Source organism: Zootoca vivipara, chromosome 8 (genome assembly GCF_965207765.1).
Source record: "Zootoca vivipara chromosome 8, rZooViv2.hap1.1, whole genome shotgun sequence".
NCBI lineage: Eukaryota > Metazoa > Chordata > Lepidosauria > Squamata > Lacertidae > Zootoca > Zootoca vivipara.
In genome coordinates, this window is record NC_142591.1 from 86,852,104 (window position 1) to 86,978,811 (window position 126,708).

Below are 126,708 nucleotides of genomic sequence, written 5' to 3' on the forward strand. Positions count from 1 at the left end.
CAGGATCTAGGGGATCAAGATCAAGTTTTGACATCCTTCATCTGAGTAGGGTCTGAATGGGCTTCTGTGGTTTCTGACTCTCTCCCAAGAGGAAATAATGACACCACCTTGGCAGGAGATGATTTTAGAAGAAGACATCCTCATTCCATTTATCCCATTTAGAGGTCCGATGGATGCCAAACTGAGCGCTGATCCTGGCAGGTCTCAACCACATCGGCTAAGCTCCAAAATGAACACTTTGTGGTCAGCCTTGTGGGAGAATGAGTTGTTTTGAACTTCTACCACCCCGTGACTTACCTCCATGTTCTCTGGGCAGCAGTGCCAGCACCACAAACACCAGACTTGGGTCCATCACTGCCTTCTACTGGAAGTGGCTCAAGGGCTGCTCCACCCCCATCATTCTGCCCGGACATGGAGGTCCAGCGCCAAGGGCCTTCTGGCAGTTCCCTCGCTGTGAGAAGCAAAGCTACAGGGAACCAGGCAGAGGGCCTTCTTGGTAGTGGCGTCCACCCTGTGGTACCGTATCTGCTCCCAAACCCAACATTGTCTGGTGCCAAACTTTTGCAATAATTTCAAACCCTTCCGCACCACAAAGCCCACTCCCAAAATGAGGAATTGGTACTAAAAACTGGATCCCTAGTTCACGCCGCTGTAGTTAACTGCACTCAAAATCCCACATTGTGCAACTGTGTGCCCAATTTCTGCATTTGTTTTGCGCTGTTTTGGAGCACAAACCACATGTTTTGCATTGCCTCCTAAAAAGCACAGTAAGTAATAAATCAAACTTGGGAACTATATCTGTCCAGGGGTCATAGAGTAGCGCAAGCAGTTCTGCTACACAGGGCGCTAACCAAGGGGAGGGGGTGGAGCTCCCCCCTTTTCCCCAGAGGAGCCAGGCCAGTGTTGCCATTTGCATTTTCAGTTTGAATCTGACATCTCACCATGAAGAAAATTTAAGTTGATGAGAGTTTGCAAGGATGCCAAAAAAAAGAAAGAGAAGAGAAGAGCTTGTATATATTTGTCTGCTGTAAAATCTGCTTTTATTAATTGAAACTCAATGCAATTAAACACACACACAAGCAGATGTATATATAACTATGAAGCAAGCTCTGGCTGGCAATGGCTGCCTTATGACATCACAAAAACTGTTTCTAAATTCCCACACTCCTTTTTGCTGCTTATCCTTGGTGACTGAGATAAGCTGTCACAAAGTGCTTATTGTCCCTGTAAAATATTCATAAGTTTTTTATTTATATTTCATATTATGGAGGCTCTGCATGTACCTGTTTCAATCTTCCTAACAGATTTGCAGTCTGCTGGTTGCAGAAAAGTGGGGGTCAATGGCAAGGGCCAATGGCCAGGCATTGTGCAGGATCTAGGCCACTCAGCCATTTGTAAAGAGGATAGACCAGGGGTTCCCAAACTAAGGCCCGGGGCCCGGATGCGGCCCAATCACCTTCTAAATCCGGCCCGCAGACAGTCCGGGAATCAGCATGTTTTTACATGAGTAAAAACCTTTTATTTAAAATCCTTTTATTTAAAATGCATCTCTGGGTTATTTGTGGGGCATAGGAATTCGTTCATATTTTTTTCCAAAATATAGTCCGGCCCCCCACAAGGTTTGAGGGACAGTGGACCGGCCCCCTGCTGAAAAAAGTTTGCTGACCCCTGGGCTAGAGAGACCCTCTTGGCCTCAGTGTGTCCATAACTAGGGCTTCTCCCCCCAGTTAGATTGTGGCTTCAAACAACGGGCCTTTCCATTTAGCTGTTCATGAGGTGCTTTCAGAAGAAAAGTCAAACTGTCCACTTTTGACAGACTTTGTGGTTGGAAGTTTTCCCGGTGGTCTTGGTGCTTTTGGGGAAAGTCAAAGAGTCCAACTTTGTGGTTGAAGAGTTCCTGCCATTGTTGGAAAAGGCAATTTCCAGGAGGGAGCTGGGGGCAACAGAGTGTGGCCATGAGACCTCCTCAAACCTGCTTTTTGAGGAACTAAACCCACAAGGCCTAAAGACTGACCAGAAGGTTGCTTAATGCTTAATGCCACGTGTCTGTAACCCACAGCGGTCATGACCAGGCATCTTTCACATGTAACAATGTACTGTGTTGGGTGCTCCTGAAGGAAGTGGATAGCCTTTGGCTATAGATAAGATCATCACATACCCACCCTCGCAAGAAGAGCTGCCAAACAGGTTGGGCAGCGACAGTGGGCAAGGCATACTCATCCTGACAACATTCCTTACAAAGTAAGCAGTTACAAAGAGCCCCAGACATGAGCTGATAACATAGAATCAGAGAATCTTCATAAAGTATACGTGTATGTTAAGTTTGTCTTAAGCAAGAACTGAATCTTATTTCTCCCCACTTCATCAAGTTCAAATTTAGGCAAAATATTCTCTCATATTAAAGACTTGGGCAATATGAAAGGAGTTGAGTTGGAGGAGACCATGGGGGGGGGGCATCTAATCCAATCTTCTTCCCAAAGAATCTCCTTCTTTGGAGGTCTTTAAGCAGAGGCTTGACAGGCATATGTCAAGAATGCTTTGATGGTGTTTCCTGCTCAGCAGGGGGTTGGACTGGATGGCCCTTGTGGTCGCTTCCAACTCTATGATTCTATGATTTTCTAGTTTGAATCCATTGATTTGTGTCCACTTCTCTGGAGTAGCAGAAAGCAACCCTTCACCCCCTCAACCTTCTCTTCTCCAGGCTAAACATACCCAGCCCCCTAAGCCGTTCCTCATAAGGCATTCCTTATAGTATACAAGCCTGTAGAAAGATAGGAAAGGAATGCCTGCCAGGCTACATTTCTGGGGGCTCGCAGGCCATGTCTCTCTCACATGAACAATATATGAGCTTGTAAAATAAGATAAGAAGGAAATACTTTGCCCCATCATCTTGCTTAATGGGAACTTGCAAGACCCCCGCTGTGCCCAAAGCAGCCGAGGCTGGAATGTTTCAACGTGGCAGTCCAAAACGGAGGAGTCGGCCTGCCCCACCCCGTAGGACAAGGATATATAATGCAGCTACAAACTCTGCACAGTGTGCTGCTGTGAATGATCCCATAAATTCCTGTGTCCGGCGGTTGCTGGAATGTAATCATTGCTTGGAGTTTTAACCTAAGCAGGTCAATGGCCCGTCACCAAGGTGATGCCAATCCGGCCAATGTGCAAAGCCGCTCTGTGTTATTGAGGAGACAGAAAGTTTTTATGTGATATAAAAATCTCAATGAAAAGCACTTTCATTGAGAATCAGGAAGACTGCCTGCTGATGGGCTGAAAGACTCTGCCCTGGGAGTGTGGAGTGCGGACTGACTCCAGCTACAAAAGCTGAGGCTGTTGAACAAATTCTTGGGCTGGAGTATTATTTACGGGGGGGGGGGGGGTTGAGAGAGCTGCTGCTGTTATGGATATTATCGTCGCATCTTTAGTTTTAGATCTTATGCTTTACGTGGAAATGGTTTCCATTTGGCTGTGTACTTTTTGATTTGTTTTATTTATTGTTTATGACTTCTGTTATGTTTGTAATTCTGCAAATCTTGTCATGTTGTAAGCCACAGCGTACAAATAAAATGATGATGATGATGACTTTGAAGAAAAAACCCACTTCACATTTGAAAAGCTCTGCTTCCCAAATTTTGGATATATAATTTTGGGGTTACACGCTAATAAAGCTCACCCACGGCTGATCTTTAACACAGCTCCTCTGACTTGGTGCCATAGACCTGCACCTCTCAGAAGGTCAAGTCCTCTGCTGGCCCAGGGAAGTGGAGTCTCTCATAGCAGCCCTAGAGCCATTCACAGTACAAGGTACTGGTGGATCCAAGGCTGGTCTTTGTGCTGCTGCTGTAGCTGCCAAGAGAAAAGGAAGGTGAGCTACAGGGTGGTATGAATTCAAAACAGCTCATTCTCCCTCCTAAAGCTTAGGGTAACCACTGCTGATGTGGTTAGGAACTGCTAGTATCAGTACTGTACTCAGTTTGGCACCGTCTCTTCTCTAAATGGGATTAATGGAATGAGGATATCTTTTCATAAGGCCGTCTCCTGCCAAGGAGGTGCCTTTATTATTTCCTCTTGGGAGAGAGTCAGAAACCACAGAAGCCCACTCAGATGAGAAATGTCAAGAGCTGATCTTGATTCTCTACATCCAATTGTCAACATCTTTCCAATTGGCTGGGTTGTTCTAAGCCAGGCAAGAGCTGCCCGTTGCAAAGGGGATAAAACCGGGAGGTGCAGGACTCCTCTGGAAGCAGGAAGGTCTCCCTTCCAGGTTTGGGAGGAGAATCTGTGCTTCCGACCCACCAAGAAAGGCAGCAGGCATTGCTCAGCTGATCCCTAGAAAGAGAGCCAAGGTAAGCCGAGAAAACCCATTGGATGTGATCTTTGAAGCCTAGAAAATCCCCCCTGGAATTTGCATATCTGAAACTATATTTTTTATTTTTAAAAGTCTGTTGAAGTTCATTAGGGATCTCCAGCATTTTAAAGAAAAGGGCATTCTCATGGCTGCATGGCCTTTCATCAATCTGGGTTTAGTATTAATATTCATTTTTCTGTTTTCTGTTTTCCTATCATACATTGTTTCCATACAGACTTCCCTACACAGCATTCCATGGAATTCATAAAATACCTACATTTGCTGCATATCTGTCAATTTATCCATCCTATTATTCTCCTTCTAATCCATCGTTGCAGTTAACTGTTGGTTATAGAATTACCCCTACTTGCAGATTGATTTTACTATCGTATTTTTTTAGATATTCCCCAAAGCTTTCCCATAATCACTCCTTATCTGTTTTCCATCCCTGATCCTTACTTTGGCTGCCATGTTCTGCGAATTCTGTCAATTTCTGCAGCCCAACAGATGGACTTTCCTCAATCGGAACCTGATTCCCCACCTTGTCCAGCCTGGTCTCCCACTTACTGCCATCTCAGCTAAACACCATCAAAGCATTCTTGACATATGCCTGTCAAGCCTCTGCTTAAAGACCTCCAAAGAAGGAGACTCCACCACACTCCTTGGTAGCAAATTCCACTGCCGAACAGCTCTTACTGTCAGGAAGTTCTGCCTAATGTTCCACCTAAACATTAGGAAGAACTTCTTGACAGTAAGAGCTGTTTGACAGTGGAATTTGCTGCCAAGGAGTGTGATGGAGTCTCCTTCTTTAAGGAGGTCTTTAAGCAGAGGCTTGACAGCTATCTGTCAGGAATGCTTTGATGGTGTTTCCTGCTTGGCAGGGGGTTGGACTGGATGGCCCTTGTGGTCTCTTCCAACTCTACGATTCTACGATTCTATGATCTCCCTCCCTTGTAGGATGCTCCTCACCTGGACTTGGCTGCTGGCTCTGATGTTCCTGGCAGGGCAGGGGGAGGCCCAGAGCTGCAAGCCTGACCTGCAAGGCATTGGTGAGACCTCCTGGGGAAAGGGAGGGGAAAGGGTGGCCGGTCCGTGAGCAAAGCCAAATGGCTTTCCCAAGTGCACTCTTATTCCTCCCCAAGCCAGTGGCCGAAAAGCTTTGTGGCAGTGAAAACAAGGGTGCCATCTTACTCAGAGGGTGGGGGGGTGGCATTTTCCCATGATCCATTGCAAAGCCTGAAGGGTGAACCAAACCCTGGACCAATTGATAGGGAAGCCCCACATGGGGTGTGCATGAATCACAGTGGCCAAGCTGTCCCTGTCCAAGAAAGGGCACAGTTGGCGTATCGACCTAAGGGGATAATGAGTGCTTAGAATCATATAACTGTAGAGTTGGAAGGGACCCTGAGGGTCATCTAGTCCAACCCCCTGGCAAGCAGGAATCTCAGCTCAAGCATCCATGACAGATGGCCATCCAACCTCTGCTTAAAAACCTCCAAGGGAGGAGAGTCCACCACCTCTCCAGGAAGACGGTACCACTGATTCTCCTCTCACCCCAATCTGAGGCTCCAGTGAAAAAGATGGATCTAGGAGCTCCCAAAATATTCTGCATCTCATTCTTCAGAGAATTCACAACCCCATTCAGAGCTGGTAAAGCCCCCAACTTCTGGACCTGGGAACTGCTCACCCAAGAAAGTGATTATTGACTAGTTAAGTGGGTGTTGTGTTTTGTTTTTGCAAACCACTTGGAGGTTTTATTACAGCCAAATGCAATTTTGTAAAACAAAACAAACAGAATGAGATTCATTCTCAATTTATTGCTGCTGCTGCTGTTAGCCTACTGATCATATGAAAGAAACATAGAAGCATCTGGGTGGCCACTGAGTGAACAGGATGCTGGACTCCCTGAGCCCCTTGGGCCAGATCCTGCGCCTGCAGGTCTCTTCTTAAGTTGATATTTCTCTTCCCATCTTCTTTCCACCATGCCGTGACTCCAGTCCGCAACCTGGCCAGCGGCCGCCCAGCCTGCCAGTCCTCCGTCGTCTCGCATCCCCTGATTCCATCAGCAAGCAAAGCCGTAGACGGGAATTGTGACGGGGACTTTGCTCGCGCCTCCTGCACCCTCACCAAGTTTGAGAAAGAGCCGTGGTGGCGTGTAGACTTGGGCGATCAGTATGCCATCACCACCGTGGTGCTAAAAAGCTGCCTGGACTGCTGGTGCGAGAGCCTCCAGGGAGCTGAGATCCACGTGGGAAATTCCATTGCTGACCATGGCAAGTCCAACCCCCTGTAAGTTCCCCTCGCCTCTCCCCTCCCTACTTGTCCTTCAGCAAAGGCATCCCAGGAGACGCTCTCAGGCTCACCTTGCAGATTAGTTAACTTGTAGCTCCTTTGTTCTATGCCCAGTCAGGGTGGGGGAAGCAGGGGGAAGGGGATTCTGCCCATATTTCAAGACCTGCTTCTGTGTGGAATGGCAAATGGGCTAATTCCTGCTACTGGGTGCAACGGCCTCTCTGACTTCTCCACTTGGATGCTTCACTGATGTCTCAAGTTCAATGCCTTATGAGGAACGACTTAGGGAGCTGGGTATGTTTAGCCTGGAGAAGAGAAGGTTAAGGGGTGATATGATAGCCATGTTCAGATATATAAAAGGATGTCATAGAGGAGGAAGAAAGATTGTTTTCTGCTGCTCCAGAGAAGCGGACACGGAGCAATGGATTCAAACTTCAAGAAAGAAGATTCCACCTAAACATTAGGAAGAACTTCCTGACAGTAAGAGCTGTTCGGCAGTGGAATTTGCTACCAAGGAGTGTGGTGGAGTCTCCTTCTTTGGAGGTCTTTAAGCAGAGGCTTGACAGGCATATGTCAAGAATGCTTTGATGGTGTTTCCTGCTTGGCAGGGGCTGGACTGGGTGGCCCTTGTGGTCTCTTCCAACTCTATGATTCTATGATTCTAAGTCCAAGACTGAACTTCTCATCTTTCCTCCTTATGACCCCCCCTCTTCTTTCGCTCTCCCTCTTCCCCGACACTCCAGCCTTCTTCATCAAGCATGAAGCCATAACTTTCTCTTTGACTATTCTCCTCCCTCCCTCCTGCACCACATTTTTAGTTTGTTGCCAGATGATGTCGTTTTTCTCATAAACTCATGACAAAAGATTTTCTGTTGACCTCCCACTTTGAGTCCTGTAGCCCCCTTCTCTCTGGTCTCTCCCAATGGTGGACTTCCCACTTTCCTCTTGGCCCTGTAGTTGAACTACAACTCCCATCATCCCTGACTATTGATCATGTTGGCTGATGGGACTGATGTCCAACAATATCAAGAGGACCGCAGGTTCGCTACCTTAACATAAAGTAGTTGGGTCTGTGGCAGGCTTCCTCAACCTCAGCCCTCGAAATGTTTTGGGCTACAATTTCCATCATCCCCGACCACTGATCCTGCTAGCTAGGGATTATGGGAGTTGTAGGCCAAAAACATCTGGAGGGCCGAGGTTGAGGAAGCCTGGTCTATGGGCTTGTGATCAAACAGCACTTGCCTAAACATTTGGGGTAAACCATGCATGGGTAATATGACATCTAGCCATAGCCGCCAAGTACCCCGTTTTCCCCGGGAAACCCCCGTTTTTACTTAGCAGAGAGATCTTTATCTTCAACTTAAGCACTAAGTGCTAAGATCAGGGATAATTAAGATAAGCACTAAGCACAACAGCACCAGGATCAGAAATAGGCTCATATCCAGTCTGAGCACTGTGGTTTTTAGCACTAAAATTGGAGACAAGCCTCTGTCTGCTCTTTGACAGTCAACTTTCACGAACCAAATAGCTTTTCCTCTTATGCCCAATCTTAGCACTGTGGGACTACAGCTTTAAGACTGGAGATAAAACTTCACCCAACATTTAAAAGGCAGCAAGCAGAGGCTTATCTCCTAGCGTGGAAGTCTCACAGCACTATCATTAGAAAGAAGCAGGTGTCTACTCCCACAGATTATTTTGGGAAAACCACATCCATATATCAATCACTTCGTGTCAGATGATACTGGGTGCAAAAGTCGGTTGTCTCCAATAGTGCTATAGATCAATTGTGGTGGCCTGTGGCTTAAAATAATAGCAGTTTATTTTATCCAGTCTAAGTGTCCCAGTACTAAGATCAGTGACAAGCTCCAGTCTCAGTGATATATGGTGCTTTGTGCTATTACTGGTGCCAAGGGAGGCTGTTTTGCTGGCTGACTTTAAAAGGCTGGTGCTTAACACCAAGATCAGAGAGATGGCATCACAGCACTAAGATCTGTGCTAATTCTCTGCCTGCTCTTAAAAGGCAGCAGACAGAAGCTTTTATCTGACATTTGCGCTGCAAATTGAGGTATGGAAGTCCCCCCCCCACAAGAAATAGTGAGTCCCACCACCAACATGGATGGTTTCAAATGAGGATTGGACCAGTTCATGGAGGATCCTCTCCGTGAGTTCTGTCCCTACCTGCCTGGTCCAGGCTAGAGAGTATGACACCTGTGACAGATTACAGGTAGGTAGCCGTGTTGGTCTGAGTCGAAACAAAATAAAAAAATTCCTTCAGTAGCACCTTAAAGACCAAAGTTTTTATTTTGGTATGAGCTTTCGTGTGCATGCACACTTCATCAGATACACTGAGACAGAAGCCACCAGACCCTTATGTATATTCAGAGGGTGGGGGTGGGGGGGACAGAGTTATTTTGAATGGCTTCCACCCCAAGGCTGACCTCCCTTTTCTCTCTGCAGCTGTGGAAACGTTACAGACCCCATACATGGTTCCATCAGTACCATCTTCTGCCAAAAGCTCAAGGGCCGCTACGTAAGCGTGAACCTCCCCGGACGCAAAGCCGCCCTGACTCTGTGTGAGCTAGAGGTCTATGGGACAAAGCCGGGGGCTAAGTGTTAGGAATCGCCAGCCATGTGCTTTTGGGTGGGGGGCAGAGCAGATTGAATCGCCCGCCACTCTCCAATAAAAATACTTTGCATAGGCTCCATTTGTCTCTCCCGTTTGTTCATCAGGCCTTCGGATCCAAGAGGGTCTGTGATTTTGCCTGTGCCAGAGTTTAGGGCTGCAAGTTCTGTTTGCATATTGTTAGGGAATTTTATTGGGGGGGGCACCCAAACGAGGCTTCATTTGGGAATCAAGATTGGCACAAATGCCCTCAAGGGGATCCCGTCTGATCCTACAACACCACTCTAGTATCGCACCAACACGAACCCCTCAAGATCAAGCCCTGTGTAATAAAGGCTCCCTTTCCTACCCTTTCTCTGTTGCCTGAGACTCTATGTAACCATATTTCTTTATGAATGAATAACGTGTATCTTTATTTCTAAATGAAACCCCCTTTTGCGACTCTGGCCAAGGGCTCTCAGGGATGCAGGGAACAGCCATAATCCTTTAAGCGAGAGGTCACGTAGCCAGGGTGGTGCTCCTCTGCATATCCATAATCCATTCAGGTACCATCTCCTGCCATTCCCGACCCTCCGAAGCCAGACCAGACATGTCTGGGATTCCAAGGGCGAAATTACCACCCGGGGTGGAATTTTTCTAAATCAACAGGAAATGTGTGCCCCCCCCCCAAAAAAAACTGAAAGCAATTTCCCCCAAAAAGCTCAACAACTTTTTGTGTCGTGATTTGGCAACCCTATTACATATAATTAATTTCTTAGTTTTTATTTGACATTTCCTCAAGCTGCTATCATGAAGTTCAATAGAGGTTCGGAACCCTTCAGGAAAAAGGCTGGCAGCTAATGAAGGAAGTGCCAAGGAGTATGTAAGACAACCCTCAAGAACAACTTTGTACCGCTGTTGTTGTGGTTAGGGAAATAAACAGAGTGGACAGGTTTTTAAGCCAAAGGTGTCATAAAAACAAAGAAGTGGAATTCAGAAGCCTGAAACTCTTGACTCAAGGGAGCAAAGTAGTTTATAAAATCCAGGCTCAAACTGCTCCCCAGGTTGGGCATGAGTAAAGAATCATCAAACCTCATAAACCCTCTTCCGTTATTTATTGTTATTATTATTTATTCTATTTATATACCACTGCTGATGGTATTTTCACCTGGTGCATAAAAATATGTAAAGGAAGGTGCCAGGCAAGTGTCCTTGGGGAGAGCATTTTCCCACCCTCTGGGCCTCAGGGGGCACATGAAGAAGGGCCTCAGATGATGACTGAGGGGTCTGGATCAGTTTAAGTTCAAGACCAGTTCAAGCCCTTCATCCACTGAAAATTGGGAACTTGGGTGAGGCAAGGGGTGTTGAGGGGAGCCGCAACTCACTATTAACATGTACTTAAATACTGTGAAATGTGAAATGTGTCAAATTACACATGTTGACGTACGGAATCCACCAATGCTCTTAACACCCCATAACACAATTTTGCCAGGAAAAATGTATACTTAGTGTAAATACTATTAACATAGTGCAACACACCCAAATATGTGAAATTCTACCCACAACAAACAGTGAGACAAATGGAATTGTATTTAGCAGAAACTGAACTGCAGGGGGGTGGAATCGGCTCTGCTCACCTCATGTAAAACAATGGTTACTGCCGAAGGGCCACCCAAATGATCTCTGAAGAAAGGTTGCCGCGTTTGGGACTTTTTAGTTTAGAGAAAGGGTGAGTAAGAGGTGACATGATAGAAGCTTATAAAATTATGTATGGCATGGAGAAGTTGGTAGAGAAAAGTTTTTGTCCCTCTCTCATAACACCAAAAGTCAGGGTCATCCCTGAAGCTGAATGTTGGAAGATTCAGGGCGGGGGCGGGGGGCGGGCTTTACTCATGTAGTGCAGAGTTAAACTGTGGAACTCCCTGCCACAGGAGGCAACGATGGTCACCAATTTGAATGGCTTTGAAAGAGAATGAGAAAAATTCATGGAGGAGGAGAGGGCTATGGGTGGCTACTAGCCAGGATGGTTCTGCTCTGGTTCTGACTACCAGTTTCTGGAAACCATCGGAGGGGAGAGGGCTCTTGTGCTTGAATCTTTCTTGCTACTCTAATTTCCCACGGGCATCTGGTTGGCCACTATGTGAATAGGATGCTGGACTCGATGGAACCCCATTGGCCTCATCCAGCAGGCTCTTCTAAAGTTCAGATGTTCAGTGGTGGTGGTTGTTGTTTGTGGTGGTGTGACCGGAAATTTCGGTGAATGGTCACAGAAATCAGACAGTGAGAAACATTCCAACATACAGGCCTTCAAAGTAGGCCCCCTCTGATACGATGCACCGTTGACAATGTTTGTGGAACTGTTGGAAGCTTCTGGAGAAGTCCTCTTTCCATACTGCTTTCAATTCCCTTGTCACAGCAGACTTGCACACAGAGGCAGAGCTACCTGCTCTGGCGCCCGGAGCAGCGCATATGCTGTGCACCCAGAGGCGGGGCTAGCTGCCCGCAGGGGTGGGTTGAGTGTCCCGGGCGGTGGGGTGGCAATGTCAACCCCCCCGCCCCATGGGATGATACCCTGGGCAGATCGCACCCCCACCCCACCCCTTCCTCCGCCAGTGCTTGGACGTGTGAAATGTTGGGAAATCTGTGTCCTTTCAGTGCAGATTTCAGTTTTGGAAAAAGAAAGAAATCCAGTGGGACCAGATAAGGAGAATAAGTAGGGTGCGACAACTCAGTATCCTTAGAAATATTTTCACGCGAATATGCAATTCTTACTGTCAGGAAGAACTTCCTGACAGTAAGAGCAGTTCGGCAGTGGAATTTGCTGCCAAGGAGTGTGGTGGAGTCTCCTTCTTTGGAAGTCTTTAAGCAGAGGCTTGACAGGCATTATGTCAAGAATGCTTTGATGGTGTTTCCTGCTTGGCAGGGGGTTGGACTGGATGGCCCTTGTGGTCTCTTCCAACTCTATGATTCCGCCATCATTCGGACGGACAAACGCGCTCCCTCATCAATAACTCATGAACTCTGTCAACATTTGCCGCTGTTCTGCTTGTCGACAGTCTGCCAGGCCGAGGGTCATCTTCGATGGTTTGCCACCCTTCACGGAAATGCTTAAACCACTCGTACGCTGTCTTTCAAGTTACAGTTTCATCTCCACGCACAATTGTGAGCATTTTGTGGGTTTCTGATGCCCACTGTATGTTCGAATATTTCTCACTGTCCGATTTCTGTGACCATTCACCGAACTTTCGGTCAAACCTTGTAATTATTGGTTGCTTTTTCATGTGAAGATATTTTTAATCTGTTAACGTACTTTGCTGCTTCACAGCAGCAGCCTTTGAGGATGAAAAGTTGACCTCCTGTCAGTCCTCCATCTACCCATGTGCAATTATTGGAGCAGCAAGCAAAGTCATGGGTTGTAATTGTGACGGAAAGAGCATCCACGCTCTGCTTGACATGCAGCCCTGATGCCTGGAGACTTGGGGAGTCGGGGTGTCCCTGGAGTGTTGCAAAACCATGGAGACAGCAGCAGCGAGAGAGCAGGGGGCCCAGATTCACATGGAAGATGTTATATATTCAGTGGTCTGTGTTTGCCTGAGCTGGAGTCTGGACTAAGGATTCTGAGCTCCTGTGTTCAGATTTGATACATGATGTCCAATCACAGAACATTTCGGGATTTGGGCCTCTGCCATTGGCCATTGAACTCTGAGTCGTGATTCGCAGCTGGGAAGTTTAGACAGCCAATCACGTTGGGAGTGGGAGTGGCCCAGGCTTTCAGGAATGTATATAAGCAGTTGCTTTCCCCCTGTTTCCCAGTTATGTAGTTCAATAGCAGACCACAGCGAATGCAACCTCTTGCAAGTTCCCATTGCCTCTTCCCATTCCCTGGAGTCTCCAGCAGTTCTGTGAAAGGGGATGCATGCAAGATCGCTTGATGTGAACAAATTACCTTGTAGTTTTGCTTTCATAATCACAGGGTGTGGAGAGTCGGAAAAGGCATGTTCTGCACACTATTCAAGGCTCACTTCTGTGTGGAATGGGAACTGGGAGCAATTTAAAGGATGCAAGAAACAGGGACCATTGTTGTTTCAGAATAGCACAGAGATCCCTGAATCCTCACCTTGCCTTACAATATGTCAAGGGTTCCTTTCCACGAGGAACTCATGTTCAACAGCATCCGTGTTCTCCTCCCCTGTGGTAATGAGGCACCTGATTGAGGCCTGTATGAATTTAAAAAGATATATTTGCAAATGTTTAATGCTGCTCCAGCCGGCTAAAAAGCATTCTAACTGTTGTTTGCTCTCCTTGCTAGGGCCCCCTGATTTATGACAAGCAAAAGGCCTTTACAACCTCTCAGGTCGTAAAAGGTTAAAATTACTGGCTTGAGATGACCCTGCATATTTAGAAAATATAACCCAGCTGCATATACACTAATTAAGAGTTGGTAAATATTGTTTAACAGAAAGTGATACCATGAGAGTCCAAATGATACCCTGAGAGAGTTCCCAGCCATTATTTTTATAAAGTCTAAGGTTTACTGGGAAGAGCTAATGACAACAGCAGCTGGGCTGAGGAAAGGGGGGCTCATGGCTCATTTCTAAAGAGCATTTTCAAGCCTCTGCTTTGCTTGAGGTCTTTTTTTAACACAACCCTTTTCTCTTTTGTACACAAACCTTTTTCTGAAAGTTTCTGTTATATTGTATACTATTATAAACCAATGTGCCTTTTATGAGATTTGTTGGCTTAATGGAGTTATGCAAAGGATTTAGAAAGTAAGAAATGTTAGATTCTATGGCTCCTAGGAGTGTGGGAAATGCACATCCAGGCTTTTGTTTAGATAGAATTTAATACCATAGCCATCTGTTTTAATCATTTTGTTTTAGCCATTTGTGTTGGAATGCAAGGGCAAAGGTGATCTGGTAATTAATGTTCCTTGTTTAGGCAAATGAAAGATATACAACTACTTGTCTGCCATTTATGATAGAAGGAAATATAGCTCTTTGTCTCCCATAAAAGGTAATAGGAAATGGGTGTATCTTTTATCATTGGCTCTAGCACACAGCCAATAGGAATTCCAACCAAGCTGATTGGACAGAGGCAGCCAAAAGGAGGAGCAAGGGAGCTGGGCTGAGGGAATATAAGTGCTGACCAGCAGGGCTAGAGCAGGCAGAGTTTTTTGGTAACTATACCACTGTGCCTATCATTTATTTGTCTGACAAATAAATTATTATTTTAATTTCTCTATTGCTGCGTTGAATATTTCATTCCAGCTAAGTGTCAACCACAAGCAGGGTGCTACAGTACTCCTCTGCAGACACAAAGCTCTCCTGAAGCACATGCCCCCTTCTTGCATGTAGAATAACAAAACTTCTTGTTATGTAGAAGAACCTAGGAACTCACATCGGTTACCAGGCTCTCCTCCGGCTCTGAAATAAATGCTATTGGCCGTTTCCACCTTAATTTAAGCCTAATGAGGGCAGGCTCAATGACATTCCAAGGGAAGGGTGGGAATGTGAATTGGAACTGCCCTTGAACAGCCTGGAATGTCTACACTACCAATTGAAGCCTTGTTTAATTTATATTCAGTCTTGCTTAATTACCACGACAACTGTCATTCTCCAAGGGCTGGAGGTCCCTAAAGGATTTGTAGCATGTCTTCAGGAACAAAAACAAAAAATGCAGTTTCTGAACTCTTAGAACTGTGGACTCTACACCCACCCCCACCTGGGCACAGACTCCCTCCCACAAGGGGAAATAATATTTTTCTCTGGCAGGTGCCAAATGATTGGAATAGATGGAAGCCTTCAAGTTATCATTTAACACGTGGGGAATGTGCAAACTCTAAAATGAGTATTTACTTTGGCCAGGGTGCAATGATGCCCATTAAGCTCGAAATTCAATAGTTTGCTGGAGCATTGTGGGGGGGGGAGGGGGGACTAAGAGTTTCAGTTTACATGTGTGTGATGGAAAGAGGCTATGTTAAAAACTTCAGATGAGCCTGGATGAGACCAGAGGCCCACCTACCATACCCTCTGACAGTTCTCTGGTGAAATTAGGGACATCCCATTGCAAAATGACAATTTTACCATTTATACCCCACACATCTTACTGGGTTGCCCCAGCCACTCTGAGCAGCTTCCAACATATATAAAACATAATAAAACATAAAAGATTTTTTTTAACCCTTCCTTATACAGGATTGTCTTCAGAAGTGTCAGGGGTCAGAGAACTCTAGAACCTGCAACCTTTCTCCAATGAAAATAGGGACATCTTCAGAAAAGGTGGAGCATTCCGAGATCAAATCAGAAACCAGGACAGCTTCTCTAAATCGGGGGTATCCCCCGGAAATAGGGACACTTGGAGTCTGATCTACTAATCCAGGATCCTGCTCTCTAAGTGGCCTATCAATGGCCATGAGAAGCCCGCAAGCAGAAGAGGAGTGTAGCAACACTCTCATCATTTGTGATTTGCGGTAATTAGAATTCAGAGGAATATTGTCCTGGACAGATGAGGAAGAACTTCAGCACCATGGCTAGTTGCCACAGAAGGTCTTGTTCCCACTCTGACACTCAACTTGCACAGATCATATATAATCCGGACAGGAGACCTTGGTAGTCTTGGAAGGACTCAGGAAATCTTAAATTGACTGCTGCCAGCTGGCCTACACTTGGACCTTGTTCCAGGGGAGGGAGGCAGAGATGTTTCTATGGGTTGGAAGAGGCTGTTTCAACACAGAAGCGCCCACTCACTCACAATCCGCAAGGCTGACCAAAAAGTGTTCATTTTGGAGCTTAGCTGATGTGGTTGGGACCTGCTAGTATCAGAACTCAGTTTGGCACCCATCTGACCTCTAAATGGGAGAAATGGAATGAGGATGTCTTCTTCTAAAATCATGTCCTGCCAAGGCGGTGTCATTATTTCCTCTTGGGAGAGAATCAGAAACCACAGAAGCCCATTCAGATCCAACTCAGATGAAGGATGTCAAAACCTGATCCCCTAGATCCTGGTGTCACCATCTTTCGGATTGGCCAAGTTGAGCCACGTCAGGCAAGCGCTGTCCATTGGGAGGGGGATAAAACCTGGAGATGCAGGACTCCTTTGGAAGCAGGGAGGTCTCAGTTCCAGTTTGGGGAGAAGAACCTGTGTCTCCTGTCCCACCGAGAGCAGCAGACGCTTCTGGAGATCCCAAGAACGGGATCCCAAGGTAAGTTGGGAAAACCCACTGGATGTGATTAGTGAAGCCTAGAGCACCTCCCCCCAAAGAAAGTCTTGACCCTGGCTGCCTCACAGAATGCGCGTATCTAAAACTGTGGTTTTCTTTTCTTCTTTTGACATTAAACGTCAGTTAGGCACCTCTGGCACTTTGGAGAATAAGAATTCCCCAAGCCAACCCAATAGCGCTGCTAAGGAGGAACCAGACCCCCACGGCTAAAGCCTAGTCTCCCCCTCCCTCACTGCCTTCTCTGCTCCCCCCCTTGCAGGATGCTCCTCGCCTGGACTTGGCTGCTGCCCCTGGTGCTTCTGGCGGGGCGTGGGGAGGCCCAGAGCTCCGAGCCTGACCTGGAAAGTACCAGTAAGAGCTGGGGAAAGGGAATGGAAGGGGTACTCGCCTGTGGGCAAGCAAAACAGTACCCTTCCCCACGCACAGAGGGCCCTCTTATTCCTCCCCCAACCAATGGCCTGTAAGCTGGTTTCTGACAGTGAAAATCTGGAGGTCACCTTACTCCACGCATTGGGTAGGTGGCCCAGGAGAGGGGAGGAGAAGCAATGAGGAAGCTTTCCATGTTGTGGCTGGCGTCCACAGCAATCTCTAAAAGCCCTAAAAGCCCTAAACGGCCTCAGTCCAGTATACCTGAAGGAGCGTCTCCACCCCCATTGTTCAGCCCGGACACTGAGGTCCAGTGCTGAGGGCCTTCTGGCGGTTCCCTCGTTGCGAGAAGCAAAGCTACAGGGAACCAGGCAGAGGGCCTTCTCAGTAGTGCCGCCCGCCCTGTGGGACGCCATCCCACCAGATGTCAAAAAGAAAAACAACTACCAGACTTTTAGAGGACATCTGAAGGCAGCCCTGTTTAGGGAAACTTTTAATCTTCAAGAAATTAGTGTATTTTAATATTTCTGTTGGAAGCCGCCCAGAGTGGCTGGGGAAACCCAGCCAGATGGGCAGGGTATAAATAATATATTATTATTATTATTATTATTATTATTATTATTATTATTATTATCTCTCAAAATTCAAAATGTAGCCACTGGTCCAAAATATAGGTGAACCCCCCCCCAGGTCTATGCCAGGGCCGGAACTCCTTCAGTTAACCTGGTCCCAGGTTGTTCAGGTGTTTACATGTTGGAAACAAGACCTTTAAGATGCCCCGGCAGGTAACTGACAGCTTCCTCAGCACAGGTGTAATATGTACTATCCACTCAGCAACTTGGCCGCAGCACCTGAACCCATCCGAAGGTACGTCCCACATAGGGGGCATTACAGGAGTCCAGTTGTGACATGACCAACGCATACATCACCGTGGCCAAACTCTTCCTGTCCCGGAAAGGGCAGAGTTGGTGCACCAACCTAAGGTAAAAATGGGTGCTTCTGGCCACAGAGGTCATCTGAAGCTCCATTAAGATAGAAGGATCTAGGAGCCCCCCCAAAAAACTCTGCACCTCATCCTCCAGAGGGTTCACAATCTCATCTGGCAATGGGGAAGTCCCCAACTTCTGAACCTGGAAACTGATGGCCCACAAAGACTCATTCCGGCCAGGATGATTGTGATGATCACAAACCACTCGGAGGATTTATGACTGGCAAATGCCAGTCACAACATGGCCTGGCAGGTGATTGGCAGTTCCCTCAGCACAGGTGTCATATGTCTGCAGGCCGGTCTTCCACTCAGCACCCCAGCCAAAATGTTCTGCACCAGTTGCAGGTTCTGGACGGACCAACACCACATAGGACACATTACAGTAGTCAACTTGTGACATTCCCAATGCATGAATCACAGCAGCCCAGCCACCCCTGTCCCAGAAAGGGCACGGTTGGTGTACCAGCCCAAGGTGATAATGGGTTCTTCTTGCCAAGGAGGTCAGATGAGGCTCCAGGAAGAAAGATGCCTGGAGGAATTTCCCCAAACTCTGCACCTCATCGCAACCCCATCCAGAGCTGACGAATTCCCCACCTGGAAACTGGTCACCCACAAAGGCTCTGTCTTGCCAGAACTATTGATTTTTTAGTGGGGGGGTTTACTGGCAAATGCAATATACATTTTGTAAAACAGAATGACATTTATTCCCGGCATATTGACACTGCTGCTACCGTATCTGTAGGTTAACTGCTAGTTCTTAATATGAAGGAAACATAGAAGCATCTGTTTAGGGAAGCTTTTAATGTTTAATAGATTATTGTATTTCAATGTTTTGATGGAAGCCGCCCAGAGTGGCTGGGGAAACCAAGCCAGATGGGCGGGGTATAAATAAATAAATATATTATTATTATTATTATTATTATTATTATTATTATTATTATTATTATCTGGGTGGCCACTTGGAGAACCGGATGCTGGACTAGATGGGCCCTTTTGGCCTGATCCTGCTGCATCAGGGCTATTCTTGTGTTCTTACTTCTCCCCGTCTTCTTTCCATCCAGCTGTTGCTCCAGCTCTCAACTTGGCCAGAGGCCGCCCAGCCTGTCAGTCCTCCACTATGTGGCATACAAAAGACCCGTCAGCCGGCAAAGCTGTCGATGGGAACTCTGACGGGGCCTTTTTTCACGGCTCCTGCACCCATACCATCTCTGAAGATGGACCGTGGTGGCATGTGGACTTGGGCGATCGGTATGCTATCTCCTCTGTGGTGGTGACAAACCGTGCAGACTGCTGCAGCAATAGACTCGTGGGAGCCCAAATCCGTGTGGGAGACCATGTGATCGACCATGGCAAGTTCAACCCCCTGTAAGTTCCCGTTGCCGCTCCCCTCCCCACTTGTCCTTCTGCAAAGGCATCTCAGGAAACATTCTCAAGATCACCACCTGCAGATTAGATACCTTCACTTGCAGCTTCTTTGTTCTCCAGTATTCCTAATCAGGGTGGGAGGAGCAGGGGAGAGTGGATTCTGCCCATATTTCACAACCTGCTAATTCCTGCTACTGGGTGGAACAGCCTCTCTGACTTCTCCACTTGGATGCTTCACTGATGTCTCAAGTTCAATAAGTCCAAGACTGAAGTGTTCTCAAACCAAGGCAGAATAGAGCGGGAATATCATTTCCCTTGATCTGGACGCTAGACTTCTGTTGATGCAGCCTAGAAGAGCATTAGCTTTTTTTGCTGCTGCATCACACTGCTGACTCATGGTAAGCTTGTGGTCCACCAAGACCCCCAGATCCTTTTCACATGTACTCACATGTACTCAAAGTAAGCCAGGGGCTCCCACAGCCATGGAAACCCCTCGGAGGGTAGACAGAGTCATTCTGAATTGCTTCCACCCAAAGGCTGACCTCCCGTTTCTCTCTGTAGCTGTGGGGTCATCACAGATTTTCGTCTTGGCTCCATCAGTACCTTCCATTGCCAGGGGATGAAGGGTCGCTATGTGAGCGTGAATCACCCCGGGGAACCAGCTACCCTGACGCTGTGCGAGGTGGAAGTCTATGGGACAAAGTTGGAGGATGAGCCTTAGGGATCACCAGCTATGTGTCGTGCGGAAAGGGGCATGGACAGAACTGATGGAATCGGTGTTGGTTTTCCAATAAACATCCTTTGAGCAGCCTTCTTTTGCCTCTCCAGTTTGTTCCTCAGAACCAAGGGGGGGGGGTGTCTGTGATTTTGCCTGTGCCAGAGAGCAGAGCCATAGAGGAAGCCAAGTGACGCCTTGTGGAGACGGCAAATCCTATTTGCCAGGGATCCCTCACAAAGAGAGCTAGTCACACAAGGAGGGAAGCCAGAGAATTCTGCTCTAAGAGGACATGGGTGTAGAAATCCCACCTGTGCACATTATTCCCCAGAGTGGCTGGGGGAACCCAGCCAGATGGACAGGGTATTATTTATTATTATTATTATTATTATTATTATTATTATTATTATTATTATTATTACCGGTATTATTATTATTAACCAGAACTCCTTGAAGCAATTGCACCTGAGCATTGTTGATAGTGAGGGTCAGGTGATAACCACCACAGGTTACATACAATTAATGTCGTGGTTTTTATTTGACATTTCCTCAAGCTGTTCTCATGCAACTTGGCAGAAGTTTAGATCCCTTCAGGAAGATGGCAATGTTAACTTCTTTCAAAGTTAATAATGAGCTAATTACAGGTAGGTAGCCGTGTTGGTCTGAGTCGAAGCAAAATAAAAAAATTCCTTCAGTAGCACCTTAAAGACCAACTAAGTTTATATTTTGGTATGAGCTTTCGTGTGCATGCACACTTCTTCAGATAATGTGTGCATGCACACTTCTTCAGATAATGAGCTAAGACATCCCTGTGCACCATGCTGGTTGTGGTTCAGGAAACAAACGGAGGGAATGGATTTTTACATCAACGGTGTCTTAAACGCAAAACCCCAAGAAGAAATGGATTCTGGAAGCAGCAGGGAGAACCCACGGAAACGTTGCTTGGAGGAAATCTGCGGCAGGCATCTCCTTCTCTTAATGACATTGAGATCCAAGTTGTCCCTTCTGTCTTCTCTGCATGCAGATCTCCTGCTGTCACAGCAAGAGAGATTAGAAGGGGGGGGGGCACCTAAACCCCTGGGAGTAAATAGCCTCTAACCAGGAGAGAAACTGAAAAAAAATTCTGTGTGGAAGGACACAGGAAGAACTTCCTGACAGTAAGAGCTGTTCGACAGTGGAATTTGCTGCCAAGGAGTGTGGTGGAGTCTCCTTCTTTGGAGGTCTTTAAGCAGAGGCTTGACAGGCATATGTCAAGAATGCTTTGATGGTGTTTCCTGCTTGGCAGGGGGTTGGACTGGATGGCCCATGTGGTCTCTTCCAAGTGATTCTTTGATTCTATGACACTGAGACATCAGAAAAGGCAGGATTACGGTATTCCCCCTTCCGTACCAATGAAAGCACAACTGATTCAGGACGGAAGCAGAAAAACCACACTGTTTTCTTTCTTTCACCACCCTAGACAATTAATACAGCCTTACGAGGGTCAGCCCATTGAGTCTTCATGCCTGTATCAAAAAGAAGCTGCAAAGATCCAGGGAAGATACCTGGCTTTATAAATTCATAGAAAATCCATACTTTAACCGACTCTCCTCATTCCAATGCCATTTTAACCCTTAAAGGAAGGTGTGTATGGGTTGCACCTCCCTCCATGAACCAAGAAGCAGGAAGTCAGGTAGGCAGCAGGAACAGGGCATCCCGCCATAATTCCCCAAGCGTGAGAGCACAGACACAGCCCCCCACCCAGGGAGTGACCAAGGGGGCAACAATAGACATCTGGAGAGGCAGTTGAGCAAGTCCGGTGTTCTGAAAGCTCATCTCCAGACAAGTCCTGAGGGCAAGGAGATGTCAAGAGTTTTATTGTTCTCTTGGTGATGGGGACTTAAGAGGTGTTGGGAAAGGGGTCAACCTAATGTTGAACTTGTGTAAGTAACCCTTGTAGCCCCCTCCCCATTTGTGACCTGCTAGTGATGTAGTGATGATGTATCAGACATGCCCCTCGAAGTGTATTCTGGGGGAAAGAGGGAAGTTTTAAAAGTCAATGTCACTCCATGCTCAAGGTTCTTACTCCTGGGGGGACCTGTTGCGCCACAATAAGGATCGTGGTCTACTGACCGCTGTTTTGCTCCAAATAACATGGCTGGAACTTCCATCTTTTACTGAGCACATGGACCCGTGGAGGACTTGCACCCTGACAAGCTGGGCTGTTGAGTAGTCTCTCACCCCGGAACTTTTTTCATAACAAGGTCAAAAAATAATTTTTAAAAAGGTGGTGAGTTTAAAGACAAGGCCTGAAGGTGAATTAGGACAACCACTGGGCAGCCTAGCATGTCTAAACAACACATTTAAACCTAGTTTAAGTCAAATCCAGACTTGCTTAATTATTCTGAGGAGTGTAAATCTCCAAGAGACTGGAACTTGACTTCAAAAAAATGCAATTTCTGGACTCCTAGAACTCTTAAGACTGTCCCCTCCAACTGGGCGCAGAGTCTGTCCTGCAAGAGGAAGTAATATTTGTCCGTAGGCAGGGCCAAGTGATTTGACTATATGAAGCTTCCAATTTCTCATTCAACACATGTTGGCAACACACACTAAAATGCATATTTATTTTGACCACATCCCAGCCATGCCCATTAAAACCCAAAGTCAATAGTCTTATGAAGCATTGATACCATCAGTCTAGCTATGTGAGGTTAAAAGGCTCTCTTAAGAATTTCATAGCAAACTTCTGGATCAGACCAGAGGTCCATCGCCTTGTCCAGAATCCTGTTCTCTTTGTTGCCAACCAGATGCCCATGGGGAGCCCACCAGAAGGAGAGGAGTGAAACAGCACTCTCGCTACTTGCGGTTCCCAGCAATTGGCATTCAGAGGAGGAAGAACATTGTCATCACGACTAACAGAATATTAAAATACAATAATCTATTAAACATTAAAAGCTTCCCTAAACAGGGCTGCCTTCAGATGTCTTCTAAAAGTCTGGTAGTTGTTTATCTCTCTGACCTCTGATGGGAGGGTGTTCCACAGGGTGGGTGCCACTACCGAGAAGGCCCTCTGTCTGGTTCCCTGTAACTTGGCTTCTCACAATGAGGGAACCGCCAGAAGGCCCTCGGTGCTGGACCTCAGTGTCCGGGCAGAACGATGGGGGTGGAGACGCTCCTTCAGGTATACTGGACCGGCTTTAAAGGTCAGCACGAACACTTTGAATTGTGCTTGGAAACATACTGGGAGCCAATGTAGGTCTTTCAAGACCAGTGTTATGTGGTCTTGGTGGCCGCTCCCAGTCACCAGTCTAGCTGCCGCATTCTGGATTAGTTGTAGTTTCCGGGTCACTTTCAAAGGTAGCCCCACATAGAGCGCATTGCAGTAGTCCAAGCGAGAGATAACTAGAGCATCCACCACTCTAGCGAGACAGTCTGCAGGCAGGTAGAATCATAGAATCATAGAGTTGGAAGAGACCACAAGGGCCATCCAGTCCAACCCCCTGCCAAGCAGGAAACACCATCAAAGCATTCTTGACATATGGCTGTCAAGCCTCTGCTTAAAGACCTCCAAAGAAGGAGACTCCACCACACTCCTTGGTAGCAAATTCCACTGTCGAACAGCTCTTACTGTCAGGAAGTTCTTACTAATGTTTAGGTGGAATCTTCTTTCTTGAAGTTTGAATCCATTGCTCAATGGTAGGGTCTCAGCCAGCGTGGTGTAGTTGTTAAGAGCGGTAGACTCGTAATCTGGGGAACTGGGTTCGCTTCCCCGCTCCTCCACATGCAGCTGCTGGGTGACCTTGGGCTAGTCACACTTCTCTGAAGTCTCTCAGCCCCACTCACCTCACAGAGTGTTTGTTGTGGGGGAGGAAGGGAAAGGAGAATGTTAGCCGCGTTGAGACTCCTTCGGGTAGTGATAAAGCGGGATATCAAATCCAAACTCTTCTTCTTCTTCTTCTTCTTCTTCTTCTTCTTCTTCTTCTTCTTCTTCTTCTTCTTCTTCTTCTTCTTCTTCTTCTTCTTCTTCTTCTTCTGCCTGCGTACCAGATGGAGCTGATACTCAACTGCCATAGACAACTGCCATAGACACAGAGTGCGGTGGTCATGGCAGGCTCAGACTGGCTGCTGCCAATACTCACTTTAACATCCATCTGCTCTCTAAATGCAACAAGGATATATTGTTAAACTCAAAGCAGATCCCATGATGATAAGGCAGTGCAAATTCCCCCTCTTGGCAGAGATGTAGAAACCACACAAGCCGGATGTAAACAGTGGATCCTGATAGCCAAAATCCCGCTGTCAAAGTCTTCCTGATTGGTTGGCTTGTCCTGAGTCAAACAGGAACTGTCTGTTTGAAAGGGGATAAAAGCAGGAGGGGCAAGACTCAGCTGGAAGCAGGGAGGTCTCCGTGAAAAACCTGGGCTTGCCAACCCACCAAGGACAGCAGGAGGCACTGATCCCAAGAAAGAGAGCCAAGGTAAGTCTGGGAAATCCATTGGATGTGAGCCTTGAAGCCTAGAATATGCCCCCCTCCCCTAAAAAAAGGGACGTCTTGACCCTGAATGGGCATATCTAAAATTGCATTGTTATTGTTAAGGTTTTATATCGGACTGTTAGGAATCTTTGGAGGATGGCCGTTCTTCTACCCAACGTGGTCCTTGATTGATCTGAATGCCTCTTCAGCACTCCTGGCTGAAACCCAAGGCCCCCTGGTGCTGCTAAGGGGGTGGGGCAGACCCCTCGTGGCTCCTGCGGAGGCTGTCCCTCACTGCCATTTTCCCTCTGCCCTTGCAGGATGCTCCTCAGCTGGACTGGGCTGCTGGCCCTGGTGCTCCTGTCAGGCCATGCGGAGGCCCAGAGCTGCAAGCCAGAACTTCAAGGTATTGGTAAGAGATGGAGAACGCAAGGGCCAGTCTATGGGTCAGACAACCAAACAAATAGGATTCAGTTTCAGTCTGTTGGCCCTGCTGTTTTTGGACAGAGAGACCCTGGGAGTCATCTAGTGCAACCCCCTACAATGCAGGAATCTCAGCATCCCTGAAATCTGTTTAAAAACCTCCAAGGAAGGAGAGTCCACCACCTCTCATGGGAGTCTGTTCCACTGCTAAACAGCCCTTCAGATATTTGAAGATGGCTATCCTATCTCATCTCAGTCTCCTCTTTTCCAGTCTAAACATACTCAACTCCTCCAACCGTTCCTCATAATGCTTAGTTTCCAGCCCCTTGATCATCTTGGTTGCCCTCCTCTGCACACCTTCCAGCTTGTCAGGGTCCTTCGTAAATTGTGGTGCCCAGAACTGGACACAGTATTCCAAGTGTGGCCTAAGGCAGAATAGAGTGGAACGATTACCAGTACTTCCCTTGATCTGGACCCTAGACTTCCATTGATGTAGCCTAGAATAGCATTCACTTTTTTTACTGCTGCATCACACGGTTGACTCATGTTAAGTTGTGGTCCACCAAGACCCCTAGATCCTTTCCCCAGGTACTGCTACCGGTAGTAAGCGAGTGCAATTCAATAAAAAGTCTAATTTTGTTCTGTAAGCACCTCCTCATTTCTTTGAGCTTCTGTGCGGACGTGGGGCTTCCTTCTCTCAAGTAGGGCACATGGCTGCAGTATAATTAAGAAATGCTGCCACATCAGTGGTACTGTATTCTTTAGTGTCACTGCTTGTTCTTAGCATGAAACATGGGGGCAGGAGGGGGCAGTTGCCCCCCTAGAAGCAGGGCCGCTGGCCAGCCTGCCCCACTGCCCACCGCCTGCCCCACTGCCCCACTGCCTGCCTTCTCCCTTCTCCCTGGCTGGCTGTGGGGCGGGTGGAGGGAAAGCCAGCCAAATGCTTTGCGCGGCTCTGGGGCTTTCCCTCCACCTGCCCCACAGCCAGCCAGGGAGAAGGGATGGCTGTGGGGCAGGCTGTGGGGCGGGTGGAGGGAAAGCCAGCTTTCCCTCCACCCGCCCCAGCGATCGCGGAGGGGGAGAAGGGAATCAGAGCAGCCCGATTTCGGGCTGATCCTGGCACCCCCTCACCCCTGCCGATCGCGGAGGGGGAGGAGGGGGTCAGAACAGCCCAATTTCGGGCTGATCCTGGCGCCCCCTCGCCCCTGAACGACCATGGATTTCCTTGCCCCACTGTGGCCCCTCCCCCCGCCCCTTTGCCCCGCCCCTTGGCCCCCCTAATTTTGATCCTGGCTACGCCCCTGGCATGAAAGAAATTTAAATTTAATAATAATAATAATAATAATAATAATAATAATAATAATAATAAGCATGCTGTTACCCTCCTGTCCCACTTGTGGGCTTCCCAGAAGTATTTGAGTGGGCAGTGCGAGAGCAGGGTTCTGGATGAGATGGGCTGATCTCTTACTGCAGTCTTATTCCCCCCCCCCCAAAAAAAATCTTTTTTCTGTCATTCTCTGACTCCAGCTCTCAACTTGGCCAAAGGCCGCCCAACCTGTCAGTCCTCCATCCTCCCACTCGAGATCATTGGAACAGCAAGCAAAGCCGTGGATGGGAACTGCAATGGGGACTGGTATAAAAGCGGCACCTGCACCCACACCCAGCTGGACAAGGAGCCCTGGTGGCACGTGGACTTGGGTGAGCAGTTTGCCATCTCCGCCGTGGTGGTGAAGAACCGCGGGGACTGCTGCGGCGAGAGACTCCAGGGAGCCGAGATCCGCGTGGGAGACTCCGTGGCAGACCGTGGCAAGTCCAACCACCTGTAAGTTCCAGTTGCCTCTTCCCAGAATCTCCTTTCAGAAATTACTTCTTGTTACTTGAAGAAGTACAGTAACTTCAGAAGTTACTTCTTGTAACTTGAAGTCATTGGTTCGGGTCCTCCCCTCCCGTGCAGGAGAAAACAAGCTTGCTCCATCTTCCAGGTAACAGCTCTTGAGATATTTGGAGATGCCTCTCACATCTCCTTTTCTAGGCTAAACATACCCAATTCCATCAACCGTTCCTCATAAGGCTTGGTTTCCAGACCCTTGGCCATCTCGGTCGCCCTCCTCTGCACAGGTCCCAGCAAACACAATGTGTACAGTTTTAATTCTACCAATGTTTAATTGTGGTTGGTGGTTTTTTTGGTAATGATTCCTTTTCTGTTTTGGGGTTTTTTGTTTGGCAGTTCTTTTTATCTGTAAGCCATGCTGAGTCCCATCAGGGGAAAAGACAGGGCATAAATAAATAAATCCCCACCCCACCCCAGTCCCTCCTTCTCATTCACTCTTTGTCCACAGAACACCCGACTTCCGGGATCAGGGATGAAGTCAAGGCTTTCCTTGATCTCCTCTCCTCTGTCCGACCTCTTCAGCACATTGCCAATTCCCTTCACTTCTCCCTCCTCCTTGAAGTTCCGCCTCCGTGATCTTCAGCTGCCTTGACCCCTGCAGCCCTCTCCTCTTGGGTCGTCCCCTGACTCAACCTGGCCTCCTCTGGTCCACTCTCTTCTGCCAGAAGCCACTTGCCTCTCTTGTTCGCTCTGCCCTTCCTTCATTCCCCCCGCTCTGAGATCCATTAGAAGCCCCTTGTCCTGCCTTGGCACAGCCATCTGGCCCCTCCATCTTTGTAAAGACTTGGGCACGCAGTGGGCCCTTAAAATTTCAAATTTTAAAATGTTCAAATAAATAAAAGGATGTCATATGGAGGAGGGAGAAAGATTGTTTTCTGCTGCTCCAGAGAAGCGGACACGGAGCAATGGATTCAAACTTCAAGAAAGAAGATTCCACCTAAACATTAGGGAGAACTTCCTGACAGTAAGAGCTGTTCGGCAGTGGAATTTGCTGCCAAGAAGTGTGGTGGAGTCTCCTCCTTTGGAGGTCTTTAAGCGGAGGCTTGACAGCCATATGTCAGGAATGCTTTGATGGTGTTTCCTGCTTGGCACGGGGTTGGACTGGATGGCCCTTGTGGTCTCTTCCAACTCCATGATTCTATGATTCTAATTAACACCAGCGGTTAATAACAAAAATCGGGGAACGTGAGCAGCCCACCTTTGATTGGTAGGAATGGGCGAGGGGCTGACATTTGGGAGTCCTTTCACATACAGGTTGAAAACTGCCCTGATATTTTTTCCTAGAAAGGAAACATATGAATAAATATATGTTTTGAATTAATAATCCCCAGGGCTCACCTCCACTTTCTCTCTACAGCTGTGGGACCATCACAGACACCAGCCTTGGATCCATCAGCACCTTGTACTGCAATTGGCTCAAGGGTCGCTACGTGAGCGTCCATATCCCGGGACGGGCTGAATATTTGACCTTGTGCGAAGTGGAGGTCTATGGCACAAAGGCAGAAGACCAGTGCTAGGGATTGGCAGTCTCTGCATGTGTGCGAGGGGAGCAAGCAGGGGTGGTGAAATAAAAAATGATTTCCGGTAAACATCCTCTGAATTGCCTTCTTTTGTCTCTCCCGCATCCCTCCCTGCGAGAAATGCTGTCCTTTTGCCTGCGGGACAGAACAGCGCATCTGCCGTCTAAGGATGACCCCCAAGTCTTCATTAGACCCACACTCAGGCCTTGAGATTTCATCATAGAGAGTAAAGGTTAAAATCATAGAATCGTATAATTGTAGAGTTGGAAGAGACCCTAATCCGAGTCCTTGCCATGCAGGAATCTCAGCTAAAACATCCTTGAAAGATGGCCACCCAACCTCTGCTTAAAAACCTCCAAGAAAGGAGAGCCTACAACCTCCCAAGGAGACCGTTCCAAAGTCACGCTGGTCATAATGTTGGGGGCTTTTTAGCTGAGAAAAAGAAGGGGGGGCATAGTAAGAGGTGTGTGAAATTATGTATAGCACAAAGTGGATAGAGGATCGATTTTCTTCCTTTGTTCTTAACAGAAGCACTCACACAGTTAAACTGTGGAACTCCCTCCCACATGAGGCAGGGATGGCCACCAGTTTGGATGGCTTTCGGAGAGGATTAGGCAAATTCATGGAGGAATAGGAGGCTATCATTGGCTCCCAACCATCGTGGCCAAGCTCTTCCCCTGGTGCCTTGGAATAATGGGAATTGCAGCTGGCAATTCCAGGGGAGTTTCTGCCAAAGGGGAAATTCTGCCAAGCAAAGCCTGGAAAAGGAAGCCAGTGTCTCTGAGATCAGGGCAGCTGCTGAGGCCAGAAGAGAGCAACTCCTTCTGGGGAAGCTCAGGGAAGGATGCGGCCCTTTGGCACAAAGGCGGGTGGGCAGAGAGCAAGGGGGGAGACTTTAGTGAACAGATCCCAGGGACTCTAGTCTAAACCCCACAAAGCTTCTTTGCTGCCACCTGGTGGAGTCACTTGGCTGCTGCTAGCCTTGCCTGCTACCTGCTAGGTAGCAACGTAAGAGTCTGCAGGATCAGGCCAGCGTCCTCTTCTGTGGGAAACCCGTGAGCAGGACCTAAGCCCCAGAGCCTCTCTCTCCTCTCCTGTGGCTCCCAGCAACTGGGATTCAGAAGCATGGCTGCCTCTACACAAGGGTGTAGGTCTTGCTTGCACAGAGCCAGGTTGGAGCTGGTCAAAAACAGGGGAGCTGGAAGGCTGGATTTGTGAGTCAGAAAGATCACTCAGGCACAAAATCCCAGGAAGTGGCACGTCAATGCGGCCCATCACAAGACGAAAAAACTCTGTGCAAGCAAGACCTACACCCTTGTGCAAATTAATTGAAACCAAGCATGTTTTCTATCTTACTCGTAATCCCGCACTCAAAACAAACACGAAAAACCAGTTGATCGTCATGGTGTCGGAAGCCTGCAGCCAATAGAAGGAATGATGCGCTCGCCACAATATATTGAGGTTCTGCGAAAGAGAGTTATTCCAGAGCTGGAAAAGAGGTATCCTGACAGTGCTAGGATATTGCAGCAGGACCTAGCCCCCTGTCACACATTGAAAGTGGTAGAGCAGCAAATACAGGTACAATGGTGCCTCGCTTAACGAATGCCCTGCTTAACTAAATTTCCGCTTAACGAAAGGATTTTTCGAGCGGAGGTTGCCTCGCTAGACGAATTCATTTTATGAAAAATTCGTCTAGCGAATCGCGGTTTCCCATAGGAATGCATTGAAATTCAATTAATGCGTTCCTATGGGCAAAAAAAAATTCAATGCATTCCTATGGGATTTGCTAGACGAATTTTTCGTTATAAGAAAAGACCCGTGGAACGAATTAAATTCGTCTAGCGAGGCACCACTGTACTTGATTGGCCAGGGAATTCTCCGGACGTAAATCCCATTGAGATGCAAACCCTCACCTCCATGCTGTAGATTGTACAACTATGAAGAAGTTCATTCAGACGCTGATTCAAGTGTGGTACAGGGATCCGAAAATCAACAGTGACTGTCAGAAACTATTAGACTCCATGCCAAACAGTGTTCAAATGCTGCTTAAAAATAGCAGAGGTCATATCTGTTACTAATGTACGTGTATGTGAGTTTTGTACATGTATATGTGAGTTTTGTACAATAAACTACATGGTTTGTTTCCATTAATTTGCACAAGGGTGTAGAAGCAGCTAGACCTAGAAGCTAGGTGCCTCCTCTAATGGAGCCATCTAGAAAGGGCCACCCGCTTTGACCCAGGAACAGTGCCTTCTGGCATCTCCTTTGGGGCCAGCTGCTCCCCCCCCCCCCGGGGACGCACTCTGCCCTTCTTCCTAGAAGCAGCAGGTCCAAGCCCCAGCTTGTCTCTCGCCAACCTACGAGATGTCCCACCTTTGCATGCCAGGATGCCAGCGGGGCAAGGACTCCTCGGTCCCCTTACCTAAGGGGCTGTTTGATGAGGCAGAACTCTGTGCCCCACAGAGCAGCTCGTGAAAACAGTCTCCGTTTCCCCATTTCTGAGCAGTGGAAGGGCCAAACTTTGCCCCTCAAGACCAAAACTGATCACTAGCCCACTCCAGGCCTGTTTCATCCTCACTACGGAAATGGTCCCACCTCTGTCCTTAGGCATAAGAACACCAAGAGCCTGCTGAACCACAGAATCATAGAGTTGGAAGGGACCCCAAGGGTCATCTAGTCCAACCCCCAGAAATGCAGGAGTCTCCGCTAAAGCATCCATGACCCAACCTCTGCTTAAAAACCTCCATGGAAGGAGAGCCCACAACTTCCCGTTCCCCTGTCAAACAGCTCTTACCGTCAGAAAGGTCTTCCTGATGTTTAGGCGGAATCTCCTTCCTTGTAACTTGAAGCCATGGGTTTGAGTCCTACCCTCCAGAGCAGCAGAAAACAAGCTTGCTCCCTCTTCCACGTGAAGCCCTCCAGCTATTACAAGATAGCTTATCTTGTCACCTCCCCAGATCTGGATCAGTCCAACAGCCCATCTAGACCAGCATGCCGTTCTCTCAGCGGCCAACCAGATGCCTGGCCATTTCACATTCCCCGAGGACATCAAGACGGGACTGGGCCTGAACACCTTTGCCTTGTGGGGAAACATTGTGGAGGCTTCCGGGATCAGAACCCACCCACCCCCCACCCCCTGAAAGCCCGCTGTCAAAACATGGTGCAACCCCCCCTACCTCCCCAACCCTCCGTGTTTGGACAGTCTCAAGGCAGATTCAGCATTGGGTGGGGCTGCCATGCATCACTCAAGGGCCTGGGATGACCCCCAACCCTTACGTTTTGACACCTGACTGCGTTGCGCTCGAGTTGGAAGGGGCCGCAGCCCCAAACACAGGCAGGTGGGCTCAGGGAAAGTCCCTGGCTCCTCCAGCTAGAGCATCTCAGGCAAGCAGGACGAGGAAGACCCAAGACCCTCTGATCCCGACGGCACAGAGAATCGGTCGCAACCCTGGGCAAAATGGGACCAGCGGCCCGACCCCGTCTGTAAGGAGGCTGCCGAAGTTTGGAGTATTTTGTGTGCCACAATTCAGGGTTACGGAAGCAGGGGTGCTTCCATCCTCTCCAAAGTCAGTCTTGTAAGGGAATCAGAATTTGAGAGTTGGAAGGGACCCCGAGGGTCATCTAGCCCAACCCCCTGCAATAGCAGGAATCTCAGCTAAAGAATCCCTGACAGGTGGCCATCCAAGCTCTGCTTAAAAGCCTCCAAGGAAGGAGAGATCACCACCTTTCAAGGGAGTCTGTTCCACTGTCCAACGGCTCTTACTGTCAGCAAGTTCTGGTTCCATGATGAGCATCCCAATGGCCTCTACGATGACCTCCTTTTACACACACACACACACACACAACCAGGAACGAGTGTTTGGCCACACTGCCCTGTTAGGGACATAGAAAATAAATTTTATTCTCCGCTTAGGTGCCTACACTGCGGCTGCATCCCTAATCACGACCCTCACGGGGAGGAATGCAGCCGGCATTCCTCGACACAGACCACAGAGAGGCCGCCTCCTCCGCCCGTTGCCAGAGTCCGTGCTCGTTGCCGCAGAGGAGGGGGGAGGAGCGGTGGCAGCGGCGGCAGCGGCCCAGGCTTGGCTCTTTGACATACTCAACAAAAACAAACGGGGGGAAATAATATCATATTCCAGAGACAGAACCCCCTCCCCACACCTGCCCACCCCCACCCTGTCCCCCTCCTGCCTGCTGCGGGTGGGGGGCAACGGAGCCTTGCAGAGGCAGGCAGGCAGGCAGGCAGGGCAGGGGGCAAGGCCGCGGGCTTGGCGGTGCTCGGAGCCAGAGGTGGCGCCGTCGAGGTCAAGGCTGCGCTCCAGCGGTGGCGGGGACCGGCGAGCCCAGAGTGTTTGGAGAGGAGATGACGGGGGAGGCTGCCAGGCTGCCGATGGGCTGAGAGGCGGACATGGAGGCGATCCCTGTGCGAGAGAGGGAGGAAGAGGGCAGAGCGTCAGGGCCCCAGCCACGGCGGAGGGGGGGGAGCAGGGGCCCATCAGCCCTCCCTCGAGGCCCACGTGCCCCACACCAGAGCAGGGCAGACACGGCCACCCCTTGCTCTGGAAACCTACCTGCCAACATGCTGGAGGAGCTGACGGGCGTGTTAGCTGCCGAGAGCACCGTGGAGGAGCCCATCCTGGCTGGATCTTTCACTATTGGATCTGGACAGGAGAGCACAGAATGAGAGGGGGGTGGAGTTGGAAGGGAACCCCCAGGGGAATCTAGTGTCAGGGGCTGGGGGGGAGGCAGAGGAATGGTGGGGGGCACCAGGTGGGGAGCCCCCAAAGGAACCAAGAGAGGAAGAAGGGTCAGAGCCTGGGGATTGGTGGTGGGGCGACTCTGAGTCTGCAGAGGGGAAAGGGGGGGAGGACCGCAGGGAGGAGCCGCCAGAAGCTGGAGCAGCAACAGGGTTTAGTGAGCAGGAAGAGGCTGTGGCAGAGGGCAGTCCAGACTGAGGCAGGAGACAGAGGGGAGACCAGCTGCTGAAGAATCCAGGGAGTCTCTCCCTCCTGCTGCAACTAGCTCCCTTCCCCCATGGTCTCCCAGAACACACAGAGAAATGAAAAGAGCAGAGGAGAGGTTGTTTGCATGCAGACACAGTCTCCGGTTGCATGGGGAAAACCCTGGAGAGGAGGGGACTGTGGGGAGGTGGGGGGGTGACCATGAGTCCTCACAATTGCCTCATCGGGGAAAGACCTACTGGGAAGACTTGCTGTTATCACGAGGCCTGTGCTGGTCCCCACCGCTTGCCAACCCAAACATTCAGAAGAGCCCCCTAATAGCTACTGGAGCAGCAGGGAAAGCTTTGGGGTCCCCAGCGGGCAAGGGGCCCTGGGGAAAGGGGGAGGCCCTGGCAGGGCCTGCAGAGCTTGGGCAGAGCCCGAGGCAAGACCAGGAGTAAACGCTGGGTGCTTGAAGACACCACCGCAGGGTCGTGGGGAAAGGCCTGGGAGACAGAGTCAGAACGGCCTCATGACAGAGTCCTGCGTTGGGCCAGAGACTCTCAGGCAAGTAAGCAAAAGGACAATTGGCAGAGTGGAGCAACTTCCCAGCTAGAACCTGGTGTCTGAGTGTGGTGGTGGGGAGAGGCAGGGGGGTCCTCAACTGGAGGGCTGCGGCCTGATCCGAGGTGTGCCGCAGCAGCCGCGTTCCCACCATGCAACGATTCAGAAATGGGTCCCCAAATGGGTGGACGGCCGGTTGGCAGGTGGCCCTGGCTCTGAGAAGGCTGGGAGTCAAGGACTGGTGGCTGCTTCAGAGAAGGGGGGGGCAAGAGGGGAGAGTGGCGGGGGGCACGTACAGAAGTAAGGGTGCTCCATGGCCTCGCGGGCCGTGAGCCGGGTCTGGTGGTCGTAGCGCAGCAGCTTGTCCAGGAAGTCGAGGGCCTCGGTGCTCACCAAGTGCTGGTTCTCGCTGTGCACGAAACGCTCCCATCGCTTGCGAGAGTGTCTGGGTGGGAGAGAGGCAGGCGGGGGGAGTCAGAGGCCAGGCACTCTTTCTCAAGGGCCCGGAAGCCACACGCTGCAAGGGGGAAAGGTTTTTTTTGGGGGTAGTGCAAGGTCCTTTGTGTCTGATTGGAAGCTGCTCCTCCTAAGAGCAAGAGTGACTCTGGCCGGGCAAGGAACGGAATCACAGAAGGGTTCGCCAAAGGTCATCCAGCTCAACCCCCTGCGATGCCCTGGCAAGGCCTCCGGGTGCCCCGCGCTCACCTGCCAAGGATGTCATTGAAGCGGGGGTCCAGTTCAATGTTGTACTTGTCAATGTAGTCATAGAGGTCTTCTGTGCCCAAGACCTTTGCAATCCGCACCAACTGGGAAGGGAGGGGTAGGAGATGGTGAGAGAGCACAGAATGGGGTGAGGGAAGCAGAGAGGAGAAGGATCCCACCCGCGCACCGAGCGAGGGGAGCGCACGGGGCCCAGCCCGGCATGAGCAGCTCTCCCACCAGAGTTCTGCTGACACCCACCCAGACAAACGGCCCGATTCCTCCTCCTTCCCCTTGGGCAAAAGCAAGAACCAAAACTGGAGTTTGCCTCACCTGGTCGTAGTTGTCGTGTCCATGGAAGAAGGGCTCCTTGCGGAATATCATACTGGCCAGCATGCAGCCCAAGCTCCACATGTCCAGGCTGTAGTCATACATCTGCAGAAGGTGGTCGGGGGGGGGGGGGAGAGAGCAGTGAAGCAACCGGGGGGGGAGCAAAGGGGGAGAGCCCCCTTTCCCCCTCCCCTGCCCCAGAACCAAGCTTTCAGAAGGCTACAAGCACCTTCGCCCCCTGCCCAGCCTTGCCCACCCCTCTGTTTCTGTTGGCACAGACCATCTCCAGCTGAACCCGCTGCCATGCGCAGGCCCCCCAGGGACACTGCCCACCCGTCCCCTTCCTCTGGAGAACCAGGTGGCATGGATGGTCCAGCCCACAGCGGTCCCAAGCAGCGTCTCCAGCAAACCCCCTTGTCTTGTCTCTGGGCAGCAGAGCACCCTCTTCACGCGCAGGCGACCCCAAGCTCTCTCCCGAGGATGGAGAGAGCCCCCTGGGGTGCCCAGCGCCAGCCCAAGGGGGCCAAGAGTCTCCTGCTCTCCCTCAGCCTGGGAGGGATGGGTTGGGCGCCACACAGGGCTGCGGAGCAAGGCCCTGGCCTCCAACCTACCTGGTAGTCCACCAGGAGTTCTGGGCCCTTGAAGTATCGGGAGGCCACTCGAACATTGTACTCTTGCCCCGGGTGGTAGAACTCGGCCAGGCCCCAGTCGATCAGGCGCAGCTGCAGGCGGGGAAGGGAAAGGCAAAGGGGGCCCTGAGCGCCAGAGGAAGCTGGGAGGGAGGAGGAGGAGGGGAACCCCCACCCTGTTCCCAGCAGCCAGGAGCAGACAACCTGCCCAAGGAAAGGGATCCTAAGAGTGTGCTGTTTTTAACTATGTGCATTTTTTTTCCATATTGTTTTAATTCCACAGATCGTTTAATTGCTTTTTTTAAAAAAAACAAAACAAAACAAAACCTTCTACATCTTTTTAGCTCTGTGTGATTTATCAAGAGTGGTGCATGCTCTAGTTATCTCCCGCTTGGACTACTGCAATGCGCTCTACGTGGGGCTACCCTTGAAGGTGACTCAGAAGCTAGACTGGTGACTGGGAGTGGCCGCCAAGACCACATAACACCGGTCCTGAAAGATCTACATTGGCTCCCAGTAAGTTTCCGAGCGTAATTCAAAGTGTTGGCGCTGACCTTTAAAGCCCTAAATGGCCTCGGTCCAGTATACCTGAAGGAGCGTCTCCATCATTCTGCCCGGACACTGAGGTCCAGCACCGAGGGCCTTCTGGCGGTTCCCTCGTTGCAAGAAGCCAAGTTGCAGGGAACTAGGCAGAGGGCCTTCTCGGTGGTGGCGCCTGCCCTGTGGAACGCCCTCCCAACAGATGTCAAAGAGGAAAACAACTACCAGACTTTTAGAAGACCTCTGAAGGCAGCCCTGTTCAGGGAGGCTTTTAATGTTTGAAAGATTATTGTGTTTTATTTTTCTGTTGGAAGCCGCCCAGAGTGGCTGGGGAAACCCAGCCAGATGGGTGGGGTATAAATAATAAATTATTATTATTATTATTATTATTATTATTATTATTATTATTATTATTATATCTGTATTTTAATTATTTGCAAGCCACCTTGAGCCCCGCCTCTGGGGAGAGGGGGAGAAGGGGCATAAATAAATAGGTAATCTTGTGCAGGTGGGGTACTGAGGAGCAGAGCTCAATGTGTCTCCAGGCTGTGGCAAACACTCCCTAGCTGGACACTGCAGGACCAGCCGATTGGCCTTGAGCCAGCTGGCTGTGCCAGGCGAGGAAATCTCCATGGCTTCTTGCCACACCTGCCCCGCGACGGCCTTACCTTCCGGTGCTCGTGGTCTATCATCACGTTGTGCGGCTTGACGTCCCGGTGCATGACTCCCATGCTGTGGCAGTAATCCAGCGCCTGCAGGGGCAGAGAAAGAGGGAAAGATAGGGGGCAGCGACAAACAGGCCACGTTTGAAAGAGCATCCTTGCCTTGCCTCAAAAGCAGAGCCATGCAAGGAAGCCGCTCTGGGCTCAGGATCTGGCCACTTTGCCAGCCTACTCCCCACGGCCACACGTTCTCTCCCAACTCTGGCTGGAGTCGACAGGGAGCGGATCTGGGGCCTTCTGCAAGCCAGGGCAATGCTCGTCTACTGAGCCACAGGCAAGGCTGGGGAAGGACCAGACGCCACCCATAGCAAGAAGCAGGCGCACAGCCTCTCTTGGGCTCCTGGGTCAGGGTCAGGAACCCCTTGCTCTGCCCCCCACCCCAGCATAGTCACCGTGTGGGGCTAACCAAAGCACAGACCAGCTCCCCTCCCCCACCCAATTCCCCTACGCTCAGTTCCTTACCTTCAAGATTTCATACATGTAGAATCGGATGTCAAAGTCCGAGAGCGTCTGATACAATTGCTTGGAAGAAAAGAGATATTGCAGGAGTGCCGTTAGCAAGACAACCCCCAGAGCTCTGGGCTTGATCTGTTTCCAGCAGCAAGGCTCTGCCCTGGCATCTGCAATGCGCTGCCAGCACAGCACCTCTAGACTTATGCTCAGAGTGACCACAACAAACCGCCAGGTCTGGGAGGATGCCGAAGGGCTTCAGGGTTAGAGGGCTTAAAATGGAGACTTTGCAGCCTGCCCTGCTTGCAGCAAGGCTGAAGTCCTGGATGACCTTCGCGCACGTCCGTCCGTCCCCAAACGGGATCACAGAATTGTGGAGTTGGAAGGGAACCCCAAGGGTCATCTAGCCCAACCCCCTGCAATGCTCAAGAATCCCTGACAGATGGCCACCCAACCTCTGATTCAAAGCCTCCACTGAAGGAGAGTCCACCACCGTCCGAGGGAGTCCGTTCCACAGTCGAATGGCTCTTACTGTCAGAAAGGTCTTCCTAACGTTTAGTCGGAATCTCCTCCCTTGCAATTTGTATCCATCGGATTGGGTCCTGCCCTCTGGAGCAGAAAACAAGCCCCGCTCCATCTTCCATGTGGCAGCCCTTCAGATGTATTCTCTTGCAAGAAGGTTCTCTTTTTGCAATGTACTGCCGAACCATCAGGGAGGAGGCAGCCTTAAGGCCCCCCTCTGGCTATGGGTCACCACCTGAACCCCCAACACTTTCAGGGCCTGAGCCCAGGGCGGGGGATGGGGGGAGGCAGGAACTGAGCTAAGAGCTGGGCCTGTATATCTGCCTTTGGAGGACATTTGCTCTCCACACCTTTCAGGTGCTATTTCTCTCTCTCTCTCTCTCTCTCTCTCTCTCTCTCTCTCTCTCTCTCTCTCTCTCTCTCTCTCTCTCTCTCATGGGCAGCGGATAGAAGGAGGGGCAACAGTGAGGAGCTGGAGGGGGCAGGTCTGGATGAAGCTGACCCCACATCCCTCCCCCAAGTCAGGCCCCCACTGACTCCAAGTCCAAGATGGGTTTTCCAGCCGCCCTGGAACAGAAGGGTGACATTGCGCAGCCTCTCCAGGACTTTGGACCCATTGCTAAGCTCCACCCCACCCAATACACATGCACACACGTCGGAAAGTGAGAAGGGACCCAGAGGCATCGCATCACCCAACCGGCCTCCGCTCACCTTAAAATCTGTATTGTTGACATGCTCAAAGACCAGGGCGGGTGTCCGGGACTGCAGAGCCAGCGCAGAGCGTTCCAGGGCAGGAGAGAGAAAACAAAGAATGACCAGAAGGGTTTAGTCTCAACGCCCTGAGGGAGGGCAGAGAGGAGCACAGTCTTCCTCTCCCCCCCCCAAAGAAAAAGCTACTGAAGCCACGCTGCATCTACGGGGCAGGAGAGCCAAGGGAGACAGCAGCCCCCTGGGAAGCCCCTGGCTCAGTTTTGGTGGGTCCCCGATGGCCAGGATTCTTGAAAAGGAAGCTGGGAGGGGAAGACCACTTGGGTCTGATGCAGAGAGGTGCCTGTTCCCTCTCAAGCAATACCACAGGCTCAAGGTGGGCGACGGATGCAGCCGAGTGGCAGAACACCTGCTCCGCGTGCAGAAGGCGGAGATGCCTTGCCTGGAATCCTGGAAAGCTGGTCAGGGTAAACAATAGCGAGCTATGTTCCTAAGGGGTCCTGAAGCACACAATTAACCTGTCCTAAGGGGCTCTAGGCCTGGGCTCCTGCAGCCAGGAAAGGACTGCTGGATTTCATTTCATTTCCCTTTCAGTTTGCATACTGCCTTTCTATATTACTACGCACAAGGCAGTTTGCAGGCTGAAGAAACAACGAAGTAGACAGCAAAGATCACACACCTAATAACCGTCTGAGCCAATACAAGAAAGGCATAGTAGAAGCATTAACTTTAAAATAAACAACTTATATCTGGATCCCAGGGAGAGGCCCTGCAGAAGCTGCCCTGCCACACTCTGCTAGCCTGGAGCTTGGGACAAAGTAGGCTATGGGCTATGGATAAAAATAAACACCCCACATAGCCTGATAGACGGACAGGGGCCCAAAAGTCCACCTCAACCTCCCCTCTGGGCAAAAGGCAGCCCATCCAGGCAGAGCCTAAGCTAGGGTGGCCCACCAAGAGAGCAGCTTGGGGGTCCCAGAAGGGCGCAGGTTCCAGGAGAGGGGGGATGCGGAGAGGGGGAATGTCCTTCCCAGCCACAAAACGACAACCCTGTGTTGTTTTTTGCCCAGAACAAGCACAGCTGCCTTGCTTGAGGCAGGCCGCGTCTCTGGGCTCCAGATGGAGAGAAGCCAGGGAGGTTTCCATGCCCCGCTTACAAGAACTTCCTGCCTCTTTTGAAAATCAGCTTGAAAGGGGACCGGCTGCCTGGTGCTTTAACGAGCGCATGAATGCACATGCACACATGCACACCAGCCCTTACCACGGGGTCCTTGACGATGTCTAGAAGGCTGATAATGTTGGGGCCCCCTCGGAGATTTTCGAGAATCTTGATCTCACGCTTGATTTTCTTCTTTTTTACTGGCTGAAAAAGGGAGCGCAACACAGCCGTTGTCACAAAGATCCGGAATCAAGGCAATCAGGACCACAGAGCACTTTGCACACTCAAACACACTGTGTTTGTATTTTAATATTTTGTTGGAAGCTGCCCAGAGTGGCTGGGGAAAGCCAGACAGATGGGCGGGGTATAAATAATAAATTATGATTATGATTATTTTGCTTTACGGTTCTTCGCTGAGGATCAACAGCACCTGCAATTCCACCTGCAAAGGTGAGAGGATGGAGGAGGTCCAAAGGCCCCCGAGGACATGAGCTCAGCTGGGTGCAGGAGCCCCACCTGGGACTTCCTCAGGTCTCCTGGCCTTTAGGAGACACGGCCGTTCAATGCCATTTCAAGCCTTGCTTTTAAATTTAAGATGGATGAACACAACAGAGCCAAGATCCTCAGAAGCTGAGATTCACAGGGTGCCCAGATCAATGTTTTGTGCGTAGCAACTGCGATGGGTTTCCTTAGCCACCAATAATGATATTACTGTACAGTAGTTACAAAGCAGAAACGCCACTTTTCAAGAGCTTCACGTGCGCCACCTCGGCAGCTTCTACAACACCCCTGCGAGGTAGGCAGGTGTTGTCTCCATGCCAAGACAGGGGCAGGGGGGCTGAGATGAGGGAGAAGCACGGAAAGCAGGGGTTTGCCCGCAGCTGCCCAGCAAGTGCCTGCCAGGGATAAGATTTGAACTGGAAACCTCCCAGCCCAACCCCTGGCCAAAGAGACACCCCCCCCACCCGCCAGGAGGAAGGCGTCACAGGCAAGAAATTCAGGTCCTCTTGCTCCCCACCCACCTTGAGGATTTTCACCACGACTTTCTCGTTGTTGGTGATGTTGATGGCTTCAAAGACCTCACTGTATTTGCCACGGCCAAGCTTCCGCACAAGCTGGTAGTCATCTTGATTGCTGTTGGAGAAGAAGGAGGTTTTTTTGTTTTGTTTTTAAAGGTTTGCATGCTTAGGTGGGCTGCCTGTGGGCTCTGTGGTTCCCCTACCCCCATTCCACGACGTGCGACTCGTAGTCCCAATATTCACGGGGCCTCTGTGTGTTGACGTCCGCGTAGACCCTCGCTCGGCTTGGCACCGGGCCCGACATGCTCTCCCAGCCTGGAGGTCAGCACCTCAATTGCTCTGGAGAAAAGGGGGGAAGAATAAGCACAGGGGCATTGAAGAAAGGAACCGAAGGTCATTATTAGGCACTAAGATAAAAGAGAAGAGGGAGGGGAAGGGGGGGATAGCAGTTAGAGTGTCAGATGTGGACCTGGGAGACAGGGGTTCGAATCTCCCCACTCACTCAGCCATGAAGCTCACTGTCTCTCGCCTAACCTGCCTCGCAGGGTTGTTGTGGAGCTTACATGAGCGAGAGGGAGAACCATGTTTGCCACCTCAAGCTCCTTGGAGGGAAAAGACGGGGTGTAAATGCAATAAGTAAATGAAAGCTCTTCTCCCCAGCTCTTTTGCTCAGAACAGCAAAGCAAACCCAGAAGCCGCTGAAATAGCTCTGAAGAGTCTCCTCTAAGTCGGGGCACTTGCAAAGCTTTGGTCAAGGGCTGGGTTGGTGGCAAGAGAGAGCCCACGAGAAGAGGAGGTAGCAAGAAGCACCAGCAATGGGAACCTGGAAGGCCCACACATGCCTCACTCCGTCTGCCAGCCTTGCCCCTTGGCTGCCCAAGGCCTCAGGATGAGACCTGCAGGACTGGCCTGAAACAGCAAGAGCAAGACGCCTGCACCCTCATGTTCTCAAGGAGCCAGCATGCTGGTTGGATGCGGAGACTGCATCCACAGTAGGATCACGTCACGGGGGGTGATGTTCTGGGGATGGCGTGCATATGCAAAAAAGCTCTCTACCTTCTGCACATTCAATTGGTGCAATTTCAACCGGCCAGCCTTCAACCACGTAGCTGAAATCGTTCACGCCAAACACACGTAAGCTGTGATGGTAAACTGATCTGGTAGTAGGGGTGCGGTGCTTTATAGCACCTCAGCTCATTGCCCGTCTTGCTCAATCTGAAAGGCTGTGGCTCTCCAGGTTTCAAGCAGGAGAGTTTTCCCAACCCTTCGTAGAGATGCCTGGGACCGATCCTGCGGCCTTCTGCATGGAAAGCAGGAAACCATAGGGGGGGTTGGGGGGGGCAGCAGGAGCCGGGCTGGTGGAGATCTTGTCACTTTCAACCGTGCTGAGGCTCCCCAGACAGAACCAGGCCCATCCCCGGAAGGTGGAGGGAAAGTGGAGCCTGCCTGTTTCCTGTGGTGCTGAGCAACAGGCCTCGGGCTCCAAGCAGGCTCTTAGGAATTCTGCCTCCGTTCAGATGCCAGGCTCCCATCGTCGGACGAAGCCCATCGGGAACAGCCAGCAGCTCTTGTGTCAGGGAAAGGAGCCCTGCCCTGCTGCCGCCGCCGCTGACAGCCTTCCAGGGAGGCCGGTCAATGCAGGAAGTGCTCGGGCTCTGCAAAGCCAACAGCCCTCCTGGCAGCATGAACCCTCCCTCCTCCTCCTCCTGGCACCAAACCCACACGCTCTCTGCCCCGGAGGCCAATTAAGCCAGCAACAGGAACCTGCTCTCTCTGCGCTTTCCCCAGTGCCAAGAAGCAATTAAGAGCAGGCCCCAGAGCTCATCCTGAACCAGGCAGCCGCGGGCTGAGCCGGAAGAGAGGGGGGGAAGTCACCCTGGCCACAGAGGGGGCCAGGTAGCTGCATTGGGAGGCAGCTTTCAGAGGATGCTTTGATGGTGTTTCCTGCTCGGCAGGGGGTTGGACTGGATGGCCCTTGTGGTCTCTTCCAACTCTATGATTCTATGATTCTAGGACACAGTCTGACCCCACACCTGGGACCAAGCTGCCTTCTACTGCTGCTGCCGGGGCTCAGGCCCAGGAAGTGAGGACGCCATCCTTGGTGCAGGCCAGCTTCCCCTTGGCAGGCCAAGGCAGAGGAACAGCCTCCCTGGCTGGGACGTCCGTCAGCTCTAAAGCCCAGTGATCCCCATGCGGACTTTGCAAGCCTCTCCTGGCTGTTTCAGAAGTCCGGCTACGGAACTTGCTGACTCGGGAGGCGGGAGTAGCCCCCATCCTGGATGGCTTTAATAGGGGATTAGGCAAATTCATGGAGAAGAGGGCTATTGATGGCCACTAGCCCTGATGTCCGTGCTCTGCTCCCACAACCAGAGGCAGCGAGGCTTCTGAATCCCAGTTCAGAATCCCAGTTCATCGGGGTCTTTTCCAGGGAGTCTTCTCTTCTCATGAGGTGGCCAAAGTATTGGAGCCTCAGCTTCAGGATCTGTCCTTCCAGTGAGCACTCAGGGCTGATTTCCTTCAGAATGGATAGGTTTGATCTTCTTGCAGTCCATGGGACTCTCAAGAGTCTCCTCCAGCACCATGATTCAAAAGCATCAATTCTTTGGTGATCAGCCTTCTTTATGGTCCAGCTCTCACTTCCATACATCACTACTGGGAAAACCATAGCTTTAACTATACGGACCCCTTCATGGATCAATGCCCTGTCGTGGCGAAGGGGCTTGAATATCTCAGAGAAGCTATGAGCTATGCCATGCAGGGCCACCCAAGATGGACAGGTCATAGTGGAGAGTTTTGACTAAACGTGATCCACCTGGAGAAGGAACTGGCAAGCCACTCCAGTATCCCTGCCAAGAAAACTCCATGGACAAAGACAAGGACAAAGACTGGAATACCATAATGGAAGCCAATGCAGAAATCAGCAGAAATACATCTTTGCCTGTGGTTCCTGCATTGCAGGGTGGTGGGCTAGAATGATGACCCTCCGGGTCCCTTCCCAACTGATGACTCGATTTTAATGCCTCCCAACCTGAGGGCCCTGAAGGAGCTCCAACCAACATCCGGGGGGGGGGGGGCAGAGAGGAAAGGATAGTGCCTCAAGGGAGTTTTGTCCTAGCACAGAGGAGACCCCTCAGACCAGGCCATTTTCCAGCTTCCCCAACAGCCAGCTGCAAAATGGGCTTCCTTTGAGTCAGGTGAGGGCTTGCAGGTAGTGAGATGATAGCAATGTACACACACACACACACACACACACACACACACACACACACACACTGGCAACTTAGCCAGACTCTGCTGGTTGAATACTATCGGAGCATCTGGAAATAACAGACTCGGACTGCAGGCAGGGAGCTTAAGAGCATCCCTTGGCAGACTCATGTGCAACAAAAGGCTCACCCAGTCCACCATCCTCTTTCCCGCAGACACTGACAAGAGACCTCCAGGAAGTTCACAAGGAAGTTCAGCCTCCACTTAACCACCCTGATTAATGCCGTCTGTGCAGACACTAAGCGCAGGGCGAGAGGGACCGAGCTCTGCCCATGGAAAACAGCTTCCTGCAGTATTTTATGTACGACTCTCTCCTGAGAAAGACGCTGGAAAGCTCCCTCTGACAGCAGCAGAAGGACGCTCTTTCTGCTTTAAAGGGGGGGGGGGTCCAAGTGAAGGAAAGCCCCAGAGCCACACCTGCTGTCGAGCGAAGCTCCTCCGAGTAAACACAGCAAAACTCTGCTCTCCTATGCACCCTGCATTGCAGAGGGTTGGACTGGATGGCCCTTGGGAGTCCCTTCCAGCTCAAAGATTCTTTGATTCTATGACTCCCCTTGGGACAAACCTGGGCCTGGGCCACCGTGCTAGCAGGCGGAATGGTCCCCTCGGCAAATCAGCTGCAAAGCTGTCCATAGGCACCGTTTGCAGCATCTCTTGAATGAGTCTTAGCCACCTGGGACTCGGATCGGATTTGCATCCCTCTGAAGTCCTGCTGGGGGAAACCAGCAAGCGGGGGTGGGGTGGGGGGGGCAGGAGGCGGCTGCATCCCTGGACTCCGCCTGCCTGGGTAGGGGCAGTGCCTTCCCTCCTGGAGGCTGCAATGTGCAGCTTCAAAGGCCATGCTCTCAGCGAGTGAAGGAGGAAGCAGAGGGAACGGAGGAAGCAGAGGGAACGCTGGCTCAAAGGAAGGCGGCTGAGCAGTGTCTCTGGAGAGCCTCCCCCTCCCCGCCTGTTTGCTTCCAGGAGGAGGAAGAGAGGCAGGCACACAGAGAAGAGGAGAAGCAAGCAGCAAAGGACTGCTCAGGAGGAGGAGGAGGAGGCAGGGGCTGCCAGCAAAAGGGCTTGGCCAGGGGTCCCACTAAGGTCAGACCCTCCAAGTGTCCCTATTTTCCAGGGAGCCACCCCGATTTCTGATTTGATCCCGTAATGTCCCACTTTTCCTTAGGATGCCCCTATTTTCACTGGATAAAGGTTGGAGGGTATGGAGGAATGCAGGAATCTCAGCCTTCTCGTTCAGATGTCAAGGAAATAAGCAGCTATCCTATTTTTAAAAGGCATCTGAAGACAGCCCTGTTTAGGGAAGTTTTTGTATTGTTTTCAACACTCGATTGGGAGCCGCCCAGAGTGGCTGGGGAAACTCAGCCAGATGGGTGGGGTATAAATATCTTCTTCTTGTTGCTGTTGTTGTTAAAGCATCCCAGACTATCCAACCTCTGCTTTAAAACCTCAAAGGAAGGAGAGTCCACCGCCTCTCATAGGAGTCTGTTCTTCTGCTGAACAACTCTTACCGCCAGAAAGTTTTTCCGAATGTTTAAACGGAATCTCCTGTCTTGCAACTTGAAGCCATCGGTTTGAGTCCTACCCTCCAGAGCAGGAGAAAACAAGCTCGCTCCCTCCTCCATGCGACAGCCCTTGAGATATCGGAAGATGGCTCTCATGTCACTTCTCAGTCACCTCTTCTCCAGGCGAAAAAGACCCAGCTCCTTCAACCATTCCTCATCAGGCTTGGTTTCCAGACCTTTAATCATCTTGGTCCCCTTCTCTGCACACCTTCCAGCTTGTCAACATCCTTCTTAAATTGTGGTGCCCAGAATTGGACACAGTATTCCACAGTATTCTAGCCTGACTAAGGCAGAATAAAGGTAAAGGTAAAGGGACCCCTGACCATTAGGTCCAGTCGTGACCGACTCTGGGGTTGCGGGCTCATCTCGCATTATTGGCCGAGGGAGCCGGCGTATAGCTTCCAGGTCATGTGGCCAGCATGACAGAATAGAGTAGTGCTATTACTTCGCTTGATCTCGACACTGTACTTCTGTTGATGCAGCCTAGAAGAGCATTAGTTTTCTTTTGTTGCTGCACCACACTGTTGGCTCATGCTAAGCTTGTGGTCCACCAAGACCCCTAAGTCCTTTTCACATGTGCTGCTAGTAAGACAGGTATCTCCCATCTTATATTTGTGCATCTGGTTCTTCCTGACTAAGTGCAAAACCTGACATTTGTCATTGAAATTCATTTTGTTAGCTTACACCCAGTTCTCCAATCTGATAAGGTCATTTTTAATTCTGATTCTGTCTTCTGTGGCATTAGCTACCCCCCCCCCCCAGTTTTGTGTCAAATTGGATGAGCACCCCGTCAATCCCTTCATCCAAGTCATTTATAAAGAGGTTGAACAACAAGGGGCCCAGGACAGAACCCTGCGGCACCCCTCTTGTCACTTTTTCCCAGGATGACAAGCAACCATGAATGAGTCCTCTTTGGGTCCAGTCAGTCAACCAGCTACAAATCCACCTAACAGTTAATCTCATCCAGCCCACATTTTACCAGCTTCTCGGCAAGAACATCATGGGGGCCTAGGTCAAAAGCCTTCCTGAAATCAAGATACACTATGTCCACAGCATTTCCCTGACCCGCCAAGTTTGTAATTCCATTAAGAAAAAGGAAATCAGATTGGTCTGGCATGACTTATTTTGGAGAAACCCATGCTGGGTCTTAGTAATCATAGCATCCTTTTCTAAATGCTCACAGACTGACTGTTGAATTATCTGTTCTACAACCTTTGCTGGTATCAATGTCAAGCTCTCCCATTGGTAGTTACCTGGGTCTTCCTCTCCCCCCCCCCCCGTTTGAAGTTGGGGACAACATTTGTCCTCCTCCAATCTGTAGGGACCTCACCTGTTCTCCAGGAATTCTCAAAGATGACAGACAAAGGCTCTGAGATTACATCCACAAGCTCCTTTAGTACCCTTGGGTGCAGCTCATCAGGCCCTGGAGATTTAAAGTAGCTGGTTGTTCCCTTCTCACCCCCTCTTCCTATCTTGGCCTGCAGCTCCCTCCTTACATCATTTATTCTGTGATCACCAGGTTGGACATTGCGTTCCTTTTGGGTGGAGAGAGAGGCAAAGTAGGTGTTGAGTAGTTCCGCCTTTTCTCCGGCACCCAATAGCATTTCTCCGCCACGAGTCCCAGTTCAGGAAAAGGATGTAAATATTAGAATCATCACCATGGTGCTGGAGGAGACTCTTGAGAGTCCCATGGACTGCAAGAAGATCAAACCTATCCATTCTGAAGGAAATCAGCCCTGAGTGCTCGTTGGAAGGACAGATCGTGAAGCTGAGGCTCCAATACTTTGGCCACCTCATGAGAAGAGAAGAATCCTTGGAAAAGACCTTGATGTTGGGAAAGATGGAGGGCACAAGGAAAAGGGGACGACAGAGGACAAGATGGTTGGACAGTGTTCTCGAAGCTACGAACATGAGTTTGACCAAACTGCGGGAGGCAGTGGAAGACAGAAGTGCCTGGCGTGCTCTGGTCCATGGGGTCACGAAGAGTCGGACACAACTAAACAACTAAACAACAACATTAGAATCACTTATTCCTAAGCCACAGGCTGCTTTGGGCACCTGGCCAGTGGATTACGAACGCAGCCGTAGGAATGCACTTCTCCACGGCCTCCGTCCCACCCGGCCCCAGCCCATTCCAGACACAACAAGGAACCCAGAAAGCAGCGCAAGGAAACTGAGCCGGGTCACTCATATCCCCAGCTGCCCTCTGTTGACTGGCAAATGAGCGCAACACTGATCTAGCAGAGATTGTCAGCGCCGAGGCTGCCTTTCACTTGGAAGCAGCGGCCACGCTGGGTAACCCGCAGGTCAAAGATATCCTCTGGAGCCGCAGCAGAGGCCTGCAGCAGACGCAGCCCGCTCTGCTGGGAGCCCAAGTCCGAGTGGCTTTGATGGTTGGCTGCAGGAAATGGCACTGCCACAAGCATGGGAGTTGCAAGGGGCCCAAAGGGTCACCTAGGGGCAGCCCCCTGCAATGAACAGGAACAGAGAACGCAGGATGCTGCTCGACACAGAGTCAGACCAAAATAAAAAAATTCCTTCAGTAGCACCTTAAAGACCAACTAAGTTTATATTTTGGTATGAGCTTTTGTGTGCATGCACACTTCTTCAGATACACTAGAAACAGAAGTGTCAGACCCTATATATATACAGAGGGTGGTGGGGGTGGGTGGGAATGGGTGATGGGCTCATGGGAGTGGTAAACCTGTAGATGGCTGTTAATGGCTGCTGATGGCTGCAATCAGACCGTTACTCCACACTGAGTGACGGCAGGTCTCAGAGGTTTCAGGCGGGGGTCCTTTCCAGCCCTGCCTGGAGGTGCAGCAGACTTAAGGCTGCTTCTTTCTGTGCTCAAAGCACCCCTGTGGGATGCGCCCCTGAGCCGTGGCCCTTCCTCAAACCAGCAAACGGCCCCAGGATGCAGCAGAGGGTGCACTCATGGGTGCCTCTTGTGGCAGGAGGGGGCCTGTGGGGAGGTGGCACGAAGAAGGAGGGAAATAATGTTGATTTTTAAGAATTAGAATGGGAATTAAGAATAAGAAACCCGCCATAGCTATATTAAGAATTATGAAAATCAGGAAGAAGGGATTTGAGGAAGTCACAAATACAATGTTTAACAAAGTAAGAATTTGAATTTTATAATTGTTTGTTTGTTTGTCTATTATGCTGGAAGATATAAATGGTTGGGGGGTTCCCTATCCCAATCTCTCCTTATGTCTCGGGGCCTCCTGGTGGCAGGGGGGGCTCAGGAGCTGGGGAGAGGGGGGTGAGGACAAACCCAGCTTCAAAATGGACTACCTTCGACTCTCAACACCCGCAGGATCCACTTGTGGCAGAAGGGGACTTGTGGGGGGAGGGGGGGAGGGGGGCAGAAATGTTTTTCTTTATGTCTTGTCTTTTTGTGTTGTTATATAAAACTAATAAAAATTATTTTTTAAAAAAGGATGCAGCAGAGGGTGCAAATCAGCTACCAAACGGCCTTGGATCAGTATACCTGAAGGAATGTCTCCACCCCCATCGCCCATCCTGTACACTAAGGTCCAGCTCCAAGGGCCTTCTGGCGGTTCCCTCCCTGCGAGAAGTGAGGTTACAGGGAACCAGGCAGAGGGCCTTCTCGGTGGTGGTGCCTGCCCTGTGGAAAGCCCTCCCATCAGATGTCAGGGAAATACTGGTAAACAACTATCTGACTTTTAGAAGATATCTGAAGGCAGCCCTGTTTAGGGAAATTTTTTAATGTTTGATATTTTATTGCTTTTTTATTATTAATAATACTCTGTTGGGAGCCGCCCAGAGTGGCTGGGGAAACCCAGCGAGATGGGCAGGCTATGAATAATAAATTAGTAGTACGTAGTAGTAGTAGTAGTAGTAGTATTCTCTTTCAGACACCTGGTCAAAACTTTTCTGTTTTGACAAACCTACCTGGAAATAGGTAGGTAGCCGTGTTGGTCTGACGTAGTCGAAACAAAATAAAAAAAATCCTTCCAGTAGCACCTTAGAGACCAACGAAGTTTGTCATTTTTAGGAGCTTTCGTGTGCATGCACACTTCTTCAGATACCTGAAGAAGTATCTGAAGGACGTATCTGAAGAAGTGTGCATGCACATGAAAGCTAATACCAGTGACAAACTTAGTTGGTCTCTAAGGTGCTGCTGGAAGGATTTTTTTTTATTTTGTTTCGACTACCTGGAAATGTTTGCAAGTTTTACTTGGGCTAATAATAATGATGGTGATGACGATGATGATGATGTGGCTGACTAAATTTGTATATTGACAAATCCTTTATATAACTGCCTAGGGACTTTTGACTAAGTGGTTGACAAATTATTCTAACTAAATAAAATAAAATAGAGCACTGATTAGATTTTTCTCATGCTCAGCTGCACATCTTAAATGCTCCTTCTCTGCCCCTTCAGTTGCTGAATACTCTTTGCCACATAGGACATTTGAGGCTCCAGAGCAGAATTTGGCTCACCAAGAATCTCAGCATGTTTTGCAATCCTCATTGTTGCAGGAGAAAACACAAGCGCGTGCACATTCAGACAGCATCCACTGAAAGCTTGAACAAAAGAGAGCTTTTCCCACCCAGACCACAGTAATCCCTCCCCAAATATTTCAAAATCTCTATATAGGGAGAACCCAGCAGAAAAGGTCACACAGACACAACACCCACATTTGCAAAACCTGCCTTGGTTGACAGAGACCAGCACGACTGTACGACAGGATGGTTTTAAACATGTAACTTGAGGCCTGTGTTTACAGTGCTTCTGTGCATTAAAGAACATGCACGGAACCTGAGGTAAGCCTCGCACCAAGTTTGTGAGCATTTAAGTCAACACAGCACCTATTTCTGGAGGTGGGGTTCAGCTGGAACGCTGAGAACGGTCTCCCGTCAGAGGCAGCTGGACATGTGACGCATCCCTGCATTTCCTGTGACTGGAAAACCTCCACTTCTCCATGCGCAGGCCAAGTGTGGCAAGCAACCTCAGCGCCAGGGCCTGTCTGCGCATGGCAAAAGAGATGCAGGCTGCCACCTTCGCATGGTTCCCCATGTAGGCTGCACAGACTCTTTGAATTGGGAGCCAGTGTAGCGGTCAGAGCATCAGATCAGGACCTGGGAGTCCTGGGTTCGTGTCCCCACTCGAACACAAAGCTCACTGGGCTAGTCACTCTCTGCGCCAAGCCTACCTCACAGGGTGGATGTGAGGATAAAATGGGCCCGGGGGGGGGACCTATTTATACCACCTGGAGCTCCTTGGAGGAAAAGGTGGGATATAGACGCTAGAAATGAATGAATCCGAGACCCGAGAATCAGCATGCAATTCTTGACAGCAGCCAGCCAGAAACAGCCAAACACGGGGTGCAAACGGGGAGCAGGGACAGCAGCAGAGCAAGCTCTCCGTTCGCACCAGCACCCAAGCTTGCTCCGCACCAGGTCTGGTCGCTCACACCTTCCCTCTCGCCCCGATAAAAGAGCGAGTGAGTCCCAGGTCACCGGCAGAGAATTCGCCTCCCTCGGCACCAAAGCCTCCTCTTACCTTGAGCCTGGGTTAATCTGCAGCCCCACCACAGCCTCCGGGAGCCGTCCTGCGAGACGCAGAGCAAGGCACGTGCAGCATTCCAGGCAGGCAGGAGTTTGGGGGGGGAGGAAGGGGGGTGGGCGGCCGGGCAGAGCTCAGGAGGTGCGGTCAGACGCTCCCACGTGGTCAGCAGGTCTCCATCGGGCCCAGGAGGACAAAACGCAAAGGAGATTCCCGAAAACCCAGGCGCCTCTTCACAGCATCGCCCTGTGCCTGGGAGAACAGCAAAGGCTTAGGCGGCTCATCTTCGTCTCCACCGCAACACACACACTTCACCAACAATACAAGCAACCATTAAAAACCTCAGGCATGGGGAATGGTGTACTAAACGGAAAGAGTATGGGCCAGTCTTCCTCAGCCTAGTGCCCTCCAGGTGTTTTGGACTGCCATTCCCCATAATTCCCTGCCAGCATGGCCACAGGGTGCTAGGGCTGATGGGAGTCGTAGTTCAAAGCATCTGGAGGATGCCAAGTTGGGGGAAGGCTGGTAAGAGGCAAAATCCCAGCAGATAGGCCAGCAACCAGCAACTCTGTCCTACTCAGAGGAGACCTCACTTAGTCAAGTTCAGGGGTCCCCAGACTACGGCCCGCGGGACAGATGCGGCCCAATTTGCCTCCCAATCCGGCCCGCGACGACCCCCGCTGCCGCCGCCCGCTCTTACAGCGCGCAGCGCGGCGGCGCTCTTCCAGGTTGGAATAAAGCGCCGAAAATCATTTGTGTGCATGTGTATGGGCCTCTCCTGACCCAGAAGAGGTCATTTCCGGTAGACTTCCGTGTCAGGGGAGGCCCATACGCATGCGCACAAACTATTTCCGATGCTTTTTCCGACCTGGAAGTGCGCCACCGCGCCAGTAAGTGTGTGTGTACATGCGCATGGGCGCGCACTCCCCCGCCCTCCAGCCCGCCGCACGGTCGGGTAAGTCTGGGGACCCCTGGTCAAGTTCATTCATTTCAGCCAGTCTGCTCTGAGTAACAGTTAGCTGCCATACTTCCTGCAGTTTAAATGGAGGAGGGAAAGGGTTATATTAAGAGATAGAAACTAAAAAAAAACAATTTCCTAAAGAAAAAAAACATGTAGGGTTCATAAAGGGTATTGATCATAGACTCACAGAACTGTAGAATCATAGAATCTTACAGTTGGAAGGGACCCAATGATAATCTAGTCCAACCTCTTGCAATGTAGGAATCCTGCCCACGGCCATCCCTGGGTGGGCTGAAATCACTGATCTTCTGGTTAACAAGCAGCACTGCTCCAGGGAGAGCATTGATTGGAAATACTCCCGTCTGCTTCAGTGCCAAAGAATCAAATTCCACCTTCTACTGAGCAGTAATGGGCGGGATACACTTCTCTAAATAAGCAAAATAAATATTGATGGGGTGGGCAGAAAGCAGAGACACACACAGCAACTGGCCCGGGTTGACCGTCAGCTGCTGGGGACGATTTCTGCAAAGATTGCCTGGGCCTGATTTGATCCAGCCATTTTTACAGGATCAAGAGAGAGAGTGCAAAGATGGCTCATCACAGATCAGTTAGGCCTTAATTCAGGCCTAGCCAGCATGCGGGTGACCTCCAGGCTCCCACCAGCCTCAGGAAACAGAGCCAGTGGACAGGAAGGATGGGAACCATATTTGAGACCCCTGCCTTAATTGTCCAGCCATCCAGACCAGGTATGCTTGCTCTGAAGGTTTACCGCATTCTTACAGATCTTGCATATTCAGTGGTGCCTCGACTTACAAATTTAATCCGGTCCGAAGGCACCTTCGTAGGTCGAAAAATTCGTAAGTCGAAAAGCACCATTGGAAATGCGATTTCCCATAGGAATGCATTGGAAATGTAAAAATTCGTAAGTCGAAGCAACCCCATCTAAAAATTCGTAAGTCGAAAAAACCCTATCTAAAACCGCCGCGGTTTCCGTTCGGATGTTGAGAAATTCGTAAGCGTGCGGCCATTTGCCCCATTCGTAAATCGAAAAATTCAGTTGTCGAGTCGTTCGTAAGTCGAGGTACCACTGTACTGTATGTGTGTGTGTGTGTGTGTGTGTGTGTGTGTGTGTGTGTGTGTGTCAGGCTCCCAAGCACAACGCAAACCAACACAGCAATGGGAAGGGCCGCAAAACACCTGTTTTGGGTGCAAAAGGTCCCAGGCTCAATCTCTGCAAATAGGGCCAGTAACTCAAAATCCTGAAAAGCCATTACTACCAGTCAGTGCAGACAATGCTGAGCGAGATGGACCAATGGTCTGAGTCATAGAGTCGGAAGGGACCCCGAGGGTCATCTAGCCCAACCCTCTGCAAAGCAGGAATCTCAACCAAAGCATCCATGACAGAGGGCCATCCAAGCTCTGCTTCAAAACTTCCAAGGAAGGAGAGTCCACCACCTCCCACGAAAGACCGTTCCAGCATAAAGCAATTTCCTGTGTTCGCACCTTAGCAACCCTAGGGGTGTGGAGGGATGGAAGAGAAGAGCGAGCTCTGACGCCCTGAGAGCCCAAAATGCTGCAGGCGCCATCACTCGACCCCCTGCCTGCCTGCACCCCAGGACTGGCCAGGCTCACTCACAGAGGCAAGAGGCCCATGCACAAAGATCTTGCCTAGGGCAGAGTGCAGAAGGCCGTCAAAAGGAGGGCTGCAGCTCAGCGAATGAGCACAAGACGCCCCTGGTTCAATCCCCAGCATTGCCTTTGAAAGGCTTTCCAAAACTCATGGGCCCTTCCCGATTCATTTCAGCTAACCATTAGGAGAGACTTGCTTATGGCCAGAGCTGCTGGACAGCAGGGCAGACTGTCTCCGGAGGTGACAGGCTGTCCTTCGCTGGGGATATTTCAGCAGAGGCGAGGCATTCATCCGCAGGCATGCTACAGAGCTGAATCAGACACTTGTCGTTAAAAAGAACCTCAAGGGGTCATGTAGTCCAACCCTCTGCAATGCGGCAAACTCTGGCTCCTGATACTGGGCCAGGGGACCAAAGCCGCACCCCAAAGGCTGCTCCCACCGTCCCCAGGAATAATGTCAAGCCAAGGGGGCAGCCAGTCTGGCCCCATCCATTGGCCAGGGGAGGAGGAGGAGCAGTTGCAGGGGGCTTGTTCCTGCATCCCCTGGTGGAAAGAACACTTGGCTCCAACTGCCACTTCTTTGCCCCAGGACAGCAGAAGCAAAGGGAGAGGCCACTCTGCCCACCCACCCCCACCCTGTATAGGGAAAGCTGCTCTTTAAGCAAGAACACCAACAGGGGAAGTTTGGCCTGGCCAGAACTGGGCATAAACGCCAGCTTCCGGCTCACCACTTTGGCTTGCCTTTCACAGAATTTGTCAAGTTGGAAGGGATCCCAAGACCCTGCGATGCAAGAGTCCATCTTTCCCCTCTGCTTCCCTTCCCTTGCGTGAGCTGCTTCGGGAGACTAGAGTTGTCGGAGAAGCAGGAGAAAAGCACAGGAAATAAAAGCCGGATCTTGCATGGAGCAGGAGGCGGCTGGAGGAGAGGACCTTCCCAAGTTCCTTTCCAACCCAGTGACTACCATTAAGTGCTGAAAGTACGGTGGCACTCAAACACACACACAAAGGGGACAGGCCTTTCCAGATCACCTGGTTGGGCTGTGGAAAGAGCACCGTTCCGGCACTGGGCTGTTTGTGCTGGAGACTTTTTATTCGCAAAGGCCAAAGGCAGACCTGCTTAAATCAATGTCACTCAGGCAGCTTTTCAGCCCCTCCCGGTATATGGGGTATGATCTTGCGCCTAGTGGGGAACAGCCTCTAGCCTGATCCTAAACCGACTAGAGCAGCATTTTCCAAATTCCAGCTGTTTTTGGACTACAACTCCCATCATCCCTCGCTAGCAGGACCAGCGGTCAGGAATGATGGGAATTGTAGTCCAAAAAAACACATGAAGGCCCAAGTTTGGGACACTGGATTAGAGGAACACAGGGAGAAGATGCCTTGTCCCGAGTCAAACCATTGCTCCATTTAGCTCAGTATTGTCCACACTGACAGGCAGCACCTCCCCAGGGTTTCAGGCAGGGAGTTTTGCCCAGGTATCACAGGAGACGCCCCGGGGTTTCAACCTGGGACCTTCTGCATGCAAAGCAGGTGTTTCGCAACTGAGCTCCGCCCCTAAAATAAAAAGGCATCTATGCAAATGGAAGAGATGAGAGTTAAGCAAAGAATTTATTCCAGTCGCAAAGTGTGTCCTGTGCGTCTCGGAACTTGTTGTACTTTGATGGAGAATTATAGTCTGCACTCAGGATTCAGGGGCCAGCACTGGGGGGTGGGGCTGCGTTGAAGACAACCAGGAAGTTTGGGGGACGGGGAACTTGTGGGTGCCAAAGCCCCCCACACATCGTGTCCACCTCTCCCTGCAGAGTGAATCTGAGGTGCAGGTCCCCTCTCCACACACACCCTACAAGACAGGCACCCCACTCCGGGGGGGGCGGCAGTCACAGCTGCTCAGTGTCTGGGGCCCCATTTCGCTGGGGTGGGGTGGGGGAGAGGAGAGATGACAGGAAGGGCCTCCCCATCCAGAAGGAACCCTTTGCCACCCAAACCTATACTGACCCCAACCCCAAGCCCACAGATCGCACCCCCCCCAACTGCCCCACACACTTGACAGGAGGGCAGAGGAGTCAGCTCACTTTTGGGGGAAGAGGTCCCTTCGCACCCCCTCCCCCAAGTTGATGGGTACTGTCATTCAAATGCTGTGTGTATGTGCCATGTCATGTGATCGATTATGTGGGGCAGAGCTTACCTGGAAACCCCCCCCATTTTATTCAAGTTCGCACCTCTGGAGGGGGGGGACTCTCTCTCTCTCACCCCCTCACTCTACGACCAGATAGGAGGGCCTCTGTCTCTCCCCCCCCCATTTCCCTCATCCCCCCACAAGCGGCCCCCTGCCCTGCTCCAAAGGCCCCCCACCCAGATCCTCCACGAACACCCCGCCAGGTCCGCCACAGACACACAGCGCGGCCCCTTCCCCAAATGGAGGAACCCCCCTCCCCCCATTTTCCGTTCCCGGCGGCGAAGGGGCTTCCCTTTCCCCTCCCCCTCCCCCCACCCTCCCCCGCTTCTTTACCTCGCCGGGCCGCTGGAGCGGCGGCGGCGGCGGCGACAGGGTCGAGCAGGTCTCTCCCGGGTCCGCTCCTGGTGGGAGGAGGGGGCAGGGAGGGGGCTGGCCTCTCCCGGGTCCGCTAGGGGGGGTGACAATATGGCGGCGGCGGCGGCCGCGGGAGGAGGAGGGAGGGAGGGGCGGGAGGATGGATTCCCTCGCCGGGCCGACAGGGGGCGCTCGACCCAACCTCGCCGCTTCCGGCGCCGGACCATAGAGAGCGCGGGCGGGAAGGGCCGAGCGGGGAGAAGCCGCTCTGGCACGAGGGCCGCACCATAGAGGCCCGCCCGAGTTCTCCCCGCAAGCGGACAGTGCGCACGTGTGAATGGAGCGCTTTCGCGTGCACGGTCCGGGAAGGGGGCCCTGTTTCAAGACACCCGGGCGGTACACGTGCCCCGCTCGCCTGAACTCCCTGGGAGGGCGCCGGGATAAAACACGTGTATGCCCCCAAGTGGGGAAGGTGGAAGTGAAGGAAGCGTGTGTGCGTATGTCTGTCTCCCGGCCTCCCCTTTGGCCCGAGGAGGAGCGTGGAGTTAACTCCCTACGGAACTCCCTCCCCCAGGAGGCAGGAGTGGCTTGAAAAGCCTTTCCACTGAAATCCAAACGAACTTTAGAACCATCTTTATGTCTGGAACTACGGCGGCTAGAATTTTGGCAGCAAAAAACTGGAAATGCGACTCTGTAGCAGCAACAACTCAATTCCTACAAAGCTTGACTGGCAGGTGAAGATGATGGAAGACTTGGAACTGGCGAAAATCGCTGGGTGAACAAGAGGAAACTCAAAATCAGAAAAGTGTGTAAAGAACGGATAACATTTAAAGAATCTCTAAAGCAATATTGTGAAAATGCCAATTAGGACAGGTCTAGATTGAATCTTGAATATTAAGGAAAACTGTTATGTAACAGATATAACAAAGCACAAGGAGGTGAATCGGAAGTCAAAAGTGTGTGTGTGTGTGATGTTCGACAAGGTGTTATTAATGTTTAGTTGTCATTGAGGTATTGTCTGTTATATGTAAATTGTTTTGCAATAAAGTTAAAAGAGGATGGGGCAAGTTCATGGAGCAGGAAAGGGCCCTCGAGGGCTCCTAGCCAGGATGAGGCGGCCTCCTAGGGCAGGGCAAGGGGCAGCGCCTGCCTCTTGGGCTGCTTATTTTATGCTGGACATGGGTTCGAATCTCTCCCACATCAGCCACAGCAAGTGCTGCAAGTCTCCAAAGGTTTGGCCACCCCCAGACGTGCATGCTTCACTTTGTCTCCCGAAGGTGCCAGTCAAAACTAGGTGCAGACGCACTTTGGGACTCCTGCAGTTCTTCCAACTACAAGCCTCCTTGAGCTGGCGATGAATCGTAGGATAGCAGAATGGGCAGAGACCCCAAGGAGTCATCTAGCCCAACCCCTGCAATGCAGGAATCTCAGGTAGATCAGACACGATGAGACTGGATTTGCAAATGGTGAACACCAGCACACGAAGAGCAGGGTTTTTAAGCAAAATACAAGAATTCCTTCAGTAGCACCTTAAAGACCAACTACCGGTAAGTTTTTATTTTGGTATGAGCTTTCGTGTGCATGCACACTTCGTCAGATACACTAGTGTGCATGCACACGACAGCTCATACCAAAATAAAAACTTTGTTGGTCTTTAAGGTGCTACTGAAGGAATTCTTTTATTTTGCTTCGACTCAGACCAACACGGCTACCTACCTGTAACTAGGGTTTTTAAGGTCACCCCAAAGCACAACCACCACCTGCTCGCCTGTGAATGTACCTGGCTATTAGGGTCTTCCTCGGAGGCCCTACTAGAGATTCCCCACAAAGTTGCCCAGGATTTCAGGCAGGGAATAGTCACAGCCTGCCTGGAGATTCCAGATTCTACTTGGGTCTTTCCTCTGGGGCCCTTGGCAAAAGCCTTCATCTGCCCAGGCCTTTTGTGATCTGGGCTTGCCAGCCTGGCAGCAGCAGCAGTGCTAAAGATAAAAATCTCTCACCACCCCAGAATTTCGGCTCACTCTGCATGGCTCTAAGGCGCCGACTAAAGGTGCACCTTAAAGGTGGGGGTGATGCTTTCTGTATTTTTAAATGAAAAGCAAGGCAGATTTGGAATCAACCCTTTTGAATGTGAGAGGAAAGCTCTGGAGGACTCCCAGGGCAGAGGAGCACTTCAGGAATATATTATTGTCGCAGGTATGAAGAAACGATTGCCAGAAATCAGGGTAATCCACTTGGTCATGTCAACAAGGTACGGTTCTGTGGGTCCTTTAGCCCCCGCCCCGCACCCACCCACCCACCCTTTTGTCAACACAGATTTTTTGAAAATATGCTTTAATCACTTTTTGTATGAGACAGATACATTCTGCAAACTCTTAAAAAGTTGCTGGGTTGTCAAAACATGGGAATGACCACAGACAGCCAAGAACAGACTTGGCTAAAAAGAGAGCTGGGCAGCAGCAGTCGGCAACACAACCACCTATGCAGGGAGCAGGGGGGCTGTGGAATTGGAGCAACACCCCCCCCCATGGGTCGCTGCTCCCCTGCTGCGAGGACGGATCCTGGGAAGGGGACGGAAGAGAACTGAGGCAGCTCTAGGGGCAGAAACTGCCACGAACCAGAACGAGCCCCCCCCCCAGGAGAAAAAAAACAGCTTCCAATCACCCGTGCCACCACAGGCGGTAGTACCAAGACTGGCCGCAGGAGCCCCCGCCAGCCAGCATTCCTTATTCCCATAAGGCCTTGGGCTCAAGGCCGGCAAAAGGGGACGCTGTTCCCCTTTCGCTACAGAAGAGCTGCCGGTAGCCAGAAGCTAGGACGGAACTGAATGCCCAAAGCCTTCAGGCTGGACGGAAGAGACCCCCCCCTCCCAGTGAGGGAGTCCTTTAAAGCGCCCTGAAGGTCAGCACCAAGAGGAGGGAGCCAGGGGGGCCATCCAGGCTCTGGGCAAAGCTCAGACCCCCCCAACTCCCAGCCACACCCTTGGGCACAGCAGGGTTCGAACCGTATCCCCATTGGACAGGGGACCACCTTCCTCTTCCTCCATCATTGAGCCACGGCAGGATTCACCTGGAAAATTCCCAGCCCAGGTACCCGGCCCCAAGCGCCAATCCTGCTCGGGACACAGCCTGAGAAGGCGGCCCCCACTGACAGTTATTGCATTGATCCAAACTTCGGACTCAAAAAACGAGTACCTGACGAGCAGCCGTTAAAAACAGACACACACACAGAGAGAGAGAAAGATCACACAAGGCAACTTTCCAGGGCAAAGACGACGGCAGCAACATCTCTGCCCATGCTGGTTCTGCGGAGAGTGGTGGGGTGCCCAGGAAACGGCAGGAAGAGGCCGGGCTGCTCTGCCCTCGCCAGGTGTCCTCCTGCTGATGGGAAGGAAGAAGGGGGCATTGCCAGGGTCACTGGCTTCCCTCGTAGTTGAGCACGTAGTAGTCGTGGACATACATGAGGACGGCAATGGGCTGCCCAATGATCAAGGAGATCCACACGGCCGCATTCCCATAGTTGCCCCGAAGGAACCGTCCCACAAACCAGGCCAGAGGAATCTGGGGGAGGAAAGATGGGTGAGGGAGCTGGGTCTTTTTAGCCCAGGGAAGAGGCGACTGAGAAGGGACACGACAGCCATCTTCAGATATCTCAAGGGCTGTCCCGTGGAAGGTGGAGCAAGCTTGTTTTCTCCTGCTCTGGAGGGTAGGACTCGAACCCATGGCTTCACGTCAAAAGAAAGGAGATTCCGACTAAACATCAGGAATAACTTTCCGATTGTAAGAGCTGTTTGACAGTGGAACCGTCTCCCTCAGAAGGTGATGGACTCTCCTCCCTTGGAAGTTTTTAAGCAGAGGTTGGGTGGCCATCTGTCATGAATGCTTGAACTGAGATTCCTGCACTGCAGGGGGTTGGACTGGATGACCCTTGGGATCCCATCCAACTCTACAGCTCTGTGGTTCTATGATTCTCCACCCTAGGGCCAAAGTGCAGATCCTCCCCCCAAGGCTCACAGGAAAGAAGACAAAACTCTCTGGTGGGGGGGGGGGTAGCAACAGCAGCATCCTGGAGTCTGACCCTCACCCCCTTTGCCAAGACACCACATACCAGGAGCTCTGGCAAGGCTGAGCTGGTGGCAAGTGGCCTTTGGCAAGCCACTCATGCAAAAGGCAGGCAAGCACCCGATCCTTACCTGAGCCATCATCCCCATGAACGCCCAGGGCCGGAACATCTTCAACGGCACGCTCACCAGGTACTGGGTGGGGACAGAAACCCACAAAGACATCAGTCCAGAGGGGAGAGGGCACAAAGCAAGCTTGGCTGGCAACCGCGGCTGCCACCCTCTGAAGCCCGGGCGTCTCCCCTCGATTCCAGTCCCTCCAGAGGAAACAGAATGAAGGGCGCTCTCTTGCCTCCCGAGCTTTCAGGTGTGAGCCCATGGAATGACCCACACTGGGCCAGGGAAGCAAGTCAAGGGAGTGACTTGCCCACTCCACATTCAGGAGGTTGAGCCACTTCTCCCTGTTCAAACCTTATGCTGAGAAGGGAAGGGAATACACTATCGGCCCCCCCCCCGCCCCTTGTCTGCTTTCAGAGAGGACGGTCCTTCACCACCCCTTGAAAGATGGTCATCCATCATTCTTCAGAGGAAGAGGAGGAGCCACAATGTCCCTCAGCAACGTCTAACCTGCTCAAATACACATTGGCATTTGTCTCCAAATTCCTCCAAAAGATGCAGTGCAACTTAGGGAGTTTTCAGGTGGGTTCTTAGAGCTGAGAACTATGTTTATACCTCTGCCCAACACACACATTTTTGCTCCTCCAGGAGAGAGCTCTGCCTGCTGCCGTGTCAGCCTGGACTGGGAAGCTCAGTTTCAGGTGGCCCAGACACCCCCCCCCTCAATCAGATGCTGCTTTCCTCTCTCACACCCTTGCAGAGAAAGGCTGGCTGAGCACCAGCAAGGATGCTTTTTGGTACAAAATCCACAGCCTTTCAGAAGAGGGTTGAGATTGCAAGCCAGTAAAGGGGCGGGGAGAGAAGTCCCTTTGGGCTCTCCTGTCGACACTCACGCACTTGAATTTGTGGAGCAGGTACTAACCTCGTGGAAGAAAGCAGAAGCAAAGAAGACGCCCGTCTGAGCCACCCATTTGCCAGCCCCCTTCTTCATCAGGGGCTTGTAGAAATGCCTAAAATGCAAAGGAGAGAGAGAACTTAAGAAGAGCTTGCTGGATCTGACCGTGGAGGCCGAGCAGAGCCACTGTGGCTACGAGCCGTTGATAGAAATATTAAGAGAGAAGGCTTTTGTAAAGCCATCTAAGTTGGTGGCCACAGCTGCCTCCTGTGGAAGTGAGTTCCACAGTTTAAATATGTGCTGCATGAAGGAGGATTCCCTTTTTTTATCTGTCCCGAATCCCCCAGCATCCAGCTTCCTTGGGTGCCCATGAGATGTTATGAGAGAGGAAGAAAAGCTTTCCCCCCCCCCATCCACTCTCTCCATGCCACGCATAATTCTATAAACTTCCATCACATTGCCTCTTAGGTAGCCTTTAAACTAAAAAAAGTCCCAAACACAAAGAGAAAGAGAGAGAGAGAGAGAGAGAGAGAGAGAGAGAGAGAGAGAGAGAGAGAGAGAGAGAGAGAGAGAGAGATTGCCACATTGCCTCCAGGAAATGGATGGAGACAGCAGCCTTTGTGGGGAAAGGGCCTCAAGTCCTTGGGGTGCAGATCCGCTTGTAGAGATCACGGCTCCCACATTCCCTGCTAGCCCTCCTTTGCTCCAGAAGTGCTGTCTACACGGGTCGCCCAGGCGCCATCAAGCCCGCCTGCAAGCGAGGCCTACAAGAGGAGCAGTCCAGCTCAGGAAGGGGGGGCAGCGGAGAAGGGATTGGGGGGGTGATGCGCCCCCCCTCCAAGGCTGATGCAGAGGCCTCTGGCACAGAAGAACAGGTGGATGTTCCTGGGCACCTTTTGAGTTGTGCTGGCTGGGGACTGTCCCTCTGGGGAAAGGGCTCTGAGACGATGAAGAGCCCGGCTTGACTTCAAGAGCTTCTGCGCTGTGCTCTTAAGAGAAAGGGGTGGAGGAAGGGGGGGTGAGGTGGGAGACCTTCTTTGGAGGTCTTTAAACGGAGGCTTGACAGGCATATGTCAAGAATGCTTGGATGGTGTTTCCTGCTTGGCAGGGGGCTGGACTGGATGGCCCTTGTGGTCTCTTCCAACTCTACGATTCTTTGTTGGGGCAGCACCTGGTCCTTCCATCAGCCCACAAGGTTTTCACTTCTGCGGGGGAATTACTGCAACCCAGAAGGGAATCCCAAATGGACTATGAGTAGAATTAGCCCGCCCATCCCTCACTGAGAGCTACAGCCCCCCCCCCTCGACCCCAGGATTGTCACAACTCAGCCTAGGCGTACCTCAAGCACCATTTGTGGACCGGGATATTCCAGTTCTGCCAAAAATATGTCACGGTTTCCGAATTCCTGAAGGGAGAAAAGGGGCATGTGTTGCTGCTGTGCGTCAACCAACCCTACAACCCCCAACATCAAGAGAAACCCTTAACAGAACAAAATAGGTTTCCCCTCTCTCTTTCGGACAGGGGAACCAATTCCTGCAGGGTCAAATGTGAGCGGTCTGGCTGTGCACAGGATTCAGTCACTGAGTTTCACCAACGAAGGCTGAGCCCAGCCAGCGGCATCCCTGTCTGACGCTGTGAAGGCTCTTCCTACAACTCAAATGTGTGCACCTGCCTCCTTCGTCATCATCCTAAGGGATCCACCCACCGCTCCCCCACACCTGTTAGGGCTGGGGGGGAACCCTCCCATGGTGAGGAAGTCTCCAAAACCCAAGCCCTGGCTGTTCTGCAGGGTCCTCTGAATGCCCAAAGCAGATCTTTTGAGTGCCATTTACAGTTTTTTTTAAAAAAAATTATTACAGCCACCTGCCACTCTTTCTGCGGTCCTAGGGCAGGTTATAACAATTCGAGACTCAGCTTAAAAACCTGTTTTTTATTTAAGAACACAAGTCACAAAACACACACGCCCTCCCTGCAGAGCTGACTCACCACCAGTCCCTGTAGAACTCCCGGTCTCCAAACTGCATGATTTCCGCAATGACATTCAGGCTGGAGTGGAAGAACCAGTAGAAGAAGATGAGCCAGATCAGGTGGTTGGGGACCTGTCGGGGACAGCAAGGCAGAAGGCAGCATTGGCGTGTTCGGCTTCCCTCTACAGGAGAAATGGCCCTTGAAGGAGGAGGTCTAGCCAGGAACTGACTCTCTGCCGAGATGGTGGCAGAGAGCAGCCATTGCCCTGCCACCATCCCCCTGCCCTGGGCAAGCATTTCTTCAATGCAGCAGCAGCAGCCAGCAAGAAGCCCTGAGTGGGGTGGACCTTTTGCCCTGATACAGGATCAGACCTTTCCCTTCACAGCCCTTTCCCATAAGAGACGGCTCTCTCAAGACACCAGCTACCTGTAGAGCAGCCTTTGCCAAGCCAACACCCTCCCAGGTGCCCTAGACTACAACAACTCTCACCCCCTTGGCTGTTTGATGCTGGGAGGGATTGGAACCGTAGTCCAAAGGACCTGGACAGCCCCCAGTTAAAGGCTGCCGTGGGCAAGACCAAAGATTCCACCTCAACATTAGGAAGAACTTCCTGACAGCAAGAGCTGTTCGACAGTGGAATTTGCTGCCAAGGAGTGTGGTGGAGTCTCCTCCTTTGGAGGTCTTTAAGCAGAGGCTTGACAGCCATCTGTCAAGAATGCTTTGATGGTGTCTCCTGCTTGGCAGGGGGTTGGACTGGATGGCCCTCGTGGTCTCTTCCAACTCTAGGATTCTATGATTCTCTGCAGAGCTTGTGACTCGCCTCGCGGGATCCAACCCCAGAGGCCTGCTCCCACCCCCACCCTCTGTGCCCCCGAAGCCCGGGTTGTGGTACGTACAGCTAGTTTCAGGAGGCGCTCAATGATCCTGGAATAGTCCATGTCCTGCAAACGAGAGAGATCAAATTCAGGGCAAGCAGCCATGGCAACATGCTTCCATCCCATGCGGTAAGGAGCTAGTCATCCTCCCCCTCTCCTGGCCACTGTCAGCTGCCCTCCAAAATTGGCTTAGGAAGCTGCTGGACCCTAACAACTGGGCTCCATTCTACCTGCAAGATAGCCTTACCCCAGATATGCACCCCTTGAACCACTTCAACCTGTGGAACTGGCACTGCTACAGGTGCTGCAGGACACCTGTTCCACGTTTATAAGAACTCCTTTGCTAAGCGTGGCAGCACCTACACCTGCTTGTAAAATATGGACCACTTATAAACGCCCTCCCCAACTCCTCAGAAGATTCCATCCACGGAGTCTCTGGAAAAAATGACACATCACTCTGGAAAACAGGTGAACTAACGCCAGTGTACTGGAAGAAGCAAAGATCGCCAGTGTTGAAGCAATGATTCTTCAACATCAACTTCGTTGGACTGGTCATGTTGTGCGGATGCCTGATGATCGTCTTCCAAAGCAACTACTCTATTCTAAACTTAAAAATGGAAAGCGTAATGCTGGTGGTCAACAAAAGAGGTTTAAAGACTGTCTCAAGGCAAATCTTTAAAAATGTAGTACTGTATAAACACCGACAACTGGGTAACACTGGCCTGCGAATGCTCCAGTTGGACAACAGCCTTTACCAAAGGTGTCATGGGCTTTGAAGACACTTGAACTCAGGACGCAAGGGAGAAACGTGCTAAGAGGAAGGCACGCTTGGCAAATCCACACCGGGATCAACTCCCACTGGGAAACCAATGTCCCCACTGTGGAAGGACGTGTGGATCCAGAATTGCCCTCCACAGTCACTTACGGACTCACTTTTAAGACTGCGTTACTGGAAGACAATCTTACTCTGCTACGAGGGACCGCCAAACACGACGACAACAACCTGGAACTCCCTGCCTAGTGACATCAGACAGACACCTTCCCTATGCTCCTTGTGGCGTCTGCATTGTTTAGGCAAGCCTCTCCGGATGTTCAGGAAGTCGATGTGGGTTTTAATTCTTTTCTAGCCTATGATTATTTTCGCTTTTTGAAAGTCTTAAATTGCTAATTTTTCCTTACATATTTTTGCAAACTGCTAGGAGGTTTAGCTTTGTTCCGTTTGCAAATGAAGCGGTGTGTAAATTCTATGAAATAAAAATGATGTGCCCAGGCCTGGCAGGAAGGGAGAGGCGAGCAAGATTCAGTTGCTGAATGTCATTGACCCATCCGGGGTGTGGATGGCAGAAAGCACCAAGCCCCTGTGTCTTCTTGGGGGGTGGGCAGTCCAGGCAGCTCTCTTGTGGGACGCTGGCAACCGAACACACATTGCAGACCCCTCCTCTAGTTGCAGGTGCTGAGCACTTAAGAGGCCACCAAGCCAGCCATAGGCTAAGCTGTGCTTTTTTAAAAACTCAGAATCAGAGGCGCACCCTTCCCCCAAGGCGTGTCATTTCTCCCTCCCCACTTTTCCCATTGCAGCTCTAAGGGCACGTTGTGGGCCAGTCCTGCTTTCTTTGGGGGGGGGTGTCTGCAAGCAGTTCCCCAGCACCAAGGTGGAGTAATGTGTCCAGTTCTGGGCACCACAGTTCAAGAAGGATACTGACAAGCTGGAACGTGTCCAGAAGAGGGCAACCAAAATGGTCAAAGGCTTGGAAACAATGCCTTATGAGGAACGGCTTAGGGAGCTGGGTATGTTTAGCCTGGAGAAGAGAAGGTTAAGGGGTGATATGATAGCCATGTTCAAATTATAAAAGGATGTCATATAGAAGAGGGTGAAAGATTGTTTTCTGCTGCTCCAGAGAAGCGGACACGGAGCAATGGATTCAAACTACAAGAAAGAAGATTCCATCTAAACATTAGGAAGAACTTCCTGACAGTAAGAGCTGTTCAGCAGTGGAATTTGCTACCAAGGAGTGTGGTGGAGTCTCCTTCTTTGGAGGTCTTTAAGCAGAGGCTTGACAGGCATATGTCAAGAATGCTTTGATGGTGTTTCCTGCTTGGCAGGGGGTTGGAATGGATGGCCCTTGTGGTCTCTTCCAACTCTATGATTCTAAGGGGGTACCCAGGTCACGGCTTACCCGGAAAGGCTTCATGGAATTCTGAATCGTTGGGACCATCCACTGCAACAAGCACACATTAAAATCAGGTTAATAGGTCCCGGGGGGGGTAAAGCCAGAGGTCATCTAGCCCAGCCCCATAAGATACAACCCAGCTTAGCCTCCTTGGTTTGAGGGGATGGTCTCTGGCCCTGTGGCACAGAAGTGCTCCCAAACCAGTATAGAAAACCACCCCCAAATCTGATCCCAGGGCAAGGCTGCCCCAACTCCTCCAGCTCCTGGGACCCAAAACATACCCCCAAACAATGGGAAGCCGTGAAAAGTCCCTGCTCTGACCCCTACCTGGACAGAAAGGTCTCAGAGCCTCTGAACAGACCCTTCTTCACTTCCTTCTCCCCTCTTGGACTCCCAGCACTCGCTGAAAATTTTTCCTTTTTATTCCAACAGGAATTTTAACCCAAGTCCGATCTTAGCTTTAGCCATTTTTTTTACTTTTACTGCACACCACTCGGGAGACAATTCCAGCGAAGCAGTATGTCAAATAGTGGTGCCTCGCTAGACAAATCTAATTCATTCCACGGGTCTTTTCTTATAACGAAAAATTCGTCTAGCGAATCCCATAGGAATGCATTGAATTTTTTTTGAATTTTTTTTTTGACCATGTTGTTGTTTAGTCGTTTAGTCGTGTCTGACTCTTTGTGACCCCATGGACCAGAGCACGCCAGGCACTCCTGTCTTCCACTGCCTCCCGCAGTTTGGTCAAACTCATGTTCGTAGCTTCGAGAACATAGGAACGCATTAACTGAATTTCAATGCATTCCTATGGGATTCGCTAGACGAATTTTTCAACGAATTCGTCTAGCGAGGCAACCTCCGCTCGAAAAATCCTTTCGTTAAGCGGAAATTTCGTTAAGCAGGGCATTCGTTAAGCGAGGCACCACTGTAAGTAATAACATAACAAGCTTCCATCTAGGCAGGTCAGCTTCAGCCCACATGCAGCACCCCTGCAGAACTGCCAAGTCAGGCAGGTGTTCAATGGGAGTGTTCCAGTACCTTCAAACGGTTTTAGCAGTTGAATCCGGGAATGTGGCAACCGTCTCTGCACCCCTTCCCGTCCTTGCGCCCCCCCATGTCTCCTGCAGCATCTCGTTTGCCCCCTCCTCACCTTCCACTCTGCACCAGACACTCCAGAAGGGGGCACAGGGCAGCTCCTGCCCACTTCTAGACTGGAAGCGGAGAGAGCCTGTGGCCTGCATTAGGCACCCTGCCAAGGGGGTGCTCTCTGGCCCCAGACCCTCTGCCATGCCCTTTGCTTCAAAGGTGCCAGCAGCAGGTAAAGAGCAAGCCCCACCTGCCCCCACTTACCTGTTGAATCAGCCCCACCATCAGCTGGAGGAAGAAGAGCTGGAAAAGGGGGGAGAAAAAAGGAGAGGCCAGGAGTGAGGGACCATCCACACGAGAACTCATGAATGTCCAAGGAAGCGGGAGGCTGGAAGGTTCAGGTCAGGTGCAGGAAAGTCCTTTTCTCTCGTTAATCATTGGAACTTACTCCTGCAGGAGGCGGGGACGGCCACCAAACTGGATGACTTTAAAAGCAGGATAGGACACATGGGTGGAAGAGGGAGACAGACGATGGCAGCTAGCCAGGAGGGGACAGTGGCATAATTTATTATTATTATTATTATTATTATTATTATTATTATTATTATTAATGTATACCCCGCCCATCTGGCTGGGTTTCTCCAGCCACTCTGGGCAGCTCCCAACAGAATATTAAAAGCACAATAAAACATCAAACATTAAAAAAACTTCCCTTAAACAGGGCTTCCCAAAACAGGGTGCTGCGCTCATGTTGTGCTTGCCGGTTTCCCATAATAAGCACCTGGTCGCTGACTAGATGAGCCATTAACCTGATCCAGCAGGGGTCTCTAGGTTCCTTTCGGCAGCTCCGCCAGCAGCTTAGGCAGGATGGGCCCTACACCCAGCCTCCAGGGCCAAAACTCTTCCCCACAACCTTGCAGGACCTTCCAAGACCCTGAGCCTTCCTTGCTAGAGGTTCCCACCCCCTCCCTACGGCCCCAACACCAAACTGGGTGCATTCCTGACCCATCCAATATTACAGGGGAGGCAGGCCGAGTCTTCTGGGTGTGTGCAACCTGCGCTAAATATTCAGCCACTGTCCCGGGACTGGCAGCTGGCTTCCCCCATGTTCTCGACTCAAAGGGAAGATTCCCCAAATTTGAAAGCATAACAGCCTTCATTGCCTTGCAAGGGGGGTGGGGAGGGGGCAAAGAGGACGGGTCGCCTCCAGACCCAGGGCAGGGGCCTCACCATCTCAGCCAGCCTGCGCAGCAGAAAGCGCTTGCGGACGCGAGGAGAGCGCGGGAAGTTCAGCTCATAGCACAAGGTCGGCGCGAAGAGGAAGTAGTAGAGGTCTGCCACGGAAAAGGGAGGAGAGAGGCTTTAAGGGCAGGGGCACCAAACAAGAGCTGCCCTCTCCCTTTGGGAAAAGGAGCGCAGCTCAGGCACAGAGGAAGCGAGCTGCATGCAGAAGACCCCGGGCCCCCACCCCCACCCCAACCCCCTGGCAGCATCTCACCAGGCAAGCAAGGCTGGGGGGGAGTTGGACGCCTGAAATCCTGGAGAGCCGTTGCTGCCGGTCAGTGCAGACAACACTGCCTTAGATGGGCGAATGGTCTGACTCTAAACAAGGCAGTTTCTCCTGTTCCCCAATGAGGGGGGTGGCGAGCAGAATAAACCTTTGACCTCGGAGCCACCACACTCCAGGGGAAGGCAAGTGAGCATCTCCCAGATGAAGGGGGGGATGTCGGGGGGGGGGTCAGCCCCAGGAGAGTCACTGCCAGACCCCCCAGCCCCGCCAGGATAGCCCTGCCAAAGAGCCACAGGGAACCGCCCGCCACGGACGTCTTGCCCGGCCACTTTACCTCTATAGGTCAGGTTTGCTGGGTAAGCCACGGCCCCCGAGGCCACGTTCCCATTGGCCTTCTGCGACCCGGCAGCTGGAACAGACAACAAAGGGCATCAGTCAGAGAACACAGGTCAGAGAACAGCAGTGTCGGAAGGAACCCCTAAGGTCATCTAGCCCAACCCCCCTGCAAGGTAGGAATCTTTGGCCCAACATGGGGCTTGAACCCACGACCCCGAGATTAAGAGTCTCCTGCTCTACCAACTGAGCTACCCACAGTCGTTGCCTTATTCCTGCATTGGGAGGAGGGGGTTGGACTAGATGACCCTTGGGGGCCCTCAGACCAAAAGTCAACTCAGACCATAAAGATGCACATAAAAGGACATTAGAATGGAAGAGGAGCCAGCTGGATGAGGCCAAAAGGGGCCCAATCAGTCCAGCATCTTCTGGCAGCGGCCAACTAGTTGCCCCAATGGGAAACTGGAACACAGGACCCGAGTCCCTCCTGTGGCTTCCAAAAGCTCGTATTAGGAGCCTTGTGGCCTCCAACAGAGGAGGAACAGCCTAGCCAGCCTGGCTTGTAGCCACGGATAGCCCTCTCCTCCTCCATGAATCTGTCCAGCCCTCTTTCAAAGCCATCCCAGTTGGCACTCGGGGGGGGGGGTCTCAGGTGCCCCTACCAGGCCTGGCTCCCCCCCGTCCCCCCGGAGTCAGGGCTCACCGGAGCGGGCTCGGGCAGCCTTGGCTCTCCTCTTCTCCCGGCACCACTTGTTGACGTCCTTGAAGGAGAAGAGCTTGAGGAAAAGGATGGTGTGGACCCCGAGAGCAAAGACGGCCCCAACTGCGGAGGGAGAAGAGAAGCGGGTGGGCGGGAGATGCGGCAAGCAGCCCCACATAATAATCTGCATTCCCTCTTGCATGCCCCAGAGGCGGGAAGGGGGTGAACCGGGCCTGACTCTCTGACCAGCGCCCATCAAGAAGAGGCAGCTCTTCTCAAAGGCTATTTTGGGGGGAGGCAGGTCAAGGTGACGTTGTGCGCCAGCATCTTCTGAGCAAGGAGGGGTCAGAAACCTCCCAGCTTCCGCCCCCCCCCCCTCTGCCTGGGCCACAAGCGGTAGGGCTGGGGAAATAGAGCAATACAGGGTCCCAAACCGGTTTCAAGCCCGTATTGCAATATCAGTTCCATCCTTTTTGACCTGCCAATATATCACGAATCATGACGTGTGTGTGTGTGGTATGCAAAAATCACGAGGTGGAGGAAATGGTGAAGCCAGGAAATGCCTCTCTGTAGCTCCAACCTTATTCCAGACATGTGGGAAAGCTGCTTTTCAAATCAAGGGCCACCTTCCCTTCAATGCAACCCCCTGGGGGCCAGATGTGAGTGGTGGGTGGAAGGGAGGGACCAGGCAAAAGGGGATGGAACGGCAAATGCAGATGCTGTTTCTGCACAAAAGAGAGAGGGAAGAAGCATACACCTCTCCTGAAACCGCCCCCCCCCCAGACCTGAGGCTTCCCAGCCCCAATCGAGGGGCCCTGCCACCCAGGAGCCCACAACAGAAAGCCACCTTTTCAGAGCAAGTGCACACGTCTTTGGGGGGGGGAGGGGCTGCGCACTCACCTGGTGTGATGGAGGTGACAGCAAGAGTCACCAGCGCAGGGAAGCATAAGATTGTCAGGAGGTTAACGGTGTGCAGGACGGCCCCAAGGTGCTCCGGAAAAGAGCCCTGCGGAAGGAAGGGGAACAGGGGCAATGCTCTATGGCCGCCTTAAGCGCTACCTGCCCACCCCTAAAAGGGGCCCCCCGCTATTGCTGTTATTATTATTTCAATTTAAATACCTCCCATTATGAAGAGATATCAGGGTGTTGCAAACCAGGACTCAAGGCGGCTTAAACAAATCAGTATGATGCAGATACAAAGCTAAAAACATTATCAGCTGTAACAGTCAAAAGGGGAATTAAACTCTAATAGGATTAAAACAGTATTTTAAAAATCTATTAAAATACTGGTAATAAAAAAAAAGAAGTGTGGTGGAGTATCCTTCTTTGGAGGTCTTTAAGCAGAGGCTTGACAGGCATATGTCAAGAATGCTTTGATGGTGTTTCCTGCTTAGCAGGGGGTTGGACTGGATGGCCCTTGTGGTCTCTTCCAACTCTATGATTCTATGAAACAGCACAGTACTATGACAAGCGCTTTCCTTAAAAAGAAGAACAGTCAGTTCCCAAAGGCCTGTTGGGACAACACAGTCTTCAACTGCCGGCAGGAGGACAACACGGAGGGAGCCGGTCTGGCTTCTCTAGGAAAGGACTTCCAAAGTTGTCTTGGAGGAGCCACCACCAAGAAGGCCCTCTCCTGCGCTCCCACCCAGCCTGCCCGTGAAGGTGGCAGGACTGAGAGAAGGGCCTCCCCCTGAAGATCTCAGAGCCCGGGCAGGTCCGTATGGCTGAACACGATCCTTCAGATAGCCCAAGCCTACGCCCTAAAAAGACCCCGTTTCGCAAGGGATCCCAGCCTGCCCCCCAAAAACACACTTACCACCGCCAGCCTCTTCTCGATGTGCAGAGCTGCCAGAGCAAACACATTGGCCACTGGGGGGGAAAGCAGACGTTGGCGGTCACTGCTGGGCGGTGCAGGCAACCGGGAACAAGGATTTGGGTCCCCGTCCTCAGCCAGCCCAGGAATTTGCAAGCCTGCAGGTTGGAGGGACCCTCAAGGCTCATCTAATCCAACCCCAGAAAAGTCACTCCCATCCATTCATCCCCCGCCACATCCAACCCCTTTTACTTCTCTCTCTCTCATGCACGCGCATTGCCTCACTCAAGAGCCCGGATCTGAACGGGGCAGAAGACTGGCAGCACCAGGGACCAAAAAGCGGCAGGACACGGAGGCCGCGAGGACTTTTGTAAGCAAGAAGCTCCTTAAGAGGTACAAGCGGTGGGAGCCAAGCGGAGACCCGTAGGCCGAGGACAGGCGTCCGCTGGGTCACGCAGAAGGATTCAAGAGATGTGCTGAGATCCCTCGACTCACCGATAATAAGGCACAGCGAAGGCCAGCTGTAGGGGTCTTTCAGGAACAGGGAGATGACCTGGATGGGGTCCACCAAGATGCCGTACCTGAGGAGGGAAGGGGCACATGGCGAGAGGCACTTTCTCCTCCCTCCCTCCCTCCGTCCCAGTCGGACAACCCAGGCCCAGGAAGGAGGAGAAGGAGCTGCAGCCCTTTCTCTGGACCCCGCAACCCCCCCCCAATTCCACACCCCTATGGGCTGCCTCCTTTGAGGACTTGCTTGATGCGGAAGGCGTTCTCCTGTCTGCTGGCTCCTCCATGACCTTTGGGAGAAGGGCAGGACGACGGGAGGCATGTTGGCTTCCCAGGAGGTGTTCTGGGCAGCCGAGCTGGGCTTTGACAAGGAGGCGCTCTCAGGATCAAGCCACGGGCGCAGCATCATTGCCGAGCCACAAGTGGCGCAGACACGAACCCCACAGATATGTTAAGTAAAACAGAAACATCTGCCCTCCTCCTTGCTGCTTCTGACAGCAACAAGGGACAGGTCCCCAAAGCAGGCCTAGGCAAACTCCGGCCCTCCAGATGTTTGGGACTACAATTCCCATCATCCCTGACCCCTGGGTCCTGTTAGCTAGGGGTGATGGGAACTGTAGTCCCAAACATCTGGAGGGCTGGAGTTTGCCTAGGCCTGCCCCAAAGGCAGCCTGTCACATCCACTCTGATCTGCTACGGCAGAATTGTAGCATCCCCAGGGGAGGTCTCTCCACTGCTGAGCGCAAGACTTACTTAAGGAGGTTCTCTAGGAAGAGGCGAGCGTTGCTCAAGACCTGGAAGACAGGGGGGACAGAAGTCAGCAGCAGCTCCTGCTGCAAATGCCAGCCCCCCTCCCTCCTTCCAATCCCAATCTCAAAAACCGGCCATAACTGTCTCTCGATATCCAGCAGGTGCCTTCACTGTAGAATTTCTGCTAAAACCCATGTGCTTAGAAATGCTGGAAGGAATTATAATCTGATTTAGCGTTTTAACTTCTTGCACGTTTTAATGTATTGCAATTCTCTTCCCCCCCCCCAATTTCTATGGCTTTATCTTTCTGTAAACTGCTTGGAGGTGCATAAATTTTGTGAAATAGCGATACAAATGAGAAGATGCAGTGCAATGGGAGGCTGGTCTCGGGCACCTGCCTCCCCCAGCACTAAAGAGGATGCTGCGGGACTGATCAGTTTGGGAGGGGCGCAACCGGGGGCAACTGAGCTACAATTCTGGCAACTGGTCAGGCAGCTTAGACTGAGAGCTGTTTGTAATAGTTTAATTTCTTGTAATATTTCTTTATTTCCAGGTTTTCATATTAATTTTTTTATTTCCTTCCTAACTCATTTACTATTTCCAATTTTTTACTTTCTTTCAGCTTCTTCAGATGGGCATTCTGTAGTATTAGGGAGCCCCTTAGGACTGCCCTGCTTCCGTCCCAGACCCCAGTCTCATCCACCCCTTGATTGAGGTCGAAGTCAAAATATTCTTTAATTATTATTTTTTACCTTCCTCTGCTATACACGAAAGCTCATACCAATGACAAACTTAGCTGGTCTCTAAGGTGCTACTGAAAGGATTTTTTATATTTTAATTCTATACTGTTTACTATTTCTTCGTTTAATCTCCACTCTGCAATGTGAGCTCACCACCTTATGGAAGTACTCCATGTTTTACTGTTTTTATATTTTGCTGGAAGCCGTCCAGAGTGCTTGGGGCAACCCGGCCAGAACAACAGGATACAATTAAATTAGTATTATCAGTATTTTGCTCTGGGTTGGGCGGCACGATGAGCCACGCTGTCTTGCCACACGCCATCCAGCCCCTGTAGGCAAGTTTCGCCCTGAGCAGTTGCCACAGAGGAGGAGGAGGACGAGCACAAGGAAGGAGACAGGAAGATAGCGAGGCTTGTTGCTAAACCACAAGCCTGCCTGCTTCCTCCTGCTTTCCCAATCGAGGGTGAGCAGGGTTAAGTCCCGGGAGCAAAGGTTGTGGGGAGCAAAGGTGGAAGGGACTCAGCAGGGCCCCCCCCCGGCCCTGCCTCTTTCAACACCACCCTCCTGCTGCGTTTTTGAGCTCGCCTCTCCTTCACTGGGGACAGACAGACAGACCGAGGGGAGCTTAATTAAAAGCTGGGCTGCCTTGGAGGAAGCAGGAAGCGTTTCTTCCAGCCAGCTCACCCACAACAAGGAGGGGGCATAGCAGGAGGGATCCGGCCCACAAGCCAGTTTCCCCTTAGGAAGTGTGCGGGTGTGTGGAGTGGTCCTTCAGCAAAGGGGGGCTTCAGGAAGAAGCTGGCTAGGGATGGGGGTGCACAGGCTGCAGTTCAAAGTGCGGGGCCTTTTCGGGACTGGCCCCTGACATTCTGGCTCCAGCTGAACCCAAAGCAGAAAGGTTTGGGGGTTGAAACTCGAAAGCCCCCTACACAAAGAGGGTAAAGGGGGGGGGAGAGAGAACAGGCCCTGAAAGCTAACTTTCCATAAACATCCCAGTCTGGAAGTTTTGCATTTCCTGGAGGCATCACATACAGTAGCTTCCTATCCTGGCAGGGCAGGGCAGCCTCAGAGTGGAGCCCAGTGGCTGGCGGGGCCAGAGAGCGCTCTGGAGTACATGCCAGCTGTTGCCATCGCCTCTCCTCGCCCGGGCAGCAGGAGCAGAGCCAACCAAGCACCAAGGCCGCCCCCCCCACCCAAGAGGGTTGCAGGAGGAGCATCAACGCAAAAGGACAGGCAGGCTGCCCGTCTTTCTTTCCAAGTCCTGCCTGCTCAGTTTCACAGACTAATTCCAGGCTTAGCCAATGCCTCTGTGCACCTTGGCTGGACCAGTTTCTGCTGGGCCTGCCCCTTACCCAGAGCGGCTGCGGCAACCCAGCCAGATGGGCAGGGCATAAATAATAAAATTTTGAGTATTATTAGAGGAACGTACTGGACCAGACTGCCCTGTTTCCATCGCAACCCCAAGTGCTCCAGGTAGCCCACAAAGTCAGCACGAAGGCAGAGACAGACATCCCTCAGGCATGTGCGTGTGTGTGTGCCCCAGCACCTCATATTCACAGGTATACTGCTCCTGAACTTGGAGGCTCTCTCTTCAGATGGATGGAGTACTCCTCCACTGACCTGATTGCTTTAAAGCTCAGCCCCCATGCTAGCCAAGAGTTGAGCAGCAGGACCAGATTGCTGGGCTATCGACACCACAATAGCCCTTCTGTACCCTGAAGGGGGGCCACAACGCCCTCCTTGCCCCTGGAGTATGTCCGTCTGCCTGGCTCCCAGCCAGGTCCTCTGCAGGGAGGGGATCTGAGTGCCTCTGTTGGGGGATTGGCAGCCGCCGCCGCCACCGGGAGGCTCAGGAGGGCAGAGGTGCAGCAAGAGACCTGGCACAGGGTGCCAAGCAGCCTCGAGGCAGGAGGGCGAGGGCAGAGGGGCAAACTCTTGCTACTCACCAGCATGACAACACACCAGTTCAATATACCCCGGTAGTTGCTGTAGCCACTGGCTGAGCTCAGCAGGGAATCCTGAAGTCTGTGGCATCTGGGAAGGAGGGAGGGATGGAGGAAGAAAGGAAGGAAGGAGAGGTTAGAGGAAGCAGGGACAGAAGCAGGCCGGCACTAGACACAGGCAGGGAGGTTAATTCACAGCCACATTCGCATCCTTAAAGCACACATGCCAGGCCCAAAACCACCTGCGGCATCTCCCCAGTGCTGACCGGGGCAGAAGGGCATTGGGAGCCAAAGCATCTGGGGGGCACCGGGATTTTTGCGGAGGGGGGGCTGCAAGGGCCACCAACTTGGGAGGGCTTCACGTAGGAGAGGCTGTGGACTCTCCTTCCTTGGAGGTTTTTCAACAGAGAGGGTGGGTGGCCACCTGTCATGGATGCTTCAGCCGAGATTCTTGCATTGCAGGCAGTTGCAATGTTCCAGAGCTGGGCGATATACCATATTGGCCCAAATATAAGCCGCACCCGAATATAAGCCGCACCCATAAAATTCAAGGTGGGGAAGAGAAAAAAAGACAACACCTGGATATAAGTCGCTCCCTTAAAATTCTACAGGCACTCATATCCATTCTGTTTTACCATACGTCTGTTTCAGCAGCGATATCATAAAAGCCCCTTTTCGTAAGGTCGCAAATTTAAGCCGCTCTTTAACTTTTCACGGTTGGAATTTGGGGGGGGGGGGCAAAGTGAGGCTTATATTCAGGCCAATACGTTATCATCCAGAAAATTGGTTTGAAGTCCATATCATGGCATTGGTTGCATCATTTTTGACCTGGCAATGTATCACAAATCATGGTGTGTGTGTGTGCGCAGAAATCACAAGGTGGAAAAATAAATCAATCAATAAATGCCTCTACAGAGCTCCATCCTTATTTCAGACATTGAGAGATATTGCTGGAAGCCATATCCTGGGGTTACCCAGTCAGGTGTGTAGCATATAAATAATAAATTTTAGTCGTATTATCATTATTTTATCAGTATATCACAATGCTTATAGCTGCTGATATAGCACAACGCTTGGAAACCAGGTATCGCCCAGCCCTCGTAATAATTTTAATTTATTATTTGTACCCCGCCCATCTGGCTGGGTTTCTCCAGCCACTCTGGGCGGCTTCCAACAGAGATTAAAAATACATTAAAACATCAGTCATTAAAAACTTCTCCAAACAGGGCTGCCCTAGTCCCTTCCAGCTCCGATTCTATGATTGGGCTCCATGAGAGAAGGGGGCTCTTGTGCTTGGATCCTGCCCGAGGATTTCCTGTGGGGGCACCTGGTTGGCCACAGTGAGTTCCGGATCCTGGACTTGGAAGGTCATTGGTTCTGATCTTAGAGATGTTTGGAAGTAGCAGTAATAGCACAGCGGAACCTCGTGTTACATGCCGCCGTCCTTGCGAACGCTTCGGGTTACACGCTCCGCCAACCCAGAAGTAGATGCCCCTTGTTGCAAACTTTGCCCCGGGATGCGAGCGGAAGTCGCACGCTGGCAGCGCGACAGGCACCATTAGCGATAGCATGCCTCATGTTACAAGCAGTTTCGGCTTAAGAATGGGCCTCTGGAATGAATTCAGTTCGTACCACTGTAATGGCTGCCCGGTACTCTTAAATCTGGCTTTCCTCCATTGCCACGCTGTAAAGAAAACCTAGCGCTACTTGTAGCCTGAGCTTCAGGTTATGAAACTGAAAAAGCGGCCTCCAGGCTGCCTTGCCTCCAGCATCTCTTGGGCAAGAGTCCTGAAGGTGAGCCCAGCATTGCTAATCCTTAAGCGCAGCGTGCCGGCTGGAGTCTGGTCTCATGTGTTGACCCACAGGCAGTCACAGGTCTCTGGAGTCAGCTTCCTCTGCCCCCACCCCAAATCTTTGCACACCAGAGACACCCGCAAGGTTTCTCAAGCAGCAGCAGCAGCACAAAATGTGCCAGGAAGCAGCGCCCATCACCAAATTCGCCAAGGGAAGTTGTCTTAAAGCCTATGCCCACCCATCTGGCAGAAAGAATGCCGTGTTAGTGGAAGAGAGGAGAGGGGAAGGCAACTTTGAAACCCCTACCTCCATCACACACCTCATTAAAAAGGGGGCATTGCTAGTTCCAAGTCTTGGTGCTGACCTTGAAAGCCCTAAACGGCCTCGGTCCAGTATACCTGAAGGAGCGTCTCCACCCCCATCGTTCTGCCCGGACACTGAGGTCCAGCGCCGAGGGCCTTCTGGCAGTTCCCTCCCTGTGAGAAGTGAGGTTATAGGGAACCAGGCAGAGGGCCTTCTCGGTAGTGGCACCCGCCCTGTGGAACGCCCTCCCATCAGATGTCAAGGAAATAAACAACTATCTGACTTTTCTGAAGGCAGCCCCACTTAGGGAAGTTTTTAATGTTTGATGCTTTATTGTATTTTTAGTATTTTGTTGGAAGTCACCCAGAATGACTGGGGAAACCAAGTCTGGTGGTTTGGTTTGGTAATAAATTATTATTATTATTATTATTGCCAGGAATGCCCTGGAGGGAGGTGTGGGGAAGTCGATTAACACAGAAGGATAATGAATATTGTGAAATGGATGTACCAATTTACAGTACAGTACTGTAAAGACGTAGATAAAATTAAAAGGAAGCCCCGATGTCATATAGAGGAGGGTGAAAGGTTGTTTTCTGCTGCTCCAGAGAAGCGGACACGGAGCAATGGATTCAAACTACAAGAAAGAAGATTCCACCTAAACATTAGGAAGAACTTCCTGACAGTAAGAGCTGTTTGACAATGGAATTTGCTGCCAAGGAGTGTAGTGGAGTCTCCTTGATTCTATGATTCTAAGACTTCACACCAGTAGCTGCTCAACAAGGCTTTGATTCCATAACCGTCCCTCCCACAAGGAACAGCTATGCTACCTCAGGCACACCCTCCTGCCAGGAATTACAGTTCAGGGGACAGGCGTCCAAGCAAACTCATCAGCCCAACAAATCGCCCTTCCCACGCTCCTCTCAGGCACACAATACAAGTAGTATTTAATTAAATTTAATTAGTACAAAGCCAATAATGTAATACAGATAACACCCAGGCATGTGGCATCCTCTTTTATCACTTCCCTGGGCATGTTGCCTCTGCGAAAGACTCTTGTGTTTGACCCACTCAGGAGGGTGACGGCAAAGAAGTCACCTCCATTCCTGAGAAATCTTTGTTCCGGCCACCTTCACGGGAGACTCAGGCTGCAGGGCTGGAGGACTCAAGGCAACCAGGTGGCGCAGCATTCAAGGCAACCCTTAGCCCAGCAAATCCCGGCTGTTGTGGTTCCCAGCAGGCAACCTACTCTTTCTTTACTAAAGATGCATTTACTCCCATGACCACCAAGGCCCCACAGCAGTCTGCGGCATGCAACTCCCGCCCCCACCCAGTTCCAAAACGCCCAAGACAAGGAGAACAAACCTGCTACGTCCCTTCTAAGGTGCAAAGGACCAGATTAGAAAGGTGATTTAGTACCGCCGTTGGTTCAGATTCCACCCCAAAACAAAAACATATTGGGTTAGGCATGTCCAAAGTCCATTTCGGGGGCCTAATTTGGCCCGCCGGTCGGTTTTATCCGGCCCCTGTTGCAGTTTAATTCCTGGGGTTAAATCCTTAAAAAAAAAGAAAAAGCTCAACTACTTCAATTCTTCAAAAAGTCAACAATTTTGGTTGGCCCTCACAGCCCTTCAATTAATCAAATCTGGCCCTCTTTGGAAAAAGTTTGGACACCACTGTATTGGGTGCATGCGGCAAGAGGGAGGGATTCTTCTTCCACCTTCCCCAGCCCAACAGTCTTCCATCCCCTCCACAAATCTGAGCCATTTCCCCCACTTGACCCCAGGGTGTTTCTTAATCCCAGGAATTAAGCCCCAAGCGAGCAAGGACATGTTTCTGCAGCATCCATCACAGGCCTTAATCTGTTTGGATAAGCCTTTTATCTCGATCTCTTGGCCAGCCACCCACAGGGTACATTCCACCAAGAAAGGGAACTGACCTAGCAGGAGAAAGCCACGTTCTCCTAGGCAAGCTTGCACTTTTCCTTCCCTCACAGGATGTGATTTAGCTATGGGAAGCTTCACAAAGACAAGAGGTGACATGACGGACATTTATAAAATTATGCATGGCCTGCAATAGGGCTGGGCGATATCTGGTTTTCAACAACATGATATATCACCAGCTAAACACTGCGAGATACTGTTGTTGTTGTTTAGTCGTTTAGTCGTGTCCGACTCTTCGTGACCCCATGGATCAGAGCACGCCAGGCACTCCTGTCTTGCACTGCCTCCCGTAGTTTGGTCAAACTCATGTTCGTAGCTTCGAGAACACTGTCCAACCATCTCGTCCTCTGTCGTCCCCTTCTCCTAGTGCCCTCCATCTTTCCCAACATCAGCATCTTTTCCAAGGATTGTTCTCTTCTCATGAGGTGGCCAAAGTATTGGAGCCTCAGCTTCACGATCTGTCCTTCCAGTGAGCACTCAGGGCTGATTTCCCTCAGAATGGAGAGGTTTGATCTTCTAGCAGTCCATGGGACTCTCAAGAGTCTCCTCCAGCACCATAATTCAAAAGCATCAATTCTTCGGCGACCAGCCTTCTTTATGGTCCAGCTCTCACTTCCATACATCACTACTGGGAAAACCATAGCCTTAACTATACGGACCTTTGTAGGCAAGGCGATATACTGTACCGATATCTAAAATAAGGATGGAGCTATACTGAGGCCTGGGCTGGCTTCAGAGTTTCCCCTGCATTGTGATTTTTGCCGGCGCCTGCTCCTAGATTCCCTGCCAGGGGAGAGATGAGCCGAGGTAACAGGGACTGCAAGAATGTATAGAAGCATTGGCTTGCTTCATGGTTTTCCCCACACACACACACTCTTGTGATATGTCACCAAGTCAAAAATTATGAAACCGAAAACATGATTTGGACTTCAACCCGGCATTGGGCATTGTGTCGATATATTGCTGAGGCCCAGTATGAAGAAATTGGACAGAGAAACGTTTCATGTGATGCAGTTAAACTCTGGAACTCCCTTACGCAGGAGGCAGGAGTGGCTATAATTATTATTATTATTATTATTTATACTCCGCCCATCTGGCTGGGTTTCCCCAGCCACTCTGGGCGGCTTCCAACCGAATATTAAAAACAGTACAGCATCAAACATCAAAAATTTCCCTAAACAGGGCTGCCTTCAGGTGTCTTCTAAACGTCAGATAGTTGTTTATTTCCTTGACATCTGATGGGAGGGCGTTCCACAGGGCGGGTGCCACTACCGAAAAGGCCCTCTGTCTGGTTCCCTGCAACTTGGCTTCTCGCAACGAGGGAACCGCCAGAAGGCCCTCGGTGCTGGACCTCAGTGTCCGGGCTGAATGATGGGGGTAGAGATGCTCCTTCAGGTATAGTGGACCGAGGCCGTTTAGGGCTTTCAAGGTCAGTACCAACACTTTGAATTGTGCTCGGAAACATATTGGGAGCCTGTGTAGATTTCTCAGGACCGGTGTTATGTGGTCCCAGCGGCCACTCCCAGTCACTAGTCTAGCTGCCGCATTCTGGATTAATTGCAGCTTCTGGGTCACCTTCAAAGGTAGCCCCACGTAGAGCGCATTGCAGTAGTCCAAGCGGGAGATAACCAGAGCATGCACCACTCTGGCGAGACAGTCCGCGGGCAGGTAGGGTCTCAGCCTGCGTACCAGATGGAGCTGGTAGACAGCCGCCCTGGACACAGAATTAACCTGTGCCTCCATGGACAGCTGTGCACCTGGTCCTTCAGGGGCACAGTGACCCCATTCAGGACCAGGGAGTCCTCCACACCTGCCCGCCTCCTGTCCCCCCAAAACAGTACTTCTGTCTTGTCAGGATTCAACCTCAATCCGTTAGCCGCCATCCATCCTCCAACCGTCTCCAGACACTCACACAGGACCTTCACCGCCTTCACTGGTTCTGATTTAAAAGAAAGGTAGAGCTGGGTGTCATCCGCATACTGATGAACACCCAGCCCAAACCCCCTGATGATCTCTCCCAGCAGCTTCATATAGATATTAAAAAGCATGGGGGAGAGAACAGAACCCTGAGGCACCCCACAAGTGAGAGCACAGGGGTCTGAACACTCATCCCCCACCACCACTTTCTGAATGCGGCCCAGGAGGAAGGAGCGGAACCACTGTATGACAGTGCCCCCAGCTCCCAACCCCTCTAGATGGTCCAGAAGGATGTTATGGTCGATGGTGTCAAAAGCCGCTGAGAGATCCAGCAGAACCTGGAAACAGCTCTCACCTTTGTCCCTAGCCCGCTGGAGATCATCGACCAGCGCGACCAAGGCAGTTTCAGTCCCATGATGAGGCCTGAATCCTGACTGGAAGGGATCCAAGTGGTCCGCTTCTTCCAGGCGTGCCTGGAGTTGTTCAGCAACCACCCGCTCAATCGCCTTGCCCAAGAATGGTAGATTTTAAAAGATAGGGAGGATTCATGGAGGATTAGAGGGCTATGGATGGCTGTGGGAATGTCTAGGAAGGTAGTAAAGGATACTTGACTGCTCTACCTATACATCCCTCATTGCTCCTGGCCATGATGGCAATGTTTCTGGATACCAGTTCCTGGAAACCACAGGAGAGAAGAGAGGGCTCTTGTGTTCAAATCCTGCTTGCAGGCTTCCAATTAGGGCATCCAGTTGGCCACTGTGACAACAGGAGGCTGGCCTAGATGGGCCCCCAATGGCTTGACCTAGCAGGTTCTCCTTATGGATCACAGCTCGTTCCAAACACCACTTCAAGGTTATGGAAGCTGCCCACAAGTGATCCCTTCATAAAAGCAGACCAGCGTAGATCGGTGTCTCAATGATTGCCCCCCCACACACACACACGGCAGCTTAGACGAAGTTCTCCAAGGGCCGAAATATTAGGGGGGACCTGGTGTTCTATTCACCTGCTCATTTTTCAAGTTCATGCTCCTGTGCTGCTGGTCCCCAAAAAAGCTCATGATGAGTCACTAGAAATAGTATTAAAAACCCAGATCTCTCAAAATACCACCTTCTGCTTTTGGGAGCTGTGCTGCTGGAAGTGCAACACAGAGCCCAAGAGCCTAGCAAGGAGGGGGGCTGAGTTCAACCCCCCCCCAAAAAAACCCCGCCAGACAACAGAGCGTTTCTGGGTCAGCCATGCTCAGCGGCAGCTCAGCTCAGATTCCTTGTGCCCTTTGAGAAGAGAGGCAGGAGCCCAGCCGCCTGCTGCTACCTGAATCGAAGAGCTTCTCCTCTCCTACCCCCCCCCCAAATAGTCCTTGCTCCTTCGGCTTTGCAGCAGCCACACCGTTTGGCGCTCTTTGGATCAGGCCACTGAGCCCCAGGGACACCAGGAGGCACAAAAGCCGTTCCTGCCCAAGGGTCGCCTTCAGCATCCCTTCAGAAGTGCAACCTTCAGAAGAGAAGGTTAAGGGGTGATATGATAGCCATGTTCAAATATATGAAAGGATGTCATATGGAGGAGGGAGAAAGATTCAATGGATTCAAACTACAAGAAAGAAGATTCCACCTAAACATTAGGAAGAACTTCCTGACAGTAAGAGCTGTTCGGCAGTGGAATTTGCTACCAAGGAGTGTGGTGGAGTCTCCTTCTTTGGAGGTCTTTAAGCAGAGGCTTGACAGGCATATGTCAGGAATGCTTAGATGGTGTTTCCTGCTTGGCAGGGGGTTGGACTGGATGGCCCTTGTGGTCTCTTCCAACTCTATGATTCTATGATCTGCAGGGGAAGGCAGAGACCCCCTCCGTGGGTAAAGGCCTTTGCCCAAGTCCTTGCAAGGCTGCTGCCAGTGTGGAGGCCTTACAGGGCTAGAGGGACAAACGGTCCACAATCCCAGGCTGGGAGTGGAAGAGGAAGACTCATTTGTGGGCTCAGCTGTGGGCTCCCGAGGAATCCTGATGCCCCAAGCTGCTGCTTATCTGCCAGAGGTGGGGAGCCAGGTCTCCTTCCAAGGCAGCTTTTGGCAAGCAGGGGAGTGAGGCACCTAATCCAGACCAAGAATCTCTGCTCCACCCTAGCACAGAGGCCCAGGCAAGGAGACCAAGGCGTTCCCATTTCAATTAAACAGGGCTGGCAAACGGGATAGAGGGGGCCCTCCACTTCTGTTTGCAAAACAGGCGAGGCACAAGCTGGTGAGACCTGCTGCCAGGTATCCCTTGTCCAGATTCTCAGACAGGTAGAGCTACCAGTGAGGTGACTCAAAGACAGGCAGGATCCCAAGCCAGTTTACCCGAAACAATGCTGTTTGGCAGGGAACAGACTCTCACCAAAGGTGGTGGAATCTCCTGCCTTGGGGGTTTTTTACGCAAGTCGGTCCTCCAGATGTTTCGAGGCTAAAATTCCCATCATCTGTGACCACTGGTCCTGCTAGCTAGCGATCATGGGAGTTGTAGGCCAAAAACATCTGAGGGGCTCAGGTTGAGGAAGCCTGTCCTAGACCGAGTCTGCATCCTTTGTACCCCATTCCAGGCCCGTCAGGTGCAGCGCCCCAGAGGCAGCCCTCCTCCGCAAGCTTTTCCAACAGGCACCTGAAGCTGCTGAGAGGCGATCCGGAGATTTGGGGTGAAGGACAGTCAATATACAGGTGCCACCTAAAACCGCTTGCTCTTTCCATCCAGTTCCAGTGAAGGAGCAGAAGTGCTGGATCAGCACAAAGGACTGGATGTGTAATGACACACATTCCAGAGAAAACAGAAGTACCTGGGCAGGTAGTCCAAGACAACAGTATTCAGATGCTAAATGGGTTTTTGCTCCACCTGCAGAACAGGTAAGCTCTCTGATCCACCTCTGTTGATGGATGCTCACGTTGCTTCGGAGTTTTCCAGCTGCTCTGGCTGCAACCTCACCCAGATAGATGTTCTGGACTGACGTTAGCCCTGGCCAGCCTGATGCCCCCTCCAGGTGTTGGTGTTTCAGACCGTGGCTCACATCAGCCCCAGCCAGCAAAGCTAGGAGTCGGGTCCCAAAGCAAGATGGAAGGGGCAGCCCTGTCACCTTTGGGTGAAGGAAGGGGGGAGAGAAAGAGACACACTTCTCCAGCCACAAGCCCTCCATGGCCCAAGGGCACCTGGCTCCCCCGCCCATCTTCACAGGGGAACAGGAATCACAGAATCATAGAGTTGGAAGAGACCACAGGGGCCATCCAGTCCAACCCCCTGCCAAGCAGGAAACACCATCAAAGCATTCCTGACATATGCCTGTCAAGCCTCTGCTTAAAGACCTCCAAAGAAGGAGACTCCATCACACTCCTTGGCAGCAAATTCCACTGTCGAACAGCTCTTACTGTCAGGAAGTTCTTCCTAATGTTGAGGTGGAATCTTCTTTCTTGTAGTTTGAAATCCATTGCTCCGTGTCTGCTTCTCTGGAGCAGCAGAAAACAATCTTTCTCCCTCCTCCATATGACATCCTTTCATATATTTGAACATGGCTATCATATTCAACCCTTAACCTTCTCTTATCCAGGCTAAACATACCCAGCTCCCTAAGCCGTTCCTCATAAGGCATCGTTTCCAGGCCTTTGACCATTTTGGTTGCCCTCTTCTGGACACGTTCCAGCTTGTCAGTATCCTTCTTGAACTGTGGTGCTCAGAACTGGACAATGGCAAAGTCATAGCTATCTGCAAACATACCACCAGAGACTGCCCAGCCTCTCCGCATCTACTGGGTTGTTCCTCCTGCAACCTCAATTTAACACCTAATTCAACCCAAATATTATTCCGCAACCCAAATATTATTCAGCAAGAGCCCCAAAGCGGAGGGTCGATGCAACGGGGTCTTCCTAAATCAATGTGGGGGCTTTGCTGAGAGTTGGGGGGGGGGTTTGCAGAGACCCTGCCTGACTCTATTTACAAGGCCAGAAAAGACTGTAGCTCAAAGAGAAATGTCCATTTTAGGAGGCAAACCCAGCCACCCTCAATTCCTCCTAGCTCTTGATAGGAGATGGGCGACATTTGGGAAAGGAAGTGGCAGGGGGGGGGCCACATTTGACCAAGCAAGCCAGTCTGTGGGGCCGCACTTCTCTGTCCCCCACCCCCTACCAGTTCCCCCATTGCTTTGGGATCTCCCCAGGGCCACGGCCAAGAACTCCTTGTGACAGTCAGTTTGCACACCCAGGAAGCATGTTTTCAGTTGCATGGAACATACAGAGACACTCAAACGCAGTATGTGAAATCCTAGGGTGAGTCACGCAGGATAGGCAGCCTGACCATGGGGGGGGGGGTGAGGGAGGCAGAAGGGGAAGGAAAGCAGCCAAGAACAGGGTCAGAAGTTGAACCCAAGCCACACCCTGCTCACTGCTCTTTATTGCCCTGCATTGCCCCTTGAGAAGAGGCCGGCTACTTTATTGGGGGCATGGAGCACAAGGAGGGGGGAAGCGGGCGGGCGGGGGGTCCAACTCTGCTCAGGGCGTGCCATCCTCTCAGCAACCTGTTTCTAGCCCAAACATATTTTGGGGGAGAAGCCCTCAGGGGTCAGCAAACTTTTGCAGCAGGGGGCCAAGTCCACTGTCCCTCAGACCTTGTGGGGGGGGCAGACTATTATGGGGTGGGGGGTGGGGGATGAACGAATTCCTATGCCCCACAAATAACCCCGGGGTGCATTTTCAATAAAAGCACACATTCTCCTCATATAAAAACACGCTGATTCCCGGACCATCCGCGGGCCGGATTGAGAAGGCGATTGGGCCGGATGCGGCCCCCGGGCCTTAGTTTGCCTATCCATGGGTTGGAGCGAAGGGGAAAACACATAAGCCCCCCCCGCGCGCGCGCCCCGTGAGTTTTTCCCTACCTCTCCCGCAAGGTAGTGTGAAGGGCAGCGCGATGCAGTGGGAGGGAGGGGGGAGGAGAGAGACCCCCAAAACCTCCCCAGGTACCTGGCAACAGGTGCATCCCTCCGCCTTCTCCCCCCCAACGCAGGTAAGGGCCGCTCTCGGGGTCCCGGGCCAGGGGGACCCCGTCGAAGACATCGCTTTCTTCCGCCTCCCCTCAAAGAGGAGGGGCAGCAGCGCCGCCCGCGGGCCCCCCAACGTCCCTGGGTGGGGGGCGCTGTCCTTGCCGCCCTTTAGAGCCCCCCAAGAGGGATGGGGAGACGGGGGGTCCCGAAGCCCCCACTGCCCCGCCCGCCGGGGGTCCCGCCCCGTCCAAAGGGCCACTGGGGCGGAGAGCAGCCTCCTCTCCCCCCCCCCGCGCCCACCCACCGAGGAGCCTGGATGGAGGGGGGCGTTTCTTGCGGGGAGGAGGGTGTCCTGCCACGGCGGCGACCCCTCCTCGGTTCTGGGGTGCGGGAGGTGCAGAGTTTACCTGAAGTCGCCGCCGGCGCCGTCGGGGGGGTGGGCGCCATCGCCGGCGCCCCTCCGCGAGTCTCCCCCTCCTGCGGGCGCCCCCGCCGCCACTCGCCGCCCGGCCGCTCCCCGCTCGCCCATCCCGCCGCTCGGCTCCTCCGGCCGCTGCTGCCGCTTCTCCTCCCGCGGAGCCCCGGCCGCCGCCGCCAGCAGCGCGTCCTCGCGCCCCGCCCCCTCGGAAGCGGCCTCCATGGCCCGCCGGCAAAACTTCGCCTCGCGGACGCCGTAACCCCGCGCGGAGCACCACGGGAAGTGTAGTCGCGGGACGAGGCGCCGCGAATCGGAGGCGGGCGGAGGGGAGGCGGGGCCTTTTGTCCTCCGGCGCCGCGCCGAGAGCATGCTGGGAGGCGCAGGGCTCTTTGAGTCGGATTGGAGGTGGCCGCGGGGGCTGATGGGAGGAGTAGTTCCCAGTAGAAGGTGAGGTAGCCGCCCGGCGGTTAACCCTTTCGGGGCATCCCTGCTGGAAGTTGCGCTGAAGCTGCTAATTCTGAAGAAGTGTGCATGCACGCGAAAGCTCATACCTATGACAAACTTAGTTGGTCTCTAAGGTGCTACTGTACTGGATAATGTGTAATGTGTGTGTTTGTGTGTGTGTGTGTGTGTATGTATGTATGTATATATGTATATGTATATGTATATGTATATATATATATATATATATATATATATATATATAGACTAAGTCAGACCAACACGGCTGAATCTAAATTAAAAAAATTCCTTCAGTAGCACCTTAAAGACCAATTAAGTTTTTATTTTGGTATGAGCTTTCGTATGCATGCACACTTCTGAATCTAATTCTATTAGATTCTAATTCTACGTCAGACCAACACACCTGAATCTAATTCTATTATTGTTGTTACATGTTTAGGGAAGTTTTTAATGACTGATGTTTTAATGTATTTTTAATCTTTTGTTGGAAGCCGCCCGGAGTGGCTTCTTCCCCCATCTCAATTTTTATCCTCACAACAACCATGTGAGGTAGGATCGGCTGAGAGAGGCAGTACCTGTTCCCCAAAGTCACCCAGTGAGCTTAATGGCTGAGAACTCAAACCACTGGCTAATCAGTTTTACTCAAGGTAGACCCACTGAGATCATTATGGATGAATCTAAGTGACTCAGATCCATCGATTTTAACAGGTCTACTATTAGGATGAGTAAAGTTGGGTACAACTTACACAAAACTGGTCTAATTTGCAATATATTTTAATGAAAAAATAAATGTATATATAAACGTACATGCTTACATTCCTTATCACATCCCCATCAAGGGCTGCAACACTTTTGCAATTTTGCAAAATCCTTTGCAAAACAATTATGTAGTATATCTAAGCAATCACTGTTGCATTTCCAACTTTGCTATCATTTGGGATCTGTACATAACATTTGTTATGCAACTTGCTTGGCCAATGGCCCCGAATGGCCCCGAATGGTTGATGTTCCACATAACTGGATGCCTGGATACTTTTTCGTAAGGCTTTGAAACGGAAGAGGCCTTTGGACCCTGGAAAGGTGAACCCTTTACACCCACAGGTACATCTCAGGTAAGGAGAATAATGTGTACATTCTGTGCGAGACAGGAGAGAGTCTGAAAGGATCTTGAGGTGTCCCTCAGTGGGGATCTGCTTTGAGGCAGCGGAGCTGATGTCTGAGTGTGGCTTCCCCAACCTATGCTCTGCTTGCATATTTGCAGATAAACCAACTGTTTCAAAATTCCACATGCCTGCTATACGGACCTCTCTTCCAAAAGGAAGCCAGCCTGGCCTTGGAACTTGTCATCACTCAGGGAAGTGCAGAGCACTTTTTATTGATGGGCAATAAAATAAAATCATTAGCAGATTTCTCGGGGGGCCAATGAAACATAGGAAGAGGCCTTATCCTGAGTCAGACCTTTGCTCCATCTAGCTCAGTATTGTCTACACCAGGCTTCCTCAACCTCGGCCCTCCAGATGTTTTGAGACTACAGTTTCCATCATCCCAGACCGCTGGTCCAGCGATTTCAGGTGCCCTTCCACTGAGCTACAGCTCTTTCTTATCAACACCTGCTGTGGCATGAGCCTGCTTATTGAGAAGTAAGTCTCATTCAGTTCAATGGGACTAAAGACACAAGCCTATGTCTACTCAGAAGTAAAACCTATTGGGTTCTATGGGGCTTACTCCCAGGTAAGTGGGATTAAGACTGCAGACTTACTCCCAAGTATGTGTGCATAGGTGAATAGTAGCCTTAAAGGGACCCAGGTGGCGCTGTGGGTTAAACCACAGAGTCTAGAGCTTGCTGATCAGAAGGTCGGCGGTTCGAATCCCTGCAACGGGGTGAGCTCCCGTTGCTCGGTCCCAGCTCCTGCCCACCTAGCAGTTCGAAAGCACATCAAAGTGCAAGTAGATAAATAGGTACTGCTCTGGTGGGAAGGTAAACGGCGTTTCTGTGCGCTGCTCTGGTTTGCCAGAAGCAGCTTTGTCATGCTGGCCACATGACCCGGAAGCTGTCTGCGGACAAACGCTGGCTCCCTCGGCCTATAGAGCGAGATGAGCGCCGCAACCCCAGAGTCGGACACGACTGGACCTGATGGTCAGGGGCCCCTTTACCTTTACCTTAGCCTTAAAGGCACAGGAGCCTTGCCCCAGAGGAGTGGGGCCCCTGCTGCCATAACTAAACCCATGAAGAAACAGCTCAATTTCCTCTCCCCAGCTCCAGTGAGGAAGCTGAGTGTGTTGCAAAGAAGGAAACAAGGACTGTGTGTTAATTTTCTGCATGAATGCAAACTCAAAAAATCCTTTGTGGTCACACAGTTGGGGGGGGGGGAGGAAATGAGAATGGTTGGGATCTGATGCTGGGGGTGGGGGAGTCCGTAAGCAGATAAAACAGGCAAGTTTTCAAGAAGCTGAGTGCATCTGAGCTTTTGAGAAATAGTGATGGTTACTCAAGAGTCAATTTGCAGAAAGAGGTTTTGACCTGAGCGCCTCACAACTGGAGGGGGCGGATTAGCCCACAACCTGAAAAAGAGAGAGAGAGAGAATGCACGTACTTATGTGCACCAAGAGAATCTTTAATAACAATTATGTATACAAAAAATAACTGGAGGGGTGGGGGAAGCAGGTGAATGCAGGTGTCCGTCTCAATGTCATGTCCTTAAAGGGGAATTGTGCCAATTAATTCCCTGTCTTCTTGCATTAAGATATTATTTCGATGCACATACACGAGGTAGTGATAACCAAGATTATTTGAGGGTCAAAGAAGCCTGACTGTGTGCATGTTTACTCAGAAATACATCACTGAGTTTGTTAGTTGTGGTACTGTATTTACAAGTGTAGGAGATGCCTGCAAATGTGACATGAACAACAACAACGATAATAATTTTATTGGCTTGCCCAAGCCGCTCTTGGTGGCTTCTAACATGTATAAAAACATAATAGAACACCAAACATTTAAAACTTCCTGAAATAATATGAATGCAGGCTGTACGGGTAACTCTCCAACGGTTTGACTTCACCCCCAAAAGTGCCCTTCTCCATTGCCTCCTGAGACAGATAGATGCCAGCCAGCCAAGGATTTTAGCCAGGAGATATTAGAGAAAAGTTTGGGAGCATTTGAGTTCTGAATATTGAGTCTAGAACAACACAAATTAATGGAATTGACAAGATTAAATATTTTTAAAGTATCATATAAAGGGTGGGGAGGAATCATTCAAACAACCACATAAAATACAGCAAGAATTCGGTTTCTCATTTGAAGGCCGGTAGACTCACAACTGATGATGATGGCCCAATTGCTGTCTCAGCCTAGAGACACAGCCTCACATCAATTCTGAGTGAGATAGGGAGGTGGCCTTTAATTAAACCCATAATTCAGACACACGTGCTCCCAGTTTGGGCCAAACCATGTCTGCCCATCCTGTAGCTAAGGGGGTTGGCACAAAAGGTGGAGCTGCTAGCCCTCAACTCCTAAAGGAAAAGCAGAACACAAATGAGAGCATTTTAAAATCAAAGATTCACGAGCTCCGTGATCTTTAGACAAGTTGGACACAGTTGCTGAAAATATTTGCGCAGGAGATCCGGATTGTGCATTGCTGTGCAATATATTATTTTCATTTATTAAATTTCTATATCTGAAGATCACAGGACAGTTTATAATATAAAAATACAGAAATGCATATGATAATAACAAACAAAAACAATAACCTTCCTCCAAACAGTCTAAAAGGTCACATCATGTTTGGGGATTAATGGCTTATTATATACTGTTTTGACTCCTCAGTTGATATACTGTAATTAGCAAATAAGAACATGACAAGAGCCCTCCTGGATCAGGCCAGTGGCCCTCCTAGTCCAGCACCCAGTTCTCACAGTGGCCAAAAGAACCTAGGAATCTAGATAGACTGCCTTTGCACCTGGAGGTTCCAGAAGAATGCAAGAGCCTGGCTGCAGGATCAGGCCAAAGGGGGGCCCATCTAGCCCAGCATCCTGTCCTCACAGTGGCTGAAGAGTTGCCGTGGGAAACCAGCAAGCAGGATTTGTGCACCTCTTCCATACTGCGGGTCCCTGGAACTTGTAGGGGCGACCTGGACCAGCTGTCATGGTTTGGGGTAGATCACTGGTCACCGCCTGGCTTGATGCAACCTACCCTCCAACATTTCTCAGATGAAAATAGGGATGCCCTAAATAAAATTAATAATAATTATAATACTGTAATAATGGAGATGTGGCCTTCAATAATTGTTGTTGTTGTTATCATTATTATCTTACTATTTATACCCCGCGTATCTGATTGGGTTGCCCCAGCCAGTCCGGGCTGCTTCCAACATATATAAAAACATCATAAAACATTTTTTTAAAAACCCTCCCTCTACAGCAGGGGTGGCCAACTCCCAAGAGACTGCGATCTGCTCTCAGAGTTAAAAACTGGCAGTGATCAGGTCAAAGTTGTTGAGCTTTTTTTAGGAAGGAAACCCCCTTTCTTTTAGGGAGGAGGAAAGCCTCGTTTTTAAGGGTTCAGGTCAAAGTTGTTGAGCTTTTGGGGGGGGGGAAGGAGAGAGAAAAGCAGGGCAAAAATGCTGAGCTTTTTTTTTAGGGGAGCCAGAGTTGTTGAGCCTCTTTGGGGGGAGCCAGTGGTTTACCAGTGATTTACCGCAGACGTCCAGTGATCTACCGGTAGATCCCCATCTACCTGTTGGACGTGCCTGCTCGCCATCCCCTCCAACATTCCTCCGGTGCAATAGGGACGCCCTAAGGAAAAGCGGGACATTCTGGGATGCAATCAGAAACCGGGACTAGTCTCTGGGAAAGAGGGGCCCTTGGAGGGTCCGCTGCTCCAAGGGCTCCAGATCCATCCCGGGGGACCCCCGCCCGGCCGCCTTCTCCCGCAACCGGGAGAGAACTACCAGTCCCGAGAGGCTTTGCGCGGCGAAGCGCCTCTCCCCGCCCCCCAGCTCGATGGACGGGGCAGGCGTCCAATGGGGCCTCCGAGCGCCGGCCGTTGCGCCAATGGGAGCGGCGGGAGGCGGGGATTCCTGCCGCCAGCTGGGCACTGGGCTGCGGGCGGACGGGACGATGAGTGGCCGGCGGCGGCGGCGGCGGAGTCCTGGGGGCGGCGGTGGAGGAGCCCCGGCAGGGGGAGGTGAGAGGGGCGCACGGAGACCCGATGGGCCGCTGCAGCCCGGGCACAGCTGGGTCTCCCCGTCCGGGCTGCTGCCCGGGATGGGCTGCCTTTTCAGGGAGGAAGGAGCTCGGCTTCCTTCTCCAGCCCCGACGGCTGCAAGCTCCCAGAGCAGGGAGCCCCGGGGGAGGCTCTAGGGCAGTGCCGGATTTACGTAGAAGCTAAACAAGCTCTAGCTTAGGGCCCCACTCTCTTGGGGGCCCCAAAAAAATTAAAAGGGAAAAAACCTGGATGTCTATTTCCAAAATATAAGATAATAAATAAATAATAAAAAAAACCTACATGCAGCAACAGTGGCAAATGGCTTTAGATACCTATTAGGTCCTCCTAGGTCCATAAATGACCATATAGCATCTATTCAACACAAAAAACAGACAACAATAGCTCAGGCACCCCCTGGCTCTCGGTGCTGCTCTCCCCAAGCATCTCCTAGCAACTGCTGAGTCAACCCAGACAAAAATATTCACCCAACCGTCCCACATTCTAGGGTTCAAAGAGGTTCCTGGGACAGGAGGCATTTCAAGGGCTTCTTTTTGGCTTTGGAAAGGGGCTTTCTCCTTGGCAAATACCAGGTGGCACGTGGGTTTTTAAACAATGAAGGAACCCTACATAACATCAAGTGGCAGCAATCCGAGCTGCTTCTGCCCCTGTTTCCTTGAAGGGCCTACCTGTGCCAAGAGGAGGAGGCTGGGCTCCCGTGTCCCATTGCTCTGCCTGATGGTCCTTGGCACAGGCTCCTCCTCCCTGGCATTTGCCCTGGGAAGCGCCAGGCCGCCCTCCAAAGAGGATCCATCCAGCCTGGGCAGGGGGCGGGCACCAAGGCCCTACCTGCAGCCTTTGGCACTGACCCCCCGTTATCCTCCCCCTCCTTTCCGCAGAGCCGCCGGGGTTGCAGAAGAAGCAGAAGCGACTGCTGATCCACCAGGCCCTGACCAGAGACCCTGTCGATGTTGAGGGACTCCGGGTGGCGGCGCTGAGCCAGGGTGGGCTCCTCACAGACGAGATCCGCCGGAAGGTGTGGCCCAAACTGCTGGGCGTGAACGTGTATAGCCTGCCGCCCAAGCCAGGTATGGCTTCCAGGACAGGAGAGGAGGAGAGGTGTGTCTCCTCAGACTGAGTGTAGCTCCTCAGACTGGGTGCCTGTCTAGGTCTTGAGAAACCTCCTGGGTTTTTTCTAGAATCATAGAATCATAGAATTGGAAGAGACCACAAGGGCCATCCAGTCCAACCCCCTGCCAAGCAGGAAACACCATCAAAGCATTCTTGACATATGCCTGTCAAGCCTCTGCTTAAAGACCTCCAAAGAAGGAGACTCCACCACACTCCTTGGTAGCAAATTCCACTGCCGAACAGCTCTTACTGTCAGGAAGTTCTTCCTAATGTTTAGGTGGAATCTTCTTTCTTGAAGTTTGAATCCATTGCTCCGTGTCCGCTTCTCTGGAGCAGCAGAAAACAATCTTTCTCCCTCCTCCATATGACATCCTTTAATATATTTTAACATAATAAAAAAATTCCTTCAGTAGCACCTTAAAGACCAACTAAGTTTATATTTTGGTATGAGCTTTCGTGTGCATGCACACTTCTTCAGATACACTTCAGATGTATCTGAAGAAGTGTGCATGCACACGAAAGCTCATACCAAAATATAAACTTAGTTGGTCTTTAAGGTGCTACTGAAGGAATTTTTTTATTTTGCTTCGACTCAGACCAACACGGCTACCTACCTGTAACTATATTTTATCATGGCTATCATATCACCCCTTAACCTTCTATTCTCCAGGCTAAACATACCCAGCTCCCTAAGCCGTTCCTCATAAGGCATAGTTTCCAGGCCTTTGACCATTTTGGTTGCCCTCTTCTGGACACGTTCCAGCTTGTCAGTATCCTTCTTGAACTGTGGTGCCCAGAACTGGACACAGTACTCCAGGTGAGGTCTGACCAGAGCAGAATACAGAGGTACTATTACTTCCCTTGATCTAGATGCTATACTCCTATTGATGCAGCCCAGAATTGCATTGGCTTTTTGAGCTGCTGCATCACACTACTGACTCATGTTAATTTTGTGGTCTACCAAGACTCCTAGATCCTTTTCACATGTACTGCTCTCAAGCCAGGTGTCACCCATCCTGTATTTGTGCCTTTCATTTTTTTTGCCCAAGTGTAGTACCTTACATTTCTCCTTGTTAAAATTCATCTTGTTTGCTTTGGCCCAGTTGTCTAATCTGTTAAGGTCATTTTGAAGTGTGATCCTGTCCTCTGGGGTATTAGCCACCCCTCCCAATTTGGTGTCGTCTGCAAATTTGCTCAGGATGCCCTCAAGCCCATCATCTAAGTCTTTGATAAAGATGTTGAATAAGACTGGGCCCAAGACTGGGCCCTGTGGCACCCCACTAGTCACTACTCTCCAGGATGAGGAGGAGCCATTGATGAGCACCCTTTGGATTCGGTCAGTAAGCCAGTTACAAATCCACTGAATGGTAGCATTGTCTAGCCCGCATTTTACTAGCTTCTTTACAAGAATATCATGGGGCACCTTGTCAAAGGCCTTGCTGAAATCAAGATAGGCTACATCCACAGCGTTCCCTTCATCTACCAGGCTTGTAATTCTGTCAAAAAATGAGATCAGATTAGTCTGACATGACTTATTTTTCAGAAACCCATGCTGACTTTTAGTGATCCCAGCGTTCCTTTCTAGGTGCTCACAGACTGTTTGCTTGATGATCTGCTCTAGAATCTTTCCTGGTATTGATGTCAGGCTTACTGGGCGGTAATTGTTTGGGTCCTCTCTTTCCCCCTTTTTGAAAATAGGGACAACATTTGCCCTCCTCCAGTCTGCTGGAACTTCGCCTGTTCTCCAGGAATTTTCAAAGATTATTGCCAGAGGTTCTGAAATCACCTCTGCCAGTTCTTTTAATACTCTTGGATGTAGTTCATCTGGCCCTGGAGACTTGAATACATCTAAACTAGCCAAGTGTTCTTGTACTACCTGGCTAGAATTCTAGAATTGCCCAAGGCTGCAAAATCCCAGCAGTGGTCAAACCCCTGGCAGGCCATAGTCTGTGGGCTGCATTTGCCTAAGTAGCCCAGCATGTTCCCGTTTTTACGATGCCATCTCCCAGAATCCCCAGTGTGGGAATGTTGTGGGTAGTAGGATTGATTTAATCCTTCCTCACTCATGCTAGCAGAGTACATTCCACAGTATATTGCAGGAAGCTAGTTGGTAGATTTGTTTGAATCTCTTTACTTAAGCAATCGAATATTGGATCCCTTCCAGTCGGGATTCAGGCCTCATCGTGGGACTGAAACTGCATTGGTCGCACTGGTTGGTCCTGTTCCCAATTCTGCAGAGCACCCAAGCAGTGTTATCAGAGGTGCTGGAGATCTTGTCATTCAGCGTTCTGACACGCCCTGGATTGGATGAAGGATAAGCCCTGTTCACACATCTATAGCTTGGCTTTCATTTTTTTCTAGAACCAGCGTGGCATAGTTTGCAGGCACAGTTGAGGTTAGCCTCCATCCATATGGGAACGTCTGCTGTGGAACTCCTTGCATGGTTCTTTTTCACTGTGCCATCCAAATCTGGTCTTCTCTTCTCTTGGTAGCTGTCAGGGGCTGGCTGGATGACCAGGAGTGGTAGTAGGCACCAGCCGGGGAACCCCCAAGAGAAACCTCAAAGGAGGAAGGCTCAGAGCCTGGGGATTGGTGGTGGGACACCAAGGGGGGGATCAGAGGGAGGAAGTCGGGGGAGGAATGGTTAGATGCTGAAGGGGCAACAGGCTTTTGTGAGCCAGGAGAGCCGGTTGCAGAGAGCAGTTCAGACTCAGAAACTGAAGCAGAGGAGGGAGGGAGGGAGGGAGGGAGGGAGGGGGCTGCAGAAGAATGGAGCGGGTCTGCCTTTCCTACTGTAGTAAGGCGGAGGAGGAGGAGACGGAGAGGGGGTAGAAGACCTCCAGGCTTCGCAACTGCTCCATAGGGTCAGATCCTGTCAGGAAAGGCTGCAGAATTGTATGCCGTTTTATTGAAGAAAGACTTTGCTTCTCTGCCCGACTCTGCTTACAATAATAAGAATAATAAATTTATTATTAATACCCTAGCCCTGACAGTAGCTGAGGCAGGAAGAGGATTCATGGCCCCCGTGGCCACCCTCAGGGGCCCTTATCCGTGTGCCCCCTGCCATCATGGGGCGGAGTCTTAGAGACATCTTGGTGCAGGGCATGCTGGGACATTTTCCACATGTGTGCATGTGGCGCAGCTGAAAATGGGGGCAGGGGATGAAAGTTGGCGCAATGTGCGAAGAGGTATTGGAAAGCATGCTGCCTGCTGCCTGGCAGGGGGCGCCCATGGCTGAGCCACCCCACCCACAGTCTGTTTCCTCACTTCTCCCCCAGGTCGGGAAGTGCGGCAGAACCACAAAGATTGCCACCAGGTCCTCCTGGATGTGCGCCGTTCCGTTCGCCGCTTTCCTCCAGGTGAGACGGGTCTCTTGCAGGGGAGGAAGGGGGGCAGCTTTGGGGGAGATGCCCATGGCAACAAGGAGGGCGATAATGGACTGTGTTTGCCACCGGCCACCCACCCCTGATCCCTGCGCAGGCATGCCTGAGGAGCAGCGGCAGGCCCTCCAGGAGCAGCTGACCGATGTCATCCTCCACGTGCTGAAGACCCACCCTGAGCTGCACTATTACCAGGGCTACCACGACATAGCTGTGACTCTCCTGCTAGTCTCTGGTGAGCGCATGGCCATTGCTCTGCTGGAGAGGTTGTCCATGCTTCATCTCAGGTATGTCACCTGGACTGGGCACAGGGACCAGCGCAGGGAAGTGGGGGCGGAGGAGGAGGAGGAGGAAGAAAATGCACCATTTGTTGAAAGCGGCAGCATTGAACGTGGCCCTCCCCAGCATCTATGTTCTTTCTAGGGACTTTATGGACCCCACTATGGACAGCACCAAGCACATCCTCAATTACCTCATGCCTATTCTGCAGCAAGAGAGCCCTCGACTCCATGACTTCATGCAAAGGTATCTTCTCTCTCCCCCCCCCCCCCGTGTCCCATGGTGGGTGGGTGTTTGTGCAATCAGATATAAGCAGGGAAGGGTGAAAGGTTAAAAATAAAATGGGGGCATTTGCAAAGCTATAGGTGAGCCAGTGTGGTGTAGTGGTTAAGAGCGGTAGACTCATGATCTGGGGAACTGGGTTCGCTTCCCCGCTCCTCCACATGCAGCTGCTGGGTGACCTTGGGCTAGTCCCACTTCTCTGAAGTCTCTCAGCCCCACTCACCTCACAGAGTGTTTGTTGTGGGGGAGGAAGGGAAAGGAGAATGTTAGCCGCTTTGAGACTCCTTCGGGTAGTGATAAAGCGGGATAGCAAATCCAAACTCTTCTTTCTTGGGTGTGAGGGCAGGTTCCAAAACGATGGAGACCAAGGACTTCTTAGTGGTGACTCCTTCTCTTTGCTTCTGCTTGCAGAGCCGAGGTGGGGACCATCTTCGCCCTGAGCTGGCTGATCACCTGGTACGGCCACGTCCTTGCCAACTTCCAGCACATCCTTCGCCTCTATGATTTCTTCCTGGCCTCCCACCCTCTCATGGCAGTTTACTTTGCCGCTGCGGTAAGTCAGACTGGAGGCACGATGGGCAGGAGCCGCTATGCCGCAGCAGAGGGAGCTTTCCTCTTTTGGAGGGGGTTTATCTTTGGTGCCCCCACCCACTTTCAGAGCTTTCTTATGGCTATTGGGTGTGGATGTGTCTTCGTGGCTGTGGCCAATAGTGGAGTTTAGCATTCCATTAGCATCCCGAGAGTTTAATCTTGTAAAAAAGCCTTTGCCAATCTAGTGCCCTCCAGATGCTAAGAGGCAGCATGATCAAAGTTTGTAAAATCATGCCTGGCATGGGGAAAGTGGACAGAAATAAAAGTTTTAAAAGTTTTTCCCCTGTTCTCCTGAAGGAGCGTATACCTGAAGGAGCGTCTCCTCCCCCATCGTTCTGCCCGGACACTGAGGTCCAGCGCCAAGGGCCTTCTGGCTGTTCCCTCGCTACAAGAAGTCAAGTTACAGGGAACCAGGCAGAGGGCCTTCTCAGTAGTGGCACCCGCCCTGTGGAATGCCCTCCCACCAGAGGTCAAAGAGAATAACAATTACCAGACCTTTAGAAGGCATCTCAAGGCAGCCCTGTTTAGGGAAGCTTTTAATGTCTGATGGATTTCTGTATTTCAATATTTTGCTGGGAGCCACCCAGAGTGGCTGGGGGAACCTGGCCAGATGGGCGGGGTATAAATAATATATTATTATTATTATTATTATTATTACCCTAGAACTCACGGACATCTCATGAAACTGAATGTTTGCAATATTATCTGGAATTTCCCCCAAAAACGTTACACAAATTCCTTCTGAAAGATTCTTTAAGCTCAGTATCCTACGCTGTGGCCAAGTTTTGTACCTTAGCTATTAAAAAACGTAAATCTCTTTTATTGAATATCATATTACAACAATTTGCCCTGCCCTCCGATGATGATATTGCTGCTACAGTTCTTAGTTAAATCTCTTATTCTTTTATGGTGTTTTTATCCCGCTGGACCTGTATTTTAAGTATTGTATATTCAATTAGTATATTGACTGTTAAAACCCCATATCAGCCGTTTTTATTGTTTATGTAGAGAATTATGCAGAATTTCTGGTTTAATATGCTGGCTGTTTGCCGTAATAAACATTGACTTGACTTGAAAGATTCAGGACAGATTATTTTTTTTAAAGGCTTATTCACACAGCACATAGTTAAACTATGGAACTCTCTCCCACATGAGGCAGGGGTGGCCACAAACCTAGATGGCTTTAAAAGAGGATGAGACAAATTCATGGAGGAGGAAGAGAGGGCTATGCGAGGAGTGAGGTTACAGGGAACCAGGCAGAGGGCCTTCTCGGTAGTGGCGCCTCCCCTGTGGAACGCCCTCCCAGCAGATGTCAAGGCAATAGGCAATTATTTTGCTTTTAGAAGACAACTGAAGACGGCCCTGTTTAGGGAAGTTTTTAATGTTTGATGCTGTACTATTTTTAATATTCGGTTGGAAGCCGCCCAGAGTGGCTGGGGAAACCCAGCCAGATGGGCGGGGTATAAATATTATTATTATTATTATTATTATTATTATTCCCATTCCTGGAAATCCCAGGAGGGGAGAGTTGCTCTGGTGCTCATGTCCTCTTTGTGGCTTTTCCACAGGCCTCTAGTGGGCCACTGTGAGCACGGGATGCTGGGCGAGACTGGCCACTGGCCACTGGCCGGACCCAGCAGCTGCTCTTCCTAGGCTCACCAGTCCCCTCTTTCTTTCTCCCTTCTCTCCCACCCGTCTAGGTTGTCCTCTTCCGCGAAGAGGAGGTGCTGGCCTGTGACTGTGACATGCCCAGCATCCACCAGCTCCTGTCCCAGATCCCTCAGGACCTGCCTTACGAGACCCTCATCGTCCGTGCCCACCAGCTTTTCCAGCGTCTCCCCCACGCCGAGCTGGCCAAGCAGGCAGCGCTTCAGCTCCAGAAGAGGTGAGAGAGGCCAGGGGAGGGGAGGGGAGGGGATGGGAGGGGAGGAAGTGTGATCCTGGGTTCCTCTCCCAGGAGGTGTGGGGTGGGCTCTGTTCTGCTTGTCGAAGGTCCTGGTCTTTGCAGCGTCCATCGTCCCCTCAACAGAGCCACTAAGGGAGAGGGGAGAGGGCTGGTCTTCTCCAAAGCTTTCTAAGTTTTTTTTAAAAAAAACACACAGAGAATCCCATGGAAGTCAGAGGTGAAAAGTACAAGAGCCAGTGTGGGAATGTTGAGGGTGGCAGGAGAGGATATATGTATTATTAATATCCTTCCTAACTTGCACTAGCAAGTTCCTTTACTTAGCAGAGTTTCATTCCCCTTTTTGTTGTCGTTTAGTCGTGTCCGACTCTTCGTGACCCCATGGACCAGAGCACGCCAGGCACTCCTGTCTTGCACTGCCTCCTGCAGTTTGGTCAAACTCATGTTCGTAGCTTCGAGAAACACTGTCCAACCATCTCGTCCTTTGTCGTCCCCTTCTCCTTGTGCCCTCAATCTTTCCCAACATCAGGGTCTTTTCCAAGGATTCTTCTCTTCTCATGAGGTGGCCAAAGTATTGGAGCCTCAGCTTCAGGATCTGTCCTTCCAGTGAGCACTCAGGGCTGATTTCCTTCAGAATGGATAGGTTTGATCTTCTTGCAGTCCATTGGACTCTCAAGAGTCTCCTCCAGCACCATAATTCAAAAGCATCAGCGATCAGCCTTCTTTATGTTCCAGCTCTCACTTCCATACATCAATACATTATTCCCCTTTTTACGCAGCAGAAAACTGGTTGCAAACTTGTGTGAGTTTCTTAAGACAAAAAGAAATGTGTCCTAACGTGTTCCTGGTGAGACCCTCTTTAAATCCCTCCTAAAGGAATAAAGACACCACAGTCTTCTTCATAAGTAACAAAAGTTAGCTTTACTCGCAATCGGGCAGAGCACAGTGTGATTCCTGAAGGCAGGCTCAAGGCTTCAAGTCACAAGCCTAGACAAACAGGTTTACCCCGTATGGGAGATAACCAGGGGAACTGCTTGGCTGGCAGCCAGCAGTTCAGTCCTTGAAATTGAAAGAGGCGGCAGTGTGACTGGACCTTTTGTTAGGTCAGGTAAGGTCACACCCACCCACTAGTCACTTGAAAGGAAGGATGTTCCAGGCCAGGAGGAACAGGAAGTTGACCAAACATTCCCTTGCATGTCCACTCTAGCAAAACAAGGAATGTTTTGCTTGACTGCTCCCGGTGGATTACATCCCACAGCCAGGAGGTTTGTCTGGTTCCCTAACTGACCCATTTTCTGCCCCTCTCTTTTCCACCCCTCCCAGCATCAGCATTGGCACTTTCTCAGCCTTCCAGCAGGCTGCTTCCTGCCAACGCCCAGACGCGATCCTGCGCCAGCAGCAGCAGCAGCGACACTTGACCACCAGCAAGGCAGAGGAGGCAGCCGAGCACAGCCCTTTGGTGAAGGCCGCGGTCTGGGGCATCACAGCCACGCTGGGGGCCGCGGCACTGGCCGTCACGCAGACCGCCCTGGAGTGGACTCCCGAGTTCCTCCTGCAGCTCTTCTGACCTGGAGCGCAAGACATTGCGCCCAGTGGAACTGGAGGGCCGCCTCTTGGGGGCGCCCTAGCTCTGGAGTCCCTGCACTGAGCAAAGGGATCAACTCAAAGGCCACCCAACTCTATGATTCTGATCCAAAGACTCCTGATTCCCTGGAATGCTCTGCAGGGCAAGGGGCAGACAAAACGCAAGCCAGGGGCGAGTGAAAACCACCGGCCAGCTTGCATGCACTTGCTAACAGCTCCGATTCCCCGCAGAGATGCCGTGAGTGTTGCAGCGCCTGGGGAGGCTGCCCATGTGCCAAGGAGCTGGCGAGAGCTCGACCCCTCGGCTCACCACTGCCGTTCCCCTTCCCTGCATGAGGGCTGGGGTCTCCACCTTTGTGCAGCCAGTAATGGCTTCTCCTTGAACAGTCACAGGGAGGCTCCGGGCTTCCTTGCCCCAAAGCTGCATTGCCATAGGCAACACATTCAGGGATTGGCGTCTTGAGTTGGCATAGCAGAGGTCAAATTGCACCTGACCCAGGGCAGAGAGGCATGGCTGAGGATTAGAGTTTCAGTTTCAGTCCCTGGCGTTCTCCAGGAAGGGTGGGGTTCCTGGGAAAGATCCCCCGTTTGAAACTCCAGAGATCCACTGTCAGCCCACTGAGCTATAGATGGGCCAGCGTCTAACGTGGAACGAGGCAGCCTCCTGTTCATATCTGAAGTGGCCTGAAAGCAATCGTTGCCTCTGCTTTGGGGTCTGGTGCCTGCTAAGTCTGCAAAGCCCTGCCGTCACCTCGGCATTTCTGGGGTCCCCTCTCTCCCCAGACGGAGAACAGCACGAGAGCCTTGAGGCGAGGGTTCCTCAAACCTTGGGTGCTGCTACCAACATGCTGATCGTATATGTATACAGGCTCAAGGCAAAAATCCCAAACCTAAAGGGATATTTACTCTGACCAATGCAGAGCCCAATGGCCATTTTAAGCAGTGAGACTATCCATGTTTTCAACTCACCTGAAACAGGGTGGAGCTGGATGGGCTCACACAGGCGGCACCACTAGGAGAGAGTTTGCAGAGTCCCATTATAAATGGTTTATTTTCTAGGAAGTGGAGGAACACAGGCACAGCCGTTAAACCCAAATGAACAGTAGGGAGAGATCTGCCTGGAATATGCTTTGAATTCTTGGTTGCCGTTGGAGGGGGAGTGCTCTGTAGGCACCTTCGTTCCATGCCTGGATTTCAAGAGAGTCCAATGGGGGCTCCTGTGCAGGGGGGGGCCTCTCATTTCCCGCCTTGGGCTCCCGGCCGCCTGCCTTGACTTTCACGCACAAGAAATCTGGCCGCAGCTCCTTGTATACAGGGCCAGCCGTTCCATGAGGCAGAGTGAGGCAGCTGCCTCTGGCGGCAGATTCTGAGGAGTGGGAAGTAGCCAGAGCTGTGTGCTGTCTGCCCTGGGGCGCAGAGGGCGGCTCTGTTCTGTCACCAGGGCTGAAGTAGAGTCAGCTCCTACTCTAGTCAGATTTTGTGCCCAGAATAGGGAATGCCTTGTCTTGTCCTTTGCCTTTTCGTCATCTGGGTGGTGGCAGCCTCTCCCCCCCCCATTTGCCAAATGGACCAGACGATGTGAGTAAAAACCGTGTGTGTGCATTTATTTATTTTATATTTGTATCCTGCTTTCCTCTGCTAGCAGACCCCAAATGGGACTGCCTCCCCCCTGTCGAAGTGCTGCTCTGATCGCTCCTGTCCCCGTTGAAGGTCCAGCTTCTCCCTTTACAGTTGTGGACTAGAAAGGCACACACGAAGTGGGAGTCCCGGTCCCCCCGCTGACCCCCCTACTCAGTCACACGACTTGCCTTGAAGGGGAGAACAAGGAAACACAGACTGTGTTGGGTTCAATGAGACTTTGCTGAAAGCAAAGGAAAGCTTTATAAAATAAATGCTTTTGACTTTTTTTTTGTTGGCCTGTGTTTCTGATGAACAATCCCTGGGCCCCTCTCTTCCTTGTAACATAAGAGCATAAGAGGAGTCCTGCCAGATCAGGCCCCTTGCCCATCTAGTCCAGGGCCCAGCTTTCTCAGTTGCCTGCGGGAAGCCTGCAAGCAGGATCTGAGCCCAAGAGCCCTCTCCCCTCCTGTAGCTTCTGGCATCTGGTATTCGGAAGCATAGCGATGGTGGCTAATAGCCGTCGGTTGCCCTCTTCGCTGTGAATTTGCCTACTTGCGGAGAGGATTGCCGTTGCACTCAGCTCCCTCTTCTGTGGTCTTCTCAGAAGAGACAATTTGCCAGTCACTGTGAGAACAGGATCCAGCTATGGCAGGGCTTCCCAAACTTGGGTCTTCAGCTGTTTTATGCACTACAACCCCCATCATAGAATCATAGAATCACAGAGTTGGAAGAGACCACAAGGGCCATCCAGTCCAACCCCCTGCCAAGCAGGAAACACCATCAAAGCATCCTTGACCGCTGGTCCTGCTAGCTAGGGACAATGGGAGCTGTAGCCTGGAAACGATGCCTTATGAGGAACGGCTTAGGGAGCTGGGTATGTTTAGCCTGAGAAGAGAAGGTTAAGGGGTGATATGATAGCCATGTTCAAATATATCAAAGGATGTCATATAGAAGAGGGAGAAAGGTTGTTTTCTGCTGCTCCAGAGAAGCGGACACGGAGCAATGAATTCAAACTACAAGAAAGAAAGAGGATTCCACCTAAATATTAGGAAGAACTTCCTGACAGTAAGAGCTGTTCAGCAGTGGAATTTGCTACCAAGGAGTGTGGTGGAGTCTCCTTCTTTGGAGGTCTTTAAGCGGAGGCTTGACAGGCATATGTCAAGAATGCTTTGATGGTGTTTCCTGCTTGGCAGGGGGTTGGACTGGATGGCCCTTGTGGTCTCTTCCAACTCTACGATTCTATAATTCTAACAACTTGAGACCAAAGTTCTAGAAACGCGGAGCTTTTCTTACATTGCTACCCAAGCTGCTTTGGATCGTGTAAGAGCACCACATCCCAACGGGCTGAGCCATGATTGTGCTATTACAAGAACAGAACCTCTCCAAAGGCTTGGCCTGGGCTAGTGGTCACCTGTTGTTGGCTTCTTTCTCCAGCTTCCCGAGTTTCAATGCAGCCTGCAATTTTCTACCAGCCTTGGGGTATGGTTGGGATAAAATCATATGAGGGGTGCCAGAAAGAATGTCTGTCGGAGCCCAAAGGGGAGGGAAGGAAGGCAGCAAGATGGCCAGAGAGAAAAGAAGTGGTGTCGTGTCGGGATGTCTGCGCCCCCAAGTGATGGCACCTTCCATGGTCCAGAGGGAAAGAGGGGGGTTGAGGGGGCTGCCCGAGGCCGCTGCCCTAGTCGATGGGCCGGAAGGTGAGCAGAGGGGGTTTCTCTGGCATGAGGATGAAGCCATAGATGGTCTTAAGGTCCTCCTTGGAAACTGTATCAATCTTGAAGTTTCGCAGAATCTGAAACAAGAAGCACGGCCCGTGTGAGACTGGAGGCATGCCAGGGTGGGTGTTCCTCGAGTGGATGGTATGGGGGCCCCTTTCTCTCCTTACCGTTGCCTGAAAACAGGGACCACCAACCTTTCTGAGCCCGTGGCGGGTGCATTTTAAATAAGTGCAGTGGGCGCCAGTCACAAAATGGCTGGGTCCGTGCCAAGGAGCGAATCCAGTGGGGATCACTTCTGTGTAGCGATAGGTACGGTTGCAGTGGGAAGTGGGATGCTCCTCCGCGATACCCACCTACCCACCCCCAATGTCAGGCATGGAGGGCCACCCCCAGGAAACAATTCCACCGTGGGCACCTGGGATTTGTCACACAGCAGTTCTGAAGTCAGAGTGAAATTGGCTTTGGGGGAGCCACACCAAAACACAATATTTCAGAGGGGACCAGTGGCCTGTGGGCGACACCCATGTGCGCGGACTCCAAGAAGAGGGATACAAAGGCACTGAGCAAAGGGTCATGGGTGCATCCCCACATTGTGGCGCCTCCCAAGACGCTGGGCAGAGAATTGCTCCCACCTCCCAGACCTGCATCCCCGCAACTCACATGCATGAGGAAGAGGGTCATTTCTGCCTCCGCCAGGCGGCGCCCGATACACTGCCGTGACCCAAAGCCAAAGGCCAGCGCCTTGAAGCTGTTGTCCTCTTTGCCAGTCCAGCGGCTGGGGTCGTAGCGCTCAGGGTCCCTGAAGACCTCCGAGCTCCGGCCCATGGCATAGAGCCCCACCTGGCACAAGGTCTGCAAGGCAAGGAGGACAGTCTTGAGCGGGGGCTCCGGGGCAGCGTCCTTGGCAGGCTGAAATCAAGCTCTGGGGTTTCCAAAGGTGGTGGCTGGCTTGTCCGTTCACCCTGGACTTTCAGTCCCTCCAAGAAAAGTTGCTCCAGGCCGTTAGGTGGTCAGTTTCCTCCAGCCCATCATTGATCAAAACTCCACACAGATTTTTGCAATTTTGCCACCTGCCCGGGTAGCTCAGAGAAGGAGGATTTCTGAAGGAGGCTGGTTCACCTCATCCCCTTAGGTGAGCCAGCATCTTTTGGGGCCCTGCCCTGTGCATTCTGTACATTCTCAGGAACAGCTGGATTGTCTGGGTGTAGAGAGGTGTTCTCCAGTAGGACTTCTTCTAACCCAACCCACCAGGTAGACATAAGGCTGTAAGATTCCACTGCGAAGCCAAGAAGGCAAGGATGCACCAGGCATTAAGAACGTAAGAGCCTGCTGGATCAGGCCAATGGCCCGTTGAGCCCAGCATTCTGTTTTCATAGCAGCCAGCCAGATGCCCCAATGGGAAGCCCAGCAGCAGGATCTGAGCACAAGAGCAGCCCTCTCCCCTCCTGTGGTTTCCAGCAACTGGGATTCAGAAGCATCGCTGCCTCTGACTGTGGGAGCAGAGCACGGCCATCAGGGCTAGTGGCCATCAATAGCCCTCTCCTCCTCAATGAATGTGTCTCATTCTCTTTTAAAGCCATCCAGGATGGGGGCCATCCCTGCCTCCTGTGGAAGGAAGTGCCCTAAGGGAGGGAAACTTATTCTATTTCCCCTTTCTCCATGCCGTAGCTCCACATCTCCTCTCTTGCCTACTCTGACTGGCTTGTCAGGGTCTCAGGCAGAGGAGGGTCTTCCCCGCCATCACTCTGCCACCCAAATCTGCTTTCGGTTGGAGAGGCCAGAAATGGCGCCACTGACCGATGGTCCTTCTGCAAGGATAGGAATGATGGGCCGAGGCAGCCTTGATCACAGTATCTCTGATGGGAGTTAGAACAACAAGAATCGGCATGGGATCCTGGCTGATGGGAAGGGGGCCCAGGGGGTCTGCAAAGGATACTCACCCCAGCGGGCACACAGTAGTTCTGAAGCACCACATCCCTCATTGGGTAGCGCTGCACTGTAATTCCCACAGGGTAGAGCCTGCAAGAGAAAGGTGTCATTGTGGCTTCCCCAAGAAAGTGGAGGAAGAGAATAATAGCACCATAGAATGTAGACTTGGAAGGGACCCCAAGGGTCATCTAGTCCAACCCCCTGTGAGGCAGGAATATATATTCATTTTCAATAACAATCTACCAATTAATGACAAATTAAATCAAATCAATCCAAATCACAATAATAGCAATACACCAATTATATATTCCAATTATTAAAAAATGGGGACTTCCCATGTTCCAGATGTCTAGAGATAACCGTCCTCATTCATGTCTCTGCATTTGCGGCTATTTTTCAAATTCAAAACTAATATTATCCATCCTTATTCTCAGTTAGGAATATTTTGGCCAACATGGGGCTCAAACCCATGACCTTGAGGTTAAGAGTCTCATGCTCTACCGACTGAGCTATCCCAGCTTAGTACCACCAGTAGTTGTTTAAGGAAAGCCTTTCTTCATGCAGCTCATTGTTAATTCCTCTCCCATGAGCTTCCCAGTCCAATCCCAAGCTAATGGTTTTCATCTGCCCTGCCTCCCACAGCCACCTTGTGGGGCCCATTTCCTCGCCAGGCCCGGCACCCATCCTGCCCTCCTTACCTCAGAGTCTCCTTGATTGCTCCCTTGAGCAACGGCATGTCATTCATCACCTTGGAGAGCTCCCTGGATGTTACGGCAGCAGCCTTGACCTCTTCCCGAAGGGCTGTCTGGACTTGTGGGTTGCGGGCCAGCTCAAAGAGAGTGAAGAGCAGGGGCATGGCTGTCTGGAGGGAGGGAGGGAGGGAGGGAGAGAGTCAAGGGAGGAAGAAAATCCTCAGTGTGCCCCCTCCCCCAAATAATGGGAAGCTACTCAAACATGCAGTTGTGCTAGAACTGGTGTCACATATTCAGACTGTCTGGTCAGCAATTTGGTTGCCAGATTTTGCACCCACTGCCGTTTCTGAACTGTCTTCAAAGGCAAAATAGGAAGCCCTAGTTAACTGAAAACTTCCTGATTTGCTTGTTGTCTTGCACAAAGGGGAGAGAAGGTTGCCTGTGTGTCCAGAAGTCTCATTCATATTGCAGCAAGATAACATGCAAATAATCCGATTCTGGCCATTGTGTTCGGCGGAGGTTACAACTAGGAACGCGTAATAAGGATTGTGGCCTTCCTAAGTGTAAATGCTGCCACTACACTCGTTGTTACAAAGAGAGGGATGAAAACCACATGAAATGTCACTCTTCAACACCTTCATGTCATTGGTAGGAATGAGCAGCTTTCAATGTATAAAACCATAATGTCTCTTCAGTAATGTAATTTCCATGCTGATTCCATTGAACCTCTGAGTCTTCATACACTCCACATTAAATTATTTTCTTACTCATACCTGTTTTCTATATTATAATACTATCATTCCTCTTTATGTTGATCTTTTCTGTGAACCGCCTTGAGACCTCTGGGTATAGGGCGGTATATAAATTATCATCATCATCAGAAGGACACGTTGACAAAACCCACTGAAGCCAGTTTAATGGTCTCAGCCAGGCATCCCCAAACTTTGGCCCTCCAGATGTTTTGGACTACAATTCCCATCATCCCTGACCACTGGTCCTGTTAGCTAGGGATCATGGGAGTTGTAGTCCCAAAACATCTGGAGGGCCGCAGTTTGGGGATGCCTGGTCTCAGCCTTCTGCTTTTCCAGACTAACAGTGACATGGCCTCTTCCACAGCAACCGTTTCTGTAGCTGGAAGCAGTCAGTGTGGGGCTGGCCAGGCGGGAATAAACCAGCAAAGCAGGGGGCAGGCCTTACAGGACCCCTTGCAGAAGGTCCCAGGCTCTTCAATTAAGGCTGGGCCACATCTCCCATCTGAAACCCAGGAGAGCCATTGTTATCAGTCAGTGGGGCCGAGACTAAGCTCAAGCAAGCAACCAACCCATGCTTTGGGCCTGGTCCGATGTTCCTGATCTGTTTATGAGATGGGGCACACCCACCGTGTCCACGCTGCCCGCCGTGAGCTCTGTCATGTTGGCCTTGATGGAGTCGAGGGGCATCTCTTCCTGCAGAAGCAGCTCGGCCATGATCCCCGAATACTTGCGGGGCTGCCCCAGGCAAAACTCCTGGTAGATATTCTGTATGCACTTGTCCGCTGCAGAAGCAAGGAGAGGCGGGTGGGAATCAGGTCCAGGCGCAGTGAGAAGCGCCCCACCCTCGGCCTTAGAAACAAGCCAGGGGTGGCTGGTGGGGGGGGGCAGGCAGGGAGCCCAACAGCAGGTGGCGCCAGAGACAATGACAGGCAGCCTCGTTTTGCCCCCCCCTTCTGTGGTGGGTTCTACAAGGGGCGCCGCTGAGACTAAGGGAGAGGAGGAAGCAGACAGGAAGCACCACTCTCTAAACTGGCTGTAGGAAAGATGGGAAAGCAGGCAAGTAGGGTTGGCTGAGAACAAACTGAGCACCAACTGTATCCAGGCCCCGAAAGGCACCTAAGGACCTACATAGTACATTGGGACCCCAGGAGCTCCAAGGCCATGGCTGTTCCCAGCAAGACAGAACCAGTGAGGGGCCTCCTCCCACACCAGAGATGGGCACCAGTGCATTGGCAGCGCCCGATCTCCTGGAAGTTAAGGGAAGCTAACAAGGTCAAGCTTCAGGCGTTCAAAACAGAGAGACCTCCACTGACTTATGTTTAGCCTGGAGAAGAGAAGGTTAAGGGGTGATATGATAGCCATGTTCAAATATATGAAAGGATGTCATATGGAGGAGGGAGAAAGGTTGTTTTCTGCTGCTCCAGAGAAGCGGACACGGAGCAATGGATTCAAACTGCAAGAAAGAAGATTCCACCTCAACATTAGGAAGAACTTCCTGACAGTAAGAGCTGTTTGGCAGTGGAATTTGCTGCCAAGGAGTGTGGTGGAGTCTCCTTCTTTGGAGGTCTTTAAGCAGAGGCTTGACAGGCATATGTCAGGAATGCTTTGATGGTGTTTCCTGCTTGGCAGGGGGTTGGACTGGATGGCCCTTGTGGTCTCTTCCAACTCTATGATTCTATGATTCTATGACTTGCATTTCATAGAATCATAGAATCATAGAGTTGGAAGAGACCCCAAGGGTCTGCACACTGTCTTACCAGGGTGGTACACAGTCGGGTTATGTCCTGCAACTGCAGCCTCTGCAACTAGCCTCTCTTCCTTCGCTGCCACCAAGTGTCCCTTGCCCAGTGCCCACCGCCAGCCCTCGACTGGTCTATCTAAGGCCAGCTCATGCAGGCCCATGACTGTGAAGCAGGGACTGTGTCACATTCCTGCTCCAGACAGCACATGCATGCTTAATTCCAGCTCAAAGGTTAATGCTCGGGAGCACTGCTTGCCCTGCCACCCCCTCAAACAGCTCAGCCGCTCCTTTGCACCCCAGTTGGGTGAGGGGGAGCCACTGCCCCACGGTGCTCTCCCCTCTCCCCCCCCCACAAGGAATCTGGAGCTCACCGTGCTTAAAGATGGCATCCCAGGCCTCCATGTGATCTCGCCAGAGCTTGTTATTCACCCAGCGCATGACCCCGGGCGGGAGGAAGAGGAGGGGGAGGGTGGTGCGCAGCATCGTCTCCACGGTGTCGATGAAGTGCTGGGACTCCGGATTGGGATTCTCATCCAGTAGGCCCAGGCGCTGCCCATACAAGGCGTAGCTGCTGGCTGCCGGGATTGGAGGAGGAAGGTTGGAGGTTAGATGTCAAAGGGGAGGGAGGGGGGGCTTTCCAGATGCACTCTCCTGCGGAAGGAAGGAAGGAAGGAAGGAAGGAAGGAAGGAAGGAAGGAAGGAGCGTCTTCCTCGACAAAGTTTCAAATCCTTGGCAATATTCCAGGGGAATAGTCCTGTGGAACTCTCTCCCACAGGAGGCTGTGATGGACATCAACCTATATGACTTTAAAAGAGGGCTGGAAAAATTCATGGAGGAGATGGCGATCAATGGCTTTGAGCCACGATGGCCAGGATTTGCCAAAGGCAGCAATACTTGTGAATACTAGTTGAACCGGACTATGGATTTTTGTAACTTTTAAGGATTATTTGTGGGATGGAACACTGGGGCAGACAAGTCACAACAGTTCCTAGAGTGTCCACTAACAGAAACTCACCTGGAGGAACACCTGACTAAGTTCCTGTTCCCCCAGACATGCAAATGAGATGGTTTAGCTGGAACAAAAGCCCTTAGCCAGCAGCCATTCTCTCTCTTAGCCTTCTCTTCTTTGATGGGAACACATCTCCAGAGAATCTACAATTAGGATGGTTCTCCCTCTTGGCCTGCAGCCAAGAGTGAGACCAGATGGAGCCTCTCTTTACTAAGTAGTCTCCAGATGTATATACTTGTAACTTTTCTAAGCAAGCCTGCCTTTCTGAGATTATGCTGTTAACTCAGGATGAAACTGTAAGTAAACTCTATCTTATTTTATAAACACTGTGTTGTGTATTTCTTTTAAGAGGGACAAAGGGGACTTTGCCAGGAAGTATAATATTGAAGTATAAAGTATAATATTATTGTACAAGTTTTAGCAAACCTGAACACACACGCTTTGCTGCGCACAAAAGGGGAATGTCACTCTGCTGATATTGGAAGCTTGCTAACACAAGCTTGGATAGGATCTATCTAATAATAAAACCTAATCCACATCCCTAACATTCCCACATTATTGGCTGCCTGATTTTCATCACTGAATATATTGAAACCTGGCAAGACTTTAAAAGTGAGTAAACTGTAAAGCTTTTATTTTTTCCTGTTTACCTAAACAGTCTGAGAGTGATTTCTTTGTTAAGAGGAAAACATAAATGGGACAAAAGTAACCCAAATCTGCATAAAGCGATTCCTTGGATATCGTATTTATTCTAGAGGGTGATGCATCCCTGTCCTAAAGGCTTCTAGAGATAAGCTGCAGGTGGGTGGTGATTTTTAACTCTACTGAAATAGGTACTTGCATTCTTACACGAGTAAGAAGAGGAGGGAGAAGAAACTCTCCCCCACCCCCAAAAAATTCTCGTACCTTCCAGGGTGAAGCGGAAGAGGTCGCGGTAGAGGTCAACCGTGAGCGAGCGCCGTGCATTCTTCCTGATCAGCCGATGTATGGACTCAGCAAAATCCTCAGCCACTGTGTTGAGGAAGGGCAGGAACTTCCGGGTGCCCACCGGGCTGATCACCTCTTTGTTGAGGATGAGCCGGTCTGAGCGCCAGTCCTCCCCATTCCTGCGTGGGAAGAAGACCCCACAGTCAGGTAGGAGACTCTGCCCCTGGAGGAGAGCTTGGCTTGGCTTCCTGTGCAGGAACTCCCTCGCCCACCCCTGACCCTTGCTTTCCCCGTGTTCCCTCCTGGGCCTGGCACCCCAATTGCCATCACTCAGAGGTAACTCAGTGGCAGAGCATTTTCCTTGCACGCAGAAGGTCCCGGGTTCGGTTCCTGACGGCATCTCCAAGAAGGGCTGGGAGAGGCTCCTTCTCTGAAATCCTGAAGATCGGCTGCTGCCAGCCAGTGCAGCCAGCGCTGAGCTAGATGGAGCAATGATCTGACTCAGTAGAAGACAGTGCTCTGTACTCCTCCTGTGTTCCCATTCCTGCCTCGAAGCTCAGCGTTGCCTCTGTGGGATGGAACACTGGGGCAGACAAGTCACAACAGTTCCTAGAGTGTCCACTAACAGGAACTTACCTGGAGGGACACCTGATTAAGTTCCTGTTCCTAAAGACATGCAAATGAGATGTTTTAGCTGGGACAAAGCCCCTAGCCAGCAGCCATTCTCTCTCTTAGCCTTCTATCCTTCGATGGGAACACATCTCCAGAGAATCTACAGTTAGGATGGTTCTCCCTCTCGGCCTGCAGCCAAGAGAGAGACCAGATGGAGCCTCACTTTACTAAGAAGACTCCAGATGTATATATTTGTAACTTTTCTATGTAAGCCTGCCTTTCTGAGATTATGCTGTTAACTCAGGATGTCATGTTAGTAAACTCTATCTTATTTTAATACTACTGTGTTGTGTATTTCTTTTAAGAGGGACAAAGGGGATTTGTCAGGAAGTATAACATTGTTGTAGAGGTTCTAACAAACCTAACGCTCACGCTTTGCTTCGCACAAAAGGGGAATGTCACTCTGCTGATATTGGAAGCTTGCTAACACAAGCTTGGATAGGATCTATCTAATAATATATCCTAATCCACATCCCTAACATTCCCACAGCCTCCACATATTCCCAGTCCATCCCAACCACATGCCAATATTAACCAGAGGGTACCTGAGGTCATCTAGACTCCAGCTCCCATCAGCCTCAGGCAGCACGGCCAGGGATCAGCCATGAAGGGTGCTGCTGTCCAGTAATACCAGAAGACCATGGACTTATTGGGTTGTTCCGTGAAGGACACTTTTAACCAGAGGAGCTGAGATTCAAGAGGAGGCAGACATGTCTAATTTCAAACCCATCTTGGCTCTGGTGCGCTACAGCAGCAGGGACTGGGAGAATCACAGAACCAGAAAGGACCAACCACAAATGTCGTCTAGCCCAACCTCCTGCGATGCAGGAATCTTTCACCCAAATCCACAACTCTGAGATTAAGAGTCTCATGCTCTATCAACTGAGCTAAGAATGCTTTGACGTCATTCTGACAAGGGATGAGATGCAGCGTTCCTGAGACCCAGCGCAGTGGTTACAGCAGCCTTTTATTATCAAGCCAGAGCTCCCGGTGTTGTTAGACTGCAGCTCCCATCATCCTTGACCACTAGTCCTCGCAGCTAGGGATGATGGGAGTTGTAGGCCAATAGCATTTGGGGACCCAAGTTTGAGGAATAATAATAATAATAATAATAATTTATTATTTATACCCCGCCCATCTGGGACCCAGGTGGCGCTGTGGGTTAAACCACTGAGCCTGGGGCTTGCTGATCAGAAGGTCGGCGGTTCGAATCCCTGTGACGGGGTGAGCTCCCGTTGCTTGGTCCCAGCTCCTGCCAACCTAGCAGTTCGAAAGCAGGTCAAAATGCAAGTAGATAAATAGGAACCGCTACAGCGGGAAGGTAAACGGCGTTTCCATGTGCTGCTCTGGTTTGCCAGAAGTGGTTTTGTCATGCTGGCCACATGACCTGGAAGCTATACGCCAGTTCCCTCGGCCAATAATGCGAGATGAGCGCGCAACCCCAGAGTCATCTGCAACTGGACCTAATGGTCAAGGGTCCCTTTACCTTTATCTTTACCCCGCCCATCTGGCTGGGTTTCCCCAGCCACTCTGGGCGGCTTCCAACAGAAAAATAAAACACAGTAATCTATTAAACATTAAAAGCCTCCCTGAACAGGGCTGCCTTCAGATGTCTTCTAAAAGTCTGGTAGTTGTTTTCCTCTTTGACATCTGTTGGGAGGGCGTTCCACAGGGCGGGCGCCACCACCGAGAAGGCCCTCTCTGCCTAGTTCCCTGCAACTTGGCTTCTCGCAATGAGGGAACCACCAGAAGGCCCTTGGTGCTGGACCTCAGTGTCCGGGCAGAACGATGGGGGTGGAGACACTCCTTCAGGTATGAGGAAGGCTGGGTTAGAGTGTTGGGCTAGTCCTGGAGAGACCTGGATTTGAATCCCCACTTGGCCATGAAGCTCCCTGAGTGGCCTTTGGTCAGTCACTGCCTCAAAGGGTTGTTGTGGAGATTAAATGAGGAGAGGGAGAGGAACTGTGCACCCACACTTAGAAAAAAAGATGCAATAAATAAATAAACAAATGGGAAGTTATCCCACTGCATGAGGCCGTCCCAGCCATCCGGGGGGCACCGGGTGTGGGAAACGCAGAAGTTATGCCACTAAAGTTCCCGATGCCACGTCCAGCAGCAGCAGCAGCCCGCCCTTCCCTCCTGGCCTCACTCACAATAGGAAGACTCCGCATTTGTGGTTGCGCAGTGTACGGTGGGCGATCCACGAATTGATCCCCATTCGGCGTGGGAAGATCCCCTCGGACTGGAACAGCACGGCAGCATCTCGGGGCAGGAGCAGGTGGACGGAGTCGTAGGTGCCCAGCGTCTCCCTGCCAAGTGGGATGGAGTCAAGCCCTTGAGATATGACCCCACACACACACACACAAGGCAGCCCCTGCGAAATCCCAGGACCAAAGTGCAGCTCCAGAAGTGCAGAATAAACAGAAAACTTCTCTCCTCTCTCTCTCTCTCTCACTCACACACACACACACACACACACACACACACACACACTTGAGCAAATCTCTGCCCTCAACAGAGGGGCTGATTCATACAAGCAGAGAGTAGATTTTTTTTTTAACTGGCTTGTAGAATGTACTAGCTGGTGGGTCTGCATTGTTCAGCAGCCGTGGGGTTAATTTATTTGGCTTGGTGAAATTGCCTCCCTAGGGAAGCCCAGCCAGCCCCAGCCGCCATTCCTTTTAGCAACCTTCTTGCAAGGCAAGGTAGCTTTTTAAGGAAGCCTGTTGGGTGCTCTCCTTTGGAAGCAATGCATTTGAGGAAGCACCACAGAGCCCGTGTGGAAGACCATCGGGTATAAATCCACCTCCATTGGGCTGTTAATGGTGAACGACCTATTGCTGCATAAACCCACACTAAGGCGGCAGTCTAATACTGCCTAATACTGAAATCAGGTCTAGGAGCTGAACGGTGGTGGCTCAGATGAAGACCCTGGACTGTGGTCTTCCGAGCGCAAGCCATGCAAGCTCATGCAAGTTTTAAATGGCTCACTACCACACTCTGCCTTAAAATCTGCATTAGTTTAGTTGCCTATAAACAGCCCTTGTTATGGGACTGGAGTCTGAAATGGGCTGAAACCCACGGGTTAAAATCCATGAGATGCTTTTAGGAGACCAAAGCCCTAAGATTTGGCATGGGCAGAGCCCACCCAACATGCCCTGGTTCCTGGAAATGCCATTTATAAACATGCCATTTATGCACCTGGTCCCCCAGAAGAAAGTGTGTTCCCACACACATCCCACACTTTCCAATGTGGTTCTTCCCCACATTTCCCCCTGCAAAAAAGTCTGGGGTTTGTTTGTTTGTTTAATAACGTGGATTTGCTGTGCTAAGGTGACAGGGCACTTTATTTGGTCCTAAATGCGAGGTTATTGTTTTTCTTGCTTCTGGTTTAATTTTGCATTTTAGTCTTGCAAACCGCCCTGAGATCCCTTGATGAAGGGCAGTATATAAATCGAATAGATAAAATTAGACTAAATAAAAACTCTAAGACATGTCTGGATTGCTTCTGCATAAGAGTGTCCACCTGAGAGCGGGTTTGGAACTCACCTGTAGATCGGTCCCAGGTTCTGGAAGTTCTTCTGCATGATGTGGTGGAAGTTTGGGAAGCTGTTGGTCCTCCAGAACTGGTACAGGTTGACCCAGGCGTTGGGGCTGCTGCGGGGGATGGCCTCAAATGGCAGCACTCTGGAGATTGGTGGCCTTGGGGCCACAGCCGGGGCCACAGAATGGCATGGCTGCCCCGAGCAGAAGGAGCGCAGGACGCGGGAGGGAGCAGACCGGGGGCTCATCTGACCACGGGCTCCCATCTCCCCTCCCCTGCCGTCGCAGCACCCCGGCCACCTCCTGGGTCTTCTGGTTCCTCTCCAAGTGCTCTCCCCGAGGAGGAAGAGAGCGAGGGGCCTTATAACCCTGCCAGGGCCTCCCCCGGCCAAGGACACAGCGCCATGCAAGCGCACGTCCTCCCAGCCCTGTCGGAAATGATGACATCTCCTTTGGGGACACGGAAGGAGGCTCCCCCTCCGCACGTCAAGGCAGAAGGGACCTCAAAGGCCATCGACCCAGCCAGCTCCTGCCAGCTAGAGCACTACAGAGCTGCGGCATCTCTGCATCCGCTCCATAGCTCAGCCACTACTAGCTGCTGTCTCTAAAAATGGGGGGGGGGAGTTGAGAGCAGCTAGGAAAGGCCCTCTCCACACTGCTGCTGTCAACACACACACACACACACACACACACACACACACACACACACACTTTTCATAGAATCATAGAATCGTAGAGTTGGAAGAGACCACAAGGGCCATCCAGTCCAACCCCCTGCCAAGCAGGAAACACCATCAAAGCATTCTTGACATATGCCTGTCAAGCCTCCGCTTAAAGACCTCCAAAGAAGGAGACTCCACCACACTCCTTGGTAGCAAATTCCACTGCCGAACAGCTCTTACTGTCAGGAAGTTCTTTCTAATGTTTAGGAGGAATCTTCTTTCTTGTAGTTTGAATCCATTGCTCCATGTCCGCTTCTCTGGAGCAGCAGGAAACAACCTTTCTCCCTCCTCTATATGACATTATATATTTGAACATGGCTATCATATCACCCCTTAACCTTCTCTTCTCCAGGCTAAACATACCCAGCTCCCTAAGCCGTTCCTCATAAGGCATCGTTTCCAGGCCTTTTATTCAACTCCTGGGCCCTGAGAAGTCCCCTGTCTGTATTCATTAACTGCCGGGAAGTCTAAGCAAAACCTGTACTTGTTTAGGGAAGTTTTTAATGTTTGACGTTTTATTGTGCTTTTAATATTCTGTTGGGAGCCGCCCAGAGTGGCTGGAGAAACCCATCCAGATGGGTGGGGTATACATAATCAATCCGTTGTTGTTGTTGTTGTTGTTGTTGTTGTTGTTTTGTTGTTGTTGTTGTGTTTCTATTTCCTCCAGGCAGATAGATCTCTCATTTTGCATTGAGTAAGCCTTGCAGTTTTCTGGGCTACGACCTGGCAAGCTCAGGCCTTGGAAAGGCCTTTAATTGCCCACAATCTTAAAACCGAAGAAGTACAGAGCTTTCTGAAGCACCAACTGAGTCGGCGAAGGGATAGAAAAGAAGTGGGAGCCCTTTCAGATATGATGGGGAGGCCAATGGCAGCTCAGCCTTGAGATTTGTCAGGTGAGCCACACCTGCAACTCTAGTCGTGTCGGATGGGGCCGCTGGGAGTTGCAGTCCAACAATGCGTAGAAACCTTGCAGGGCCACCGGCTGGGCACCCCTGGGCTAGAGTAAGAACCGCACACCTAGCCCAGCTCTACAGTGATATGGAATAGAATCCCACTCCATACACTCTGGTTGTATCGCAGAGTGGTTAGAGCAACCTTCAGGAGTCACTCATCCCCTTTAAGGAGTTCTGACTATGGGGATGGAGCAGTGACTCCTCTAGGGAGAAAGGTTGCAGAGTTCAGGACTTCTTAGTTTGAAGGAAAGGAAATTAAGAGGTAGAATCATAGAATCATAGAGTTGGAAGAGACCACAAGGGCCACCCAGTCCAACCCCCTGCCAAGCAGGAAACACCATCAAAGCATTCTTGACATATGGCTGTCAAGTCTCTGCTTAAAGACCTCCAAAGAAGGAGACTCCACCACACTCCTTGGTAGCAAATTCCACTGCCGAACAGCTCTTACTGTCAGGGTGGCACAATTGTTATGATTGGTGATGGTGGCGATGATAGAAGCTTATAAAATTATCCATGGCATGCAGAGGGTGGACAGAGAAAAGTCATCCCCCGCTCCTAAGACATCCCATTGCGCTGAATGTGGAGAGATTCAGGACAGACACAAGCTAGTCCTTCTTCACACAGCGCAGAGTTAACCTGTGGGACTTCCTCCCCCAGGAGGCAGGGATGGACTTAAAAAAGGACTGGTCAACTTAAGGGAATGCTTCTGGAAACCGCAAGAGGGGAGAGGGCTGCTCTTGCACTCGGGTCCTGCTGGTGGTTTTGCCATTGGGGCAACTGGGTGGCCACTATAAGAACAGGATGCTGGACTAGAAGGGCCATTGGCCCGATCCAGCAGGCTCTCCTTACGCTCTTATGCCCCTTTGGTGTGCTTCTCATGGATAACCGTTGGCAGAGTGGACCTCTTACTCTGGAGGGGTACCCAGCCAGCTACCAGCAGGTGTTGTTGTGTGATGGGGAATCAGTTTGGCGGCTTCTTCTTGGCGCAACAAGAGCCTGTGTCAGGAGGGACCCAGGGCAAAGGAAGGGGGGCCTGTGGTTTGAAATCCCGACATCAGCAAGACTCCAAGTGACGTGTGTGCAGAGCCCACAATTAATTCTGAACCTCCCCCTGTGCTATAAATATCTGCAAAGGCTGAGAGGGCAAGGACTGGGGGCAGCTTCCCTCTGATCTATTCCTAGCAGAGCAGTTGTGAGCCAGCTGTCGCACTTCTTGCCAACAGCTGGGTTGCGGTGGAGAGAGGGAAGCGAAGGGATCCCTTTCAGCTTCCTCACCAAGACTGCCAGGTGAGGGCCTGTGAGTCACAACGAGGAGAGAAGCCTTTGGAGAGCCAGTGGGGGTCTAGTGGTTACAGCTTTAGACTAGGAGACACCTGCCGGGCTCCAATCCCCACTCGGCCATGAAGCTCACTGGGTGACGCACTCACCGCCTCTCAGCATTGTTGTTGCGGATTAAATGAGGAAGGGGGAAAGGTCCTTGTCCACCACCTTGAGCTCCTTGGAAAAGAGGGGGATCTAAAATGCATTAAACAAATGAGAAAGCACTTGCGGGATGAAATGAGGCTCTTTCTCCTTGTCTCCCCTCTCATCTCCTGGATCCTTTGCCATTGCCTCAAATAATGCAAAATGCAATACAGCGCAGCCTAAAGTATCCAAGTATGCTGCAAAACCCGTTAAAAGTGTGGGATGGAACACTGGGGCAGACAAGTCACAACTGTTCTAGAGTGTCCACTAAGAGGAACTCACCTGGGGGGACACCTGACTAAGCTCAGTTCCTGTTCCTCCAGATATGCAGATGAGATGGATTAGCTGGCAGCTAGAAGCCCCTAGCCAGCAGCCATTCTCTCTCTTAGCCATCTCTTCTTCAACGGGAACACATCTCCAGAGAATCTACAGTTAGGATGGTTCTCCCTCTCCTGCCAAGAGAGAGACCAGATGGAGCCTCACTTTACTAAGAAGACTCCAGATGTATATATTTGTAACTTTTCTACGTAAGCCTGCCTTTCTGAGATTACGCTGTTAACTCAGGATGTCATGTGAGTAAACTCTATCTTATTTTAATACTATTGTGTCGTGTATTTCTTTTAAGAGGGAAAAGGGGGATTTGCCAGGAAGTATAATATTGAAGTATAATATTGTTGCAGAGGTTCTAACAAACCTAACGATATTCGAAGCTTGCTAACACAAGCTTGGATAGGATCTATCTAATAATATATCCTAATCCACATCCCTAACATTCCCACAAAAAGCAGCATAATAAAATGACCAAAATAAAATAGTATTCCCCAAAGAAAGCTGTGCAGGATGAGTGTACTTTGTTGGGAAGCGATTCCAAATCCTGGTGCCACAGCCCCAAACAACCTCTCTCACCTCCGCAGGTGTCCACCTGCCTTGCTTCAGCCCGTGGTGCAACCTGGAGGAGTGTCTACAAAATACAAAAATGCAGTTGAGTTTACAGCAGTCAGCATCTTAAAGTCTGGGTGAATAAGCGCGTTTTAAATCATCGCCAGAAGCGAAAGGGCCATGGTGTCCATTTTATCTGGGAAGGGAGGGAGTTCCACAGCTGGGGTGCCACTGCAGAGAAGGCCCTGCCCTGGTCATGACACATCAAGCCTCACCCATTGGAAGGACCTTGAGGAGGGTCTTTCCTGCAGATCTTAATGCACTGGGAAGATGGTGGCAATGCAGTAAGTATGTTCCCTGAAGGATCAGGGTCTTGTGTCATTGGTCAACATCTTCAACATGGGTGTTAAATGATCTCACCTCAATGACCCACTCAGGGATCTGGAAGCAGCAGATTGCACCAGCTCTGCCTTTAAGGGAACAGAAGAAGCTGTTGCATACTGAGTCAGGACCAGCATTGCCTACTCTGAACGACAGCAAGGGCTCCTTGGATTTCAGACCAGGAGTCTCTCCCAGCCGTACCTGAAGACACCAGGGCAGCCCCATGCAGAGCGCATTAGAGTAGTCTATTTAGGAGGCTGCCAGGGCAGGGTGCAGCTTACTGTAGCTCTCCCGATCCATTTGGAGCTGGCCACCCAGCTGGGTCTGGGAGAAGGCACGCCATGCCCCTGATGCCACCTGGGACAACATTGGCTCTAGGAATACCCCCCAAGCATTGGGGGGGGAGCAACTATTTAAGGGCTAAGATGCCTTCGGCCTGCCCAATAAAATATTTGAGGGGTCCAAGGCCCCCCAAAGTGGATGGGCACTGCCATTCAATAGTGTTTGTGCATGCCATGCCTTGTGATTGATTATGCAAGGCAGGGCTTACCTGCCCCCTGCCCCAATATTTTATTCAAGTTGGCACCCTTGCCCCCAAGCCACGGACCCACCTTCTTTGCAAGTCCTTACTTCTACCCCACCATTTGTCCAAGCAGAATACAAGGCAGTTTACAATTCCCAGACTTAAGAGCTATCTGTGCCTGTGTTTGGATGCTCCCTGCAGAAGCTGCTGGCCATGGAACATGGGGAATTAATTCCCTTTGTCCCTCCCTTGAACTTTCAGAATATCAAGGCCCCTTGGCTGGAGCCAAAGATGACATTGTGTCTGATGCTACTCCCAGATAAAGGGTGTTCAAAGGAAGCGAAACCACCCCCCTGGCTGTGATGGATGCAATCAGGCTGGCCTTGGAAGGGGGTCCTTGTGCGATGAGGCAGAGACTCTCTCTGAAAATGCCCCAGGACAGGGTGGGCGTGATTTGGAAAAATAAATACTGCCCACCACAACGTCAACCGGAGATTTCAGGGCCGCCTCACAGGAAAACTTCCTGCAAGAACCGAGCCCCTTCTTACGTCTCTCACACGGTTGGCCTTAACCCTTCAGAGACAGAAAAATTCTGTACCAACCTGGTATAGGACTCAAATGTACCCCAAGAGGGAGACGTAAAAGGTTGCTATTTTAAATAAGAACACCATCAACCAGGAATAGGGAGGAAAGCTGTTGTTTGTTTGCTTGCTTGCTTACATTTTTATATATTGCTGTATCATAGAAATATGTCACAATGGTTTACAACAGTTGTTGTTGTTTAGTTGTTTAGTTGTTTCCGACTCTTCATGACCCCCTGGACCAGAGCACGCCAGGCACTCCTGTCTTCCACTGCCTCCCGCAGTTTGGTCAAACTCATGTTCGTAGCTTCGAGAACACTGTCCAACCATCTTGTCCTCTGACGTCCCCTTCTCCTAGTGCCCTCCATCTTTCCCAACATCAGGGTCTTTTCCAGGGAGTCTTCTCTTCTCATGAGGTGGCCAAAGTATTGAAGCCTCAGCTTCAGGATCTGTCCTTCCAGTGAGCACTCAGGGCTGATTTCCTTCAGAATGGATAGGTTTGATCTTCTTGCAGTCCCTGGGACTCTCAAGAGTCTCCTCCAGCACCACAATTCAAAAGCATAAATTCTTTGGCGATCAGCCTTCTTGATGGTCCAGCTCTCACTTCCATACATCACTACTGGGAAAACCAGTATAACGGTATAACAATATAAAAACAGAAAACAGCAAAGTTCTCAGCAGGCATTTAAAAGCTGGCACGGAAGAAGTGAGTGTGTTAAAGGAGCAGATGAAGTGATGGGAAAACCTGGCCTGCTTGGGTCGTGGGAAGACTGTGCATGGTGGGCGCAGGGAAGAGAAAAAAATATTTTAAACCGCCCTCTCCCACTTAACAACTGAGAGCTGGCCCAGCTCTTTCCGTTGCGCCGCAGAGGCAAAACAGCGCTTGGGCTGCGCTTCTGGCTGCGAGGAGTTTGTTGCCAGGACTTTGTCCCCTCCCTCCGCTGCCCCCCCCCATCCATAGCTGCCAAGTTATCCCTTTTTTAAGGGAAATTCCCTTATGCTGAATAGGCTTCCTCGCGAGAAAAGGGAAAACTTGGCAGCTATGCCCCCATCCCCGCTTTGCCTGCAGCTGGAAAGGAAGGGGGCTCTTGCTCCGCCGCATCTCCCCGCTGGAAAAAGTTTCGGCTGCCTAAAAGCGCGTGCGTGAAGGCAGCCCTGTTTAGGGAGGCTTTTAATCAGGGGCGTACCCAGGATCAAAACTAGGGGGGGGCAAGGGGCGGGGCCAAGGCGCGGGAGGGGAGGGGCCACAAAGTTGGAATGTGGGCGGGGCTACAGAGCCCAGGTGAAATCAAAATAAACCTGAAGCGACGGCGGCGAAGGGGAGAAAACCAGCGGCCGCCTAGAGGAGAAGAGGGAAGTCTGGGGGTGGGCGGGGGGGGGAGAGAAGGGAACCAGGCTTGGATCGGGGCCTCCGCGGAGGTCTGGAGCAAAGCCCCGGCCTCCGCGAAGCTATCCGAGGCTCCGTTGCTGCAGCGGTCTGGCAGGCGCTGAACGACTCCCGACGTTCGGGAGACCTTTGAGCACAGCCGCGCTGTGCGCATGCGCCCTGCACGGCGGCCGCCGGAGTCCACAGCCGCGCTGTGCGCATGCGCCCCGCTTTGCGCATGCGCAAAGGTCTACCGAACGTCGGGAGCGTCAGCCCTTGCCTCCTCCCACACAGCGCGGCTGTGTGGACTCCGCACGGCTCGGGCACAAGAGACTGCTGCGGGCGCCGAACTCGCGCTCCGCTGGGCTGTCCTCCGCCTCTGCCCACCAGCCCCGCCGGCAGCGCCACTCTTGCCCGCAGCTGCCCGACCGGCCCTGCCTCTAGAGTAGGGCAGCGGCCCCTCCCTGCCCCGCGGTGGGTACGCCCTTGCTTTTAATGTTTAATAGATTGTTTTATTTCATTTTTCTGTTGGAAACCGCCCAGAGTGGCTGGGGAAATCCAGCCAGATGGGCGGGGTATAAATAAATTAATAATAATAATAATAATAATAATAATAATAATAATAATAATAATAATAATAATAATAATAATATTCGGCTCCCGGCCAGCGAACACCCGGAGACTCTCGGTCGTGCGTACCAGTTCGCACGCTTCTCCGCTTGGGTCTTCCCTGCAGTTTCCATAGGACACCACCCCCACCTAGCGGCCAGCAGCGTCGTTGCAACTCGACATCGATGACTTTCCGGAGCCCCCGCACGTTTTCTCTTGGCGGTTTCCTCGCAAGGAGAAGAGGCGAGGCTGCTGTACCCGTGCGTGCCCTCCGCGACATGTGGCCGAAGCGCAGACCTTGTGGCCTTCCCCTGGCCCTCGCCCTCTTCCCCTCGCGGCCCTCTGCTCCAAGAGTTCCCCTCCAACGTTACATGGCCCAGGATGGTGGGGGGGGTGCATTTCATTCCACCGCCTCTTCTTGAGAGAGCCGCGGAGGATCCTCTCCCTCCTCCCGAGAAGGTCTCTGGACTCTGAGGAAGCGCCATCACCTCTGCCGCCAGCAGGGGGCGCCTCTGGAGCAGGAGCTGGGCGCCCCCGCCGCTTCTCGTTCCAGCAGACTCTTGCCCGGCCGTGCCAAGCGGCCTCGTGGCTCCCTGGTGATGCCCCTCTCGCGGGGGCGGGGCTGCCCGGGTTCTCCCCGGCTGGGCCAAGCGAGGCCGGGGAAACCTGCCTTATCTCCTCCGCTGCAGCCGCGCCAATGAGATTATGTGTGCCTGTGTCAAGGCTAAGGCGGCTAAGAAGCATCTGCCGCGGAGGCGAAGGGAGACGCATAATCCTGTTTGCTGATTAGGAGGGATGGTCGGCAGGCAGCTGGGGAGGAGAGCCGGGCAGGCCGGTGGGGGCGGCTGCGTTTGCAAGCGGGTCTTCCACGGGGCAGCCCTGGGGGGCGGCAGTGAAGCCTCCATTCCAGAGCAGAAGGACCCCGCCCCGATCCGCCTGCACATTCCAGATGCGGACCCTCAAATACCTGTACAGGTGTGTCTGCTTTCGGCAGGAAGCGGCAAATACCTGAAGGAGCGTCTCCTCCTCTATCATTCTGCCCGGACACTGAGGTCCAGCACCAAGGGAACTAGGCAGAGAGCCTTCTCGGTGGTGGCGCCTGCCCTGTGGAACGCCCTCCCAACAGATGTCAAAGAGGAAAACAACTACCAGACTTTTAGAAGACATCTGAAGGCAGCCCTGTTCAGGGAGGCTTTTAATGTTTCATAGATTACTGTGTTTTATTTTTCTGTTGGAAGCCGCCCAGAGTGGCTGGGGAAACCCAGCCAGATGGGCGGGGTATAAATAATAAAATTATTATTATTATTATTATTATTATTATTATTATTATTATTATTATTATTATTATTATTATTAGTGAGACTCTTATCTGGACTTCCATAGTTCGAAGTTGCAGGAAACAAAGCTTCAATTGAGACAGACTCGCTCCCCCGCCCCAATTTCGGAGGCCGCAGCTCAGATCCGCGGCTTCTGATGAGCCTGTGGCTGTAGCTGGATCAGGCCACTGGGCTGGGTCTCATCTAGTCCAGCATCCTGCCCTCACAGTGGCCAGCCGCAGGACCTGAGTTTAGGAGCAGCAGCAGCAGCGCCCCCCCCCCACTTGCGATTCCCAGCAGCTGGTTAACAGGCGGAGACAGGATTGCATCTGAGCACGCACAGAGCTAGACTGAGCGGTGATGTGTTGCTGAAGGTCTGAAGCACCGCCGCCTGTTATAAATTGCGTGGGAGCGCGTAGTCCGAGTGGCACCTGCGGGGTTCCCTTGCAGCCTTCTGGGTCTTTGGTTGCAAGGCTAGGCTTTGGTCATGAGAGGGTTAATGGAGCCGGCGGGGGGCGCTGCTGGGCTGGCGATTATCCCGGTGGCTCTGGCAGAGCCGCCAACTGCCCTGGCTTGGTTAAGGAGATCAAAGGCGATCATGCCTCTCAATGGACGGCTCTCCGGGAAGGGGAGAGTCCCGGATTAGTTTCTTCCTCTTCTTCCCTTGCGCGAGGCGATGGCGTCAAGGCTTTGGAGTGGAGGGGTGCACCGAGGAAAGCGCCAGAGCTGTAGGATTTCCTGGAAGCTCTGAAGGGCCAGGGGCTCCCGACCCCTTCCACTTCCACTCAGCCCATAAATATGAGTACATGTTACGAATGCACCCCCCTCCCCAAGCCTCCCTCCTTAAGTGTCGCTCACCTGTGCGATGTAAAATCTGGAGGTGCCCCTTGTCCCCCTCCTGTTCACATGTCCTGTTTTAAGTGGGTGGTGGTCGTGGTTCTGAAAAGCTGACAGGGCGCAGAAATCTTTAAAGCGCACAAACTGCGTGAGCCTCTTCTGGAACGTCTGACGCTTTTTTGGGGGGAAATAACATCTGAGAAGAAGAGTATAAACTCCTAGGACATCTTCGTCTTTCAGACCTGCAGCAGATTCTTCTTTTTAAAATTATGCGCCCAGAGTCTTTTTGAGATGTTGTGGGGTAAAAACTAATAAATAAACTGCAGTGGTTCTAGTGCAGGCATCCCCAAACTGCGGTCCTCCAGATGTTTTGGTCTACAAAACATATGGGAATTGTAGTCCAAAACATCTGGAGGGCCAACGTTTCGGGATGCCTGTTTTAGTGGGATTCCTGAGAGCTAAAACAGGTTGCCTAGTTTTAATGCTGAGGCACATCTCCAAGATCCAGCTTCAAGGCTTTTGGCCGAATCTCATTCCCTCTTCCTTCTTTGTAAATTGGGAATACCACACAGAGGTGTTGTGAGGATAAGTCTGATAAAGAAAATTTTGTGTTTATCACCAACAAGCAAAACGGGCCTTTTCTGTGGTGGCTCCCTGTTTGTGGGATGTTCTCCCCAGAGAGGCTCACCAGGCAAAAACATTATCTCTTTACCTAGGACGTTCATCCATTAAAACAATATGTGACCTCTTAAAGGGGGGGGGGGCTCTTATTATGATTTTGTTTCTGTGATGGTTTTATTGCTGTTATTTATTATGGTGGTGCTGTTTATTACATTTATATACCACCTTTGTCTGCCAAGGATCTCAAGGTGGCATCCATGGACC

At 51.3% G+C, this 126,708-nt stretch overlaps 7 protein-coding genes across 10 annotated transcripts; 4 read left to right on the top strand and 3 right to left on the bottom strand.

Moving 5' to 3' along the window:
* The first annotated feature begins 5,303 nt into the window (after positions 1 to 5,303).
* Positions 5,304 to 9,254, top strand: LOC118089697 (fucolectin). The gene is made up of 3 exons (XM_060278180.2): positions 5,304 to 5,394; positions 6,343 to 6,634; positions 9,095 to 9,254. The coding sequence occupies exons 1-3, from the start codon at positions 5,304 to 5,306 to the stop codon at positions 9,252 to 9,254; spliced, it is 543 nt and encodes a 180-aa protein (XP_060134163.2).
* Positions 9,255 to 16,718: 7,464 nt separating this feature from the next.
* Positions 16,719 to 19,898, top strand: LOC148684935 (fucolectin-like). Its single transcript, XM_088676422.1, has 3 exons — positions 16,719 to 16,809; positions 18,886 to 19,177; positions 19,739 to 19,898. Exons 1-3 carry the CDS (start codon positions 16,719 to 16,721, stop codon positions 19,896 to 19,898), a joined length of 543 nt encoding a protein of 180 aa, XP_088532548.1.
* Positions 19,899 to 23,712: 3,814 nt separating this feature from the next.
* LOC148684936 (fucolectin-like) lies at positions 23,713 to 28,248 on the top strand. 2 transcript variants are annotated; one of them, XM_088676125.1, is made up of 4 exons: positions 23,713 to 24,348; positions 24,666 to 24,757; positions 26,296 to 26,590; positions 28,017 to 28,248. In XM_088676125.1, the coding sequence occupies exons 2-4, from the start codon at positions 24,667 to 24,669 to the stop codon at positions 28,174 to 28,176; spliced, it is 546 nt and encodes a 181-aa protein (XP_088532251.1). In that variant the 5' UTR covers positions 23,713 to 24,348; position 24,666; the 3' UTR covers positions 28,177 to 28,248. The 2 variants fall into 2 exon arrangements, with proteins under 2 accessions (XP_088532251.1, XP_088532252.1); XM_088676126.1 differs by having other exon boundaries at positions 23,950 to 24,348; positions 24,666 to 24,751.
* Positions 28,249 to 32,055: 3,807 nt separating this feature from the next.
* On the bottom strand, positions 32,056 to 56,185 carry LOC118089765 (casein kinase II subunit alpha). Of its 3 annotated transcripts, XM_088676127.1 has the most exons (15): positions 55,929 to 56,166; positions 50,827 to 51,081; positions 41,521 to 41,764; positions 40,668 to 40,803; positions 40,468 to 40,579; positions 39,548 to 39,649; positions 38,290 to 38,340; positions 37,069 to 37,128; positions 36,553 to 36,636; positions 35,327 to 35,437; positions 34,719 to 34,820; positions 34,392 to 34,492; positions 33,983 to 34,131; positions 32,754 to 32,843; positions 32,056 to 32,603 (listed from the first exon to the last, which is right to left on the bottom strand). In XM_088676127.1, the coding sequence occupies exons 4-15, from the start codon at positions 40,766 to 40,768 to the stop codon at positions 32,488 to 32,490; spliced, it is 1,179 nt and encodes a 392-aa protein (XP_088532253.1). In that variant the 5' UTR covers positions 40,769 to 40,803; positions 41,521 to 41,764; positions 50,827 to 51,081; positions 55,929 to 56,166; the 3' UTR covers positions 32,056 to 32,487. The 3 variants fall into 3 exon arrangements, with proteins under 3 accessions (XP_088532253.1, XP_034980531.1, XP_088532254.1); XM_035124640.3 differs by lacking the exon at positions 41,521 to 41,764 and having other exon boundaries at positions 55,929 to 56,185; XM_088676128.1 differs by lacking the exons at positions 41,521 to 41,764; positions 50,827 to 51,081 and having other exon boundaries at positions 55,929 to 56,143.
* A 2,081-nt stretch (positions 56,186 to 58,266) lies between these two features.
* Positions 58,267 to 87,036, bottom strand: DGAT1 (diacylglycerol O-acyltransferase 1). The gene is made up of 17 exons (XM_035124467.3): positions 86,766 to 87,036; positions 75,421 to 75,508; positions 72,738 to 72,778; positions 71,973 to 72,058; positions 71,481 to 71,533; positions 70,565 to 70,670; positions 69,668 to 69,787; positions 68,966 to 69,040; positions 68,352 to 68,455; positions 67,386 to 67,424; positions 66,042 to 66,083; positions 63,886 to 63,930; positions 63,008 to 63,120; positions 62,361 to 62,426; positions 61,049 to 61,136; positions 60,142 to 60,204; positions 58,267 to 59,509 (listed from the first exon to the last, which is right to left on the bottom strand). The coding sequence occupies exons 1-17, from the start codon at positions 86,996 to 86,998 to the stop codon at positions 59,363 to 59,365; spliced, it is 1,509 nt and encodes a 502-aa protein (XP_034980358.2). The 5' UTR covers positions 86,999 to 87,036; the 3' UTR covers positions 58,267 to 59,362.
* A 5,266-nt stretch (positions 87,037 to 92,302) lies between these two features.
* On the top strand, positions 92,303 to 103,494 carry LOC118089699 (TBC1 domain family member 20). The gene is made up of 8 exons (XM_035124468.3): positions 92,303 to 92,420; positions 93,338 to 93,526; positions 96,848 to 96,928; positions 97,050 to 97,236; positions 97,373 to 97,474; positions 97,922 to 98,063; positions 99,802 to 99,986; positions 101,328 to 103,494. The coding sequence occupies exons 1-8, from the start codon at positions 92,354 to 92,356 to the stop codon at positions 101,569 to 101,571; spliced, it is 1,197 nt and encodes a 398-aa protein (XP_034980359.3). The 5' UTR covers positions 92,303 to 92,353; the 3' UTR covers positions 101,572 to 103,494.
* A 748-nt stretch (positions 103,495 to 104,242) lies between these two features.
* On the bottom strand, positions 104,243 to 116,519 carry LOC118089700 (cytochrome P450 11B, mitochondrial-like). Its single transcript, XM_088676129.1, has 9 exons — positions 116,199 to 116,519; positions 114,803 to 114,958; positions 111,957 to 112,156; positions 110,412 to 110,615; positions 108,927 to 109,081; positions 107,554 to 107,717; positions 106,867 to 106,945; positions 105,587 to 105,778; positions 104,243 to 105,000 (listed from the first exon to the last, which is right to left on the bottom strand). Exons 1-9 carry the CDS (start codon positions 116,456 to 116,458, stop codon positions 104,887 to 104,889), a joined length of 1,524 nt encoding a protein of 507 aa, XP_088532255.1. The 5' UTR covers positions 116,459 to 116,519; the 3' UTR covers positions 104,243 to 104,886.
* Between the last annotated feature and the right edge of the window lie 10,189 nt (positions 116,520 to 126,708).

Coding starts and splice junctions, on each gene's coding strand:
- LOC118089697 (XM_060278180.2), top strand. CDS start 5,304: ATGCTCCTCACCTGGACTTGGCTGCTGGCTCTGATGTTCCTGGCAGGG. Junction 5,395..6,342: donor GCCTGACCTGCAAGGCATTG/GTGAGACCTCCT, acceptor CCGTGACTCCAG/TCCGCAACCTGGCCAGCGGC. Junction 6,635..9,094: donor CATGGCAAGTCCAACCCCCT/GTAAGTTCCCCT, acceptor TTCTCTCTGCAG/CTGTGGAAACGTTACAGACC.
- LOC148684935 (XM_088676422.1), top strand. CDS start 16,719: ATGCTCCTCGCCTGGACTTGGCTGCTGCCCCTGGTGCTTCTGGCGGGG. Junction 16,810..18,885: donor GCCTGACCTGGAAAGTACCA/GTAAGAGCTGGG, acceptor CTGTTGCTCCAG/CTCTCAACTTGGCCAGAGGC. Junction 19,178..19,738: donor CATGGCAAGTTCAACCCCCT/GTAAGTTCCCGT, acceptor TTCTCTCTGTAG/CTGTGGGGTCATCACAGATT.
- LOC148684936 (XM_088676125.1), top strand. CDS start 24,667: ATGCTCCTCAGCTGGACTGGGCTGCTGGCCCTGGTGCTCCTGTCAGGC. Junction 24,758..26,295: donor GCCAGAACTTCAAGGTATTG/GTAAGAGATGGA, acceptor CTCTGACTCCAG/CTCTCAACTTGGCCAAAGGC. Junction 26,591..28,016: donor CGTGGCAAGTCCAACCACCT/GTAAGTTCCAGT, acceptor TTCTCTCTACAG/CTGTGGGACCATCACAGACA.
- LOC118089765 (XM_035124640.3), bottom strand. CDS start 40,768: ATGTCGGGCCCGGTGCCAAGCCGAGCGAGGGTCTACGCGGACGTCAAC. Junction 36,637..37,068: donor ACATGTATGAAATCTTGAAG/GTAAGGAACTGA, acceptor CTGCCCCTGCAG/GCGCTGGATTACTGCCACAG. Junction 32,844..33,982: donor CATGGAGCACCCTTACTTCT/GTACGTGCCCCC, acceptor TCTCCTGTCCAG/ATCCAATAGTGAAAGATCCA.
- DGAT1 (XM_035124467.3), bottom strand. CDS start 86,998: ATGGAGGCCGCTTCCGAGGGGGCGGGGCGCGAGGACGCGCTGCTGGCG. Junction 66,084..67,385: donor TGGTGGGGCTGATTCAACAG/GTAAGTGGGGGC, acceptor TGCTTGTTGCAG/TGGATGGTCCCAACGATTCA. Junction 62,427..63,007: donor GAGTTCTACAGGGACTGGTG/GTGAGTCAGCTC, acceptor TTCTCCCTTCAG/GAATTCGGAAACCGTGACAT.
- LOC118089699 (XM_035124468.3), top strand. CDS start 92,354: ATGAGTGGCCGGCGGCGGCGGCGGCGGAGTCCTGGGGGCGGCGGTGGA. Junction 93,527..96,847: donor TAGCCTGCCGCCCAAGCCAG/GTATGGCTTCCA, acceptor CTTCTCCCCCAG/GTCGGGAAGTGCGGCAGAAC. Junction 99,987..101,327: donor GCGCTTCAGCTCCAGAAGAG/GTGAGAGAGGCC, acceptor CACCCCTCCCAG/CATCAGCATTGGCACTTTCT.
- LOC118089700 (XM_088676129.1), bottom strand. CDS start 116,458: ATGGGAGCCCGTGGTCAGATGAGCCCCCGGTCTGCTCCCTCCCGCGTC. Junction 112,157..114,802: donor AAATGCGGAGTCTTCCTATT/GTGAGTGAGGCC, acceptor CTTCCCACGCAG/GAATGGGGAGGACTGGCGCT. Junction 107,718..108,926: donor CGGCGGGCAGCGTGGACACG/GTGGGTGTGCCC, acceptor CCCTCCCTCCAG/ACAGCCATGCCCCTGCTCTT.